General features: G+C 41.1%; 3 protein-coding genes and 1 pseudogene across 11 annotated transcripts; 2 read left to right on the top strand and 2 right to left on the bottom strand.

Moving 5' to 3' along the window:
• The first annotated feature begins 72,064 nt into the window (after positions 1-72,064).
• On the top strand, positions 72,065-98,762 carry BNIP2 (BCL2 interacting protein 2). Of its 3 annotated transcripts, XM_019010902.4 has the most exons (11): positions 72,065-72,425; positions 79,037-79,143; positions 81,247-81,314; positions 81,785-81,961; positions 83,474-83,650; positions 88,820-88,922; positions 90,245-90,376; positions 92,224-92,310; positions 92,596-92,694; positions 93,476-93,511; positions 97,494-98,762. In XM_019010902.4, exons 1-11 carry the CDS (start codon positions 72,213-72,215, stop codon positions 97,543-97,545), a joined length of 1,251 nt encoding a protein of 416 aa, XP_018866447.2. In that variant the 5' UTR covers positions 72,065-72,212; the 3' UTR covers positions 97,546-98,762. The 3 variants fall into 3 exon arrangements, with proteins under 3 accessions (XP_018866447.2, XP_030858018.1, XP_030858019.2); XM_031002158.3 differs by lacking the exon at positions 93,476-93,511; XM_031002159.3 differs by lacking the exons at positions 72,065-72,425; positions 93,476-93,511 and adding an exon at positions 72,810-72,828.
• LOC101153095 (phosphatidylinositol N-acetylglucosaminyltransferase subunit H-like) lies at positions 83,795-84,803 on the bottom strand (annotated as a pseudogene).
• A 5,241-nt stretch (positions 98,763-104,003) lies between the features above and the next one.
• GTF2A2 (general transcription factor IIA subunit 2) lies at positions 104,004-122,909 on the top strand. 5 transcript variants are annotated; one of them, XM_055363156.2, is made up of 6 exons: positions 104,068-104,214; positions 107,204-107,356; positions 109,292-109,412; positions 110,846-110,950; positions 119,459-119,585; positions 122,611-122,909. In XM_055363156.2, the coding sequence occupies exons 3-6, from the start codon at positions 109,341-109,343 to the stop codon at positions 122,634-122,636; spliced, it is 330 nt and encodes a 109-aa protein (XP_055219131.1). In that variant the 5' UTR covers positions 104,068-104,214; positions 107,204-107,356; positions 109,292-109,340; the 3' UTR covers positions 122,637-122,909. The 5 variants fall into 5 exon arrangements, with proteins under 5 accessions (XP_004056327.1, XP_055219131.1, XP_004056328.1 ...); XM_004056280.5 differs by lacking the exon at positions 107,204-107,356 and adding an exon at positions 104,587-104,809; XM_004056279.5 differs by lacking the exon at positions 107,204-107,356 and having other exon boundaries at positions 104,004-104,214.
• A 10,124-nt stretch (positions 122,910-133,033) lies between these two features.
• Positions 133,034-141,953, bottom strand: GCNT3 (glucosaminyl (N-acetyl) transferase 3, mucin type). Of its 3 annotated transcripts, none has more exons than XM_055363154.2 (3): positions 141,324-141,953; positions 136,450-136,639; positions 133,034-135,127 (listed from the first exon to the last, which is right to left on the bottom strand). In XM_055363154.2, the coding sequence occupies exon 3, from the start codon at positions 135,065-135,067 to the stop codon at positions 133,751-133,753; it is 1,317 nt and encodes a 438-aa protein (XP_055219129.2). In that variant the 5' UTR covers positions 135,068-135,127; positions 136,450-136,639; positions 141,324-141,953; the 3' UTR covers positions 133,034-133,750. The 3 variants fall into 3 exon arrangements, with proteins under 3 accessions (XP_055219129.2, XP_030858017.3, XP_055219130.2); XM_031002157.3 differs by having other exon boundaries at positions 141,344-141,778; XM_055363155.2 differs by lacking the exon at positions 141,324-141,953 and adding an exon at positions 137,664-138,135.
• Positions 141,954-144,179: the final 2,226 nt, after the last annotated feature.

Genomic DNA, 144,179 nt, shown 5'->3' with positions numbered 1-144,179 from the left:
AACAAATTGGTTTAGAAAATAATTCACCAGTGCACTGTTGAATTCTGCCAAAATGGTAAATTCTTTGAAAACATTTAGCTACTAACAATAGCTTGAATAAATTAAATGGCAGTGTGAATAAATATACCCATAAGGTACCTTTGGAGAAAAACACAATGTATAAGTTTGTCATAAAAATTACAGTCCACTGAAATGTCACCTTTTCTTAAGTACAAATTTATTTTCAGAGGAACCATGTCATTTTTTAAGTGCGAGTATTGGATTTAGCAATCATCAGACTTAACATGAAGAATACACTTACCAATTTTAGCTTCTTTCACTTTGAAATCTTTTTATTGGATTGGCCCTAAGGACAATCCATGGGATGTTTTATATTTGTATAATATTTTCATATCATTATAATATTTTTATTTTGATCATCATGGTAATTCTCTGTGGTAGATGAGTCATATACATTTAGCCCCATCTAACTTGGCTATTTTCATACTTCTACACAGTTTCCTTCTTCTCAATCCACTTTCCAGTAGTGACATTTTAACAGGCAGATTTTCATGAATACTCTCTCAGCAACACAGAGTCAACTCTGCTCTGATTAAAATTTGGGCAAGAAAATTCGTCTTTTCCATCAAGGGCTTCTAACTGTGGAATTTCCTCCTCTTCCCGATGACAAAACCCCAACTCGGTATCTTATGGAATATATCTGGATGCCTTCTTAAGAGAGATATGAGCTCCAATAAACAGATGTTGGTTTTTAGGGTTATCTCACCTTGTTTTTACATTTAAAAACATCTACGAGATTTGTTTAATGCCATTAAAGTGTAACCAAACTAGAATTTATTCCTTAAAACCCCTGAAGTATGACATATCATACTCTCCCTGCAAAACTATAGCACGGTTTGAACTAGGTAAAATAGTAATACATGAAGTTGCTCTTGCTATTCCTTTTTCACCATTCAGTCTCTCAACAAATATTTTTTGAGCGCTTGTTATATGCCAGGCCTTATGTAGTTAGTATTAAAATGTCGAGCAAAAGCCAAGCTTAGAATGTAAGGGGGAAGATAGACATTAATCAAATAATCATGTCAAGGAATGTGTAGTGAGCACTCTGAAGCATAGGGCTATGGTTTCAATATGGTTTGCTTGTCCCCACCAAAACTCATGTTGAAATTTGATTCTCAATGTGGTGGTGTTGAAAAGTAGGGCCCCCGGCCGGGCGCGGTGGCTCACACCTGTAATCCCAACACTTTGGGAGGCCGAGGCGGGTGGATCACGAGGTCAGGAGTTCAAGACCAGCCTGGCCAAGATGGTGAAATCCCGTCCCTACTAAAAACACAAAAATTAGCCAGGTGTAGTGGCGGGTGCCTGTAATCCCAGCTACTCGGAAGGCTGAGGCAGGAGAATTGCTTGAACCCGGGAGGCAGAGGTTGCAGTGAGCTGAGATCACACCATTGCACTCCAGCCTGGGCGATAAGAGTGAGACTCTGTCTCAAAAAAAAAAAAGAAAAAGAGAGAAGAAGGAAAAGAAAAAGAAAAGAAAAGTAGGGCCCAGGAGGAGGTGTTTGGATCATGGAGGTGGATCCCTCAAATGGCTTGGTGCTGTTCTCCCAGTAGAAAGTGAGTTTTCGCTTTAGACACACCGGGTTAGTTCTTGTGGGCATGGATTCTCTCCCATGAGACTGGGTTGTTATAAAGTCAGGACACCCTTCAGGTTTTGCCTCTTCGAAACACGTCCACTTCTTTGACCTTTGCTGTGTTGTCACAAAGCACGAAAGCTTTTACCAGAAGCTGAGCAGAGGCCAGCGTCATGCTTCTTGTACTTCCTAGCCTGCAGCACCGTGCGCTAAATAAACTTTTCTTACAAATTATCCAGCCTCAGGTATTCTGTTATAGTAACACAAAATGAACTAGGACAAGTGATAACCATTATTTCAAAGTGGATAATACGAAAGGAACTTTACTTAGGAGAGAAGAGGAGGTCAGGGAAGCCTTGCCTGAGAAGATGACCCCTAATCTCAGATCTGACAGACAAAAAGTTAAGGATTGGGGCTTGGGAATAAGATAGAATAAATAGAGAGTTGAAATACATACCAAAGGGCTGGGCGTGGTGGCTCACGCCTGTAATCCCAGCACTTTGGGAGGCTGAGGCGGGCAGATCACCTGAGGCCAGTTCAAGACCAGCCTGGGCAACATGGAGAAACCCCGTCTCTACTAAAAATACAAAAAAAAAAAAAAAAAAAAAAAAAAGCTGGGCATAGTGGCATGTGCCTGTAATCCCAGCTATTTGGGAGGCTGAGGCAGAAGAATGGCTTGAACCCGGGAGGCAGAGGTTGCAGTGAGCCGAGATGACGCCACTCCAGAGGGACTCTGTCTCAAAAAAGAAAGAAAGAGAGAGACAGAGAAGGAAGGAAAGAAGGAAGGAAGGAAAGAAGGAAGGAAGGAAGGAAGGAAGGAAGGAAGGAAGGAAGGAAGGAAGGAAGGAAAAGTTGGTGTCGGGAAGAGGGGCTAAACTAGTATGAGGCTGGAAAGGCTGTCGTGGCCCAAAATTGTGTTGCTGTCGTTTCAATGTTTGTTCCCTCCAAAACTCATGTTGAAACTTAATCCCAATGTAGCAATATTAACAGATGGAGCATTTATTTATTTATTTATTTATTTATTTTTGAGACAATGTCATGCTGTGTCGCCCAGACTGGAGTGCAATGGCATGATCGCAGCTCACTGCAGCCTCAACATCCTGGGCTCAAGTGATCCTCTCACCTCAGCCTCCCAAGTAGCTGGCACTTCAGTCATGTGCCACCATACATGGCTAATTTTTTTTTTTTTTTTGAGACAGGGTCTCACTGTTGTCACCCAAGCTGGAGTGCAGTGGCACGAACATGGCTTACTGCAGCCTTGACCTCCTGGGCTCAAGTGATCCTCCCACCTAAGCCTCTTGAGTAGCTGGGACCACAGATGTGTACCACCATGCCTAGCTAAGTTTTTAAAATTTTTTCTAGAGACAGAACCTCACTATGTTGCCCAGGCTGGTCTCAAACTCCTGGGCTTAAGCAACCCACCTGCCTCAGCCTCCCAGAGTGCTAGGATTGCAGACATGAGCCACCACACCTGGCCTAAGGGATGAAGCTTTTAAGAGGTGATTGGGTCATGAGGGTTCTGTCCTCATGAATGAATTAATCCATTTAAGGATTAATGGATTAAGGGTTTGATGGGTTATGACGAAAGTGGGTGTCTTATAAAAGCCAGTTTAGCTGTCTCTCATGCACCCTCTCACCCTGGAATGCCTTCCACCATGTTATGATGCAACACAAGGCCCTCACCAGAAGCCAGCCAGACATGGTCACCTGATCCTGGACTTCCCAGCCTCCAGAAACATGAGAAATAAATTTCTGTTCTTTATAAATTACTCAGTCTCAGGTATTCTGTTATAGCACAGAAAAGTGACATGCAAGATTTTATCCTTATCACAAGGGCAACAGAGAGACACTGACACAGTTTAAACAAGGGATGAACATAAGCAGACCTACGTTCTGGAAAAAAATACTTCTAACTTTATTGTGGAAAATGGGTTAAAAAGAACTCAAAGTGGATACACAGACTGTAATGGGAAGTCTGGATGAGATGGTGGTGACTTAGATTCAGTGAAGCAGCAGTGATGAGGGTGAAAGGTGACAAATCTGAGAGATATTTAGATAAAATGGAGAGGACTTGGTAATAAGTTGGCTGCAGAAGGCGAGGAAGGAAAACGGATTGAGTACAAATCTGAGGTCTCTGGCTTAAACAGTGTTTAATTATTTAGCTAGTTAGAAAACATGAGAGGACCAGGTTTGATTCTGGGTCTTGGACATGCTGAATTTGAGGTATCTGTGAAATAGTCAAGCTCAGAGGAGGGTCTGAGCTGGAGATTTAAATTTGGAAGTCACTAGTAATTCAAACACTGGGGATATATGGAGTGATATAAGGGGAAACAAGAACCAGGAGGGAACCAGAAGGAACTTCCCTATGTGATGACTGAACAGAGGCAAGTAAGCCTCCATAGGAGACTAGAAATGATTAACTAGGAGGAAAAGCAGGTAAGTCTAGTATCTCAGAATCAAGAGGGAAGTGTTCTAAGAAGGAGGGAATGATCAATAGTCTCAATTTCTGAGAAGCGATCAAGAGAATTGAGACTGAAACGTGTACATTTGACTTAACAACATGGCAAGTGATGGCAGAATTTCAACATGTTTAAATAGCAGTGGGTAGCTTCTGCTTGGCAGGAGAGAAGAGAGGACTTCCATTGGGATTCTGTCCAACATCATCCCAGTGGCTTAATCACTTTGTGCTATTCTGCACAATATTAGACAATTCAGAGCATCTCCCTAAACTGCATCTTATATAAAATGGGAAGTGCAACATCACACAGGATTGTTGGGAAGATTAAAATAAAACAACAGGTGAACAGAACTCTAAACTATAAAAATGAATTTAAAAGGTGCAGCAATTATTATTTCTCCTCAACCTGGGGTTCAGCCAAAGCTTATCTTTCCTATGTCGTCTTCCTCCAGGTTCTGGCTAGATAGCTAATGCACGCAGTTATCTGTGGCTGATCATGGCTTGTCATACTGCTACTCCTAGATGTCTGTGAGGGGGTCTCCTATAGCTTCAACGGTAATACACAGAGTCTCAAAATCCATTGCAGGCCACGTGGCTGAGCAGCAGGCAGAGATTATCCTGAGCAAAGACCTTTCTCTGCAGCATACCTAAAATCACAGCCAGTAGGCAACTGCCTCCTCCAGTCCTCAGAAAGCACTGATTATTAGATAATATAAAGAATGCCACTTCCTCCCTCTCCCCTCAAATCAAATTACCCAACCTTATGAGAATTTCAGAAGGTTTTGTTTTGGTTTTGAACCAAAGGGAATGTTTAGAAAAGTAAGGCAAGAATGCCATCTTGGGGTTTCAGCTAACAACACAGTCCACCTTAGCAGCAGATAGGAAAAGGAATGTGTTCCTAGAGGTTGTTCAATGTCACTACAGCAATGGACTTCGATCCTTAAGGGCTGTTGCTAGTTGGCTACATTTAACTGTTGGAATCCCCCAATTAAACAATTAAAAATTCAGCTTAATTCACCACATTGGGGTTTGGCCTTTCAGTATGTCGAGCTTCTAGTTAAATCACTCTCAGCTTTTGCCTCCTCCTCAATGATCTTGTCTTTTCATGATCTGCTTAGTAAGATGACTCAGTGTTTGGGGACATCATTTGATGACCTCCTTTTTTACCCATCCTCTCTGTTTATTTCAATATAGGTTAAAGGAAAGCAATAACAGAATTTCTCAGGTTTTTGTTTATTTTATTTTGAGAGGTATGGGGATTATGGCTTATAGAACTAGCTCCCCAGGTTCAACAAGTATGAATACAAGGTAACAGGATTCCTTGGTGGAGTTGAGTTTTATCCCTTGATAGGACACTTTTATACTTTTTTGACTTACATAATCCTTCCCTCACAATTTTATTTTTTAAAAGATAGTGATGAACGCAGTTATTATGGTTGGCATCTTTCATTTATCTTTCCGCATTTCACCTGTATTTACTAAAGAGAAATAAATTCAAAGGTGCAAATAATCCAGTAGCAAATAATCTGGGGCCTCAGTTTTGGATGTTTCCTTTCTTCCTGTTTGATGGGAAACCTTTCTTTGGATAGGTTCCCTATGTAGTTCTATGCAGGAGAGATGCAATGTGGGATGATGAAGAGAGAAGATTTGCAAGATGTAAACATTTGTTTACATTGTGCCTTTAGTCATAGTCGCTTATATGACTGTCTTCACCCAAACCCAGGAAGGTTTTTGTTTTGTTTTGTTTTTTTGAGATGGAGTTTCACTCTTGTTGCCCAGGCTGGAGTGCAATGGCGCGATCTCAGCTGACTGCAACCTCCACCTCCCAGATTCAAGCGATTCTCCTGTCTCAGCCTCTCAAGTAGCTCAGGTTACAGGCATGCACCACCACGCCCAGCTAATTTTGTGTTTTTAGTAGAGACGGAGTTTCTTCCTCTTGGTCAGGCTGGTCTCAAACTCCCGACCTCAGGTGATGCTCCCACCTCGGCTTCCCAAAGTGCTGGGATTACAGGCATGAGCCACCATGCCCGGCTGGAAGTTTTCTTAAAATGCCTTAGAATAAGGACTCACTGTCTCCTATCTGGCATTGAGTTAGAGATCAGTAAACATTTGTTGAATCCAGCAACGTGTGTCTGAAAGGTAAGATTTGTGCTTTGTCCTTCTTTTCCTTAGAAGTTTCAGAACACACTCTTATTCTCTTGCCTTGAATTTGGAAAGTTTTTGTGGCTGCATCTGTGAGACGTGAAAGTCAGAGTGAGGTGAAATGAGAGAGCTGAGCACCAATCAAGGCAAGTACTAGCTGCTTGTTCCTTTGTCTTACTACAGAGAACGGTATGATCATTCTTTAGAAGAAAAAGAATTAGCCATGAGTGGTGGTGAACACCATTGGTCCCACGTCCTCAGGATGCTGAGGTGGGAGGATCGCTTGAGCCCAGGTGATCAAGGCTGCAGTGAGCTGTGATCACACCACTGCACTTCAGCCTGGGCAATGAAGTGAGACCCTGTCTCAAAAATAAATAAATAAATAAAAGCAAAACAAGGAGAGAAATTACGATTTTTTTTATTTGGCCAAATGTGGAAGAGAGATAGCATGTCAGGGGTAAGGGGATGGGAAACTTCAAATATGACTCTCTTAATGCGTGTTCAGTTTACCTTTAAACTCTCTGAGGCAGGTGGGGACTCGGTTTGAGTTTAGGCTCTGTGGGAGCTGTGTGACCTTAGGTAAGTAACTTAACCTCTCTATGCCCCAGATTCCTCATCTGTAAAACAGGATTAATAACAGTACTTCCTTCATGAGTTTATTGTCTGGGTTAAATGAGCCAATGAGTGTGAAGTGTCTGGCAAACGGCCACTTCTCTATAAAAGCGTAAGCCCCAAAGGCCCAAAAGCCAACTATCCCAGGTACCCACAAGCCCATACTGCCATGGAGTATGAGCCCCCTTCTCAACATGTATGTGTGTTGCTCCTGGTTGAGGGAAGAGTGGTCACACATAAATATGGTTTGTTGAGATACACTTAAATGCCTATGAAATATGAATTGCTAGGTCAACTTATAATCATTAACATCACATAAGTAAACTAAACAGGAGTTAGCCATAAAAGCTAAAAACAGAACTCTTTGGAGAAACGGGGAATGTAGATTAAAACAACTTCAAGAGTTTACTAACTATGAGAGGAAAATCACTGAGAAAGAACTGAAAAAAGTAGTTACTGATAGGAATGTGTCCAGGCAGAGACAAAGTCCTAGGAGAAATGCATTAGTTCAGGGAGAGTTCAGGGTTTCATTACATGTGATATCTGGGGAGCTATTTGAACTGCAGCCCATCCTGACATGCAACAGAGAGACCCTCCTTTCCTAGCAATCAGGGGAGCTGAGAAACTCATTTAACGGATCCACAAAAGAGGAAAAAAGATCAGAAGCCTAAGAGTTCAGTCTTTGGAGGAGAAACTTCTAAATCCACGGGTGATGGGAATAGAAATCTAACCTTAGGGCTCAAATCAGAAAATGTTCTCTGCAGACTTTGGTTTTAGAGTAATATTGATTTCAATTTTTTTCTTGAAAACGTAAGCTTCACAGTAGGTAAAGGTGGTTTCATTCACTTTCTTGACTTCTATTAAAAACTTTTAAGTCATATATTAATTTTTTTCAGTTCTGTGGTACAGGTGCAGGATGTGCAGATTTGTTACATAGGTAAACGTGTGCCGTGGTGGTTTGCTGCACAGATCAACCCATCACCTACGGTATTCAGTCCAGCATGCATTAGCTCTTTTCCCTAATGCTCTCCCCACCCCCGCCCTCCCCTGACAGGTCCCACCGTGTGTTGTTCCCCTCTTTGTGTCTGTGTGTTCTCATTGTTCAGCTCCCACTTATAAGTGAAAACATGTGATGTTTGATTTTCTGTTCCTGTGTTAGTTTGCTGAGGATAATGGCTTCCAGCTTCATCCATGTCCCTGTGAAGGACATGATCTCATTCCTTTTTTGGCTTCATAGTATTCCGTGGTGTATGTGTACCAGATTTTCTTTGTCCAGTCTATCATTGATGGGCATTTGGGCTGATTTCATGTCTTTGCTATTGTGACTAGTGCTGCAGTGAACATACGTGTGCATGTATTTTTATAATAGAATGTAAATCATTTGTTAATTTTTAAAAGTAAACATTTTATGCCTAAATAGGCATTTTCATATACTGTCAGTGGGCATGCAAACTGCTACGATGACACCAAAGAGCAATATGTCAATGGCTATCAAAATGACAAGCGCGTATGTCTTTAATGCAGCATTTTCCCTTTTAAAACATTTACCCCACAGATATACTTACACATGTAAATATGACATTTGTACAGGATAGCTCATTGCAACATATATAACAATTAAATACTCTATAGCTATAAAATGAATGAATTTATTTATATAATAGAATGGAAAGATCTCAAAGATATATTAAGAGAAAATAGCAAGATCCATGACAAACATAGTGTACTACCATTAAAAAAATAAACAAAATTAAAAAGCAAAAAATATGTATGTGTGTTGATTCTAATATGCATACAAATTCTCTGGAAGAATAAATAAGAAACTAAAAACTAGTTACCTCTTGGACAGAATATGAACTGGAGGACATGGAGGGCAGGAGGGGGAATTTTAACCATATGAATACATTATGTATTCAAAAAAATTAAACTACAAAAAAGTCATACTTTATAAGAAACTTAAGAACATCCCACTTTATTTTATTTTTATTTTTTCAGACAGGGTCTCACTCTGTCGCCCAGGCTGGAGTGTAGTGGCACAGTCTTGGCTCACTGCAACCTCCACCTCCTGGGCTCAAGCAAACCTCCTACCTCAGCCTCCCAATTAGCTAGGACCACAGGCTCGCACCACCATGCCTGGCTAATTTTTGTATTTTTTGTACAGACAGGATCTCACAGGCTGGTCTGGAACTCCTGAGCTCAAGTGATACACTTGCCTCAGCCTCCCAAAGTGGTAGGATTACAGGTGTGAGCCACCACACCCAGCCAGAACATTCTATTTTATGCCAAAGATAAACTTCCAAACCAGCAACTTAGTATCAAATAATAGCATTTAGGAAGGTATCCCCAAAATAAATTACAAAGAAGGAATTTAAAAACCCAAAGGCTCATATCATATGTTGATCTGAAAAGGACTCTAGTAAACCTATTTTCCAATTTCTTAAATCGTATTACATATCTAATGAATGTAGGCTTCAACAGCTGATTCACACCTCTGTTACTCAGGTTCTATGATGATAAACTGTGAATAACAGTGCTAGTAAAATTTCAGCCAAGATTATATGATAAAGGTGTCTCTGAAAGATTTTATAACTATGAAACCCCCCATGAATATGCAGTGACGAAGCACCTGTATTTCTCTTTCTCCCTGTGGATGAAATAGAAATATAGACCTTCATGGTAGCGTATATTGTAAGACTATAATCCCCATGCCAACTGAAGTCACGTTTATTTTGATCAATACTATATTCCTATCACCTATTACAATTATCTTAGCCTAGATTTCCCCAAAAGTGGAGTGGAAGACAAAGCCTGTATTTGAATAGTTATTTGAGACTGTGACACCAGTGGGCAAGAGCGAAGGAGGGAGAAGCAGTACAAGGTCACATTATCAAGTCAACTGCCGCAGCAGTAACAGGTGGATCCCACAGGACCTTCTGGGGAGACTTCTGAAATGCCTCTCAGGCCCTCTTCTCAGAAGAAGAAAGTGGGAGGAACCCCATGCCCCACTGGTCCAGGTATCTTATGGAGCTCTAACTCCTCCACCCTTCCGGGTTGCACAGGCCTGAGTGCCAAGTGGACTCCCCTGGGAATCCAATGGATGACACAGCTGTAGAGAAGCCAGGGCAGGAAGCAAAGAGGCTCACGCTGCAGGCCAGAGGCGAAGCCCCATCAGGCTGCATCTGTGGAGACTTTGTTGAAGTCTGCAGGGAACTGGGCACCGCAGCTGCGGCTGGCACAAGAGGCAAGTCTGAGAAGACCTGAAGTGGCGCTCAAGAGGTGTTCAATACACATTGCATGTCACACGGTAAGGGCTCAATAAATATTTGTTCAATGAAAAGACCCCAGGTGACCGGATCACAGAATCAGAGAACTGGAGGAGTCCTTGCAAGTCCACTCCTCCAACCTCCCACCTGGTGTAGGTTTTCCTTCTGAAGGAGCCTAGAGATGCATCAACACTTCTCCAAAAGCGGGGCTCATCCACTACCTGTGAGGGAGCCCCTTTTGTGTTTAAGTAGCTCTACATACGAGAATGCTTTCCTCACACAGAGAAAAATCTATCCTGCTGTAGCTTCTACCATCACTTCTAATTTGATCCCCAACAGCATGCTGGGGCTCAACCAGCTGTGGGCACAGTGCAGCTCTAATTCACCCCTACATTGCTCATGTTAAGCGAACAGGGAGGAGAAATCCTGCATGCAGTTAATTTGGGAAAACATGACAGAGTAATATGAATTGGAAAGAGATATGAAGCACTGTTCTTATGTTGATACAAGCAAATATGTTCTTTAAAAATAAAAAGGAGGCCAGGCATGGTGGCTCACTCCTATAATCACAGCACTTTGGTAGGCCATGAGTTCAAGACCAGCCTGGGCAACATAGTGAAACCCTGTCTCTACTAAAAATACAAAATTTAGCAGGGCATGGTGGTGCATGCCTGTAGTACTAGCTACTCAGGAGGCTCAGGTGGAAGGATCACCTGAGCCCGGGAAGTTGAGGCTGCAGTGAGCCATGATCGTGCCACTGCACTCCAGCCTGGGCAACATAGTGAGACTCCATCTCAAACAATAAAAAATAAAAATAAAAAGGAAATAAGTCTGTGAATACTTAAATAAAAAGATAAAAATCTGGTCTTCTTGGAGGTGAGGGTATTTTTTCTTTTTTCTTTGTGTGTGTGTGTGTGTGTGTGTGTGTGTGTGTGTGTGTGTGTTTCTGGCTTTGGTGTTATGTTTAAATAGGCATTCCTCACACTAAAATTATATAGTCACTGTTGTTTTCTTTTTCTTTTCTTTTTTTTTTTTTTTTTTTTGAGATGGAGTCTTGCTCTGTCGCCCAGGCTGGAGTGCAGTGGTGGGATCTCGGCTCACTGCAAGCTCTGCCTCTCAGGTTCACACCATTCTCCTGCCTCAGCCTCCCAAGTAGCTAGGACTACAGGCGCCCGCCACCACGCCCAGCTAATTTTTTGTATTTTTAGTAGAATTGGGGTTTCACTGTGTTAGCCAGGATTGTCTCGACCTCCTGACCTCGTGATCTGCACACCTCAGCCTCCCAAAGTGCTGGGATTACAGGTGTGAGCCACCGCGCCTGGCCAGGGTATTTTTTCTCACACTCTGTGCTCTTAGCTGAGCCCACTTGGAGGAAAACATCTACACCGTTGATTGTTTTTGCTTAAGTTCATGACCACTCACCTTGAGGGAGCCCGTAGTTGACCTGAAAGTCCTACCAGTTCATTCACTCTCCCATTCCAACCCCTTCTCCCCATGGCCACTCTCAGCTGATGGCCTTGCTTCCTGTTTTATTGAAGACATAGAAGCACTCAGAAAAGTCTACCAGTTGCCATCACTATATCCACCAGCATCTGTGGATGTGATACTGGCATCTGTGGCCACAATCCCTGGCTTTCTTCCTGTTACTACAATGTGGTGGTTTAAGAATATGTGCACAAAATCTTTGACATTGCTCCCTTCAAAAAGTGGAGCCTAAAATCCCTTCCCTAGACTGAGGACTTAATGACTTGGTCCTAAAAAATAGAATGCGAAGGCACTGAAGGTGTGTGACTTCCCAGGCTAGGTTGTAAAAGCATTGAGGCTTCTACCTTGTTCTTTCTTAGATCATTTGCTCTGGGGAAAGATGCTATGTTGTGAATACATTCAAGTAGCCCTGTGAAGGAGTCCATCAATGAGGAACTCAGGCTTCCCACCAGCAGCCAATATGAGCTTGCCAGTCATGTGAGTGCACCATCTTGGAAGCAAATCATTAGCTCCCAGACAAGCTTTCCAATGGTTCCAGCCTTGGCCAACATCTTCACTGCAACCTCATAGGAGATCTTGGGCCAGAACTACCCAACTTAGATGCTGCTAAATTCCTGATCAACATATATTGTGTGAAATAATAAATGTGGGTTTTTCAAGCCACTAAATTTGGGGGTCATTTGTTATATGGCAATAGATTACTAACACAATAACACAATATAAAAGAATTATCTGTGATTCCACCATAGGCAAACACTTCCCTTGTACCGGAGGTCCAGTCCCCTCTCACCAACTCAAAAACATTGTTCAAGCAATTGTCCCCTTTCACTCCTGCATCACCAATATTTTCCTCTTTCGTGGATCAGTACCATCAGCATGCCAACATGCTATAATATCTCCTATCAAAAAAGCAAGCAACACATACCTCTTGGCCTCACAACTGCCTTCTAGCTACAGCAGTATTTCTCTATTCCCCTTCACAGCAAAATCCCTCAAATGAAAGTCTGTATTTTCTGTCTCTGCTTTCTCTTCTTTGATTCTCTACTGGACTCTCAAAAGATCTCAACACTAAAATCCAGTGTTCTCATTTTGTTTAACCTCTCAGCCGCATTTGACAAAATTGATCACTCCCTCCTCCATGAAATACTTGCTTCACTTTCTTTCTGGGACATTCCTCTTTTTTGCTCTCCTTCTAGTTTTCTGAGCATTCCTTTCCAGGTTTTCTGCTGGTTTCCTCCTATCTTCCTGACCCTAATTGTCAGAGTGTTCCCGGGCTCAGTCCTTGAGTCAATTTTCTTTCTCAAGATACCTGCCATTATTATGACCACCTTCTGTGATGACTGCTTGAATCCATATTGGTCATCACCCCTGCTCAGGCTCAGGATTCTGAGCACTCAATGCCTGCATTAATCAACTGGCAGCACTCTGTGCCTTCACCAATCCACATCAAAGTAATTCACTACTTAAAAAAATCAATGGAACCAATTATTTTGATACATTAAGACCAAAGTCACAACAGATGTGTGATTGCTTTTATTATTTTTCAACTGGTTGAGTTGATGTTAGGTAGACTACTGTCTTAATTCTGGCAACTATAACAGAAATACCATAGATTGGGTGGTTTAAGCAACAGAAATCTATTCCTCACAGTTCCGAAGACTGGAAAGTCCAAGATCAAGGGACCAGCGGTGTCTTGTGAGGGTTCACTTCCTGGTTTGCAGATGGTTTGCAGATGGTCATCTTCTCATTGTATTCTCAATGAGCTTGCCAGTGGTGTGAGTGTGCCATCTTGGAGGCAGATCCTTAGCTCTCAGACAAGCCTTCTGATGGTTGCAGAGAGAGACAAAGCAAGCTCTCTTGTGTCTTTTTACAAGGGTATTAATCCCATTCATGAGAGCTCCACCCTCATGTCCTAATTACCTCCCAAAGGCCCCTCCTCCTAATACCATCACATTGAGAATTGGAATTTCAACATATGAATTTTAGAGGGCCAGAAACATTCAGTCCATAGCAACTGCCTTCAGCCAGAATTTCTGTGGCTATCCTGTGAATCGTGGGATGTTCAGCAGCATCCCTGGCTTCTCCCCGTGAGATGCCAGCAGTTACCAACACCCCAGTTGTGACCATCAAAATGTCTCTAGACATTGCCAAAAATCACTCCCAGTTGAGTCCCACTGCCTTAGACGTGTGTGTGTGTGTGTGTGTGTGTGTGTGTAGGCAAGTAGATAGGTTGAGAGATTTATTCAATATTGATATAGAGAGGAAAAGGCTAACATTAAACAAACCCTTCTTAGGCTAGTGAATTACAGCTTTTAGTTTCTGTGCTTATGTTAAGGGTGGATGTCCCTGCTACAAAAACCAATCCACTGGCAGGGATTCAAGAAGGCATCTGGAAATAAGGGGCTAATAAAAGGCAAAGCTAACAAGGCTCCACCCAGATCAGCAAGTACCATATACATACACACCTGTATTATCATACCACGACACTGTTGTGAAATGATTTCTTCCCATTTCGCTAAAATGCTATGAGCAAATCAAGGGCAAGGATCACCCTCTGGCACAGTTCCTAGAGCCTCATTGGTGTTCAGCAGTTTTTAATTGACACCAAATGTGGGCACTGCCCTACCCCATGTCCAAGGCATGGGGATAGGGTCACCCACTCTTTCTTCACACACAGCTCCCTGACTGCATGTGGTTCCACTCTTTAAACCTGCCTCTGGCTTTTGTTTTAGCCAGATTCTTTATGAAGGCCTTTTATGTTCTGTGCTCTTCTATTTGAGAATTAACTCTTCACTTGGTGAGGATCTAAATGTGCCCCAAGTACACCCTGAGGTTAGCCGGACAAGGGAGTGTTAATAGTCCCCTGAGGAACCTAGCTAGTAAGACGATGGTATTCTACAGGAGGAGATACTAGCAAACCCCATGCATCCACCACCGTCATCCATAACTCCTGAGTAGCTGACAGAAAAATTGTGTACCACACAGTTTCCAAAAGATAGCTGGGGCTGGGAGCTGTTTCTGGGAGGGAAAGAGGCACATTGTTCTCATAAAGCTTGACCAAAAATAAAAAATATGTATATCATGGGACATTAGGGCTAGAAAGAACTCTGGAGGCTATGTTCTCTAGCCCTTCTTTCTACAGATGAGAACAGCCTCCAATGCCCAGGGAGGTGTGTCTCCTCTGAGGTCAAACAGAATTTTAGTAGCACAGCTCTGACAAGAACATTAGCCTCTTGGCTCTGGATTCAGCTCCATTTCTACCTCACTGTGCCGTCCCAGTTGGCAGATAAAGCAACTTTAAGAGACATCCCTCTGAAAGAAGGACAAGCTCAACCCTGTGGCAGAGCTCTGTCCCACCTCAGCCTCCCCAGCCCACCCCCCAACCTCGACTCAGAGCGCAATGGCTCTTTGCATCCTTGGACAGTTTCTACTTGCATCTGCATCGATTAAACCTTGATCTCATTTATTATCTCAGGAAATGGTCTCAAGGTCACAGGGCTGGAAATTTAATTATGGTAGCAGTATATTAAGTGGCACATTTAAAGATGCTGAATTGTGGTAATTAATTTTTTGGATGGTGGTGTCGGAGGAACGGGTTTTCTCTACACTGGGTATTTGGCATCCATCATGGCCATTGAACTTGGCAGCTGTCCTTTAGCTTTAAACTGCCTCGTTATTCATCTTTTATGACTAGCCTTTAAAAACACTAGGCGCCGATACCCCCTTTTATTGTAATATATGTGTGCAACGGGAACGGAGCCATACTTCACCTTTGCTATAAAACATGAACCAAGGGTGCCAGCAGCTACCTAAGCTGGCCTCTAAATTGAGACAACAATTACCCTTCGCTGACATCTAGTGTCAAGGCATGAGATATAGCCGAAGCACTGAATCCATTGGCCTGGAAAACGTATGCTTCCCCAGTGATAAAGCCTGTCTCACCCACAAGGCTCCAGGCCCAGCGGGGAGGAAGGGAGCAGAGGGATTAACTTGGCCCTGACTATTGACTTTGCTGGGGCTCTAGGTTATCCAAGGGGGCACCCGTCTGCCAAGGCCTTAAAGAGCTTGTAATGTTTAACGAAGGGACAGTCATTAAATATGTTTGGTTCAAATATTAGGTTCAATGAGCCTGGGTGGCACTTAATAGAGAGGTGGGAAAATATGGATTAAATTAGAGAGATTCATTAAAGAAATTGGCCTGGAGCCCAAGAATGACTGGTTGTCAGACAGAGCTGCCAGGAGTTAGGAGTTCATCCAGTGAGGGAAATTCAAACCAGGTTTAGGTTTTAAATTCCAGAATGCCACTATAAAATAGGTTTAAATATTGATCAGCCTTTGTGAAGAAAGGGATAGCCATAAAAACTGGCTTGTGGGTAGAAATTCTTTTTCTCAGAAAATCCATGTCCTGGCCGGGCATGGTGGCTCACACCTGTAATCCCAGCACTTTGGGAGACCAAGGCAGGTGAATCACTTCAGGTCAGGAGTTTGAGACCAGCCATGGCCAACATGGCGAAACTCCGTCTCTATTAAAAATACAAAAATTAGCTGGGCATGGTGGTGCATGCCTGTAATACCAGCTACTAGGGAGGCTGAGGCAGGAGAATCACTTGAACCCAGAAGGTGGAGGTTGCAGTGAGCTGAGATAGCACCACTGCACTCCAACCTGGGCAACAGAGTGAGACTTGGCCAAGAATGAAAGAAAGAAAGAGAGAGGAAGGAAGGAAGGAGAGAGAGAGAAGAAAGACAGAAAAAGAAAAAGAGAAAGAAAGAAAGAAAGAAAGGAAGGAAGGAAGAAAGAAAGAAAGAAAGAAAGAAAGAAAGAAAGAAAGAGAAAAAATTGTGTCCTTTGCCTCCAAAAGCGTAAGAGCACAGTGTTTATACACTTTGAAAGCACAGATCCCGATTTCTCCCTTCTTCAAGTGGGGTCTGCCCTACCCTCGAGTCCAAGGTTTCTTACCCTGGGCACTACTGATATTTTGGCCTGGATGATTCTTGTCTATGGAGGGTTGGGGACTGTACAGTGCATTGTAGGATGTCTAGCAGCATCCCTGGCCTCTCATCAGTAAATGCTATTAGCCTCCTCCCCCAGTTGTGATAACTAAAAATGTCTTCAGATATTGTCAGCTATCCTCTGGAAAGTAAAATTGCTCCTCGTTGAGAACCATTGGTCTGTTCTTACCTCAGGAGGCAGGCTCAGACCTCTAAGCTGACTTGCCAGCAGGGCCGTGCCTTGGCTGGAGAGGGCAGCATTGGGCTGGCAGGTCTGAGCTGCCCTCACAGCTGGCCTGGTGACCACTCGTGCCTGACTGTGACCTCCACTTGGTTTGCTGGCCAGTATGTTGGACTTTGGCCTTCTTCACTCTCACTCTTGTCTTTGACCACAGTCCTAAGTCCTGACCATGAGCGTCCTATGATCTCATGATCTCATTTTGGTAACACTAGTCCCATAACTGAGTCCTCACACCAGCTCACGTGTCTCCACCACAGTCAGTCAGACAATCAGCACGTGTCTCCTGCTGGGGATCCCACAGGAAATAAGGCCATCAGAAACTCTGCCGTCACAGAATCTACATGCTAGTGGTGAGAGATAGCCAATAAATACGTCAGTAAATACGCCATTTTCAGATGATGATAAGTGCGATGAAGAAAACAACTCAGATAATTGGATAGAGTGCAGAGGGGAGGGTGGGCTACTCTAGCCATGGTCAGTAAAGGCCTCACTGAAGAAGTGACGAGAACTAAAATGTGAACAATAAGAAGGTGGCCCTGAACATGGTGTTCCTGCCATTACAACAGGCTGTATTTTAAGAAGAAGAAACTTCATAAGATCATAATATACGCGGAGTAAAGTGTCTAAATCTTAACCTTACATCTATATAAATATGCACATACAGAGATAACTACCACCCAGCTCATGATATGCAATGTTTCCATCACGGAAGGCCCATTTCTATGCCTTCTTCCCTGTCAGTACCCACCACCAGAGATAAACTTATCTGACTTTGGTTGCCATTGATTCATTTTGTCAACAGGCTGCATTATATTTTATTGTGTTTTGTTTTTTCTAGGAAACCCAGGTAGGTCTTCTATACCCACAACTTTTCATAAATTCTTTTAAGCCTCTAGTTCCTTATAAAGCTAAAAGGGGACAGGACAGCTCCCCTGGGACACTAAAGGAACCGGTCGTGATGGAACCCACATCACCAAACCTCATTAGGTTAATCCAACCCTGGCTGATTCAGTGATGCCCGGAGGGGAAGAGATACAAGGGAAGACAGTCTCTGTACTTTCATCCCTACCTGCTTCCTTCTTGTTTGCTGAACAAACACTCCTGCCAGAGAAAGCAGCAGAAAAACACTGGGCTCTGCCAAACCCCCGTTAATCAATGAGGCTGTAACAAATCACAGGATGAAGCCTATGACACATCAATTACACTAAAAACCAAGGGCATCTACGGGAATTGGCAATCAGGCGCAAGACCTGTGGGGTCACCCACACCTAGCTGGGTGAGGCCTGAGGCCTGGACGCTCTGCTGTTTATTGGCCCAGCTGTGAGGTGATGGCTCAGAGGTAAGCGGCTGGCTGTAGAGTGAGAAATGTTTCATGCCCGCAGTGGTCTGAGTGAAGATGCTAACTAAGGTCTGTGTGGGCCACGCCTGGTGTATTCTTCTTTAAGCCAATGCTGGTTTTTCGCAGAACTTAGTTAAAATGAAGAGAAATGATCCAGAAATTGGAAAATTGCTTCTACCTCTGCCATTGATTAACTAGAAACTTGGCCGACCGAGTTGACCACTTGGTGTCACAGTTTCTTTATCTGCTACACAGAGATTATAATACATGCGTTACTACTTCATTGAAGCATCATCATACATAGATATGTACACATATACATATACACACACATATAGGTCAAGAGAGATATTAATTTAAGGGTAATTATATTTATATATGAGTTGGTATTTATTTGTCATCCATTTGACAGCCATTAAATGTTTCCACTATGTGGAAGGGCTTCATTTCCCTAAAGGAGCTCACAATGCAGAAAAGAAGACAGGCTGGAATTGGAAATGAGAAATCCACATGCAAGCATCCAACAAAACCTGCATACATTATACTCCACCAAGCCACGAGTTCCCCAAAGAATAGGCTCCCGTTGCATTAGTCTCTGAATTCCATGAAGGAGTCGGCACCTGAGAACTGAAATGATTGGATTTCTTAGACTGATCTGGGGCAACGTTGTGTGAAGTGTAATAGAACTCTTCAGCCCTTTGCCCATCTTGTTCCTTTTCCCCTTTACCCGTTGTCCTACTATTCCATGGACAAAAGAATGGAGCAGAGAAAAAAAAGAGGCAAGGAACAAAGTGAGCAGAAGTGAAAAGTTTACTAAATCCAGGAAAGTGTATTGTGACTGGTTCTGCCAGCAGCACACTGAGGGTCAAGCACCTGCTCAGGGTCTCACAGCCAGTTAATGAACCCAAACTAGCGCTCAGGTCTTCTAGTTGCAGGCTGTTTCTTATTCCCAGGAGACAGCTCACTAAATCAGAGTTCTTAGCTGCAAGCAACAGGTACTAATTTGGGCTGATATAGGAGGAAAAGAGTTTGTTAAAAAGATATTGCCAGGCAAAAATCACCAGTAGACACAAAAATTATATGCTGAAAAGTATTAATTAATTTATTTAATTTTTATTTATTTATTTTTTTGAGATGGAGTTTCAACCTTGTTGCCCAGGCTGGAGTGCAATGGCACGATCTTGGCTCACTGCAACCTCTGCCTCTCAGATTCAAGCGATTCTCCAGCCTCAGCCTCCCAAGTAGCTGGGATTATAGGCATGCGCCATCACGCCCGGCTAATTTTGTATTTTTAGTAGAGATGAGGTTTCTCCACGTTGGTCAGGATGGTTTCGAACTCCCGACCTCAGGTGATCCCCCCGACCTCAGCCTCCCGAAGTGTTAGGATTACAGGCGTGAGCCACTGCGCCTGGCCGAAAAGTATTTAAAGAAAAAGATATTCACAGATAGCAAAGCACAGATTACGTACTACAAGGTTACCTGTAATGAAAAATATACATTTACAGTGGAGAAATCTGGCAGCGATCATCCTAACCAAGTGGCCAAACATAATACCACCAACAGTGAAACCCCTGTCAGTAATGTGATGTGTATTCATACAAGCCCACTTATGAAATATGCTTTCCAAAAAAATGTTAACTTGAATTTAATCAGGCGTCTAGCCCTCATTTAAGATTTACAGGAAATACAAGGAGAGTGATGAATAAATTAAACAACATCACAAGGAAACTATTAGGCTAATCAGGAATGTAGTACAGCCTATGAGACAACTGTTTTATCCTTCAAAAAGTCAAAGTCATGAATGAATTGTTAAAAGAAAGACTGCAGACTAAAAGAAAATAAACTGCAATAGTGAACCTGGATCAGATCCTGCTTTGAAAAGAATAGTTATAAGAGTTATTCTCCAATTGGAGGAAGTTATATATGGGTTGTACTCCAGAGAGTATTATGATATTGATAATTTTCTTAGGTTTGATAACAGTATTGTGATTTTGTGAGAGATTACACTTACTTTTAGGAGATGTATTCTGAAGTATTTAGGAGCTAGCTAAGTGTCAGGAGGTCAACAACTTTCAAGTGCTATAGCAAAAATAAGAATAAAATTAGAAATACACACAAGCAGCCAGGGATAAAGTAAATTTAGTAAAAGGTTCCAATTGTTGAAGCTAGGTGGAGATAATACACGTGTTCGACAGAGGTATGGGGAAAAATACTGAGTAACTTAGATAGCTGGGCAAAGGATTGCAGGACCAGTTCTGAGGCTCAGCCTTCAGGAGCAAGGCCCAAATCACATTGCACAAATGGCCAGGTGAAAGCGCGGCATTGCTACCCTGACCACCAGAGGGTGCTGCCTCTCCTCTGTCCCCAGTGCCACTTCTGCCATGAAACCACTGGGGTAAATACCTCTGTCGCCTCTGCTGCACCAAACGCTAGACAGCTGTATCATCCCTTCCACCAGGAATTATGGAAACCCTGCACAAAGCCTTTTTCTCCAGCGGCTAAGATGAATGAAATCCTCCTACTGGTACATCTGATTAGTGGAGCCTAGTTCTCAGGCCGGCATCTTTGCTGCACGGTAGGTTGGAAATTGGCGTATTGATGCTTCTCTTGGTGAGGCTAGCAAAAGATGATCAGTAGCCTTCAACATGATAGGTGTCAGCTGTGGAGGAAAATAATGTATGTGAAATAGTCCAGGGTCCAGACTCTATTCAAGCACCTATCTCATATGACTGCAGCATACTTTAATACAAGAAATTTTACTTTCCGCTGGGCGCAGTGGTTCACACCTGTAATCCCAGCACTTTGGGAGGCTGAGGCAGGCGGATCGCCTGAGGTCGGGAGCTCGAAACCAGCCTGACCAACATGGAGAAACCCCCGTCTCTACTAAAAAATACAAAATTAGCCAGGCATGGTGGCGCATGCCTGTAATCCCAGCTACTCAGGAGACTGAGGCAGGAGAATTGCTTGAACCCAGAAGGCGGAGATTGCAGTGAGCCAAGATAGCGCCATTGCACTCCAGCCTGGGCAACAAGGTTGAAACTCCATCTCAAAAAAAGAAGAAAAAGGAAAAGGAAAAAAAGAAAAAGAAAAGGAAAATTAAAAAAAAGAATTTTTACTTTCATGCCTGTAATCCCAGCACTTTGGGAGGCCAAGACAGGCAGATCGCTTGAGCCCAGGAGTTGGAGACCAGCCTGGCAACGTGGCCAAACCCCATCTCTACAGAAGATACAAAAAAAATTAGCCGGGCATGGTGATGCGTGCCTGTAGTCCCAGCTACTCAGGAGGCTGAGATAGGAGGATGGCTTGAACCCACGAGGCAGAGGTTGTAGTGGGCTGAGATCATGCCACTGCACTCCAGCCTGGGCAACAGAGCCAGACCCTGTCTCAAAAAAAAAAAAAAAAATATATATATATATATATATATATATTTTCAGTTTCATATGTTGCGTATCTTTAATGTTGAGTTCCAGGTATGGAAGTTTATTTATGAGCCAACTATGGGATTTATTTATTTGGGCATATTGCCTTGTTTGATTATGTTACTCTCTTGGTTGTTTTCTTTTAAAATGCTGGGAGGCCTTCAGGCAGAGATGTCCATAAATTGAAATACATTATAAGGTCGGGCATGGTAGCTCATACCTGTAATCCCAGCACTTTGGGAGGCCAAAGCTGGAGGATCACTTGAGGTCAGGAGTTCAAGACCACCCTGGCCAACACGGTGAAACCTTGTCTCTACTAAAAATACAAAAATTAGCCAGGCATGGCGGTGCACGCCTATAGTCCCAGCTACTAGGGAAGCTGAGGCAGGAGAATCGCTTGAACCTGGGAGGTGGAGTTTGCAGCGAGCTGAGATCGTGCCACTGTGCTCCAGCCCGGGCAACAGAGTGAGACTCCATCTCAAAAAAAAAAAGACAGAAAGAAAAACAAACACATCATGATTATTATTGTTCACAATGTTTCAAAAATAAACTCTTTCATCAGAATGCATAATCAAGACATCGCATAGAGGCAATTTTAAGAAACTCTTTATGTTTTATCCATTGAAAGTCTGAGGTTGATAGTGAAGCTCTCCTGGCAGCTGGAGAGAGATTCAAACACAACTGAATTCATATTTGCCATGACTGAATATTAATATCCATTAGCACATTTTCTATTGATAAATTCAGAAAGGGAATTCATGGTGCTATCTCAGAGAGTGTTGGAGGTAGCTTTGACCCCTTTATTTGTCATCATTATAGGGAAGAGCTACAGCCCACAACTTATCATTTGTTTATGGCAGTAAATACAGCAAAGAAAACATGTGGGGTGACACAGTGAGGCTGCTGGCCCTCCTTCATGTTTCCCGTCTTAGCAGTTTGCAACTCCATAGATCCAGATATTCAAGCCACAAGCCCAGAAGGCATCTTTGATATTTTTCTCTCCCTCACTACCACCCCCAACACCAAATCCATCTCTAGTTCTTAACTCTTAAACATCTCTTAAATCCACTCACTTCTCTTGATTTCCTTCATTGCCAATCCTCACGCAAGCTACCATCATATTTCCCCTGCACTGCAGCAGCCTTCAACTGGCCTCCTTATGACAATGGTGCCCCAATTCCATCTGTTCTTCATCTGCAGCTTGAGGGATCTCTTTAAAGTGCAAATCAGACTAGGTATTTCGTTGCTCTAATCTCCCTACCACTAGCCCCCAACCTAAAAATTATACTTACAATACAATCCAAAATCTTTAGCATGGCCTATATGGCTTTGTAGACTATAACTCCCCCACCTCATCTGCTTTCCAGCCTTGTCCAGTGCCTCTTGTTCAGGGATCCAGCCATATCAACTTTGTCTAAGCATTTGCTATGCTCCAAGCTTCTTCTCCCCTCTAAGTCTTTATACCTTTACTTGGTATTTGTCCCTTTCCCACCCATATTCACTCTTGAGTAATGCTCCCCACAAACTAGATAACTTAACTTATTTTATGCAGCCATAACAAAATACCTGAGACTGGGTAATTAATGAAGAACCGATATTTATTTCTTACAGTTCTAGGGGCTGGGAAGTCCAAGGTTGAGGGGCTTTCATTTGGTGAGGGCCTTCCTGCTGCATCATTCCATGGTGGAAGGCAGAAAGGCAAGCGAGTGCAAGCGAGCAAGACAGGGTCAAACTCATTTTTATAACAAACCCACTCTCACAATAACAAGCCCTAACCCTCTTAAAAGTCATGAGACCTAAGCAGTTCTTAAAGTTCTCACCTCTCAACACTGATGCATTAGGGATTAAGTTGCCAACACGTAAACTGTGGGAGACACATTTAAATCGTAGCACCAGATGTGTTCTTTGCTCTCATAGCACCCTCTGTCTTTCTTTTTTGCGTCTATCACAGTTTAGAATTGCATATAAAATGGTGCAATTGTTCTTCTATTATCCCCACTAGACTGGCAACACCTTGAAGGCAGAAACTGTGTTTTGGCTCCCTTTGTGTCATCAGTTCATAGCACAAAGCCTAGACATATAAGGTGCTAAGTAAATACTTGCTGAATTTAAAAAATGTGAACAAATGAATGAACGTAAGTGACTATGTTCTAGTCAGAAAGGGGTGAGAAAGCCCAGAAAACATTCAGATGGCACCATGTGTTGGACATTGTTTTTGAACCAGGGCCATGAATGCTGGCTGATCTCATCTCCTCTCCCCAGATGAGAGGCTGGGCTGATCAGTTCACATACAGATAAGTTCAAAGATTTGAAAGGCATGTCTGAGGAGCAATGAAAACTGACTTGCAGACCTTGCTGAGATCTCAATCCAAACTTAGATTTCCATGATTGAAATTCTCATAGCCACCTCCCCTGAATTGCACTCAACTTTTCCAAATGAGATTTTATGGGAACTGATTGTGATTAGATAAATGGATGACTTCACTAATGTATAATACAATTTTCAATTACAGCGTGTGTATAATAGTTTACATTTCTTGCTTGATGGTGTGATATTTATGTGACATATTCTGAATGAGACCCGGCTGCTGTTTACATAATGATCTTGCTTTTCTCTTAGAGAAGATCTCGTTTTCAATTTTCTTTTTGTGCAGCAAGGTATTGTCATTCCAAGATAAACATTGTATATTATAGAATGTGCAGGTGAGAAATATCAATAAAGTAATAATCTAGATGGGTTTTAATAATTTTTATATATGCCACTGAATTAGGTAATAGAGTGGTTCACCTTTCATAAAATATTGGAATAAAAATGTCCCTAAAATTATAGTAAATTTTTTGTGATCTACTGGCTCTATGATCACCCTTGTGGCAAAGTGCCATTGAATAGCAAAAATCAATGTTTTATTGAATATATTTTACCATTAACATAATATTCATTGCCAGAATGCTGCTCTGAAGCTGGAACAATATCACTGGAATATGTCTTTTTTCTGACCTTTAAGACTAGGTCTACCTGAAACAAAGGCTTTTATGCATTTAACCCCAAATGTCGTTCTTCAATTTCTGGCTAGAGATGGTTGATGGATAAGAGATAAAATAACTCCCAATCAAGAGCTTTCCAGGCTGGGCACAGTGGCTCATGCTTGTAATCCCAACACTTTGGGAGGCTGAGACAGGCAGATCTCTTGGGGTCAGCAGTTCAAGACCAGCCTGGCCAACATGGCAAAACCCTGTCTCTACAAAAAATACAAAAATTAGCCAGGTGTGGTAGTGGGCACCTGTAATCCCAGCTACTCAGGGGGCTGAGACAGGAGAATCGCTGGAACCCAGGAGGCGGAGGTTGCAATGAGCCGAGATTGTGCCACTGCACTCCAGCCTGTGTAACAGAGCGAGACTCTGTCTCCAAAAAAAAAAAAAAAAAAAGAGCTTTCCAGATAGAAAACTCTTCTTAATAGCAAGCTGGGGGATAGGGAAGAAGAGCACAAAGGAGCCAGGTAGTAGGATATAGTACCCATGGTTTTGAACCTAAGAAACCACATTTGCACTGAGATACCTGGCTGAAGCAGGTACCTGCAGCCCTTCACCCTGCTTCAACCAGAGCAGCTCTCCTCTTAGCCATTTTTATATTGTTGATCCCAGTAAGAATTCATTTAAAAAGGAGAAAAGGCTATTTTTAAAACTTTGCAAAACCACTTAATGGTGAAAAGAGCACTGTTCTAGAACTCAGCCCTCTGAGCTCCATTTCCCCATTTGTAAAATGAAGAGTTTGTATCTGACAGTCTCTAGCATTCACCTCTTCCACAATTCATACTGCCTTATTCCAGGCCAAATGCTAGAGTAGATATGGCTGTTATTTGGCATAACAACCTAATTATGCCATGTTATCAAACTGCATGCTTGCCTCCCTTTTAATGTAACAAAAGATGTAAAATATCCATGCATGGAACCAGCAATATATCAATGGCACTGGCTTCAGATATAAAATGCTCACTTTAACATGGATCGCTGGAAAATATTCAAATAGTCCTCATAATTTCTAGAGTACAGGGTGAAATACCATTCATTTCTCAAGATACATCTGCATTCAAATTAGCCCAACACTATATTAAGTTACAAATAAACCTACGATTTTACCATAATTAAGAAGCATTTCAGAATAATTTCAGATTGTGTTCTACTTATAACTTATTCTAGCAGTAAGCAATTTGTCGAGTTTCTCCTTTATGCAAATAAATAAAAACTCACCAGCTAAATAAATTATGGGAAAATTTAAAAATCAAATAAACAGTCGTTAAAATGATATAAATATATAGTTGTTCGCATGGGAAAATGTACAAAATATACTAAGTGAAAAATCCATTAACAAAGCAGCATATACAATATTATTTCATTTTGGGCAAAAAAATTATATGTACATATAAGCACATAGAAAAAAGCTTTGGGCCAGACAGGGTGGCTTACACCTATAATCCCAGCACTTGGAGAGGCTGAGGCAGGAAGATCACTTGAGGCCAGGAGTTTGAAACCAGCCTGGGCAACATAGCAAGACCCCATCTCTACAAAAAATAAAACAATAAAAAATTAGCTAGGCATGGTGGTACAAGCCCACAGTCCTAGCTACTTGCAAGGCCAACGTGGGAGGATCTTCTGAACCCAAAAGTTTGAGGCTGAAGTGAGCCCATGATCATGCCACTGCATTCCAGCCTGGGCAACAGAGCCAGAGCAAGACCCAGTCTCAAAATAAAAGAAAAAGAGAAAAGAAAACAATTCGAAAGAAAGCCATGGCTATCTCTGGATAGCAGGATACTCAGTGATTAAGATTTCCTTCTTTGTTACCTTCTAGTGTTCTGAAATTTTTAGCCAGAGTTTATTGAAATTGGGATGGGAAAGGCAATTTTGGAAAGAGAAAACCTCACTAGTTTCTTGTTCTCATATATTGTTTTTAAAATATGCAAATGACGGCTTCTTAGAAATGGTGTTCTGTCAAGAATCAGCCAGCTTTCCCTGTAAAGGGCTAGAAGGTAAATATTTTAGACTTCTGGGCTTTACATCCTTCTGCAAATGATATGGTTAGGCTTTATGCCCCCACCCAAATCTCATCTTGAATTATAACCCTTATAATCTCCACCTGTCAAGGGAGAGACCAGGTGGAGGTAATTGAATCATGGTGGCAGATTCCCCCAATCTGTTCTCGTGATAGTGAGTGAGCTTTCATGAGGTCTGATGATTTTATAAGTGTTTGGTAGTTCCTCCGTGTTCATTCTCCCTCCAGCCACCTTGTGAAGAAGGCACCTTGCTTCCCCTTCACATTACACCGTAACTGTTTCCTGAAGCCTCCACAGCCATGCATAAATGTGAGTCAATGAAACCTCTTTTCTTTATAAATTGCCCAGTCTCAGGTAGTTCTTTATAGCAGTGTGAAAACAGACTAATAAAGTAACCATTCAGTTTTGCCGTTATAGCATAAAGGCAGCTATAGACAATAGGTAAATGAATGTGCATGACTGTGTCCTGGTAAAACTCTACAAAAACAGGAGGCAGTCCACGAATCATAGTTTTCCAGCCCCTAGAATAGTAGAAGGAGACTTGGCCACAGACAGACAAGGGTCTTAATCTTTGCTCCACAGCATGTAGCTGCACAATGACCGGGAAACATGGTTTCCTTGTATGTGTGATGGGAAGAACACCTCCCACCTTGAAGGCTTGTGTGAGACAGTCCATCTCACAAAACAGTGCATAGAAGTATTGTGTCCTGCCTTGTTTTTATAGCACAACTCGGGAAAAAAGTTAGGTGTGTTAAGTAAAATAAGATTTAAACGCAGACTAAATTCTAATGCCAAAATTTGTCTTCAACAAAACCATTTTATAGCTAAAAGTAGAGTTGGTAGGGCAGGATATGAAGTAGGGTGAAGACAGGCACAGAAACCTTCCGGGAGGCCATTTGTTTCCATTTCACTGCTCCAGGGAGGACAACGGCTAGAGAATGCTTTGAATACCCACACTCTCCCTTTACCTTAAAACACTGTATGTGTTTCATAAAGGTCATGTCAGATGTACCCAATGACAAAAAGTCATTTAGAACTAAAGTCTTAAACACTGGCTTCCAGCACTTTTGCATAGGATAGCACATTGGCCCATTTGCTGGAAATGGGCATGAGGGTCAATTCACACATCCTCCCTCCTAAAATTATGTAAGAGGCACCATTGTGTTTTCTTGCTATCACTTACACACCTTAGATGGCTCTTTTCTGTCCTTCTGTCCATAATAATGTCCCACACCCTATTCCTAACAGTAGGGAGTAGGAGAGGCATTTTACAAATAACTGAGATATATCAGCCCCTCATTTTTTCACCCTCCAAAGTAGTTCTTACTTAAGAGTTCAGAACACATTGACCGCCCAGGGTACTTCATTAGTTTCCATATTCATGACTAACAAACACATCTTCTAATAATTTTTTTTTTATTTTGCTACTCAGGGTCTCTGCTGATTGGAAATGTTGAAGTATTATAGATTCAAAATGTTACAGAGATTCAAAAGAAAAAAACAAAACTACCCATCCTGAGTGACACTTTACATTCTCATGATGCCATCTATGCCAGAAGCATGTTTATTGAAAGCCACAGTAGTAAAAATACAGAATTTAAAAATTTCCCTTAAAAACCTGTGTTCTAGTCGTAGTGAGGTCATCATGACTGGCAATTTCCCTTTAGAAAAACCTTTAAAGCATGAAAAAATGTTGATGGTGATACCCAAACACATAATCACCATACAGTGTAACAACTGGCTGCAGTTCCAGTGCTTGCTTCATCATCAGCCTCAACAGAGAGCTGCAGTGAAGAAAGACCTTCTACAGCACTTGCCCAAGATCTTTCCCCTGCCCTAAGACAAAGAGAAGGAATTATAAGTGGTGATAATAGAGATGGCAGGCACAGGTCTCATGTTATGTATTTAAACATTTCTTTTTCATTTTTTCTTTTTTGTATTTTTTCTTTTTTTTTCAGAGATGTAGTTTTGCTCTTACTGCCCAGGCTGGAGTGCAATGGCATGATATTGGCTTATCACAACCTCCACCTCCCAGGTTCAAGCGATTCTCCTGCCTCAGCCTCCCAAGTAGCTGGGATTACAGGCATGAGCCACCAGGCCTGGCTAATTTTTGTATTTTTAGCAGAGACGGGGTTTCTCCATGTTGGTCAGGCTGCTCTCGAACTCCCGACCTCAGGTGATCCACCCGCCTTGGCCTCCCAAAGTGCTGGGATTACAGGCATGAGCCACTATGCCCGGCCTTAAATACATTTCTTAAATATAATATTCAAATCCAAAATACAGTGATTTGTGCTCACTCCTTTTTGTTTCCAGGGAAATAAAGTCTGTAATAGGCAGATAGCCCTCTTCAAATAAAAAAAGTCCAGTGGGTCCAGGAGGGTTGAAGCTGGAATCCAGTCTCAGCTCCAGTACCACCCGCTCCTAATTATCAGGAAGGAGTGGCTTGGGCTGCTCTGGCCATGATGTCTGGGCAAATTAATGTGATCCCAGATAAAGACTTAATTAGAAAACCTAGGTCTCTTCAGGAGATCAGAACCTGGGGTGGGAATAGTTAAAGGCAGAAGATGAGGCTGCACTGAAAGTGATCCTGTGTACTAAAACATTATAAACAACTTGCATGCCACAAATAGTTATTTACCAGATGTTTGGGGAAACAGATGACCTCTAGACGTTTGTAATCTAGAGCTATATGTAGTATAATGACATTTAAGTTTCTATGAGAGTACAGACGTGACAATGATTTATTCATCATTATGGGGTGATGCTAGGGGAGGAGGGACAGGCAGACAGAGGAGTGCTTCAGGAGGCCTTTTAGAGGATGCAGCATTTGAACTAGGACTAGATGGGTTTCACTAGCTAGACAAGGAGGAAAGGATATTTCAGGAAGAAGGACCGGCATAAGCAAAGTTTGGAGGCATGGAACCTGCCGGATTTGGGGAAGAGTAAATCGTTTTGTGTGTCTGGAATGTGGGGACTGTGGAGTTAGGGTTCAAGAACTGGGAAGGCAGAAGGAAGAAGTTGTAAAAGTTCTCTGTACTTGGCCAAAGAGTTTCAACATGATCCTGCATGCAGGAGGTTGACAAGCACTCACTTGCAGTTTTAAAAGGTAATTTTACACATGTAGAGTCAGGAGGTAGACTTCACTGTAGCCATTAAGGGAACTGAAGAACACTATGGTAAAACCTATTTTTTTTTTCAGTGAGTGAATTGTGCCAAATACTGTTCTAAGTGCTTTCCACACACTGATGCATTGAATCCTCACGACAGCCCTCTGAGGTAGATTCTCCCCATTTTACAGGCAAGGGAACTGAGACACAGAGAGGTTAAGTAATGTTCTGAGATCATACAGTGGTGGGGGCAGGATAGAACCCCAAGCAGTTTGGCTTCAGTGTTTGTGTTCAGAATCATTCTGCTAAGTTTCTTCTCCTGGGCACTGGTCCCCACATGTGCTCACGGTAATTCCTCTATAAATGCTGCTGCTCTCTCATCTCTCAATAATGGGGCTGCCTTTTTAGCACCATCCCATCATCTGTCTTCCTTGACCTGCTGGAGGTCAAATAAGAGAACAAGGAGCACTCACTTTTCCTTTATTCTCCTTAATGGGCATTCACCTTCCATTTACAGTGCATGAAATGGTGCCAACAAGACAGAGCCTAGGGCTTTAGGGAAGACATTTTAATACACATGCTTTGATATTTATAGATAGTTTTTGGTCAGTGAATGTTACTTTATTCTGTGAGCTACCCTTTCAAAGAAGCACAAGTAGCTGGGATTACAGGAATGCGCCGCCACGCCTGGCTAATTTTTGTATTTTTAGTAGAGACAGGGTTTCTCCATGTTGGCCAGGCTGCTCTTGAACTCCCGACCTCAGGTGATCCACCCTCCTCAGCCTCCCAAAGTGCTGGGATTACAGGCATGAGCCACCGTGCCCGGCCTTAAATACATTTTTAAAATATAATATTCAAATCCAAAATACAGTGATTTGTGCATATTCCTTTTTGTTTCCAGGGAAATAAAGTCTGGAATAGGCAGATAGCCCTATTCAAATAAAAAAAGTTCAGCGGGTCCAGGAGGGATGAAGCTGGAATCCAGCCTCAGCTCCAACTATTAGAGAACACTTTTGATATGAGTCTGTAAAATTAATTCAGATGGTTTGCCAAAGCCACCAGTCTTAATTAATGACTTACTGTAACCTCCAGTTTTATTAGGTGTATATTTCTAGTATATTGGCATGCATATTAACACTGGCCTGTGAATAAACTGACAGTTCTTAAATGATATGAGATAAACTTATTTTCTTATGAGGAATTCACTTTTGCCTTGAACTTATAGTAAAATGATTATTAGTTCAGTAAATTATGACTTCAATATTTTTTGATCCCTTTGCAATAGAAAGACTGTCCAGATTTCGTTTCTTGAAGAAACTATGCTTTGGGTAAGTCTTTTTAGTTATTCTCATGCTCTAGCAAGTAGGACTCTTAGCTTTATAGCCATAAATTTTCCAAGTGGAAAAACATTCACTAAGGGTCTGCTAGTTTTATTTTTTTCGTAATATCCCACCCTGGTTTAATAACATTCCACAATATTCCTAATATTTTAAAGGATGTATTAAACATATGTATACACACACATCACATGAAAATTGATTACAATCTTCTTTAACTGGTAATAAAATGCATATAGTACATTTACATTGAGATAAGATATTAATAAAATCAACAATATGGGTCTTACAGCAACAAAAAGTAGCTGGAGAGTCCACTGTCCAATTTGAAACAATTTGCATCATTCCCCAAAAAGGGGGCACCAGGTGTGGTACGATTTTTATCTGTGTATTTCACAGGCAAGGTCTGGTTGAGATGTGGTGGTAGAAGCAAAAAGTATTCAGTTACTGCTCAATTACCAAATGTCCTAGCCATTTTTTCTCCCAAATCCTTGCCTTTTTGAAAGGTAAACTTTGAAATTAATATGTCACTCAAAGTCACCGTGAGGATAACATAAGAAGCTAAAATTTTTCATCTGAAGTGAACCCAGACAGTCTGATCCAGGCTACAGTAAGTAAGAAGCCAACTTCTTAGGGCTTACATTGTATTTAAAGGTTATTCTCAAGCGTAGTTAAAGACTATGGTTTTCCCATAGAGCTGGTAAAGGTTAGTTGGTATTTATTTCCTCGTTGAAGTGGCGCCACCATGTGGCAATAGCGTCACACAGTTTACAATTCACTCAACCAGGTGGCTTCAAAATTAGGAGATTTTTTACTTTTTTTCATTTGGGAACATTTGTATCATTTTAAATTTTGTGCATAAAGAGTGATTCAAGGCTGGGCATGGTGGCTCATGCCTGTAATCCCAGCACTTTGGGAAGCCGAAGCAAGTAGATCACCTGAGGTCAGGAGTTTGAGACCAGCCCGGCCAACATGGTGAAACCCCATGTCTACTAAAAATACAATATTTAGCTGGGCATGGTGCCACGTGCCTGTAATCCCAGCTACGTGGGAGGCTGAAACAGGAGAATTGCTTGAACCCGGGAGTCAGACGTCGCAGTGAGCCAAGATTGCGCCACTGCACTCCAGCCTGGGTGACAGAGCTAGACTCTGTCTCAAAAAAAAGAGTGATTCAATTTATACATGTTTATTATGTGATTTCAAATTACCATATTCAAGTTCACATAAAATATGAATGGGTTGTGTTTTTGTATAGCAGTATACATAGTGCTTAAGAGAATGCACTTTGGAGCCAGTTAGCATAAATTCAAATTCCAGCTCTGCTACTTACTCTGTGTATAATATTGAGCAAATACTCTGTGTATAATATTGAGCAAAGTACCCAACCCTTCCAAGTCTCAGTTTTCTTATCTGCAAATGGAGGCAGCAGTAATGTACTTATCCTAATGGCTTCTAATGAGATTAAGCAAATTAACCCTATAAAACACTTAGAACAGTGTTCTAAACATTTACTCTAAAACACAGAGTAAGCCATCTACAAGTTTTGTTATTACTTTTTTATTATTAGCTTGAAGAGACTGATCACTCATCTGATCCGCCTTTCTAAATCCATTCCAGGTGCAGTCTAAGCCAATTCATGAGAGATAAACATCAGCAACCAAGCTACAGGCATAGACAGCAGCTACATTTACAGTTTAAAAACTAGTACTATATATGGAGAAAATTATTTTAAAACAAATCAAAATAACTTCAATGCCTTTGTGTCAGATTACATCACGTTAATGCTCAGTTATAAATGACTGACCAACATTTTGACAATACCAATGAAATTTATTCTTCTAGACATGTGATATGTCTTGGGTGTGTTCCTACCCAAATCTCATCTTGAATTGTAACTCCCACAATTCTCACTTGTCGTGGAAGCTACCCAGTGGGAGGTGATTGAATTATGGGGGTGCATCTTTCCTGCACTGTTCTCATGATAGTGAATGAGTCTCACAAGATCTGGTGGTTTTAAAAAGGGGAATTTCCCTGCACAAGCTCTCTTCCCTTGTCTGCTGCCATGTGAGACATAGCTTTCACCTTCCGCCGTGATTGTGAGGCCTCCCCAGCCATGTGGAACTGTAAGCCCAATAGACCTCTTTCTTCTATAAATTGCCCAGTCTTAGGTATGTCTTTATCAGCAGCATGAAAATGAGCTAATAAAGTAAATTGGTACCAGTAGAGTGGGGCACTGCTGAAAAGATACCAAAGAATGTGGAAGCAACTTTGGAACTGGGTAACAGGCAGAGGCTGGAACAGTTTGGAGGGCTCAGAAGAAGACAGGAAAATGTGGGAAAGTTTGGAACTTCCTGGAGACTTGTTGAATGGCTTTGACAAAAATGCTGACAGTGATATGAACAATATGGTCCAAGCTGAGGTGGTCTCAGATGGAGATGAGGAACTTGTTGGGAACTGAAGCAAAGGAGACTCTTGCTATGTTTTAGCAAAGAGACTGGCAGCATTTTGCTCCTGCTCTAGAGATTTGTGGAATTTTGAACTTGAGAGAGATGATTTAGGGTATCTGGCAGAAGAAATTTCTAAGCAGCAAAGCATTCAGAATGTGACTTGGATGCGGTTAAGGGCATTCAGTTTTAAAAGGGAAACAAAGCATAAAAGTCTGGAAAATGTACAGCCTAGCTGCGATAGAAATGAAAATTCCATTTTCTGAGGTGAAATTCAAGCCAGCTGCAGAAATTTGCATATGTAATGAGGAGCCAAATGTTAATCCTCAGGACAATGGGGAAAGTGTCTCCAGGGCATGTCAGAGGCCTTCATGGCAGCCCCTCCCATCACAGGCCCAGAAGCCTGGGAGGAAAAAGTGGTTTCATGGGTTGGGGCCCAGGGTCCCCATGCTGTGTGCAGCCTAGGGACTGGTGCTCTGTGTCACAGATGCTCCAACCCGTGGCTGAAAGGGGCCAACATAGAGCTTGGGCTGTGGCTTCAGAGGGTGCAAGCCCCAAGTCTTGGCAGCTTCCACATGGTGTGGAGCCTGTGAGTGCACAGAAGTCAAGAATTGGGGTTTGGGAACCTCCACCTAGATTTCAGAAGATGTATGGAAATGCCTGGATGCCCAGGCAGAAGTTTGCTGCAGGGGTGGGGCTCTCATGGAGAACCTCTACTAGGGCAGTGCAGAAGGGAAATGTGGGGTCGGAGCCCCCACACAGAGATACTACTGGGGTACTGCCTAGTGGAGCTGTGAGAAGAGGGTCACCATCCTCCAGGCCCCAGAATGGTAGATCCACCGACAGCTTGCACTGTGTGCCCAGAAAAGCCACAGACACTCAACACCAGCCTGTGAAAGCAGCCAGGAGGGAGTCTGTACCCTGCTGAGCCACAGGGGCAGAGCTGCCTAAGACCATGGGAACCCACCTCTTTCATTGGTGTGACCTGGATGTGAGACATGGAGTCAAACGAGATCATTTTGGAGCCTTAAGATCTGACTGCCCTACTGGATTTCAGACTTGCATGGGCCTGTAGTCCCTTTGTTTTGGCCAGTTTCTCCCATTTGAAATGCTATATTTACCCAGTGCCTGTATCCCCACTGTATCTAGGAAGTAACTAACTTACCTTTGATTTTACAGGCTCATAGGTGGAAGGGACTTGCCTTGTCTCAGATAGACGTTGAACTGTGGGCTTTCAAGTTAATGCTGAAATAACTTAAGACTTTGGCGGACTGTTGGGAAGGCATGATTGGTTTTGAAATGTGATGACATGAAATTTGGGAGGGGCCGGGGTGGAATGATATGGTTTGGCTGTGTCCCCACCCAAATCTCATCTTGAATTGTAACTCCCATAATTACCACGTATCGTGGTAGGAACCCAGTGGGAGGTGATTGAATTATGGGGGCCAGTCTTTCCTGCGTTGTTCTTGTGATAGTGAATAAGTCTCACAAGATCTAATGGTTTTAAAGAGGGGAATTTCCCCACACAAGCTCTCTTCTCTTGTTTGCCGCCATGTGAGACATGCCTTTCACCTTCTGCCATGATTTTGAGGCCTCCCCAGCCACATGGAACTGTAAGCCCAATAAACCTCTCTCTTTTCTAAATTGCCCAGTCTTGGGTATGTCTTTATCAGCAGCATGAAAATAGACTAATACAACAGGTGCATCTCAAACATTAATGTGCATGCAAATAACCAAAGGCTCTTGTTAAAATGCAAATCCCAATTCAGTAGGTGTGGGTGGCTCCTGAGATTTCTGTATTATCTTGCAAGCTCCCAAATAATACCAAATGCTGTTGGCCTACAGAACACACTTTGAGTAGCAATGCTGTGAATTACTGAAATCCGTTTCCACTTTATTATTATCTTTCCCTGTCACTCAACAGAACATGGTAAGTTAATTGTAAGTCAGAGAAAAGCCATTGGAACCAAGAAAATACTTTGCATAGTCTTCACATTTTCTTTTGTCTTTTTATTTTTTTTAGATAGAGTCTCATTCTCTGGCCCAGGCTGGAGTGCAATGACACGGTCTCTGCTCACTGCAACCTCTGCCTCCTGGGTTCAAGCGATTCTCCTGCCTCAGCCTCCTGAGTAGCTGGGATTACAGGCATCTATTACCACACCTGGCTAATTTCTTGTATTTTTAGTAGAGATGGGTCTTTTCCATGTTGGCCAGGTTGGTCTTGAACTCCTGACCTCAGGTGATCTGCCCGCCTCTACCTTCCAAAGTGCTGGGATTACAAGTGTGAGTCACCGCACCCAGCCAGTCTTCACATTTTCTAGACAATTTAACCATCATCTTTAATGAAGGCAATGGCTGCAAATATAAGGGAATAATAAATGTCTATACAGAATGGGAAAGCATATAAGGACCAAGTTTTATCACAGTTGTTACATTATACCATGCCAGAATGTCCAGAGAATTGGAAAGAGTGTAGCTCACATTTGCGTAGAAATGCTTCATGTGTGAAAGGCAGAAGGGACAGTGCACAGGCCACTTAACATAAAACAGGGATCCCATCAGCCTTGGAGACCAACAAGGGTGTGACATCACATGAGACATATAAAAGAGCTTTTCAAATGACTCAAAAGTAAGTGAAAGGGTTTATTATTTGTGAGGCAATGTCGAAAGGATCATAACTTTAAAAACTCTTTGGGAATCTTGGTAAGCTTGTCTAAAATCAACCATAATAGCTATGACCCAGGCAATAAAGATACGTTTCTATTGTCAGAGATTATAAGATTCTAAAACAGGAACGTAGTATCATGGAAATAAAAGCCAGAAGTTTCATGGGTAACCATTGTAAGATGCTGACAGCATCAATTTACACCATAAACAGTTTAAACAACTTCCCGAAGTTGGAAATATATTCTTAACAGCATTTATGTGCTTTTTTAAAAAACTGTGTCTTAGAGCATTTTGTGCTGCTATAATAGAATAATGGAGACTGGGAAATTTATAAGGAAAAGACATTTATTTCCTCACAGTTCTGAAGGCTGGGAAGTTCCAGATCAAGTCTCCAGTAGGTTCAGTTGTCTGGTGAGAGCTGTTGTCTGTTTCCAAGATGGCACCTTGAAAATGGCATTTTCTAGAGAGGAGGAATACTGTTTCCTCATATGGCAGAAGGTGGAAAGGCAAAAAAGACAAAGTCTCTCCATCAAGTCCTTTCATAACTGTATTAATCCATTCATGAGGGCTGATATAGTTTAGATATTTGTTTCCTGTAAATCTCATGTTGAATTGTAATCCTCAATTTTGGAGATGGCACCTGGTGGGAGGTGTTTGGATCAGAGACACAGATCCCTCATGGCTTGGTGCTGTCCTCATGATAATGAGTGAGTTTTCACGAGATTTGGTTGTTTAAAACTGTCTGGCAGCTGGGCATGGTGGCTCACACCTGTAATTCCAGCACTTTGGCAGGCCGAGGCGGGGGGATCACCTGAGGTCAGGAGTCTGAGACCAGCATGGCCAACATGGCAAAGCCCTGTCTCTACTAAAAATACAAAAATTAGCTGGGTGTGGTGACGGATACCTGTAATTCCAGCTACTTCGGAGGCTGAGGCAGGAGAATCACTTGAACGCGGGAGGTGGAGGTTGCAGTGAGCAGAGATGGCACCACTGCACTCCAGCCTGGGTGACAAGAGTGAAACTCCGTCTCAAAATATAAATAAAGAGAGAGAGAGAGAGAAGTATCTGGCACCTCCCCTCTCCCTTGCTTCTGCTCTGGCCATGTGAAGTGCCTTCTCCCGCTTTGCCTTCTGCCATGAGTTAAATCTCCCTGAGGCCTCCCCAGAAGCTAAGCAGACGCTGGTGCCATGCCTTCTGTACAGCCTGCAGAACTTTGAGTCAATTAAACCTCTTCTCTTTATAAATTAGCTAGGCTCAGACATTTAGCAATGCAAGAACAGCCTGACACAAAGGCAGAAACCTCACGACCTCAGCACCTCCCAGAAGGCACCTCCCAACACTGTTGCATCAGGGATTAAGTTTCCAGCACATGAATTTGAGGGGACACATTCAGACTATGGCACTGTGTATATGAAACCACAACATTTTGTATTAACTAAAATCACATCTTAGAGAAAAAAATTATAAGTACATTTGCATAGAAGAAAATAGGAAGGTGTACTATAACACATTGGGAACAGTTAACTCTCATGGATGACTTTTATTTCCTTTTTGCTTAACTGTATTTTCTCCAAATTCCATAACCAATATATATTACTTTTGGAATGGGGGGAGAAAAACCAAAGAGAAATTTTATTCCAAAAAAGAGAATTATCTCCTGAATGTGAATAAAGTACTTAAAAGCTCACTATTTAGCAACTGAAAACTATATTCGGTAAGACTGCATTTCATGACAGACCTTCCTACCCTTATTGCTATTGGCTGAAATTCCTGAAAATATAATTTTGCTCATTTTTAAAAAACAAATACCCCTGTAATCCCAGCACTTTGGGAGGCCGAAGCAGGTATATCACCTGAGGTCAGGAGTTTGAAAACTGCCTGACCAACATGGTGAAACCCTGTCTACTAAAAATACAAAAAATTAGCTGGGCATGGTGGCGCATGCCTGTAATCTCAGCTACTGTGGAGGCTGAGGTGGCAAGATAATTGCTTGAACCTGGGAGGAGAAGGTTGCAGTGAGCCGAGATCGCGCCAGTACACTCTAGCCTAGGCAACAAGAGTGAAACTCCGTCTCAAAAAAAGAAAAAAAAACAATATCCAAAATAGCACTTTAGTGTATTGAGAATTTCTCCTGCTAATAATTAATACTGTGGGCTTTTGGGGTTCTAAATTGCTCTGAGGAAAATCTGAAATACAGAAAAACCCATTTTTTGAAACGTCAAGGTTCTTACGATGTCTGACTTTATTTCCATTTCAAGTGCACTTGGGCCTCCAAAACTGAATTTCTTAACTTTTTTGACTCTGGAAATATTTCCAAGGAGTTCTTGCAAGAAACCCGCTTCAAATCGGAATCCCTCCGCTCGGGTACAATCATGCAAACAGCCGAGAGAATTTATTTAACCTTCAGCCAACTGCTCACCCAACTTGAAATTATTGATAGCCCATCAGCAATGATCAAGATGGAGAGGCTAAATGAAGAGGTGCTTTTTTTTTACAAGAGAACCATTGAGCTGGTAACAGGACTTGAAATGCCGTGTCAGCTCAGCTCGCATGGTCAGGGAGCTCAGCTGCTGGAAGGAAATAAAACTGTTCAGTTAAGGCCGCCCTCCAATCAGTCACAGGGGTAATGGTGTTTGGCTTCAGTCAGGTTGTATGTCAGCAAATATACATCTCTTAGACAGCCCCTAAGAGTGCCTTAAGATCATGCTTATTGTTTTATATAGATAGGGGTCGGGAGCTGATAAATGGTGGTCATAGGCCACCGAAATAAATTTTACCATGTTCAGCAGGTAAACTTAATCTCAATACTGGAGAATGAGAGAGCCATTTTGATAGAATATTCATTCCATTGACAGTGATGGGACATTTTTCCTCTGTTAATGTCCTGTGCAGATCATATGAAAGTAGATATCCTCTTCTCCCCGTGCCCCAGCACCCACTGTATGAGGCTCACGTGCAGGAAAGAGACACCAGATACAGTCTTAGCGATTCACTGGGATTGAACTTTAAAGACCAAGGGTGATTGACAGCGCTCTTCGGGGAAATGAACACACCACAGCACTACCCTGCTGCAGTCAGAGTGACACAGGAATCAGATACAGAAATGAAAAACTAGTGGCGGTTATGTGGAATAATTTCTGTGCTATCCTGAGTCCAAAAAAGGATTGGAAGCAGCATTAAGAGGTCAGTAAGTCATAGAAGGGAAATGTGTGGCACAGGGCTGCCACCCTCTCCCAAGCCACTGTCAAACACCAGCACTCAGCCACAGTTCCCTTTCCCAGGGAATTCAGGTGAAGCTCAGAATCTCAACCAGTGTTTCAGGCACTCAGATTAAAAAGAATTTGCCCCCATCTCACTAAGTCCTTAAAATCTAGAAATCTGCCTTCTAAGGAATTTATTGAGTCCTCTAAAAGTTTCTAGAAAGGCAATTAGAAGGCACCTTAAGTATTAGAGCCTGTGAAAAACAGAGAATATGATATGGTCCCTCAAAGACAATCTGTCTGGCTGCAAGAGATTTTTCTTAGGAATGATAAATGAGGCCCAGCAGAAACAGGTCACTGTGCTATTCATTGGAGAAATGAGAAGACTTTTTCAAAGGATTGGATCCTCTTATCCCCAGGCCAAGAGTCAGCACGGCTCATGAATCTGAATCAGGGTGCCTGCAAGAGCCCTTCAGAGCCAATCTTTATTAGAAAGCCTTAGAAAGGTTGAAGGGGAATAAGGAAAAAGAAGTTGTATTAGAAAAATGTGACTTCATGCCTACGTTATGGCAGATATACCCAAAGAAATCAACCCATTTGCCAATGACTATAGTCCTCTTAAGACCTGCTGTAGGGATAGGCGCAATGGCTCACGCCTGTAATCCTAGCACTTTGGGAGGTCAAGGCAGGAAGATTGCTTGAGTCTAGGAGTTTGAGACCAGCCTGGGCAACATAGCAAGACCCCGTCCCTACAAAAAACAATTTTTAAATAGCCAAGTGTGGTGGCTAGGACACTCTTGGTCCTAGCTACTTGGGAGGCTGAGATGGGAGGATCAGTTGAGCCCAAGAGGTCAAGGTTGCAGTGAGCTGTGTTTGCGCCACTGCACTGCAGCCTGAGTGACAGCAGAGTGAGACCCTGTCTCCAAAAAAAAAAAAAAAGACTTGCTGTAGCATATGGAACTTATGTCATCTCCCTGGCCTGTTGTTTCTTTTATCAGACTCGAGAGCACCGAAACACGGAACTAGATTTCTAAGGAGTTACGACTTAGAGCTTGCTTGAGGATGAAACAAATAAACTGAATTATCATTTTCTTAATTTAGCAAAAGGAGATCTTTGTTTTATTACCTTGTTCACCTTCCTGCTTTCCACTTCTTTGAAGGCAGAGCCACGCTCTCATATCTTGGTATCTTCATAGCCTGGCATGGTGTCTCAGGGGTAGTGGATACCCAGTGCAGTAAAATCAGTGAATACATCATTCAGCACCCCGCTTCACTAAGAAGCCCTAAAGCAGTCTGCTGTCTGCATTTTTAAGCATAATGTACCTTAAGGAGGCCAATTACTGCATCCAGGCCAAAGTACGTATTTATACTAAGCCTACGGTCTCTTAAAAATAAAAAGTTACTAGACTGTCCTAGAATTTGGAAAAATCAAATTATAATATCTTGATTTATAATTGTTTTATAAACACAAATCTTTTCTAATAATGAAAATGTACTATAAAGTGTTTTGACAAGAACAATGTACTACGGGATGTAATGGAGAGGATGTTCTGAATTAGTGAAAGTCTCAACTATAGACTTTTTAAAAATGCTTTTTAAATTTTTAAAGGATTGGGAGATTGGCTACATAGAAGCAGATTGAGCATTTGGGGATGGGACTTTGGATGATGTGGTTAGGTACTTTTTAGTACTAACAAAATTTCTGTAAATTTGAAATTATTGCAAAGTAAAACATCAGGATCTAAAACAATATTGTTTTATATAAACTATAATCCCACTTTGTAGAATTAGTGCATCACACTATACATAACATGTAGAGAAAAGTCAGAGAATATGCATCAAAATATGGTTAGCTCCAAGTGAGACTGAGTCTATGTTCATTTACATCTATGTTTTTATCCATATTTTTATTTATCTGTACTTCCTAGTTGTTAAAAATTGGGTGTGTATTCTCTTTGCAATGCCAAATTTTTTTCTTTCTTTTTTTTTTTTTTTCACTGCAACCTCCACCTCCCAGGTTCTAGGCAATTCTGCCTCAGCCTCCAGAGTAGTAGGGATTACAGGTGCACGCCATCACGCCCAACTAATTTTGTATTTTCAGTAGAGACGGGGTTTTACCATGTTGGCCAGGCTGGTCTTGAACTCCTGACCTCAGGTGATCCATCCACTTCGGTCCCCCAAAGTGCTGAGATTACAGGTGTAGGCCACTGTACCCAGCCAAATTTTTTGCTTTTTGATGTATGTTCATGCACTAATTTCCAGGCTCAAAATAAGATTATAAAACATAATTGTTTCATCTATAATTCAATTAACATCTACAATATATAATGTACTTCTAAGTCACTATAAGAATGCCTTCCATTTCTAAAATGTGGGAAATGATCATGTGTGGGAAATTCTATTTATCTTTTCTGCTTATTAGATTGCCTGCTGCTCATTGATCATATTCCTTTTTTTAAAAAATCTACTATAATTGAATCGCTTCCTTTCTAATTTTTTTTTTTTTTTTGAGACTGAGTCTCACTGTCTTGCCCAGGCTGGAGTGCAGTGGCACAGTCTCGGCTCACTGCAACCTCTGCCTCCCTGGTTCAAGTGATTCTCTTGCCTCAGCCTCCCGAGTAGCTGGGACTACAGGAATGTGCCACCACGCCTGGCTAATTTTTTGTATTTTTTTAGTAGAGACGGGATTTCACCGTGTTAGCCAGGATGGTCTCGATCTCCTGACCTCGTGATCTGCCCGCCTCGGCCTCCCAAAGTGCTGGGATTATAGGCGTGAGCCACCGCGCCTGGCTTTCCTTTCTAATTTTATAATAGAACCTTTAAAATAGTTTAGCTCTTCTAATTACTATTTATCTAAATATACAAATTATAAAATAATTGCCTTTTGCTACTGTGGGTTTCAGCATCTTTTTATTGCTTTTCTTAATTCATTTCGGATCATGTTATAATTATAAACTTCGTTTCAAAGAATAATTACAAGTACTAACAAGACTGAAATAGCAATGGTCTCAGTGTACACAATATCTCTTGTCTAGAAATCTCTTGCTAAAAGAATTTGAGATTCAAGTTAAATTATATTCTTGAAATGAAATGTTTTCAACATTCTTACCATCTGCAAAGACAAAGCATTTATGTATGGCTTGGGGTCTCCCAATAAGGACCATGAAAATGATGTTTGCAAGTTGTACCTAAAAAATGAGATTCTCCATCAGATTTGGACAAGTAAATTTGTAGTTATGGTCATTGTACACCTAATGTATAGAAAACAGTGTTGAAAATATACAGTAAGTGCAACTTTTTGCATGCAAACTTTAAAAAACATTTCCTGGGTCAGTTTAGCTAAAAAAAAAAAAAAAAAAGAAAAAAAATGAATAGTGGGCCTTTGCAATTATTCAAGCTTAGATACATACACATCTCCAATTAACTGAAACAGACATTCCCAGCATTATTTGAGTGAAGAGGATATTCTTTAATCATGTCACTGTATTTTGGTAGGTATTTTTGGGTTCTTTTAATATGTTTTTGTTTTGTTTTGTTTTGTTTTTTGAGACGGAGTCTCGCTCTATCACCCAGGCTGGAGTGCAGTGGCACGATCTCGGCTCACTGCAACCTCCGCCTCCCAAGTTCAAGCAATTCTGGTGCCTCAGCCTGCCAAGTAGCTGGGACTACAGGCACCCGCCACCATGCCTGGCTAATTTTTGTATTCTTAGTAGAGACGGGGTTTCATCATGTTGGCCAGGCTGGTCTCAAACTCCTGACCTCAAGTGATCCACCTACCTCAGCCCCACAAAGCGCTGGGATTACAGACATGAGCCACCTCACGGGTAGGCCGTGGTAGGGATTTTTGACTATATAAGTCAGAATGTTACATCATGGGATCAGAACTGAGTTAGAGATATAGAATTCTAATACTCACTTCCACAGCACACTCTCCCTTACTTATCAGATGTATAGAAGAGAATCAATATTCCACCTTGTATGGTATATTGATTGAGCTTGGCTTATAAAAATTAAGTTTCATGGCTGGGCGCAGGGGCTCACGCCTGAATCCCAGCACTTTGGAAGGATGAGGCAGGAGGATCACCTGAGGTTAAGAGTTCCAGACCATCCTGGCCAACATAGTGAAACTCTGTCTCCACTGAAAATATAAAAAATTAGCCAGGCATGGTGTCACCCACCTGTAATCCCAGCAACTCGGGAGGCTGAGGCAGAAGAATTGCTTGAAACCGGGAGATGGAGGTTGCAGTGAACCGAGTTCGCCCCACTGTACTCCAGCCTGGGCAACAGACTCTGTCTCAAAAAAAATAACAACAAGTTTTACAATATATATAGGTTCATAACTCAGTAACACCTCAGCGACAATATAGCTACTCCTCAAGCCAAAGTCTCAATCAGAAAAAAGATGCTAGGTGAATAACACTGGTCTTACAAATACCCAGGGCCATAACAAATCAAGACAGTTGAATTGCAAAATTGTTTAAACGTAGAGTTATTTTAGCTTCAAATATAGAAGCCTAACCGAAAATGACTTAAACAAAAGAATATTTACTATCTCACGTAAAAAGAGGTTTAGAGCTGGGCCGAGGGGGGTGGAGGGGTGGGCAGCTCACACCTGTAATCCTAGCACTTTGGGAGGCCGAGGCGGGCAGATCATGAGGTTAGGAGATCAAGACCATCCATCCTGGCTAACACGGTGAAAACCCATCTCTACTAAAAATACAAAAAATTAGCCGGGAATGGTGGTGCATGCCTGTAGTCCCAGCTACTTGAGAGGATGAGACAGGAGAATCGCTTGAATACAGAAGGTGGAGGTTGCAGTGAGCTGAGATCACATCACTGCACTCCAGCCTGGGTGACAGAGTGAAACTCCATCTGAAAAAAAAAAAAAAAGGTTTAGAGGTAGCAGCTACAGGGAGAGTACAGGGAAGGTTAATTCAGTAGCTCCACAATGACCTTAATTACCAAGACTCTTTCTGCCTTAGTGTTCAGTGATCTTCTGTGTGTTGCCTATCATCCTCAGGCATGTCCCCTCATTGTAGCAAGGTGGCTGCCACAGCTCCAGACATCAAGTTATCACACAATCATGCCCAAAGGCAGAAAGGACGATGTTTCCTTATATGTTTCTCTTTTCACTAAGGAGGAAAACTTTTCAGAGTACCTCAGCAGCAGACTTACCCCTAAGGTCCATTGGCAAAGACTTACTGGGTCACAGGCCAATGCCTTAGCTGCCAGGACAAGTGCTGGCAGGTGTCTTTCTGACATTTCAGCCTCTCACATGAAAATCAGCTCTTCCAGCAAGAAAGAAATAGGAGACAATAGATTGGCTGTGGGGTAGGCAGCCAATAGTGTCTACTCTAGTTTGTGCTTTCTAATCAGAGTCTTGCTTTTTCTTTGTTTTGTTTTGTTTTTTTCTTTCTTTCTTTTTCTGAGAAAGAGTCTTGCTCTGTAGCCCAGGCTGGAGTGCAGTGGCACTATCTTGGTTCACTGTAGCGTCTGCCTCCTGGGTCCCGGTTCAAGCAATTCTCCTGCCTCAGCCTCCCAGGTAGCTGGTATTACAGACATGGACCACCAAAAAAAAAAAATGCCCAGCTAATTTTTGTATTTTCAGTAGATACTGGGTTTCACCATGTTGGCCAGGATGGTCTTGAACTCCTGAACTCATGATCCGCCCACCTTGGCCTCCCAAAGTGCTGGCATTACAGGCGTGAGCCACTGAGCCCAGCCTTAGTTTTCCTTTTATACAGAGAGTTAGAGGGAGTGAGAAATAGGCTTTTTGCATAGCTTTAAGTGAACATTAAGTAGGGCTGTTTGTTGCAATTCATGTGCTTCTGAATATGGTGCATTTATGAGGCCTTGTTTCCATTTAACTTTGAAACTATAAGGAGGATGTTAGTGGTCTCCCATGTTTTCAATGCGCTGAACACACAGCTGGATCCCAGCACCTCTGGGCTGATATCCCACATTTATGCCTGGGACCCTATCGTTTCATGATGGTAATTAGCATTTGTATAACCCTTTATAATTGGAAAAGCTACCTATTCATATATTTTATCTTTTGAACCTTACTAGCCATATAAAAGTTGTATCCATTTACTTAAAATGAGCCAGGACAGGTGGGCAGGCATGAGACCTGGCATTCAGTGGGCCAGGTGAAAGCCAGAAGCCAGAGGGGTAAGCATTCAGCCTCTGGGAGCATCGTCCACAAACAGCTAGGCTGCAGAAGCTAGCCTAAAGCTCAGAAAAGAGCTCTGGTCTCTGCAGAGAGGAAGAGCAAGAGTAAAATGAGACTTTAATCTAAAAGAAAACTTCCCTAATAAGAAGATTGGCAGATGAGGATTTGAGAATCAGGACCAAGGTAGAAATCTACAAATAAAACCCAGGACTAAAGGGTATGCCAAAAAAAAAAAAAAATTCCAGCAAATTCTCCATTAATTTTGATGAATGAATGAATGAATGATACCAGAATTATTGTGCCAGTGATTTGATACTAAGCCACTGCATGTTGGTCTAAAAGAACTCAGTATTATTTCTAGGAACTGGGAGCTGGCTGGGTCTATAATTAGAGATCAAATATGCCATCTTGGAGTTGAAAGGAGGACTACAGCTGACTGGGGCTTTATTTATTTTTTATACTTATTTTTATTTTTATTTTGAGATGGAGTCTTGCTCTCTTGCCCAGGCTGGAGTGCAGTGGTGCAGTTGTGGCTCACTGCAACCTCCACCTCCTGAGTTCAAGTGATTCTCCTGCCTCAGCCTCCTGAATAGCTGGAATTGCAGGCGTGCACCACCACACCCGGTTAATTTTTGTATTTTTAGTAGAGACAGGGTTTCACCATGTTGGCCAGGCTGGTCTCAAACTCCTGACCTCAAGTGATCCACCCACCTCAGCCCCACAAAGTGCTGGGATTACAGGCATGAGCCACCACACCCGGCCGGGGCTATCTTTAATTGAAAGTTTACTAAGAATAAGTTATTTGGGGAGATTCCTAATTATGCAAATTCTCAGCATTCTTCCCTAGAAACTCTGATTCAGGAGGTCTTGGGTAGAGTACAGAAATTTTTGACAAGCACCCAGGTGGTCCTGATGCTGTGGTAACCAGAATCATCTTACATTCCTAATTAAACAGTAAGCCACTTAAGGACCAACAGCATACCCTATATGTGTCCCCCATAGAGTCTAACTGTGACGTGAATGCTCAGTGTGCATGTTGATTGAAAAAGCCCCTATTTTAAATCAGTGAGGTTACTGGAATTGACCATTTAGGATGATCATAGTCACCTGCTGAAGAATGAAGACTATTCGCAACCTTGATGCTAATTGACTATTAAGGTGTTATACATTGTAGTGGAAACAGGTGGGCAGAACAGAGCCTGCATGTGAGGTAATTACAATCTAGTGGGGTAATAAATTTGTAGGGAAATAATTTAATACAAAGCAGAATTTGATGAGTGCTATGAGATGAATAAAAATGCTCAGAGAGCCGGGCGTGGTGGCTCACGCCTGTAATCCTAACACTTTGGGAGGCCAAGGCAGGCAAATCACCTGAAGTCAGGAGTTCAAGACCAGCCTGACCAACATGGAGAAACCCTGTCTCTATTAAAAATACAAAATTAGCCAGGTGTGGTGGTGTGTGCCTGTATCCCAGCTACTTGGGAGGCTGAGGCGCAAGAATCGCTTGAACCCGGGAGGCGGGAGGTTGCAGTGAGCGGAGATCGCGCCATTGTACTTCAGCCTGGGTAACAAGAGCGAAACTCTGTCTCAAAAGAAAAAAACTCATAGAGTGAAATGACTAAGGGAGGTTTAGCTGTGACTTGAAAAACAAGTAAGATTTCGATCAATGATGGAAAGGGAGCAGTCACTCCACACAAAGGTATCCATTCATTACTGAGCACCTACTATGTGCCAAGCACTCTTCTAGGCATTAGGGATACAGCAGGGCACAAAACTAAGTCCCTTCTTATATTGTAAGGCAAGGGGAGATCGTCAGTAAACAAATATTTTGCTGTACTTGAAAAATACTGACATTCTATTCCTTATCTATGGCAGCCATGGAAGCTGAATTGGAAGGGAGAAGAGATGGAACAGGAAAGGCAGTTAGGAGACTAGGCTTGGGACACAGGAAGACATGACAAGAATCCAACCTATGGCACAGACAGTAAGAATGGAAGGAAATCGATTCAAGAGCTATTTTACAGAGAAACTGTATGTTGAAGGGTTAACCCTTTAACAAAGCAAACACCCTATAGTTAAAATATGAAAGATTTAGGTGAGCCAGGTGCGGTGACTCATGCCTGTAATCCCAACACTTTGGGAGGCTGAGGCGGGCAGATCGCCTGAGGCTGGGAGTTCGAGACCAGCCTGACCAACATGGAGAAACCCCATCTCTACTAAAAATACAAAAAATTAACTGGGCATAGTGACGTATGCCCGTAATCCCAGCTACTCAGGAGGCTGAGGCAGGAGAATCACTTGAACCCGGGAGGCGGAGGTTGTGGTAAGCCAAGATTGCGCCATTGCACTCCAGCCTGAACAACAAGAGCCAAACTCCATCAAAAAAGGAAAAAGAAAAAGGAAGGAGGGAAGGGAGGAAAGAAGGAAGGAAGGAAGGGGAAGGGAAGGGAGGAAGGAAGGAAGGGAAGGAAGGAAAGAAAGAAGGAAGGAAGGAAAAGAAGGAAAGAAAGAAAAGGAGGAAAGAAAGGGAAAGGAAGGGGAAGAAAGAAAGATCTAGGTGAAATATAAAGGCAGATTTCCTGGCCCAGGCTGGAATTGTTTATGTGTTGTAATGTGTTTGCTTTAAGTAAAAACAAAAGCAAACACAAGGCAGGAGGATAGCTTGAGCTCAGGAGTTTGAGAACACCCTGGGCAACATAGCAAGACCCCATCTCTGCAAAAAAATAAAAAAATTATCCTGGTATGGCAGTGCCTATAGTCCCAGCTACTCAGGGGGCTGAGACAGGAGGATGGCTTAAGCCCAGGTGATCCAGGCTGCAGAGAGCCCTGATCACACCACTGTCCAGCCTTGGCAACTCTGTCTCAAATATGTGTGTGTGTGTGTGTGTGTGTGTATAGAAAGCAAGATTTAACTGATATTTTTATTTAAAAATCAATAAAGAACTGACCAGGTTCAGTGGTTCACGCCTGTAATCCCAGCACTTTGGGAGGCCAAGGCAGGCGGATCACTTAAGGTCAGGCATTTGAGACCAGCCTGACCAACATGGTGAAACCCTGTCTGTACTGAAAATACAATAATCAGCCAGGCGTGGTGGTGTGTGCCGGTAGTCCCAGCTACTTGGGAGGCTGAGGCAGGAGAATCACTTGAACTCAGAAGGTGGAGGCTGCCGTAAGCTGAGATCACACGACTGCACTCCAGCCTGGGTGACAAAGTGAGATTCTGCCTCAAAAAAAAAAAAAGAAAAGAAAAGAAGTAATGTTGTAAAATACCTAGCATATGGAAGTCACTATTTATCAGCCTCTGATAAATAATCTGCCACTACTGTGAGTAGTGATATAAGTCTACTTGTTGCTTTTTCTCCAAACACTATCATGTCTGTCTTTGGTAGAGATGTTTAGGTGTTACACCAAGTGGAGAAATAAAAATTAAAACACTGAACTTGTGAGTAAATGAGAAGTGGATTCCACACCTATCTTTATCTTCTATAACCACTCCAGGCTGTGCCTTTTCAAGGTAACCTTCACCTTCAGGAGCCTGAACCTGAGTGCCTTCCCCAAGGCACATAGAGTTAAGAATATATATCATCACAGTAGCCAGGGGATGTAACTCTGTTTAGAGAGACCTGTGAATGCATCTGATAAAACTTCAGAACAGTATGTTTTGAAATAGGTAGTACAGACATAAATGCCCACGTATTGTCCAATGATCAGACAACTCAACAGCTGCTATTCACAGACAGCATGATTTTTTAATGAAGATGAATAATTCTAGTTGCTTCCACAGTTCAAGATGTCCAAGGCAGCTGAACTATTCAGTATTAGTTGATATTTGTATTGCTGAAGGAGTGACATTCCATCTACGTCAGAATTTTTTTCTACTGTGGGCTCCCATGAAACCTCACAAACACTTAAATCCCATTAGCACTACTCCCACTGGAGAGGGTACTGATTTAATTGGGAGTCAACACACATTTACACCTCTTTGGGAAAGAAAAAAATCTCAGGACCTGGGTATGATTAACAGAAAAGGCTCCGTCTGGCCTATGAGGAATAATTAAGCTATAAATTTCGTCTTTGTTTGCCAAAAGAGAAATGCCTTTCTTAAAAAAGTACAATCCACTCTTTCCCCCCCAACTTTATCTGTCTAGATAAATATAATTAGGTAATAGATGATGATTTGTTAGCATTTTATTTCCTGTGTTTGCAAGGGCATTAAGAGTGATCAAACAGCTGACAACAAATATGGTCAGTTTCTGATTCTCAGAGGAAAGAACGTGACTTTTGAGAATCAGATGGGCTGGGAGCAGGCATTTTTGCAAATTAACTCTTCCTGTATTCTGAACAGGATCAGAGAGGCTTTTGTCTTAGCTGATTTGCATGCACTAATTGCTAGTTCTGAGTAAATTTGGGTTGATCACCTACACAATTACATTCATAAATTAATATTTTTACTTCACAATTATTTACACACAGGAAGAAACTGTATAAATAATTTTAAAGCTGTGTCTACACTTTCATAATGAAGTGGTTAGTTAAAGTAATGAGCTAGTTAATGACAGGCCCAAAAATTTGTCATGAAACATCCATATAAGGGAGAAAGAAATGTCTTTGCCTGAATAATTTTCATAATTGCCTCAACATTTGATTTCACTTTCTATGAAGAGAGATGTCCTAAATGACACTTTGGTTGTGAATCTGAATTATCCTTTGATTTCTCATAGACAGTATGGATGCCAAGGCTAACTGCCAAGGTAACAGAGGTATCACACAGTAGGGAGATAGCCCCATCTCAGAAGGACTGGACACAGGCTGACTCAGGCAAGTAGATGACAATGAATATACAGAAACAGAGGCTTAAGCTGGGTCTAAGTAAGTCATGGACTGTCAATACCAAAGGGCTTCCTTATCAAACCCCCAGCCCAGGAAGACCCATTCCAATTTTATTTATTTATTTTTTTAATTTAGGATTTTATTATTTTGTTTTGGTTTGTTCACTTGTTTTTTGGAGGAAAGGGTTGGGTAGTGTTGTTTGGTTGGTTGGTTTTGAGATAGGGGTGTCGCTATGTTGCCCAGGCTGGTCTTAGACTCCTGGGCTCAAACAATCCTCCTGCCTCAGCCTCCTGAGTAGCTAGGACTACAAGTGCCACCACTGCACTGGCCTCCATTCCAGTTTTAGAGGAACCTATCCTTTTAGGGAGCTCTGATCCTTTGGTCCAACTGACCTCTAACCTTAACGTTAGAGACCAGATTCAGGGTGCCTGCAGTAACCCATAATCACCTGGGTTTGGGCAACCACTTCACTCATTTGGGAAAATATTCAGCTTATTTTCCTATTTCAGTGAATGGCACTATCATCCACCCAGCTGCTCACAGTGGGACTCTAGAAAGCATCCTTAGTTCTTTGTTTTCCCTCGTGTTGGTCTGGGCCACCATCGTCTCTGAGTGGGATCATTACAACAGCCTCCTCACTAGTCTCTTCTTTGCCTCCACCCTTGCCTGTATCCCACCCAACTCCACTGCTGATCTCCCAAAGATTATTTCCAGTGCAGTAACCAGAATAATTATTTTTAAATGTGCATCATATCATGCCAATCTTCTGCTCAGAACCTTGCAATGGATGGGGCTGCAGCTGTGGAATACACCCCAGATCTGGAAGCATATAGAGAAGGTCAGGAGTTCAGCTTCTCTGAGATACCAGGGACTAAAGTGGCCAAGAAGAGGCAGGGGACTAGAGTCCTTCTAGCTGTTTGAAACCATGACTAGGGATGGAACTCCTCTGTTCAAGCTCAAGGATGCTTTGGTCCAGGGGTATGATTTACAAGTAAATGAATATCAAGGGAGATAAGAGGATGTGTATATCTCCTCTTGACCTGGACTTGATCCAATATCACCTTGAATATCATGAATATCCTCTAAGACTGGATCTAGGAACAACTGACACCAGACTGGGTTCTAGCCTGAGGCCTCTGGAGGAGATCATGTACAGGCAATTTTAAAATCACTAGACAGTAAGAGGAAAGTGCAAAGGAAAATAAAAACCTCCCACTCTAAATGAGTCTGAAAACCTAAATTCTAAACTCCAAGAAGAAAATGAATTCTGGTGGGGCATAGTGGCTCATGCCTGTAATCCCAGTACTTTGGGAGGCCAAGGCGGGCAGATCACTTGAGGTCAGAAGTTGGAGACCAGCCTGGCCAACATAGTGAGACACTGTTGCTAAAAATACAAAAATTAGCTGGGCGTGGTGGCATGTGCCTGTAGTCCCAGCTACTCGGGAGGCTGAGGCATGAGAATCGCTTGAATCTGAGAGATGGATAGGGTAGTGAGCTAAGATTGTGCCACTGCACTCCAGCCTGGGTAACAGAGTGAGACTCTGTCTCAAAAAAAAAAAAAAAAGAAAAGAAAACAAATTCTAAGAAAGAGAGCCAAACAAAACTATGATGGAAAGAGAAATTTGGCTGGACACAGTGGCTCTTTCCTGTAATCCCAGCACTTTGGGAGGCTAAGGCAGGAGGATTACTTGAGGTCAGGAGTTCAAGATCAGCCTGACCAACATGGTGAAACCCCGTCTCTACTAAATACAAAAAAATCAGCCAGGTGTGGTGGCACACACCTGTAATCCCAGCTACTTGGGAGGCTGAGGCGGGAGAATCGCTTGAACCGGAGAGGCGGAGATTGCAGTGAGCAGAGATTGCACAATTGCACTCCAGCCTGGGCAACAAGAGCAAAACTCCATCTCAAAAAAAGAAAGAAAAAAACTTATTTGGTTCAGGTGAGGGCAACTAAGAGGGGTGGGGCAGATAAGCAGGTATTGGCTATCCAAGCAGGGGCCTAGAATATCCTTTTTCTTCTGTAGTTTGCTGACCTAAGCCAATCTAAGGCACTTTGTCTTGGAAATGGACTACTGTATACATTATTTCCTTCATCCTTGAGTGTGGATGAAATCTGTGAATATGATGGTATATCACAACCATGATTAGGTTATGGTTTATGGAATAGTTGACTCTAAGAAAGAGAGATTATCCTGGGTGGACATGACCTAGTCCAGTGAGCCCTTAAATGGGATTTGGCTCTCCTCAATGGATTAAGAGAGAGATTTGAAGCATTAGAAAAATTTTATGTGAGAGATTTCCCATTGCTGCCTTTGAAGATGAAAGAGACCATGTGTCAAGGAATGAAGGTGACCTCAAGAAACTAAGAGCGTGTCTTTGTTGATGGCCAGTAAGAAACAGGAACCTTGGACCTATAACCCCGATGAATTAAATTCTGCCACAACCACATAAACTTGGAAAAGAGTCCCAAGCCCCAGATGGGACCCCAGCCCAGTGAACATCTTGATTTTAGCTTTGTGAGACCCTTAGCCGAGAATGCAGCCACACTATGCCCAGACTTCTGACCTATAGAACTGGGAACAAATAAATGAGTGTTGTTTTAGGCCACTAAGCTTGTGCTAATTTGTTATGTGGCAACAGAAAACTGTTTTAAGTAGATTTGTTTAACAGCTATAATTAGGACTACTTGCAGTAGAAAGAATTTAAAAGACAAAAAATCAGTTAAAAATTGCTATAGTAATTTAGGATGAGAAGAAAAAGTCCTGAACTGAGGTACTGACAGCAGAATATAAGAAGAAAAAACTAGTAACAAATTATAAAGAAAGAGTCCATTAGACATGATGTTCACAAAAAAAAATGCAGGGACAATGATTAACTATGACTAGTTGAATCATTGCCATAACAATGATTAACATAATTCCGTGAAAATCAATGTACTTTCTTCTGCTATCTTTCTTGCTACCATCTTGGACTACTATCGAAATATTCCATTTGACTTTTGTGTGTATTTGTATTCGCTTCTCAACTAGAAAACAAGTTCCTAGTGGACAGAATTACTTACATTTCACTAAATTCCCCATGGAATCAAGTGTCATAGATGTGAAATAATTAAAATACAACCTACTTTATTGCATATCTGTTAGACTGCTTCAAGTAAAACAAGCTGACAATATTAAGTGCTGACAAGGATACAGAGCAACTGGAAATGTCGCTCGTTCCAGAGGGAATAAAAAATGGGATAGCCACTTTGGAAAAGACTTTGACAGTCTCTTATGGAGTTAAATATACATCTACCATACAATCCAGAAATTTCACTCCTAGGTATTTACCCAAGAAAAACAAAGACATAGATACACACAAAACCTTGTACTTAAATGTTTATAGCAGCTTTATTCATAATCATCAAAAACTTAACCCAAATATACCTCAATTAATGGATAAATTATGATACATCCATACAATGGAATACTAGCAATAAAACAGAATCAACTACTGATACATGCAACAACATGGATAAATCTCAAAAAGCATTATGCTAAGTGAAAAAGGCCAAACTAAAAAGACTACATGCTGTGTGGTTCCATTTATATGATATTGTCAAAATGGCAAAACTGTAAGAACAAAGAGTAGATCAATGGTTGCCAGGGGCTGAGGGTAGGTGGCGGGTAAATGGATTCTCAGGATAATGGAAATAGTCTCTGTCTTCATTGTAATGGTGATTACAAGACTGTACACATTTGTCAATCATGGAACTGTATATCCAAACAGGGTGAATTTAATAGATAGAAATTGTACCTGACTTAAGACAAAAAAAAAAAAGAGAGAGAACTGGCTTGGCACGGTGGCTCACACCTGTAATCCCAGCACTTTGGGAGGCTGAGGCAGGTGGATCACCTGAGGTCAGGAGTTTAAGACTAGCCTGGCCAACAAGGTGAAACACCGTCTCTACTAAAAAAACAAATATTAGCCAGGTGTGGTGGCGGGTGCTGTAATCCCAGCTACTCGGGAGGTTGAGGCAGGAGAGAATCCCTTGAACCTGGGAGGCGGAGGTTGTAGTGAGCCGAGGTCGTGCCATTGCACTCCAGCCTGGGCAACAAAAGCAAAACTCCGTCTCAAAAAAAAAAGATAAAAAAAATTAAGCGCTGTATAGTAGTTTTAGTATCTGTCTAGTGAAACAGGCCTCTGTCTAGATCTTTAGGGCTTTTCAAGGCCGGAGTCACAACACACTATGTAATATCCTCCCTTCTTCTACCTCCCAACCCCCAACCTCTGCAAGAAATATATATGTATTGAATTAAGTAAAATAATTTATTTTTACACAGAGAAATCTAACAAAACAACAACAATTGTTGTTTTAAACAGGAAAAGAAGAGGAGGAAATATTTCTTTTTTTCTTTTTTTTTTTTTTTTTTTGAGCCAGAGTCTCACTCTGTTACCCAGGTTGGAGTGCAGTGGCATGATCTCGGCTCACTGCAACCTCCACCTCCCAGGTTCAAGTAATTCTCCTGCCTCAGCCTCCAGGGTAGCTGGGACCATAGGCGCCCGCCACCATACCTGGCTAATTTTTGTATTTTTTGTAGAGACAGGGTTTCACCAGGTTGGCCAGGTTGGTCTCAAACTCCTGACCTCAGGTGATCCACCTGCCTCAGCCTCCCAAAGTGCTGGGATTACTAGTGTGAGCCACAGCACCTGGCCAGAAATATTTCAAAAGGCGATGTTCAGGGTGGTGAAGAGGTCTGCGGTAAGAAGGGCTTCCAAGCCCAGACAGCATATTTATGCAAATATGCACCAGGACTTCCAGTTTGGTTTTGGCACCAACTGACAGCATCCTTTCCTCCTCCACTCTCTTTGATGCCATGTAGCAACCGCTGCTTAAATCCTGAAAAGTTTAGAACTCTAAGCACAGAACTCTGGGCAATTTTATCCCTATTTTTCACATCCTAGAGAGGTTCTTGCCTACAGGTTAACATGGGTATCTGTGACAGGTCAAGCCTTCAGAAGGTCTGTGGCAGCATTCCCACGGTCATCCTTCTTCTGATACAAAATGCAGATACAACTGGTGATTTCCTATTTATGTTTGACCTGACTTGAATGTTATCTCTGCATAAACAGAGGGTGTAAACTATTCTAAGACCTATCACTCACCTTAAGGGAAACGGGAGGATTTACCCCCATTGTTTTCTTGCAATTTCATACGAAGCACACAAACTTCCCCAGACACCCAAATGGCACAGTTTAGGAAAGAATGTCAAATGAGAAGTAGGTGACATGGGGGAACAGAAAGGAACAGTAAGAATAGTAGAAGTGTTTGTGAAAGCATTCATACTGAGAGCACATTAGAAATTAAAGGCAAAAGAGCTCTATTTTAGAATGATGGCAACTTGTACGCTCTGATTTACTATATTGCTTGCCTTTCTTGAGTTTTACTTTTAAATTCAAGGTAGGGGTACACATTTTTTTAATGGTTAAGCACTGCTCCTCTGAGAATAAAGAAATTTGAGTTTTAAATTAACAATATTTTCAATATGTTGAAAGTTAACTACCTCCCATATTCAATATTTTCTTTAAAAATGATTGTATATAACAGGCCATTCTGAAGTATAATAAATGATGTCTTCTAAATTCTAATAATGGTTGGAATTACTTATGACCCTTTCTGTAGCAATAGCCAATAAAAAGGATCATATTTTTAGTATATACATATCATTTTGAAGACCCTAACGTTCAGAAGTGAGTCAATTTATTTAATTTATAGGTATATGAAAACCATTCTAGGAATAACATTTTATGATTCTACTCTCGTCAATATCTGATACCCTAAATTTTCTTTTTAAGCATCTCCATTTTCCATTGTCATGTCTGAATTACCTTCATTATTGTATTTTACCTATTTCAATGTCTACTTTTTTCTTCTGTAAATGAATTCACTAGTTGAAGTCAAAATGAGCCAAAAAACCCTTAAGATTTAAGACACACTTTAGTTACCATATATCATGCTATTAAGAAAAATCAGATATAGCTCCCTCTCTGATACGAAGTATGTTTACATTTATTTTATCATTAAATTGGACTTCTTAAAAATTATCTTTTAATAGCAATAAAATGGAAGTACATACTAAAATTGACTTTATTCTTATCTTATTATTTTTAAATTTTTAAACAATGTGAATGTTATTGTAACTGTATTTCCGTCATTCTCACTGCTTGTTTTACTTAAGAAAAAGTTACCCACTGAAAGATATACAAGTAGCCAGGGGCAGTGGCTCATGCCTGTAAAAGAAAAAATTATCCATTGAAAGATATACAAGTAGCCAGGGGCAGTGGCTCATGCCTGTAATCCCAGCACTTTGGGAAGCCAAGGCGGGTGAGGTCAGGAGTTCAAGAACAGCCTGGCCAACATGGTGAAACCCCATGTCTACTAAAAATACAAATAAACTAGCCGGGCGTGGTGGCATGCACCTCTAATCCCAGCTACCCGGGAGGTTGAGGCAAGAGAATTGCTTGAACTTGGGAGGTGGAGATTGCAGTGAGCTGAGATCACACCACTGCACTCCAGCCTGGGCAACAGAATGAGACTCTGTCTCAAAAAAAAAAAAAGATGCAAGTAACAGAACCTATACATAAATAAACACATAAAATGAATACAGACTATACTATAAAATGACTCTGTAAAACCGATACTATAAAAGATGCTTCAAATACCAGAGGTAAGAAAATTATCAAAGTTTTTTTAGTTTAGAGAACAACATAATTAATTTCAGATGAGCCCTTGTCTGGTCAATTAAGTCCATGAAAACTTTCTTCTGGGTTTTCATTCATCATTTATGTTTCCCCACTGGGCATTTTATGACAAATCAGAAAAATAAATCCAATTTGTTATGTTCCAGGCATTGTGAGTGTTTACAACGTCTTATTTAACCTTCACACTGTAAAAGATCCAGACATTTGCCTTCACTTTGAATAGACATTGAGAAGAAAGAAATATGGCTTTATTTCATAAAAACTAAAAATCATCTAAAAAGTTAGTTTATTGTCCGTGGTTAAATATTTGACATATAAAGAAATTGCATATATTTTTAATCACTTCATATTATTAATTGTGTTAAACCTTTTTTCACTCCTATGATTATTTTCAATTCTCACCCATCCCTTCAATTAATTTTTCCTTTGACTAGTTTATTTTCATTATCATGTTCATTTTTCTCAAACTAAATTTTATATTTTCCATTATAGAATGAATGAAATTATCCTTGCTCTAATAACCTAAATATGTTACTAGTATACATATTTTTCAGCGTGTTACGGCATTTTTAGGATAATTAAATAACAAAGACAGAAACTGATTCCAGGTTTTAAACATTTTACTGGAAGATTTGTGACACTGTGCTCTGGTCTCAACCTATAATTTTAAAACTTGGAGCAAAATAACCCAATATACAGATCAACAAATAAACAGCCACACCTGATATAAATGCCTTATTTCTTACGAACATATCTCATCTCCTGTTAGATAATCAGCCTCTTCAGGACAGAGCCTGAGTAACACCCACAGCACCTAGCATATGCCTCATAAATATTAGGAAATAAATGTTACTTGGCTTTGTAAAACCATTGAATCTTTGCAGTATATATTTATTTATCCCAAAATGAAATGTTCTATCATTTCAGATGTACAGCTGTAAAGTTATTTGCACATGTTATGGGCTCTGCAGAAGTCTAACAAACCAATTAACTTCACTGTCTATTGTGAGCTCCTGAGTTTACATTTCTTCGACACACCCGTCATGGGGGACTGGGGGTTGCTGCTCTTTTCTTAGATTGCATGTCAGACTTCACAACATTGCACAAAGCAGAACATGTTTTTAGAAAGTAATTTGTGTTCCTGACTTACTCTTTTTGCTTTTGACATTGTTTAGACATTTCATGCTGGTAGAAAAAAAGAAAATTATCTTAAATGTGTAAATGAAATAAAGGCCAACAAAAAAAACTGTTCCCTACATTGGATAATAGGGTTTTAATGTATTTCTGCTGTCGGATTGGTGTATTTGTGTGATAATTTTATGTGACAGTATAATTAAATTGTAAAACAATTCCCATTTCCTATGTATTTTATCTATTTATCATCATTTATTTCTTTACCTTCTTTTTCTGCAATAAATATTATTGTAAGGAGAGTTAAATAAGTTAAACCAATGCAATTACTTTTACAGATTGAAATTAACTTCATGTATCAATTTGTACACATTTATACAAAGTACCTACAACTTGCCTGGTATAAATAAATGTGTTTATTGCAGTATATTTATGATGTCACTGTGGTTTCCATGTTTGCCTTCCTTTTGAGTAATGATCTATATGTTTAAACTTGACATTTTAACAGTATTTTCAAACAATTTCATTCATTATCAAATAACCATTTACAACACTATGGCAATTTCATACCATTTACTGTACCCTTTAGACACTCCTAAACAATGATTTATCAACCAATATATAGATTTTAATGCTTATCACAGCAAATGTAGAAAGTAACATTAAATAGTGACTTGACAAGAGATAACTAAATCATCTTTTAAAAAAACTTGATGAGTCATGTTAGTAATAGCCAGTATGCCTTTATAGCTGCACTGAAATTAAAAGAAGTATATTAGATTGTTATATTCCTTATGTATTAAGGTGGTTCATTTTAAAATCTATATGAACACCAGCTATATAACCTCAAGTGTTGATTTTAATGGAAAAAAAGCAGAAAGGGTATTTTAAATGTTTTAGATGTTAACCTGCCTGATAGATTTTTGTATCTTGGCTTCTCCATAGGAGGGAAAATATTCTGGCTCAGAGAAGTCATCTCTGGGTTGATCAAATCTGGGATGATTCAGATGGATCGTGTTGGACGAGACAAAAGGCTACTTACAATAATCCTATCTGCTTGCTGCACACGAGACATACCCAGATCCTTTTAATCCTCATGAGGTCTGATCATATCCTTGCTGGAGCAACCCACAGAAGTTACATGGTTGTGAACTTTTATGAGAGGGGAAAAACTGAAGAATTTCTCTGTGCAAAGGAGTCAAATCAGCGGCAGAATGTGTTACCTTTGTAGGATCAACACAGTTGATCCAGTGAATGGTACTATAGTCCTGAGAAAATGCTGAGAGAAAGTTTAGGTTTAAAAACAATTAACAAGGACAGAAAGGGAGGAGGGAGAAACAAGACAACTTCCTTTCAAGTAGAATCATTTACATAAAACATTAAACCTGATAAAGGTGTCTGTCAGTGTGTGGGAGGGTCTGTATTTCTTCAGTTATTCACATCCAGAATGAATTAACTTGACACTAATTGCAGAAGGATTAAATTTATTCAATCTTTATAGACTACTCCTCGACTATTAAAATTAAATGAAGATAAAAATGAATTATTCTTTCCTAGATCAAAAATGAAATACCAAACGATTTTATAAGGGTGTAGGAGAAGATGGGCAGTGAAGACCACAACCTGTGACTTAAAAAATAAATAAATAAACAGAAATAAGAAGCTTAATTTTGAATAGATTTGTTAATTTAACAAAAAGATTCCTTATTTAAGAGGTCGCTAGGACACCTTCGGAAATATATTGTACCCTAGCTAGAAGAACCTAAAAATACACACATTTTTATTAATACTTTACAAATATATATAGCTGAGCCAAGAAATTCATTTGCTAGGGAGTGGTTTTTTTAATAGTCAAAACACAAAAAAGAATTATTAAAATGAAAAAAAGAGCAAGTTTCAAGTGATTACATTTCAGCATGTGTTCTCTATACCACCAGGTTGGATAAGGAACTGAAGCAAAAACTATTACAAGAAGAGGCAGTCTTGGCCAGGCTTGGTGGCTCACATCTGTAATTCCAGGACTTTGGGAGGCCGAGGCGGGCAGATCGCTTGAGGCCAGGAGTCCAAGACCATCCTGGCCAACATGGTGAAACTCTGTCTCTACTAAAAATACAAAAATTAACCGGGCATGGTGGCACAGGCCTGTAATCCCAGCTACTCGGGAGGCTGGGGTAGGAGAATTGCTTGAACCCGGGAGGCAGAGGTTGCAGTGAGCAGAGACCACGCCATTGCACTCCAGCTGGGGCAACAGAGCAAGACTCCGTCTCAAAAAAAAAAAAAAAAAAAGAACAAAAAAGAAGAGGCAGTCTTATAGACAAAACTTTGAAGGAATTCTGCATTTTCAGAATGGGCCTTAAACAAAAAACAATCAGTTCAAGGGAATGCCTGAAACTGTCATCTGTTTCTTCATATGCTGTTGCCTGGTTTCTAGTCTTAGGTAACGCAGATAGGAATGAAGTGGGAGGGAGTAGGGGGAGGAGGATCTACAAATTCAATGGTGGGATTGAAATTTTAAAGAAACTGCTGATTCTGAGTTCAGGGCTCTATCACCTATACTGTGCAAACCTGAAAACTGTAAATACCAACATACTTTGTAAATATTCAGATTTTTAAAATCTTTCCTATTACCTGGTGTGGAATTATGTACATATTTGGATGGTCTTCTTGTGTTATGCCATTTTTTGAAAAGACAGAATATAGACATGTAAAATATAATTTTCAGATGCTTGTACTTAAACATCCCATAACATTTTAGTGAATTTCTAAAAATCAAGGAAATAATCATCTCAGCTTCAGGCAAAATGCTAACTTAGATGAGTCATAGGTACGTCAGAAATTAATGATAAGGAAACAATGTCAGGGGAAGTTAGGTAACTTGCCTAAGGTCACAGAGACTGTAGAAAAATAATAATTAAAATGCTTCTCCTAACTCCAACCAAGTTCGCACGCCTTCCATTTTAGCATAAGGTTTATGTGTTGAGCCCTTCTATGAAAAAGAATTGCATTTTAACATGGATCAGTGTCATAAGCTAATTAAGGAAAGATGAATAATGTAATTTCAGGCATCAGTCATCTTACTGATTCAAATCCTGCCCCCATACCTCAAACTACACACAAGGCATATAGATGGAATGGCATCTCATTCATGTATGTGTGTGTGTATGTCTTACATTAAAATCATTCATATTAAATGAGTAATCTGCTAAGGCATTAGTATTCCACTAAATAAAAAGAATCTAGATGTTAGATATTAAGGATCTTTTAAAGATGATAATTCATACTAAACTTCTCATTTCATTTCTCCCTATTATGTATGTACCTGAAATTGGAAAGCTTTCTTCTTTTTCCTAGTAAGTACAATTTGGTGTTTTAGCAATTGTATTAGGAGAAGATGTTTCTCCTTCTTTATCATAAAGGAACCACATAAATGAGAAATAATGTTACAATTTTAATATTTTCTTCTCAGTTATACTGAAATTCATTTTTAAAACTCAGTACATTTTTATCAATTTACAGAGTTCCCATGTTTTAAAATACAAACAATAACCTAGATTCTCTCAGCTGAGTAAGTTACTTTTAGGATGTAAACTATTTTTGGAAATACACTTGTAGAACATTTACCCATTGCAACAGTGAATTAGATGCCACCTTTTAATTTTTATATTTGTATTAAATAAAAATGCATGTGCCTTACATAGAGCTATATCAGTGCTTTGTTTTGTTAAATGTAATAAAATTTCCAATTGACCCAACAATTACTTGCGTATTTTGAACTGCATTTGTTTTCTCTAAACAAATAAGATTGCACTTTGACTCTAAAGATGCAGAATGAATGATTAATGCTTTGATGAAGGACAGTGTTATATCTAATTTTGTGTTAATCTGGATAAGGAGACTGAAACTGACCGCAAAACAGTTAGCTTTAGTTGATCAATTCTTACTTCCACTTACCCACCCCAAAAATAATTTAAAAAACATTATCACTACTAAAATTATCAATCAATCAAACAAACTGCTTTTTTCTAATTGGACGCTGTTGCTTATTCATGTTTTTCTAAATATAGTTGATCACAGTGTTACTAACATTTCATATCCTGAAGAACAGAAGAAAGAGCGAAATCTACTTCCCTCATCAAGATTAATCTTTACTTTAATTATAAACCAAGCATGCAGATACTATGTATTAATACTTTTGCAAGAGCATTAATTATTTCAGTGAAGAATCATTTTTGTAATGACCCCTGTTGAGTGTAGAAGATCTTGTATACTATTCAGTGTAGAGGATTCAGTGTACATGCATCGCTGTCCATCAGCTACTTTCCAAATGGCGACCATGATAGTAACCAAGTGGTTGCTATGATTTTGCCAAAGTTTATGATTTTATAATATAAAATTTGTATCCTCAGATAATTTTAAACTCATATTTGTAAGTTTTTATGACTGCAGAAATATCGTCACAAAGGACTTGAATATGAACTCTTAAGATTTCTTCACACTGGCCAGGTGCGGTGGCTCACACCTGTAATCCCAGCACTTTGGGAGGCCGAGGTGGGCTGATTACCTGAGATCAGGAGTTCCAGGCCAGCCTGGCCAACTTGGTGAAACCCCATCTCTACTAAAAATACAAAAATTAGCCTGACGCAGTGGCGTGCCTATAGTCCCAGCTACTCGGGAGGCTGATGCAGGAGAATTGCTTGAACCTGGGAGGTGGAGGTTGCAGTGAGCTGAGATTGTGCCATTGCACTCCAGCCTGGGTGACAGAGCGAGACCCTGTCTCAAAAAAAAAAAAAAAAAACGATTTCTTCACACTATTGGTTTTGATGAGTCATTTAAGCTAGTGTCAGCCTTTCTCAACTTCTGTTGGATGAAATGCACACCCCCTCCTCCTCAGCAAACATGACTATGTCCATATCTGAACGCTCAGTCTCACTTCACTGCAAATTATAACCTAGCTATTTCTTTGAATGAGTTGAATCTCTAAAGTTCTGTGCAATAAAATCCTCTGACAACTAAGCCTAGTTTTTCCCTTGAATGGCTATAATCTAATTGTATATGGAAGTATTTCTTTTTTTTTTTTTTGAAATGGAGTTCCACTCTTGTTGCCCAGGCTGAAGTGCAATGGCACAATCTTAGCTCACCGCAACCTCTGTCTCCCAGGTTCAAGCGATTCTCCTGCCTCAGCATCCCGAGTAGCTGGGAATGCAGGCATGCACCAGCATGCCCGGCTAATTTTTTTGTATTTTTAGTAGAGACAGGGTTTTTCCATGTTGGTCAGGCTGGTCTCAAACTCTCAACCTCAGGTGATCCACCCGCCTCGGCCTCCCAAAGTGCCGGGATTACAAGCGTGAGCCACTGCGCCCAGCCGGATATGGAAGTATTTCCTAGAAATGTATGTTGCTACTTCTCTCTTGCACACTCTGGGATGTGGAAGCATCACACAACGGTGATGTGTAATTGTGTACAGTCCAATTTGATTTTCTGAAATTGGGAAGCACAAATTCTCTCTGGAACAATTTCTTTGACTGGTTCACTGTAGAAAGGAAACTTGTCACCATGCCAAAGACAAAACTGCTGCTGGGTTTAGTTTTGAATTTTATAAAGTGAACAAGTGAAAAATATGTACACATTCGTTTCAACTCAAGTTATGAATTATTAAATGAATATATAATTGTATCCAGTTTTACCCTCAAGCTTAAACAGCAAAGACATCTTCAGCCCATGTAAAAAGGTTACTTCAAGTTTTTTTTGAAAATTATGAGCAAGCTGCCAAACATCACTGAATTTATATGCTTGTGAGAATAACAATCTGTCTATAAAATCCTACAGTGAAAAGTAAAGCAGCATGCGAGTTTTGTGCAATGTATCTTTTATCTTCTAAAATTTGAACTTACACAAGCATTTCCTAAGCATCGTCTCAAATATCTTCTTCATCCTCTCTCATCTTCTAGTCCAAGGTTGGCTTGGGTGCTGGGAAGCAGTTCTAGTGAACATCATTAAGTAGCATATGTAAATGTATCTAGAAACAGAATCTTCATGTAGAGATCCAATCCTCCAAAGATGCTTTATCGACAGAACAATAAAGGAGTCTTTTTTTTTTTTTTTTTTTTTTTTTTTTTGATACAGGGTCTCGGTCTGACGTCCAGGCTGGAGTGCATTGAGCGATCTTGGTTCACTGCAACCTCCGTCTCCTGGATTCAAGCGATTCTCCTGCCTCAGCCTCACCAGTAGCTGGGATTACAGGCGTGAGCCACCACACAGGGCTAATTTTGTGTGTGCGTTTTTAGTGGAGATGGGGTTTCGCCATCTGGAACAGGTTCGACTCCTAATCTCAAGTGATCCACCGGCCTCGGCCTCCCAAAGTGCTGGGATTACAAACGTAAACCCCGGCCCAAGGAAGTCTTGTTATAGGGAAAATAATTACATGCGATTCCAAGACCTTGGTGGGGAACCAGGGCCAGTCTGTCCAGCTGAGCAGGTTGTGGCCTACACACAGGACTCAGCTGAGGAAACATTCTATTTATCAAGCCACATGCTCTGGAGCAAGGCTCTACCTGCCCAGGCGGGAGGCCTAGCTTTTGAAAATTTGAACAAAGACGTCTATTGAGCTTTATCAGCTCAAGACACCAAGGAGCTTTATCAGCTCCTTGGGGCAAGGTTGTTGAGCTGAACCGGAAGGGCTCAGCCCATTCTAAAGGCTTCTCCATTAGCCAAAAGAGATTCCTTGGCTAATCTACAGAAAAGTGTCACATGGAATAGCAACAGCTGTGTGAGGAACTTTCCCATTCTAATAGATACCTTCATTGTGCCATCTGTAAGGTAGGAATTATGAGAAACATTCAGAGGAAGACTGTGTGAGGAGATGCTTTTAATTATTTACAAAAATTATTTGAAGGAATACAACATGCCCTGTTAGTACAGGGTAATAGCATACCCCAAATTCTCCATCTGTTGGGAGATGCTATGAGGCTGGTTTGATGAAAGGAGGAAGGATGAGCAGTGGGAATAGCAAAGCACAAAGAAGCAGAAAAAAAGCTACCCAAGAATCTGTGTGCTGAACAGAACTTAGCACAAGACTCTCACACTTCATGGCAGAGTGGGCCAGATGGAGTAGGGAAACAGGATACAAAATGTATCCCAGTACATAATAATTACAAACAAAAAAAGGAAATCTGGGGAGTGGGGGACTGGAGGAGTAATTACTAATTCCCAGGCTACACATGATCCTTCTCTGTGGAAACCATGTGCCTAATAATAGAGAGAGCTTCCCAGAGAAAAGCCGCTCCACCACTCACCCTGAACACTGTTATCATTCTTTTTTTTTTTTTTTTTCATTTTCTTTTTCTTTTTTGACACAGAGTCTCACTCTGTCGCCCAGGCTGGAGTACAGTGGCATGATCTCAGCTCACTGCAACCTCCGCCTCCCAGGTTCAAGCAATTCTCCTGCCTCAGCCTCCCAAGTAGTTGGGATTACAAGCACGCACGACCACGCCCAGCTAATTTTTGTATTTTTAGAGACAGGGTCTCACCATTTTGGCCAGGATGATCTCAATTTCTTGACCTCATGATCCGCCCGCCTCGGCCTCCCAAAGTGCTGGGATTACAGGTGTGAGCCACCACACCTGGCCTATTATCATTCTTTCAAGAAGTTGTCAGAGGGCCTGTTCTCATCAGAGTCTGATACATCACTCCCTGTTAGCATAGGTCAGATAGTGTCTTCTGCCTCCCCGTCTAGCCATCATGTCCACGCCTTCGGCCTTTCATCACTACCCACCACTCTTGGCACAGGCTCAACACCTCTTCCAAGTCTATGTTGGCAGAGCACTTTTATTTTAATGTACAAAGTGTGACAAAGTATCGCAAATGCTTTTAACACATACCGAAGCACATATTCAAATGAGTGCTGCCTTTCTCAAAGTTCGTTGTCTTAGGAGGACTCATCCTAACGCTGCTGCCACTGTGCAGGATACTTTTCAATCTCTTCTTTTGGAATTCGATTATAAATTAATAGGTGATTGCTTTTCCACATTGCTCATTATATTGGCTACAAATAAATCCTTACCATTAAAAAATCCCTTTTTAATCTGGCCTTTGACTACTTCCTTTTTGTTAAGGGCTGTTCACAGCCACCCCTTCTCCCATTGCTTGTGCTCTGGTCATGCTGAACATTGCAGTTCCTAGAAGCCTCTGTGAATCTGCATATGCCAATTCCCTCTGCCAGAAAGATCATCCTCTTGTTACTAAGCTCAAGATCTCCTCATTCAGAAAACCTCTACTGCCTTTATCTCCCACTCTCTAATCTGTTTAGCTCCCTTCAATTTAGCTGCACCTTAAAAGTACCAAGGTCACCTCAATCCACCAAATTGTTTATTGTCTTCATTGCTCCTCTCCCTAACCAGTTGATAAGCTCTTTGAATGCAGATACTATGTCTTTTTTTTCCCTGCATCCTCGGGGCCCAACAGCATTGATTTATGATATTGTTCAATAAAGATTTACTGGCCAGGTGTGGTGGCTCCCACCTGTAATCCCAGCACTTTGAGAGGCTGAAGCAGGCAGATCACTTAAGGTCAGGAGTTGGAGACCAGCCTGGTCAACATGGCAAAACCCTGTCTCTACTAAAAAATAAAAATAAAAAGATGAGCAGGGTGTGGTGGCACATGCCTATAGTCCTGCTACTCTGACGGCTGAGGCACAAACCCGGAAGGCGAAGGTTGCAGTGAGCCAAGATCGTGCCACTGCACTCCAGCCTAGACGGCAGAGTGAAACCCTGTCTCAAAACATATATATATATCAAGCGGGCATGGCAGAGCATTTCGAGAGGCTGAGGCAGGAGGATTGCTTGAGGCCAGGAGTTCGAGACCAGCCTAGGTAAAATAGCAAGACCCCATTTCTAAATAAATATTTAAATAAGTAAATAAAGATGTATCAAATGAATGGATACTTGAAAGAAGTGGGTAATCTAAAATGACAACTTCGAAAGTAAACATTCATTTGACTGAGTCCTAGGTGAGTTCAAGAATTACTGGATTATTCAATAAATGCTTTTACACAAACTCTTTAGTCAGTGTAGTAAAGTCAGACTCCCTATTCATATCATAAGCACATACACAAAATGCCAATTGGATTTAATATTCATATGTAAAAAAAAAAAAAAAGAAAAAAGAAAAAGAAACTATAAGACCACCAGAAGAAAACAACAGTGATGGGCCGGGCGCTGTGGCTCACTGTAATCCCAGCACTTTGGGAGGCTGAGGCGGGCGGATCACGAGGTCAGGAGTTCAAGATCAGCCTCGCCAAAATGATGAAACCCTGTCTCTACTAAAAATATAAAAATTAGCTGGGCGTGGTGGCGGGCACCTATAGTCCCAGCTACTTGGGAGGCTGAGGCAGATAATTGCTTGAACCCAGGAGATGGAGGTTGCAGTGAGCCGAGATCACGCCACTGCACTCCAGCCTGGGCGACAGAGCGAGACTCCGTCTCGAAAAAAAAAGAAAAAGAAAACAACAGTGACTATATAATTTTAGTGTGAGGAATGCCTATTTAAACATAACACCAAAAACTACACAAGAAAAGGTTGACCATGGCTCTGAGCTAATGTATCACTCTCCAAGTGTTACCTGCTACGTAGGGCATAAGGGCTGGAAGCCATGCTTTTTTTTCCATGGAATTTTTCCCCAATTTTTAAGAGCTTAAATATCTGCCTATTCAAGGAAACAATAAGTAATTGTAAAAATATCCTAAATCTTGTCCAAAAAGTCTGGAAACACAGGGAATACAGTGGGTTTTTTTGTTTGTTTTTTGAGACAGAGTCTCGCTCTGTCATCTAGGCTGGAGTTCAGTTGTGCAACCTTGGCTCACTGAAACGTCCGCCTCCCAGGTTCAACCGATTTTCCTGCTTCAGCCTCCCAAGTAGCTGGGATTACAGATGTGTGCCACCACACCCAGCTGAATTTTGTATTTTTAGTAGAGGTGGGGTTTCACCATGTTGGCCAGCCTGGTCTCCAACTCCAGTCCTCAGGTGATCCGCCCACCTCAGCCTCCCAAAGTGCTGGGATTACAGGCGTGAGCACCACGCCTGGCCTACAGTGTATTTTTAACATCGTATTTGAGATTAACAATTCCTTTTATTTCTTTAGAGACACTTACCTAAGACAGTATGTGGAAGTCAAAGGAAAATATATTGAGCAATCTTATTTCGAAATGTTACTAATACATTGTTTGAAAATAAATTAGTCCTATGTTTCTGACTTTTTGAACACCTATGAAGTGTTGTCCAGCGCTTTGGGAGGCCAAGGCGGGAGGATTGCCTGAGGTCAGGAGTTCAAGACTAGCTTGACCAACATGGTGAAACCCTGTCGCTACTACACAAAAATTAGCCAGGCGTGGTGGTGCATGCCTGTAATCCCAGCTACTTGAGAGGCTGAGGCAGGAGAATCACTTCAACCCGGAGGCAGAGATTGCAGTGAGCCGAGATTGCACCACTGCACTCCAGCCAGGGCGACAGAATGAGACTCCATCTCAAAAAAAAAAAAAAAAAAAAATCGAACAAGGCCAGGCGTGGTGGCTCACACCTGCATTCCCAGCATTTTGGGAGGCCAAGGTGGGTAGGAGTTCACTTGAGGCCAGGAGTTCAGGACAACCCCGGGCAACATGGCAAAAACCTGTCTCTCCAAAAGTACACAACTTAGACATGGTGGCACATGCCTATAATCCCAGCTACTCCGGAGGCTGAGGCACAAGAATCACTTAAATCAAAAAGTGGAGGCTGCAGTGAGCTGAGACCATGCCACTGCACTCCAGCCTGGCAACAAAGTGAGACCCTGTCTCAAAAGAAAAAAAAAAAGGAACAATCTAAAAGGTCAATAAAGGATTGTTGAATATATACATTATCCATAATGAAAATAATAGCATCGGAATGTATTTATTGACTTGAAAAAGAGTTCATAATATATTTTATTTATTTATTTTTATAATATAGATTCCCATATCTTTCCATAGACTGTAGAGGGTGAAGCCTCAGAATCTGTATTTTTATTTATTTATTTATTTATTTTTGAGACACAGTCTCACTCTGTTGCCCAGGCTAGAGTGCATGGCGTGATTTTGGCTCACTGCAACCTCCACCTCCTGAGTTCACGTGATTCTCCTGCCTCAGCACCCCCAAGCAGCTGGGATTACAGGTGCCCACCACCATACCCAGCTGATATTTGTAATTTTAGTAGAGACGTGGTTTCTCCATGTTGGCCAGGCTGGTCTCGAACTCCTGACCTCGGGTGATCCACCCACCTCAGCCTCCCAAAGTGCTGGGATTACAAGTGTGAGCCACTGCACCCAGCTCATATTTTAAATGAAAAGAAGAAAATGGAGATTATAAACCACTAAGTACATTATCTGATTTTTATAAAGACTTATATGTGCAATTTATACATAAAATATATATGTGTGTGAATATATATATATAATCTGAAAGGCTATACATAAATATGTTAATAATAATTATCTTTTTGGCTTACTTATAGTTTGTAATGTTTCAACAATAAGTATGGATAATTAACAAGATAGGGATAAAAAGATAAGTAATAGGATGGCTTACTCGAAACCAAAGCAAACACTGATCAAGCTTATTAAATAATAAAGTTACTAAAATGAAGAAGGAACTGAAGATCTTAAAAAAAATCACATAACTATATATGATTTCCAATGATTTTCTGCCACCCTGTGGGGAATTCTGCACATTGCAAAACTGAAGAAGCAAAGTATGAAACTACAAAAACTTCTGCAAATCAAGATGAAATTTCTTGGCCCAAGTAGTTGTTTAGCTAAAGCTCTGTTGATCAGTTTTGTTTTCTCTACTAGCTATTTAGTGAAATTACTAGACTAGGATAAAAAGAATACCTAATACTTAAATGTGATTACAATATGACAACCAAGGTCCTAATACATATATATGAATTCATCTCACAAAAACCCTATAAGGTAGGTACTATTTTCTTCCCATTTTATCAAAGGGACGGACTTTAATCTACCAATGGTGGGTAAATGTTGCCAAAGCAATGTGAAATCCAGGCAGAATGCTGCATTTTTAGTCAATGATTTAAATTTTTGAGCTTTTCTGTTCCCCTCAGGCCTGATCGTACCCCAATGGAATCACCCAAATACTTGATGCTGAGCCTTTCTATGGATTTATCAGATGAAACTTTGGAAAGGGACTTTTTTTTTTTTTAAGACAGGGTTTCGCTGTCACCCAGGCTGGAGTGGAGTGGCGCGATCTTGGCTCACTACAACCGCCGCCTGCCAGGCTCCAGAGAGTCTCCCACCTCAGTCTCCCAAGTGGCTGGGACCACAGGTGCATGCCACCAAGCCCACCTAATTTTCTTCTTTTCTTTCTTTCTTCCTTTCTTTCTCTTTGTTTCTTTTTTTCTTTCTTTCTTTCTCTCTCTCTCTTTTTTTTTTTTTTTTTTTTTTAAGAGATGGGGTCTCGCCATGTTGCCCTGAGGTCTGGCGATCTACCAACTCGGCCTCTCAAAGTGCTGGGATTACAGTCATGAGCCAGCACGCCCAACTGAGAGAGACTATGATGTTCTCCAAACAAATCTCATTTGGTTGAAACTCTACAGCTGAGTATGGTCTAATTTGGGTAGTTTACCTTGAGTACTCTAACCATGGTCTATAGACCTGGGTTCTTCTGAGAACTGTGTGCAAATGGTCCACAGAGAGAGAGTAGAAAACTCTATGGCAATTTTGCAGGTAATTTTATGGCTGTTAACTCTAACGATAAAAAGTTTTGACTTGGACTCTGTATGTCTTTTCATTTTTCTGTTTTATCAACTTGTGGTCAAAAACTAATTGAAAATTGAAAAAAATAAACCGACCGTTCCCCCAGTGAAGAGAAGCACTGCTGTAAAGCTTTTCACACTCAAATATTACCAAACTCTAAGGTCGCTTCTGAGGCCTAACTCCCCAAAATGAGGCCTCGGATATTTTTCCTCGCCTTATTTCTTTTTTTTTTTTTTTCCTTTTTCCTTTTATTTGAGACGGAGTTTTTGCTCTGTTGCCCAAGCTTGAGTGCAATGGCACGATCTCGGCTCACTGCAAACTCCAACTCCAACTCCGCCTCCGCCTCCGCCTCCGCCTCCGCCGAGTAGTTGGGATTACAGACGCGCGCCACCACGCCCAGCTAATTTTTGTGTGTTTAGTAGAGACGAGATTTCACCACGTTGGCCAGGCTGGTCTCGAGCTCTTGACCTCCGGTAATCCACCCGCCTCGCCCTCCCAAAGTGCTGGGATTACAAGCGTAAGCCACCGCGCCCGACCTCCTCCCCTTATTTCATCCATTTTATAATTCACATTATTATTGATCGCTGATAATTGCACCTATTGTAATGATACTGATAATTGCACCTGTTGTAATAATATTGATATTGATAATTGCACCTATTGCAATACAATATTATTATTGATATCGATAATTTCACCTACTGTAATGATCAATAAAGACAGGCAGAAAGAAAACAAAAATAACTGAAACTACCAGGCAGCGTCCCTGCGGACAGCAAAGAGGGAAGAAACGCCTTGAGGCGTAGTAACGCCACCAATAAGGAGTCGACGCGACGGGTCCGCCCACAGGCAAGGAAGGCCGACCCCGCGAATGCAGGCGCGAGCGCTAGCCCGTGACGTCTGAGGGGGTTGGGGGGATGCTGTGTGAGTTTCAAGAAGACGGCACGCCTCCGCCGCCGCCACGCCTCCGCCGCCGCCACGCCTCCGCCGCCGCCACGCCTCCGCCGCCGCCACGCCTCCGCCGCCGCCACGCCTCCGCCGCCGCCACGCCTCCGCCGCCGCCACGCCTCCGCCGCCGCCACGCCTCCGCCGCCGCCACGCCTCCGCCGCCGCCACGCCTCCGCCGCCGCCACGCCTCCGCCGCCTCCACCGCCGGCTGCCGCGCCCGGAGGAGGTCGGGATGTTATCACTTCCGCCGGGGCCTATCACTGTGTCCGGGTCAGCTGCTGCCGCCGACGCCGTGCCGCTGCGGCCGGGGGATTGGGCCGTGGTCTCCACCGCCGACCGAGGGGAGCGGGCTCCGCTCGGCGCTGCTTTTTGCGACCTGGCCGTCAGCCCCACGTCGCCGGCCTGGAGGGGCGAAGAGGACGAGGGAGCCAAGGCTTCCTCCGGGGTGAGTGCGGCCTGGGAGAACTCGGCACGGTGGCTCCGGAGCTGGACTGGGAACCGGCCTAGGGGCGAAAGTCTGTCGGGCGCGTGCCCACGACGTCCGGGGAGAGGAAACCCAGAGAGTTACCCTTGGTAGGGGGAGCCATAGAACCTGCTCGGGAGGTGCTTCCTGGATCCCCGCCCAGCTTAGGTCCCCGCCCTTGGCTTGGGTCCTGTTTGTATTTGGCAGTTTGGCCCCCCACCCCGTCGCTTTTCCGTTTCTGGTAGTTGTGCTCGGGATGGAACCTTGCCCCTCCTCCGCTCCCCCACCCTTTTACCCTGGTGTGGGTGAAGTGGCTGGGCTACGATGGTTCAGTATTTATGACCAGCGTCCGTCCTGGTACAGAACAAAGAAACTTGGACTTCTGGTATGCCTCGTCACCTCGGGGAATAGACACGGAAGCAGCATAAGTAATCAGGGCTTTAATAGATCTTCCCTAGTACGCTAAACCAAATACAGAGTGTGTACGTCAAAAGCCGAGTCCCCGCGTGAATCTAGACACTACCCTTTCTGTTTAAATACCTAGCAAAATGGTTTGGATTTCTGGATGCATTTCATGCCGCTGGAGAGTTACTTGTCTGTGTGTCTTGTGAGCTCTTTGACGAAACAGCTTTTGCGATGTTCATCAAGATAGTTACAGTGCCTCCTATTTATTTAATTGAATAAACTATGTGATTGCATTTTAGTGTTGCTTTTTTCATTCTCACCTTCTCTTGATTAGGATCTCTATTTCACCTAATACCTGATTTCTTATTTTCAATTAAATGTAGTTTTTCTAACATTTTATAGGAATCTCTGCAATTGTAGAAACAAATTCTGTAATTTGTAAATGGATGTTTCCTCAAAGTTACAACTGACCTTACCCAATTAAGTTACCCCTGCAGGCTAGTTTCTTGATCATTTTGCACATATTCTTAGTTCTTGTTGGTTTACATTTTCTCTAAACTCTATTCCTAGTCTTCATAATCTCTAGTGCAGCCTAATACTGCTGGGCTTAGACCGGAAGTATGACAGATCCACTTCTGCAAACGGAACTTGAACTAGATTATCATAAGTCAGTGCTATTATGGTCTTCAGGCATTACAAGACCTTTGAAGCTAAGTGTAGCCAAATCAGGCATTACAGGCTTATTCTGTATAAAATTGTCAGTGCACTGGAGACGGTGTGCTATATTAGAAACAGTTCCGGACTAGATATGGGGACCAGGATGTAGTGTCATTGCCTCATATATAAGATAAAATGATGATAACACAAGTGTCATGCATCCCAAAGTTGCTGGTTGGAACATGAGATGATGGATGTAAAAGTGGTTAGTAAATGTGAAAAGCACTCTGGAAAAGTTCTGTTCATTCTATCTGGAGTAATGCTGGTAGAAGGAGCAATAGGGAGGAAGGTGTCAGAGAAAGTATATGTAACCAGATCTAGTAAGTTACCGGGCTGATAGATTGAAAGATGTCTTGTTACTTTGGGTGGCCAAGGTGGGCGGATCACCTGAGGTCAGGAGCAAAAAATGATAAAGCAATGAGATGAGACAAACCTGGCCAACGTGATGAAACCCCATCTCTACTAAAAATACAAAAATTAGCCAGGCATGGTTGCTCGTGCCTGCAATCCCAGCTACTCGGGAGACTGAGGCACAAGAATCACTTGAACCTGGGAGGTGGAGGTTGTAGCGAGCCGAGATTGCAGCACTGCACTCCAGCCTGGGCGACAGAGTGAGACTCCGTCTCAAAAAAAAAAAAGATGAAAAGATGTCGTGTTACATCCTATAAAGTAAGTTTACATCCTATTAAGCAGAGTACTAGTATAATGTGGTGATAGTAATATTCCACGATTATAGTTTTATATTGCAACTAATATTTCTAACTACAACAAGCTGAGACATCAGTTAGTAGATTATCTTTTTAAAGATCTCAGCATTTTCAGTGTGTTCCGCATAGTGACAATAAATGTAACTTTTGTAGGTGGCACAGTCATCTTTTGATTTATTTTCACAGTTTTGAGAGAACTCAGCACCATTCTAGTTTTTCCTCTAAATTTTGTGTTAACATTTATTTTATTTTATTTAGCTTTTTTGAGATGCAGTCTCGCTCTGTCACCGAGGCTGGAATGCAGTGGCGCAATCTCGGCTCACTGCAACCTCTGCCTCCCAGGTTCAAGCGATTCTCCTGCCTCAGCCTCCCTGATCGCTTGGATTACAGGCCAGTGCCACCACTCCCGGCTAATTTTTGTATTTTTGGTAGAGATGGAGTTTCACCATGTTGGCCAGGCTGGTCTTGAACTCCTGATCGGAGTCCTGGTCAGGTGATCGGTACGCCTCAGCCTCCCAAAGTGTTGGGATTACAGGTGTGAGCCACCACGCCCGGCTTGTGTTAACATTTCTGATAGAGCGTTTCATTTCATTGTTTAAAAACTACCCTCAAGGGAGCAATGACAAGCACATGTCTAGGATTTTTTCAAGGATGTTTGGTGATCTCCTAAACATACAGGCTGTTGGTTAAAAAGTGAACATAAATGTTTAGAATGAAACCTTTTTGTTTAAATGGGGAAGTGAAAGGCTTGCCTGGGCGTTTCCATCTGCCTAATGTAATTGATTTCCGCGTAAACGGTCATTACTGGCACCTATTGCAGCACCAGTATTAAACTGCATATAGTAAAATCACTGTGTAAAATTGTGTTATAATCTAAACAGTTCTAATGCGATCTTTAAAAAAAATTGTAGAGACAGATCTCACTGTGTTGCCCAAGCTAGGCTTGAACTTCTGGGCTTAAACCATCTTCCCACCTTGTACTCCCAAGGTGTTAGGATTACAGGACTGAGCCACTGAGCCTGGCCTAAATGTGATCTTAACATTTAATTTTTGCTTATGTTGCTAAACTGCCTGGGGAAAGCTGCTTCATCCTGGTTGGATTTACCAGTACTCCTCCCCCTTGAAGCTATGTCAGAAGGAATCAATTATCTCTTTGATTTTTAACCTAAGGTCAACAACTGTTTTGAATTTATCTTTATGACTGCAACAAGTAAGTGGCATAAGGATGTGCCACCACTACCAAGAGTCAATCTATTGAGAAATCAAGTTATTCCTGTGCCAACAGGTTATTTTAACAAATATCATCTTAAAGTGTTATTTCCCATTCTAATTTCCAAAAAAAAAATACATGAACAAGAAATGGGAAGCAACAACAGTTAACTTGTGAGTCCTCATTTTCTTCAAAGTGGTTGTGGTTATATTAACTCCTTGTTTCCTGTTCTTAACAGCTGTTTGATGATAAAGTGCTTCCAAGAAACAGTACTCCCTCAATTGTTTAAATTGTTTTGATCTACCTAGTGTACTTTTCCCCTAAAATTCATGATGAAATGGTAGACTAAATCTATCTATATCTCTCTCCCCAAGTTCTGTTTAACTAGATAATTGATTATCCTCAAACTAAATATCCATGTCTATATGCTGAGGTATTAACACATGATTCAATATGATATTAAGTTAAAAATGGAATAAATAGGCTGAGATAGCTGAAAGACTTGGGCTGCCTGTGTTTCGAGGAGCTATTTAGTTTTTGTTGTTTGTTTTGTTTTGTTTTGTTTTTTGAGACAGTCTCCCTTTGTCGCCCAGGCTGGAGTGCAGTGGTGCAATCTCAGCTCACTGCAACCTCCACCTCTGGGGTTCCAGCGATTCTCCTGCCTCAGCCTCCATAGTAGCTGGGATTACAGGCAGGCGCCACCACGCCTGGCTGATTTTTTGTATTTTTTGTGGAAACGGGGTATCACCGTCTTGGTCAGGCTGGTCTCAAACTCCTGACCTCAGGTGATCCACCCACCTCAGCCTCCCAAAGTGCTGGGATTACAGGTGTGAGCCACCACGTCTGGCCTCAAGGAGCTATTTTCACAGAGACAAACTTGTTCCAATGGTTAAGCAGCTGAAAGGAATGGATTGTCTTCTAGAATTTCCCAAGATAAACCTTTCCTCTTATCAGTGAGGAACAATTTTACAAACAGAAATTAATATTGCTGGTGTGTAGGTTCCCACAGAATATTTTTGTTACATTTTTATGGGCTAACACGTGACAAATCCTATTCATGTAGTTTAATAAGCAAAATAAGCCTAAGAGATTGAGCAAAGGTTTGCTGACCAGTGTCCATACCCTACAGGTAAGTATTATTTACTTAATTTTTATAGGCCTATTATGTGCTAGGCACCATGGTAGGTGTTGGGAATATATTGGGTACAACTTTCAGTTTCTGCTTTTATTTTTGAAATGCTAAATATTTTTCTGAGTATTTGAGATATTTGAAAAAGACACCCAGACAACATCCTGGTATTTTTTTCAACACACAATAAAAAGGTGCGACAAGATAATAGAAAGCTTTTCTGATTATTGAATTTAGGAAAATACATTGTTCACTTTAGAGTGAGTACCAAAGACTTAAGAAAACTTAAACATTGGGAAATACAGTAAATTAAACATCTACAAAAGACTGAAGAGTTTTCAGCCTTTAGTCATAGAATGCTTTGGTCTCACTTGAGCATTGTAATTCTAGAGTAGTAAGTATTTTCACCATTTGGGCTTGTTGATTGTAATTGTGGGCTCCTTTCTACTATTTCTGTTCTAAACAGAGGGGATTGTTTCGTAAGGTAGGTGTCCCTCTTTTTGTTTATTTTTCCCTCCCAACAGAGAAAGTGCTAAATAAGTAAAGATTATTTTAAATGTTTTTCATTAACTTATCAAAACTGCCTAGATCATTGTTTTCCCAGAGAATTAAAAACCTTACTCCTATATGTAAATGACTTTTTCAAGCAAATAAGTTGGTGTGGAAAAGTCAGCATCTACCATTTTTTTTCTGTGCTAACAAGTGTATCATCAAACATTGAAACCTTTTGGGAATGTTTAAAACGTTCTCTTGAGTATAAGTAAAAATTCAAACTGGGAAGAGAGCCTTCCAGCCTTGGCAGAGATAAAAATTTAGCTTACCTTGTGAAATCTAACACTTCAGGATATTTCCATTGTAATTTTGTCATTACGGAACATAAGGCTTTTTTCTATATAACTTTGTGCATTTTTTGAATGTTGACATAGCAGATAAGATAGCTATAGGACATGACCACATTTTTCTTTTAGAAGACTGGTTGATGTGAATGGCTGACATAATTGATTTTATTTAATAAATATCTTTTAAAATCACAGATAGTATCGTTTTAAAAATCAAATGGTATAGAAGGACTTACTATGAAAAAGCATTAGTCATTTTCTGCATTTCACCGTCTTTCCTCTTCTACTGGTTTTGCTCTGTCACCCAGGCTGGAGTGCAATGGGGTGACCTCGGCTCGCTGCAACCTCCACCTCCCAGGTTCAAGCGATTCTCCTGCCTCAGCCTCCCAAGTAGCTGGGATTACAGGCGCCTGCCACCACATCCGGCTAATGTTTTTGTATTTTTAGTAGAGACTGGGTTTCACCGTGTTGGCCAGGCTGGTTTTGAACTCCTGACCTCAAGTGATCCGCCCACCTCGGCCTCCCAAAGTGCTGGGATTACAGGCGTGAGCCACCGCGCCCGCCCTAGTGTCAACGACTTTTAACTTTATTTTTAGTACTGCTAGTGATGCTCCATATCTCTTAAATATGTTACTGCAAAAAGAAAAGAGAAGAACAGAAATATGTTACTGCTGTTTGTTGAATAACTTTAGACATCTGTTGACTTGAATGTAAATGAACTAAATACTCGTGTATACCTCTTTCCTTCTATAGTTTTCACTGTTTTGTTGCATTGTTAACCAGTTGATCTTTACCTTATCTAAACTTCTATTTCTTACTCCATCACCAGAGGGAGTATCTCTAGATTTCTTACTTTTAAAATGAGGATATTGGCACTCACGTGATTCCTTGGAAAAACTAAAACTAAAGTTCATGGCATATGTTATAATATGTAGTTGCATAAAAGGGCATTCACCAAGTTCAGTGTTTGAAAACATGCCGAGCTATATGAGAAGGGCATAGTATAGATATGAAACAAATGAAAAGATTGCATAATTCATTTACGGGACAAGTTATTGAATACACTTCTTTAAGTGGCTCAGGAATTGTGGCATCAAACTATTGAGAAGGAAATATGAAAGACAGCACACCACCTGACTCTGCTGAATCATGAGTTTAAATATTATTGATTTACTATTATTTACTGTCTAGAATCAACCTCTATCCAAGGGATAGAAAATTTAATTATGAATCTGTAATAAAGAACATTTTTATTTCTTACCCCACTTCAAATTTTTTAATATAATCCATAGTATGAAATATATTTTCAATCATAACCTGAGATACTATACATGCAACTGAAAACAAGTATTTTCACTGAACAGTATCCTTACTATAAACAGTGTTTAACTTTCCGAGAATATATGTAGTCTGAGTATTCTCTTTTCTTTAAAAAAAAAAAAAAAAATTGCAACCCTGTAAATGAATTTCATGACCAGACCACTGTACTAAACATCAAGTATAAACTAATATATAAGATTATCACACCTTTTCAGTGGATAAAAAGTAAAGTGGAAATTAAGTTATACATTTTTCTCTCTTCATAGGACATTGGCTCCCTGGATTATCAAGAGTTTGTAGTTGACATTGAATCCAGGCTGAGGATGGAAGGTGTGGAACTTAAAGAAGAATGGCAAGATGAAGATTTTCCAATGTGAGCAATGCTTTTAAATGAAAACAATTTTAGAATAAAACTTCAAAATTTCTTTATCGAGATGTTACTTTTTTTTTTTTTTTTGAGACGGAGTCTTGCTCTGTTGCCCAGGCTGGAGTGCTGGAGTGCAGTGGCGCGATCTCAGCTCACTGCAACCTCCGCTTCCTGGATTCAAGCGATTCTTCTGCCTCCACCTCCCAAGTAGCTGGGACTATAGGTGTGCGCCACCACGCCTGGCTAATTTTTGTATTTTTAGTAGAGACGGTGTTTCACCATATTGGCCAGGCTGGTCTCAAACTCCTGACCTCGTGATCTGCCTGCCTCGGCCTCCCAAAGTGCTGGGATTACAGGTGTGAGCCACTGCACAGCTGAGATGTCACTGAGAAACTCAGTAATACAAGGCGATCATTTGATACTAGGAAGTAAAAGTTTCTTCGGAAGAGTTAGATTGATTCTCTTGTATCTTACTTTCCAACCAAGTATATATATAATCTTCTATAATCTTTCATTTTTGTTTTGGTCACTTAAGTTTGCAAATTTTTGCTTTTATAATAAAGTGTTTTAGTGTGGTTTGTTTGTTTTGTTTTGTTTTTGTTTTCCTTTAAATAAGGTCTGAGGGATTCCTCAGAGAATGAGGTCTTTAGTTGTCTTTAAAATTTTGTGGCCAGGTGCGGTGGCTCATGCCTGTAACCCCAGCACTTTGGGAGGCCGAGATAGGCAGATCACTTGAGGCCAGGAGTTTGAGACCAACGTGGCCAACATGGTGAAACCCCGTCTCTACTAAAAATACAAAAAATTAGCCAGGCTTGGCGCGCGCCTGTAGTCAGCTACTTAGGAGGCAGAGGCACAAGAATCACCTGAAACCAGGAGGCAGGGGTTGCCGTGAGCTAAGGTCGCGCTGCTGCACTCCAGCTTGGGCGACCGAGCAAGGCTCTGTCTCAAAAAAAAAAAAAAAAACTTTGTGGGTTCCCCCCCACCAAAAAAAAAAAAACCTTAGTAAGTAAATTAATAAGGATTTTCTAGCTTATCTGGCCAGCCACCTTGACATGTTTGCATTTGTATTTACAATTATATTGGCACCAGGTAGGCTAATGAAAAAGAGAGCAAAGGCAGACCTTATATTTAAATAGTGCTTCCGTGCCATACTGGTCAGAAGACATCCTAGTGCGTAATCAGGTGCCTTAGCAGTTGGATAGCTTAGCAGTTGGACAGCTGATAGGAGACCTGAGTCACTGTTGCATATGGTGGTGATAGTAAATATAGGAATGCTGATCTCAGAAGAATTGAACCATTGTTACTGTAGTCTCGTGAGTAAAAATTGAGCTTCTTACATTGCATCATACATCACATTATATTTGTGCATTTCAGTCATATTTGTTTAAAATTGTTATGTGTTTTATAATTGTATAAGAGCTGTTGCATAAGGAATTTATATCTACTTTTATGTGTTACTTATATATAATAAGTGTATAAGTCAGCTCTGACAGTCAGAATTTTTACTTTGAAAGTGTAGCCAGGCATTGCAGCTCACACCTATAATCCTAGTGCTTTGGGAGGCCAAGGCAGAAGGATTGCTTTAGACCAGCCTGGGCAACATAGCAATACCCGGTCTCTACAAAAAAAACTTTTAAAATTAGCTGGGCATGTTGGTGTGCCACTGTAGTCCTAGCTACTCAGAAGGCTGAGGCTTTATCTTAAACACTGCTAGGCTGGGCACAGTGGCTCATGCCTGTAATCCCAACACTTAGGGAGGTCAAGGCAGGAAAATCGTTTGAGCCCAAAAGTTCGAGGCCAGCCTGGGTAACATAGCAAGACCCTGTCTCTACTAAAAATTAGCCAAGCGTCGTGGCACGCACCTGTAGTCTTAGATACTCGGGAGGATCTCTTAAGCCCAGGAGTTAAGGCTGCAGTGAGCCATGATTGTGCCATTGTATTCCAGCCTAGGTGACAGACAGCAAGACCCTGTCTCAAAAACAACAACAACACTGCTTTATTCCATTTTCCAAATAATTATTTCTATAAGCTGTTATGTTTAATAGATTGAACTTCAAAAAAAAATTCTTTCCTAATTTCTGGATTAAAAAGTATGCCTGTGTCTTCTAGACCTTTACCAGAAGATGATAGTATTGAAGCAGATATACTAGCTATAAGTGGACCAGAGGACCAGCCTGGTAAGAGCTTGACACTTACTTTCAATGAAATTATGGACTTTGTGTTATTTTTTAAAACACATTTCTTTGTCCAAAAAAAAAAAAACTTGAGTTTTTATTCCATCATAGAAGTCAAAGTATAAGTTGAACATTGAGGAAAGCATTTTTAGAATGCTTTAAAAAAATTCCAAAAACATACGCTTGGTTTTTGGAAAGTTTTACAGTAAAGGGGTGGAGGAGATCATTTTTAGTGGTAAGAGGTATCTATAAGGTCTGCCTCTATTTAAAAGACATTGATACTTTATTGATCTCTTGCCAACGATGTAGAAGCAATAATGAGGAGAATAAAAATTTTGTGAATAGGTGCTTTGAAATTATGTTTAATTAATATTATTTTTTCCCAAGAATGGGGTAGTTAAAATTTTTCTTATTCAACTTTAGCATCTAAGCATTCCTTGTTACGTATCTTTTTCTTTATTTTCCAATTCCAGGCTCACTAGAAGTTAATGGAAATAAAGTGAGAAAGAAACTAATGGCTCCAGACATTAGCCTGACACTGGATCCTAGTGATGGCTCTGTATTGTCAGATGATTTGGATGAAAGTGGGGAGATTGACTTAGATGGCTTAGACACACCGTCAGAGAATAGTAATGAGTTTGAGTGGGAAGGTAAATGTTTCACTGTTTTTAATCTGATCTTTATTAATGTACTAAGGGATTTTGTTTGAAATACATCATTCTTTCTAAAGTTCATATATTTGTTACTAAGATAGGAAATTCTGCTAACCCTTGAATATTCTCAAGGACTTAAAAAGTGTGTATATAGTAGAGTACACCAGTGGCTTTTTTCCCCTCTTATTTGCCCACTGCTGTCATGTTTTTTTCATAGTTGTTTCAAAAATATTTCTTGATAATTATGGCATGCTCTTTTTCAGTCAATCAAGTAAGAAACTTTTGAAGAGACATATAGTTAACAGTTTGTGGGAAGGGAGTTCTGAAAGGAGGCTTTTGGGGTGACTTTTTAAGTAGGTTTGCCTGACATTGCTCTACTTTGTGAAATGACCAACTTAAATTAATGTATACTTTTAGCCCCCGAACCTAGTATTCCTTATTACTTGTAATTCAAAGGAATTGTGCTGTGTTTTACTTTGCATGCTTCCTTTAATTACAAAATTATCTACGGTATCTTATATATAGTTGTTATAATTTTTACATATGTTTTTTCCATCTTGAAAATGATTTTGTTTTCACAGTAGTGTTTAGCATTCAGTATTTTACTGTAATAAAGTGTGATATGCTATATTTTTGGTTTCTTTTTTCTTCCCTGTTTTACTGGTTCAATAAACAGTCCAGTAGTAAGCAATACTTTGTAAAGATACTGAAATAGTTTTGTGCCTATGTGTTTTGTCTCTTCTTTCTTTAATGCTGCTGTAGTCATTTCCTGGAAGGATATTTTCCGTTAACAGCTTTGTCTTGGAAACAACTAACATGCAGTAGGTTTCCCCCTCCCCCCATCTTTTGGTAAGGACTATAATACTGAAATTTTGAAAATCATTACTACATTGAAAATCAGCTAAACTGCAATCTCAAAACATAAATTACACTTAATCATTGGTGCTTATGCTTTGGCTAATGCTAATTTAAATAGACTTCTGCATGTATACTTCAAAGTATTATAAATACATTTCTGCTTTATAAAACTGATCAAATGAGAAGTGATCATTGAGTAGTTAACCACTTCCTATCTGGTATTACAGTTAATTTATGTGCTCAACAACAACAAAATTGGCTCCCAGATAGCTACTTGAAGTAACCTATAGTCATAACTGCCAGGGAGAATATTGTCACAAGTTGAATCTGGAAAGGCATTGTAAGGCCAGTGTACTAAGATTTTGATGACTCTACGAATTATATTTTCTGAACTTGTGGATATACGTTGCACTATGATTAGGTGGTTTTTGCTAAATTGGGCAATAAAAGTTAAAGAACCATGATTTCCAAAGACATAAAACAGCCTCATGTTAAGAATAAGCCTTTTCCTCCTTTATGGAAGAGAGATTTAAAATTGTGCAGATGGTATAATGAAAATTCTCTGTAAAATCTAGGTAGTAAAGTGGTTAACGTATAATTTGATTTTTGTTGTATAACAATTTGTGATTCAAAACCTTTTTATTTTGACAGATGATCTTCCAAAACCCAAGACTACTGAAGTAATTAGGAAAGGCTCAATTACTGAATACACAGCAGCAGAGGAAAAAGAAGATGGACGACGCTGGCGTATGTTCAGGATTGGAGAACAGGACCACAGGGTTGATATGAAGGCAATTGAACCCTATAAAAAAGTTATCAGCCATGGGGGTAAGAGTTACTGAGGATTTTTCAGATTGTTTAATGCAGTATCAGAATTCTTTTTTTTTGGAAGGATATCTGTTTATTAAGAGTAAATAAGCCCTGTACAGAACACAGGCGCTAGATTGACAGACTCGTCTTTTGTAGGACATTTCTTCCTGCTAACCAGTACCTGGAGGGCTTGTTTTTTTTGTAACTTTACACAACGGGCACTATTGGAAAATATAGCTTTCTTAAGACATCTGATGTCAGTTTCCCATTGTTTTGCTTCACAAACATCAACAAAGTAAACCTGAACATGCTTAGCAATTTCCCAGTGTTCTTTGCTGACATTACTTTTGACATACTGTGTCAAAATTCTTAAGGTCTCCCCTCCTTTGGTAAAGTAGGCAAAACCTTACAAGGAAAACACTATAATACATGGAAATATACTGAGTTAGATTTCCAGTCACCTGCTCTATGGCTCTGAGATGCACTATATCCATAATGGTTCCTAGGACTGTGTCCACCTGATGGTTTGGAGTACGGAAAACCAACCCCTATGGCTTAAGAGTCATCTCCCATGGAAGACAGTGCTGGCCTTCTGAACGCTGGGGCTCATGGGCTTGTTGATGTGGCTTTCTGGTGTGCCAGGATCCCCTGGCAACTCCTGTATACTTCAGTCAAGCAGTCCAGCCGGGGCTTGGCACTCTGGAAGACGGGTACTACTTGCGATATCCCATGTGGTTCCACTGGATCCTTCAATAAGATGCAGAGGTAGTAAATCACCTTCTGCATGTAAATAGCCTCATTGATGACAATATCCTTGACCTTGCCCATTTCTATGAAGGTAGTGCTTTCTTTGCCTGAAGCATAAGATGAAGTCATCTGAAAGCCAAGGGAATCAATGATTAACAGTCTCCTGATCAATCTTCACAAAATGGAGATAACCAAGCAGACCTAAGAGGGTGATGAAGATGGCAGCAGAGAGGATCATGCTGTTCTCGCAGAGGGTGAAGAGTCCGTAGGCCGCCAGCCGCACCGTGCAGGTGACAGCGGTGAGCGAACGCAGCGAGAGCCCAGGGCAGCTGAGGCAGAATTCCCGGCAGGAAGGGGAGTAGTAGCGGCGCTGCAGGGCCAGGCGGCCACCGCAGATATCCGAAAAGCTCCGCTCATTCTCCATGACACCCCAACTCTGCCGCCCACACCGCACTGCACGGCACTCCACTGCGATCGCCCGCCCTAACCGTCTCCTGCAATATCAGAATTCTAAATACTTTTAGAAACTCTGCCTAGAGATATTATGTAATTTTGAAAGAATAATAAGCATTTCTCATTCATTTTAGAAACATGACAGGTTTAAAGTAAAAGAATAAAAGTACCATTTAAAAATGATTATATGCATACAGTAAGTTGAAAAAGTACAAAAGAATTTGTAGTGAAAACTGTCAGGTTGGGCATGGTGGCTCAGGTTTGTAATCCCAGCAATTTGGGAGGCTCAGGCAGGAGGATTACTTGAGCCCAGGAGTTCAGGACCAGCTTGGGCAACATAGACCTCGTCTCCACAAAAAAAAAAAAAAATGAGCCAGGAGTGGTGGCATATGCCTGTAGTCCCAGCTACTTAGGAGGCTGGGGTGGGAGGAGAGAGAGCTTGAGCTTGGGAAGATGAGGCTTCAGTGGCCGTGATCATCCCACTGCACTCTAGTTTTTTGTTTTGTTTTGTTTTTTGACCCTGTCTCAAAATTAAAAAATTTTTTAAACTGTCTCTAGGCTACCCAAAACTGGGACTGAACATTCTCCCTAATTTATAAACAGTGAAATGCTCTGATCTTAAGTGTACAGTTCAATGAGTTTTGACAAATGCCCATGTAACCATATATACCCATATATATAAAACCCATACCCCTAAAAATATAGAACATTTTCATTGTCCCAGAAGAATTCTTTAATACCCCTGCTCAGTGAATACTCACCTTCAGTAGCCACTGTCATATCTACCCCCTGATTAGTTTTGCCTCTTCTAGAATTTCATATATAGTAACTAAAATCATCCTATGCACTCTTTTGTTTACTTTTCAGCATGAAGTTTTTGAGATTCATCCATGTTGTTGCACGTATCCACAGTACATTCCTTCTTATTGCTGAGTAGTTTTCCATTGCTTGGATAAACCACAATTTGCTTATCCATTTTTTTTTATGTGCACGTGAGTTGTTTCCAGCTTGGGCTGTTATAAACAAAACTGCTTTCAACATTCTTGTAGAAGTCATTTATGGATATAAGTAAAACTTGGACTCTTTTGTTTTGTTTTGAGACAGAGTCTTGCTCTGTCACCCAGGCTGGAGTGCAGTGGCGTGACAGCTCACTGCAACCTCTGCCTCCTCGGTTCAAGGGATTCTCCTGCCTCAGTCTCCCGAGTAGCTGGGATTACAGGTGCATGCCACCATGCCCAGCTAATTTTTTGTATTTTTAGTAGAGAAAGGGTTTCACCATGTTAGCCAGGATGGTCTCGATCACCTGACCTCGTGATTTGCTCACCTCAGCCTCCCGAAGTGCTGGGACTACAGGCATGAGCCACCGTGCCCGGCCCTAAAACTTGGACTTTTTAACCTTAACTCTTAATTTGCCTTAAAACCGTGAACAAATTTTTTTTCTTTTTTTTTTTTTTTTGAGATGGAGTCTCATTCTGTCACCCAGGCTGGAGTGCAGTGGCGCAATCTTGGCTCACTGCAACCTCTGCCTCCCAGGCTCAAGCGATACACCAGCCTCAGCCTCCCAAGTAGGTGGGACTACAGGTGCGTGCCACCACGCCCGGCTAATTTTTGTATTTTTAGTACAGACGGGGTTTCACCATATTGGCCAGGCTGGTCTCGAACTCCTGACCTTGTGATCTGCCCGCCTCAGACTCCCAAAGTGCTGGGATTACAGGCATGAGCCACAGTGCCCAGCCCAAATTATTTTTTAATAGAGAACTAGTTCACTGCACACTTCTATACAGCACCCACTTTCCATACTTATGGGATATACAAAAATACAAGGCTTAAGTCCCTGCCCTTAAGAAATAGGAAAAGCCATAAAAGTTTAAGTTATAAATCCTTTCAATCTAACAGTACCATATACAGAAGTTAACCTAGGCACATTGTAAATAGTGCTAGAATGTTAGTGGTAAGTCAGAACACAACTCACTGTAGAGCATGTCATACTACCTTAAATCCTCCTAACACAGGACAGAGGGGCATATGGGTCAAGCAGATTGATTTTTTTTCAGGGTCATTTCCACTTGATTTACTCTCTGCCAGATGCATTCCCCTGCTTATTTCTACAGTCTTCATTCATCTGAAAGCAAATCACATGAATATGTGTAGTTGCATTCTTCTGCCTAATTTAATCGTACTCAGATGAAGAAAATGGCATAGTCTGCATCAGGAAGTCCACAGACGTACGTTATTCAGCTAGTTCACAGGAATCAAATTGTAAGACCTGATTTATGGCTTAAATCTCTTATCTTTCAGAAATAGCACTTTTTTTATAGGGGAAAATAAGACCACCTTATTTTATTGCATTATCACACTTAATATATTTTGTGACTGAGTGATTAAGAAAGGTAGTGAAGATTCTGATGTTCTTGAAATGTTCAAATCTTTTCATGTGCAAATTTGTAAACAATAGAAATGAAGGTTAAAGCAGAAGTATTTACTACTAAATACTGGCTTAATATCTAAAGACTGCTGTTGAAACATACATGTTTTAGCGCTGTTTTCCATTACTGAAAATTATGTCAGAGATGTAATTTAGTTTTTTTTGTTGTTTTTTTTTTTTGTTTGTTTGTTTGTTTGTTTGTTTTTTTTTGAGACCCAAGTCTTGCTCTGTTGCCCAGGCTGGAGTGCAGTGGCGCAGTCTCGACTCACTGCAACCTCCGCCTCCCAGGTTTGAATGATTGTCCTGCCTCAGCCTCCTGAGTAGCTGGGACTACAGGTGCACACCACCACACCCAGCTAATTTTTTATATCTTTAGTAGAGATGGGGTTTCGCCATGTTGGCCAGGCTGGTCTCAAAATTCCTGGCCTCAAGTGATCTGCCCACCTCAGCCTCCCGAAGTGCTGGAATTACAAGCATGAGCCACCTCGCCCGGCCTAATTTAGTTTTAATGTCCTAATTTCTACAAAATGCTAGCATTTTTAAATATAAACTTACCTTTTAAAAATCACCCACTTATGGCTCTGGCGATGTGGCTCGTGCCCAGTGCTTTGGGAGGCCAAAGGAGGAGGATTGCTTAAGGCCAGGAGTTCACGACCAGTCTGAGCAACACAGTGAAACCCTACCTCTACAAAAAAAAATTTTTAAAGGTTAACCAGGCATGTTTGTGTGCGCTGTATCCCCAGCTCCTCTGGAGGCTATGAGGTGGGAAGATCCCTTGAGCCCAGAAGTTCAAGGCTGCATGAGCTGTGATTGTGCCACTGCACTCCATCCTGGACAATAGAGCAAGATGCTATCTCTAAAAAAAAATTAAAAATTAAAAAGCACCCACTTTGCCGGGCATGGTGGCTCACGCCTGTAATCCCAGCACTGTGGGAGGCTGTGGCAGGCAGATCACGAGGTCAGGAGTTCGAGACCAGTCTGGCCAACGTAGTGAAACCCCATCTCTACTAAAAATACACAAAAAATTAGCCGGGCACGGTGGTGTGCACCTATAATCCCAGCTACTCGGGAGGCAGGAGAATCGCGTGAAGCCAGGAGGCAGAGGTTGCAGTGAGCCTAGATTGTGCCACTGCCCTCCAGCCTGGACGACAGAACGAGACTCCATCTAAAAAAAAAAAAGCACCCACTTTAACCATAAGCATCATAGAAATAAATAAAAATACATTGCAGATATTGTATTGTGTCTGTATTGTATTGGGTTATATCACTATATTTGTCTACCTGCTAAAATAGGGCTGGCTTTTTAAATATGCGAATTTAAGTGGTCTTGGGTTTTTTTGTTTTTTCTGTCCACCGTCCTCTTTAAATTTTACTGTTCTCTTTTTGGGAAGAAGAAATTAAAATTCTATGTAAGACCATATAAGATTTACAAAACATACATTTAATACAGAAATCTGTGAAAAGTAAACTCTTATTTATAATTTATTAATCATACAGATGTCTTCTAAAAATGCCTAAGAGTAAAATCGTGCTGGTGATACTGTCTTTGATATCTTTTTTAGGATATTATGGGGATGGATTAAATGCCATTGTTGTGTTTGCTGTCTGTTTCATGCCTGAAAGTAGTCAGCCTAACTATAGATACCTGATGGACAATCTTTTTAAGTAAGTATATATTTAACAAAAACATTTGGACAGAATTCTGAGCTAATTAGATCTACACCTTAAGAAATTTAACCTTTTTCAAAATTATAAATATTCCAGTTCTTTCGGAGACTGAAGTGGGCAGATCACTTGAGTCCAGGAGTTGGAGACCAGCCTAGGCAATATGACAAAGCCCTTTCTCTACAATATCAAAAAATTAGCCAGGCGTGGTAGTATGGGCCTGTAGCCCCACCTACTCAGGAGGCTGAGGTGGAAGTATCACCTGAGCCCATGAGGTCAAAGCTGCAGTGAACTGTGATTTTGCCACTGCACTGTACCCTGGGTGACAGAGTAAGACCCTGTCTCAGAAAAGTAAATATCCCAGATCTTTTTACATGCAAGTTTGTGAACAACAGAATGAAGGTTAAAGTAAAAGTATTTGTTACTAGATACAGGACTAGATGAGTCCTTATTCTTTGATATTATGAAACAATAGTTTTCCAATTCAAGAGAAAAATTGTCATTTTAAAACTGGGAAATATATCTCAGATTATTTGTTCCAACTTTGTTTTGTTTTGTTTTGAGATGGAGTTTCACTCTGTCACCCAGGCTGGAGTGCAGTGGTACAACTACGGCTCCCTGCAGCCTTGACCTCACGGGCTCAAGCCATCCTCCTACCTCAGCCTCCCTAGTGGCTGGGACTGCAGGCACATGTCACCACATCCTGCTGACTTCTTAATTTTTGGTAGAGACAGAGTCTCACTATGTTGCCAGGGTTGGTCTCAAACTCCTGGGCTCAAGTAAGCCACCATGCCTTACCTGTCCCAACTGTTTTATGTTAACATTTGCAGGCACATTAAGTGTAAAGAAGTGATTTTTGTCTCAAAATCATGTGGCTAAATTACATTTACCCCTAGAAGGCCAATATAATTGAGCCAAATCAGTTCTGTTTCCACAAGGTCATTCTATTTCTCAGGTTAGTGCAGTTTTTAAAAACCGTATTGTGGAAAGTTTCAAACATACACAGGGGTAAAGAGAAGTATATCAAATCTTCATGTATCAGTCACTTCAACAATTATCAATTTATACTTTGTTCCCACTTCTAACCCCCAGTTTACAAGTTTGAAGCAAATCCCAGGAGCAAATCATTTCACCTAGAAACATTTCAAAATATATCTCTAAAAAATAAGATAATCGCAATACTAGCTAATGCGGTTTGAGCATTTTCATTGTTGCTCTCATTGTAGGAGAGAGGAAGGAATTGTATAATGGTACAATTTAGAGAACCTAGTTCAGTTATGCACAGTGATTTTTAAGGCTTAAACTTAATTTGTTTTTTACAGATATGTTATTGGCACTTTGGAGCTGTTAGTAGCAGAAAACTACATGATAGTTTATTTAAATGGTGCAACAACTCGAAGAAAAATGCCCAGTCTGGGATGGCTTAGGAAATGTTATCAGCAAATTGATAGAAGGTAATACAAATACAAGTTGAAAGCTAGTCTGAAAAAATTTTATAATGGCTTTAGGAAATCAAACTTTGTTTTTTGTTGCTTTTTTTTTTTTTTTTAACTTTTTTTTTTTTTTTGAGACAGAGTTTCACTCTTGTTGCCCAGGCTGGAGTGCAATGGCACAATCTCGGTTCACCACAACCTCCGCCTCCCAGGTTCAAGCGATTCTTCTGCCTCAGCCTCCCAAGTAGCTGGGATTACAGGCATGTGCCACCACGCCCAGCTAATGTTGTATTTTTTGTAGAGATGGGGTTTCTCCATGTTGGTCAGGCTGGTCTCAAACTCCTGACCTTAGGTGATCCGCCCACCTCGGCCTCCTGAAGTGCTGGGATTACAGGCGTGAGCCACCGCGCCCAGCCTTCTGTTGCTATTTTAAAACACCATTTATTTTTTAAATTTTATTTATTAATTTCATGGCAGGTTTCTATTTTCTAAAGATAGCATTTTAGAATATTGTGAGGGAAATCAATTTTGATTTTTCTATAAAGAATAACCTTAATTCTTCAAACTTATAAAGTAGCTTTATATTTCTCCTTATTTAATGGAAGACTTTCTCATTATTTATAAGATGCAATTTTCTCCACATTGAACAGTTTTTTTCCTACTATTTACATCTTGGCAAAGGATGGAGAATGTAGTATGTGTCCTATTTCATTACATTGAGTTTTGCCTAATTTATAGTGCTTAGCATGTTTTATGTTTTTGTTTTTGTTTTGTTTTGAGACAGGGTCTCACTCTGTCATCTAGGCTGGAGTGCAGTGGTGCACTCTCTGCTCACTGTAGTGGCAACCTCCCAAGCTCAGGTGATTCTCCCACCTCAGCCTCCCAGGTAGCTGGGTCTACAGGCATGTGCCACCACACCCAGCTAATTTTTGTATTTTTTGTAGAGACAGCGTTTCGACATGTTGCCCAGGCTGGTTCTTGAACTCCTGGACTAAAGCGATCCACCTGCCTCAGCCTCCCAAAGTGCTAGGATTACAGGCATGAGCCACAGCGCTCAGTATTTATGTTTCTTAATGGTGCTTATTTAGTTGTAATCTTTCTTTGGAACAAGCTTTAGAAGTGTTTTGTCTTGGGAGTTAGTCATCAGTACTTAATGGAAGGAACGTGATCTTCCAATTGGTTTGATCTTGCTGTGGCTAATTTAAATCAAGTCAGACCCATTAATAGGTTTCTCTTCACATCTAAATTTGACATTGGCTAGCTCTTATGATTATATATGTATCTCACTTTATGTGTGAAATATGCATAATACAAAAAGTATTTAGTCATTTAAAAAGAAGAGGTCTAGGATAATACCTTTAATTTTTAATCAAAACTTTAAATTCCTTAAGAATAGGAGTTAGATCTGATTTGTTTTTGTTCCTGTGGTCATCTTCTCCACTCACACTTCTCTGCCTGCACAGTGCTTTTCATGGTTTTGAAGAACTTAGCACCAATTTCTCCCTAGTCTTGGAAAATGAGAATAGTTTACTTTTACATTCAGTATTGGCCTCTTTCCCTGGTTAACAGAGTCCAGAAGACAAGTGATTGCGTATGCTAGGAGACATTTAGTAACAGGCTATACTGTGGACATAAATCTGGCCAAATGAAGTAAAGTTCATTTCATAGCAGTAGGAGGGACCATCAGAATTTAAGAGTGCATTTTCTTGTCTACAGGGGTATCACACCTAAATGAGAACTTTTGGGTGAGATTTTTCAACTATTATTTTGTATAAACTCGCACATATTTATTGATGTCTTGACTTTTAGCATTAGAATTTATAGAAATTTTTAATTTGTGTGTGTGTGTTTTTTTTTTTTAACTCCAGGTTACGGAAAAATCTAAAATCCCTAATCATTGTACATCCTTCTTGGTTTATCAGAACACTTCTGGCTGTTACAAGACCATTTATTAGGTAATTTTTGAGAGCCATTGACTTTATTTATATATTTTTTTTTTATTTATTTTTAGTTAACACATAATAACTATACATATTTATGGGATACAGAGCTATATTTTGATATGTGTATACATTGTATAATGATCAAACCTGGGTGATTAGTACATCCATCACCTCAGACATTTATCATCTTTTTGTGTTTTGAACATTCAAAATGACATGATTTTTGTATCTTGTAAACATTGTATCCATTGTATTTGTCAGAAATATGGAAGTAATTATTTTTATTTTCTTCCATAGCTCGAAATTCAGCCAAAAAATTAGATACGTGTTTAATTTGGCAGAACTAGCAGAACTTGTCCCCATGGAATACGTTGGCATACCAGAATGCATAAAACAGTATGTTTTGTTTTATTTCCTTAATTGTATTGGATCTTAACATTTTGATGTGCAATGGATAATACTTTTCAATACTCATTCTTTATGTATTATATTTTATAACTGTGCGCACGTGTGTGCGTGCGTGTGTGTGTGTGTGTGTGTGTGTGTGTGTGTGTGTGTAACAAAGAAAAAGAGGAAGAAGCCATTTTCCCACACCATCCCTATAAGTTAGCATTTTCTTCAGGCTGTCAGTTGAAGAACTAGGATAAATTATTTCCGGTTGTGATTCATGTTATACTTTTATAGACTAGTTATAATCTAAGAGATGATTTCTCTAATTGATCAGTACTAAAGAACATTCTCCAAACTTGAACATAGTGCTCAACAAATTTGAGTAAACTCATCATTATCATTATTATTGAATAATCATATTGCTAAATAAATAAAAATATTTAAATCATCATAACCTTAATGTTTTCCAGTGACTGAAATTCTGTTCTGATTATCAGATTCACATTCTTCCATGTAACTTCTTGGACTTGGTAGAAGGCTGTTAACATAAATAACTGAGTATTACAATGCATGTGGAAAAGTTTCTTTGTTCTGCTCACCTGAGGTTTTAGTCTATTTAATGTATGAAAGTCAGATTTACTAAGTAAATTTTTACTTTCTACATCATGTAGTAAATATTTTTGGTTTTGCTGGAAAATTTAAATGAGTTTATTTTTAGTAGCTTTTTTCAAGTTTTTATTCATTTTCATAACATGTATATTTACTGAAATAACTCTTCCCTACAAAGGTATGAAGAAGAAAAGTTTAAAAAGAAACAAAAAAGGTATATGCACACCTTGACTGGGTTGCATCTAGACTAGTCCATTTGCATTGCAGACTAACTCTTCCTTATTGGTTGGTTAGCTCGTAGACAAAGATAATAGCATTTGCAAATATAAATGTACCCCAACTTCCAAATATAGGGTGAACCCAGAGTTCCTAAGGCTGAATATGACTTGGATTCACCATGTTTTATTGCCATATATGATGCCAATTAGCAATTAAAGACCACAGACCCTTCTCTCTCCTTCTTAGTCTAAGTACTAATGGTGAAACCAGAGAAATTACTAAAAATGGTATTTGGAACACCAAATAATTTTAAGACTTTATCTGTTTCACCATTTTCTTTAAATCGCTAACTTGTGCTTTTGAAATATTTTTGCAGACTTTTTCAAAGTTCTCAATTTATTTCCCTGGGGTTGATTATTATATTTGCAATGCATATATACTTTGGCTAACCAACATTGATTTCTTTTATGCTTAAATTAAATGGCTTGCTAACCAGTCAAATTCTACATGTGATAAAATACCTAAAATCTCAGTGTCCCATTTAACAGTTAAACACTTCGCTTTCTATTTTAAATTTAATTTTGAACATTTCTGCTTTGAGCGTAACAAACTATTATCTATTGATACCTTGACATAGATGATGAAAGGCAAGGGTATAAAATACTTACAATTTTATATAATAATTTAGAAAAATGTAGAATTTAGATCTAGTTTGTTAGATCTTTAAAATATTGGCAATTAAATTAGCAAAACATACTTTAATACAATCTTAAGAGTTATGGTGAGAGATTTATATGTAATTATCTTGACCATTCTAAGGAGCCCACTGTAACTAACTGGAACATTCTTAACTTTGAACACATTTTGTTTCTGTTGATGAGTGAGAATTTAGTAGACTTTGTGATAGAATCAGTTTTACACTTCTATATGACACTTCACAGTTTAACCAACACTTTAACATAGAAATGTAGACAGTGATTTTAGATCATGCTGATTTCACATTCCTTTCTAGGCATTGCTGTGCATTCGACAGACAAGTGGCTGAAATTAAAAATATGATTTGTAATTGTAGAATATTTTGAAGCCAGCTGCTTCATAGATTTCACAGTGAATTGCCTTTGTTGACAAAATATGCTGTATTAAGCCTTTTTAAAAAAAGTTTTTAATACTGTTAAGTAATTTAGGCATCAGAAAAAATATGGAATTTGTACTTTTTATTTAAATGTATTGTTTGAAACCTGTCACTATTTTATCTTGATTTTTTTTTACTTGTGTTTAACCATAGAATGATTACATGTATCTTTCAAAAACGTTCTGTTTTTTGTAGTTTCTTTAGTCTTAAAAAATAATAAATTTTTGTCAACCTGAAAATGATAAAATTTAATTTTTAAATTAAATTTAGGTAGAGAGGCATGTTTTGTTTTGAGACAGAGTTTCACTCTTGTCACCCAGGCGGGAGTGCAATGGCCCAGTCTCAGCTAACTGCAGTCTCTGCCTCCCGGGTTCAAGCGATTCTGCTGCCTCAGCCTCCCAAGTAGCTGGGATTACAGGCACCCACCACCATGCCTGGCTAATTTTTGCATTTTTAGTAGAGACTGGGTTTCACCATGTTGGCCAGGATGGTCTCGAACTCCTGATCTCAGGTGATCCACCCACCTCGGCCTCCCAAAGTGCTGGGATTACAGGCGTCAGCCACCGTGCCCAGCCTAAACGAAACTTTACAGAAGCTAGGTGCAAGGGAGCTTATTTAAGGTGACAACTGCATGATATGATAAGTAGTGGTTGCTAAGAAGAGTATGAAGCTATGAGTCCCTATGGCAGGTTTTTGGGGAGCAGGGGAAGAAGGGGCAAAACCATTTTCTTGAGGGGCTTGTGGGGTAGAGGGTTGAAGAAATGTTGACAACAGTGAGATCCAGTGTCCCCAGTGACAGAAAAAGGATAGCAGTTTTAAATGTTTAAAATGTTTCTTTCAAACAACTGAATGCAAGTGTGGCCATGCAGATACAGATTGTTAAAATGTTTCAGGGGAGTTTACAAATAATTATGAAATTAGTTGGTAAGGATATTTCAGATGTTAAGAGGATTTGATATATTTTGCATGCCTTATCAGAAATACATTCCAAATTTTTTATAACAATATTTTAAATATTTTAAAATGTTACTTTGGCTTTACCACAGACCAGGGCTTTTAGGTCTGTTTCACTAATATTCAGGTGGGCATAGTAATGGGTGATGAGAATAAAAACATACGAAAAATGTTTTTCTTTATCTAATACCGGATTGTTTAAAGGTCCCTTCATCAGTTATTCAGACCACTACAAATGTAATAGTAATAGACTGTTAGCTTCGAAGGGTTGTCTGTAATTATTATGTGGTAATTATGTAATCCTTCTAATGCCCACATGCATAAATTTTGATATGACTGATGTCCAACCCACCACTAAATAAATAAGCTTTTTGATGGGTTTTTGTTTTGTTTTTTTGAGACAGGGTCTTCCTCTGTCACCCAGGCTGGAGTGCAGTGGTGCAGTCTCGGTTCACTGTCGCCTCCGTCTCCAGGGCTCAAGCAATCCTTCCACCTCAGCCTTCTGAGTAGCTGGGACTACAAGTGCACACTACCCTACCTGGCTAATTTTTGTATTTTTTGTAGAGACGGAGTTTTGCCATGTTGCCCAGGCTGGTCTCAAACTCCTGGTCAAGCAGTCCGCCCACCTCGGCCTTCCAAAGTGCTGGGATCATAGGTGTGAGCCACTGTGTCTAGCCAATAATTAATTTATATTAGATATTTTTGAATGTTAAATTCTTTTTTTTATTTTATTTATTTATTTTTTTAAGACATAGAGTCTCACTCTGTCACCCAGTCTGGAGTGCAATGGCATGGTCTCAGCTCACTGCAAGCTCTGCCTCCTGGGTTCAAGCGGTTCTCCTACCTCAGCCTCCCAAGTAGCTGGGACTACAGACGCGTACCACCACACCTGGCTAATTTTTGTATTTTTAGTAGAGATGGGGTTTCACTGTGTTGGCCAGGCTGGTCTCGAACTCCTGACCTCGTGATCCACCCGCCTAGGCCTCCCAAAGTGCTGGGATTACAGGCGTGAGCCATGGCATCCGGCCTTGAATGTTAAATTCTTAAGGCTTCTTACTGTCAAAACAAATTTAAGGCCTTCACAAACTGTGTACCAATAAGTTTTGGAGAATAATTATGGGTTCTATAAGGATGCATTTTTTATCACTGGATTTTAAAATATTGATTGATAATTGGTGGCCTTCATGGCATTTTCATATTTTAGTCAACAGAATCATTTTTGAGGGAGTTGTTTTTCCTGCCTTTTCTTACCACCTGGATCCCTACCACAGCCAAGTTACAGATCAAGATTTTAATATGCCATGTAATTTGAACTTTTAAGAAAGTTTATGGCCGGGCACGGTGGCTCACGCCTGTAATCCCAGCACTTTGGGAGGCTGAGGCAGGCGGATCACGAGGTCAGGAGATCGAGACCATCCTGGCTAACATGGTGAAACCCCACCTCTACTAAAAATACAAAAAATTAGCCGGGCATGGTGGCGGGTTCCTGTAGTCCCAGTAACTCGGGAGGCTGAGGCAGGAGAATGGTGTGAACCCAGGAGGCGGAGATTGCAGTGAGCTGACATTGTGCCACTGCACTCCAGCCTGGGTGACAGAGCAAGACTCCGTCTCAAAAAAAAGAAAAAAAAAAAAGTTTATATGCATTTGTATGTAAAGTATTTTATAATCTTTAAAGAAACAACAGTCACATTTCTTGCCAGTGTCCTCCTGCCTTTAAAAATTCTCTTTTCTGGTTGGGGAAATGATGTTTGGTAACTGTTTTTACTATGTCTGCTTCTTTGCAAAGCTTTGTCTTTAACAGAGTAATATTCTATGCTAAAATAGTCATTATTTTTAGAAAGAAAATTGTTCAGTTGCTGGTTTCTTATTATATATATTCTTCATTAAACAGAGTTGATCAAGAACTTAATGGAAAACAAGATGAACCGAAAAATGAACAGTAAGTTTGGCATCTAGTCCAAACAAGACTGAAGAATGTGCTGATGGAGCAGTGCTGTTTCTGCATTCATAATGCATTTATTGGCCCATATTTTTATGTAACCTGTTACAAAATCGACTTGACTTTTTCGTAATGGACTTTTGTATTTTACAAGGGACTGTTCACTGCTGTACTGGTTTGCAAATTTCTTGAATTTAGCTCTTTAATAGCTAACTGTATTATTATCGTTTTATATTTTATATTGCTAAATAGAGAACCACACTTTATATAAAGCAGTTTTTGCATTTGTTTATTGAATGATGCATCTTCTTTGGTGAAATATTTATATGCATAAATGGCAAAGGAAAGAAATAATATATATTTTTATGTCATTGAGCAATATTTTTTAATGTGTACCTGTCTTATGGAAGAAATATGCAGGTATATAAGACCACAATTTTCTAAAGTGCATATTAGAATTTTTGTTTTTGTAAATGGTTAAATACATTTCCTGGGTAACTTAGAAAATTAAGTTTTTCATAAGGCAACAGATGGTTAAACTGATTCTCACGAATACCCAAAGATCATGTATATAATCGAAGTGTATTAGTACCATCCCAAGGTTTTTTTCTCATTTAACATATTTGTTTCATAATTCAGCAAGTACAAATGCAAGCGCATTGCACACTTTTTCCTTTCTAAACTTAAAGACAAGTCAAAAAGCCATTCTTAGAACTAGAGGATTTAAGAGGGTAGGAATTAGGGTTTGTATATATGTATATATGGGACATTTTATCTTCTGGCCCAAAGTCAGAACTTTATAAAAATCTTGAGTTTGTTCACTAATGTGAAATAAGCTATGTGTCCAGGGTATTGCTCCCCTGAGTGTGTATGAGTGCTGAGTAGTATTGCAGAGAATGTGATGAGTTATTCACTGTCACAACTTTTTCTATAGAAAACAGGGGCTGCTCTTTAAACTGCTCTCACTATGGGCACTTTACCAAAATACTTCCATATCAATTATTTGAACTCAGTAGTTGTTTGACCTAGTTAGATGTGGTGTTTATTCAAGTTTGTATGAAATCATGTTTGACAATACTGTAAATTAGGTTAATTTTGTAAGTCTTAGCATCATCATATTGTGCTGTTTTGGATAACACGTTTGTTACAAGCATTTAAACTGTTTAATTTGGGTAGTACCTTTACATTGAAATAAATTGTGTTTGTGCCTCCAAACAAAAAGTTTAATTACCGACAAAATTATTTCTAAAACAACAGATTGATCTCATATTGTGTCATATACTTGAAAGGCTCATACACAGCTGGTAAGCATAATACCTTCCAAATTTGAAGGTCATGGCTACTCTTCAACCCTTCCTGTAAGGTATTTTACAAAACAGTGGCCTAGAGTAGCAAAGTTGAAGTGGGTGTGAGCTAACCTTCTAAGATTTAGTCTATCCTAGATTGAACACACATGTGGCTGTGACCATTCTCATGTACTTATAAGCCTTCTGTTACAAAAGGGAACTTTCCTATATTTTTTGTCCTCCTCAGTCCTAAACTTGGCATGCTAACTTAAAAGCAGTTATAGGAGAGAGATGATGGAGGATTCCCAGGATGAAACATTCCTTAGCAGCCTCCTGACTTAACTCAGATCCAGCAGCTCTTGGCAGATCCTGAACTAATGTCATTACAGTGAATTGAGCCAAAACGATTATTGCTTGCTCACATTTTAGGAACACTTTTTGTTGAAGAAGCAAACTAACAATAACAAGTTAGGCATTCCTTCTGAATTTACCATATAAGGATTATGTATAAACAATTATATTGAATTTGTCATTAGATTCTATATTTGTAGACGATTTAACGTAGTCTTTCATCTATACATCTTTATCTTGTTCAAAATGGGCTGAGGTTTTTAATAGGTGGTTTTCTACCACATTAAGTACTTGGTTCTTCAGTTTAAAAAATATGAAGAATAACTTCAACTCTTTTTTGCATTATTTTGATTTTTGATTTTACAGTCATTGCTCCTAACTGTAGATACGTGTTGCAAAAGTGATGTTTTTCTGAATTTTTTTTAAAAGTAGAAGACTATTCTGTTAAACATTAAAATTCAGAGACAACAGTGATAACACCTGGGATATAATGAAAATAAGGTGCTGTGAATCAGTAAACTAAAGGGATACCTGCTTTAACCTGCACCTTAATGGAATCTGGTATAGAGATGTACCCATAATAAATGTTTTATAAGATTTAAGATCATAATAGTAGGTTAGAGGAAGAGCATTTATTAAGTCTGTTGTTTCTAATCTATGGCTAAGTTAACATTTTCCCATATTATTCCATTTTAATTTCCCATTACTGACCAAGGTGAAAGTATATGTGATTGTACTTTTATCTTTCTGTTGGGATCATGAATCTAATTTAACTGGCTTAATTTGATGCTTCTGTCACTAGGCTCTAAGTGCCCCTTTTTTAGTCAGAAGTTTTTCATGTGAAATAATTTGATTCTGTGTTCTGCTTGATCATACTCCTAAGCAAGCACCAAGGGAAGACGTTCTATCCACCCCACAATTTAAGCTTAACAATCTTTAACTCAGAAGGAGATACGAAGAAATATGATTCTAAGTAGGGTCTAGCAGAGGCATTGGAAAGTGATAAAACTAGGAAGTAAGAGAAAGCAAACCTTTATAAAGGGATAAAGACATAGTTATTACCTAAGATGCCACTGTATGTGTGCCCTTTTTTTTTTTTTTTTTTTTTTTGGAGACAGAGACTCACTCTGTCACCCATTCTGGAGTGCAGTGGCGCAATCCTGGCTCACTGCAACCTCTGCCTCCCGGGTTCAAGCATTTCTCCTGCCTCAGCCTCCTGAGTAGCTGGGATTACAGGCACATGCCACAATGCCCGGCTCATTTTTGTATTTTTAGTAGAGACGGGGTTTCGCCATGCTAGGCTGGTCTCGAACTCCTGACCTCGTGATCTGCCTGCCTCAGCCTCCTAAATGCTTGGATTACAGGCTTGAGCCACCACGCCCGGCCATGTGTGTCCTTTTAAGGGAAGTACCATATATGACTGCTGATGGTACCATTTCTTGTATGCAGCAGGAAAACCTGCAGGCTACACGCAAGGTATGTGAATAAAGACTGTGGATTGAAGGGGGAAAGGTTGATAATACATACCCATGATGAGAATTCATATTTTCTCTTTCTTTGTCTCTTCATACAGAAGCAAGTTCGAGTAGAGAAGGTTAGCAGTTACAGCACTTAAAAGTTTAGGATTGAGGGTTTTTGGTTGTTGTTGTTGTTTTTTTTTTTCCTTCATATTTCACTGTTGCTGAACATTGATTTAGTCTTCCAAAATGGACATCACTAGTAAGTGCACTGAATACTGAAATATGCTAATTGGCAAGCATATATCTGTAGCTAGAATTTTTTTAACCGTAATTCCAGAATTTAAAAAGGTAAGAGATCTGCTTTTTGATAGAGGCCTTTTGAAAAGACTATATAACATTTCTATTTGGCTGTTTATGTGAATGCTCAGGGAATTTGGACATGTGTTTTATACAGAAGTGGCTTTTTATATTTCTTCAAGTGATAAATTAGCATTAGGACATATCAGATAGAACAGGCCAGTTTCCTGATGAGATTGGTAGAGATGTTACGGTAGGTTCATCCTTCCTTTTTCCATGTTATATGTGGAGAAGTGTTAAACTTGCTCAAGCAAATGGGAGTAGGAGATAGGCTGAAAATAGAGATTGCTACACCATTCTATTTTGTTCTCATGCCTGTTTTTTCTCCAATCCTATATGGACATTTGAGAAATGGACCACAAATCTGAGAGGGATAGAGTAAAGAGGCATTAATGTATGTACTCACAAGTTAGACCTATTTTGCTGTTAAAATAGGTCTGGTCTTGTCATAGGTCATAGGAATTGTGTAGTTTGAGTTGCTGGGAGAAAGAGTCAAGAACTTAGACTTGAATGGGAAGGCCAGCTGGTGAGGGAAGTGGGGTATTATCTACTCAAATGTTCTAAGCTAATACAAAAGAATTACCTGGCAAGCATCCCCCTCTGCCCTTCTTGAGATTCTGAATGAACTTAGAATCAGATCAATGGTGAGACCCAGTTATGTAACTTTCCTTTGAAGTTCTAAAGGATAATTGAAAATAAAGTAGTATGGCATGTTTAACAGTAAGGAGTGACACTAAAATTTGAATATAACAGTATGTTGCAACTATTTATAATAGACCTATTTATGTTTTGAGAACTAAGTAAAATGCTATGAAAAATTCACATGAAGCACTTAAGCACCAAATGAAAATCATTTCGTGCTTTCAAATTAGTGATACTAGGCTTGTAGGATGTCTTAGAATCATGTTTAACAAGAAGTTAAAACATTTGCATTGTGAAATTTTTATGCAGTTTGGCTAAGGAGGAACTTGGAAAATAACATTCATCAGCTTCTACACTGCACTTTTTGTATGTGGACTTTGTAAAGTTTAATGTCCGTTTAACAGTTGCTTGTTTATTTGTGTAAACCTAGCTAGTAAATATTGATGATGTTCAGGGCCACTGACTTGCACACCCCTTGGAGCACTATTCACATAGAACACAATTCAGAGTTTGTTAAGACATTAACACACTTTGATATCTATTCCAAAAATACTTTTGTTACCACAAGTTCATTGCTGTCATTTAGACAAAATTAATGTACTGTGATATTTTCCTACTCTTAGGATGATGTTGCCCAGCCTAGTACTGTCAGAAATTCAGTTCTGATGTCTGTGTGTGCAAGATATTAATGTGGTCCCTGTAAGAAATACCAGAGTTGGTCATGATTTACTAAGGAGATGTAATATTTTCTTTGACCTGTTAGGAATATAACTTGTGTCTTGATTTGTTGCACATCATATTTTTTGCAACATTAATGAATTTAAATAAATTAATTGGAACGTTCGTCTTTGTCTTTTTATCACATTTTTCTTTCATTATGCTACTAAATTTTTGCTTTGAATTATCCTATAAACCTCTTAAATAATTTCAGACCTTTACACTTGTTTCCCTTTCTATAGTCTAAGTGCTTCTATTCTTTGGGGATTAGAGAGTTCAGCCTGCTTTAACATCAAAACAATAATGAAACTTTGTGTTTCATAGTTGATAATTTTTTTTAATTAATGGGGAATCCAAGGATGAAACCATGAGTGGCTTAAAATGAAAACATGGCTTTTTTTTTTTTTTTGAGACAGTTTCGCTCTTGTTGCCCAGGCTGGAGTGCAATGGCGCCACCTTGGCTCACCGCAACCTCCGCCTCCCAGGTTCAAGCAATTCTCCTGCCTCCGCCTCCCGAGTAGCTGGGATTACAGGCATGCACCACCACGCCCGGCTAAATTTTTTTTGTATTTTAGTAGAGACGGGGTTTCTCCACGTTGAGGCTGGTCTCGAATTCCCGACCTCAGGTGATTCGCTCACCTCGGCCTCCCAAAGTGCTGGGATTACAGGCATGAGCCACCGCACCTGGCCGAAAACATGGCTTAAATAAGAAGAACTTGTTTAGTTCATAGACCTGCTCAGAGGTTCCAGCTGATACCACTTGGTAAGTGTTTTTTGTGGTTTTGTTGTTGTTGTTTTGCACGTACTCTTTAATCACTATTCAGCTATTCTGTAGGATAAACTGCTCTACACATGACTGTTGGGTTTAAGCCAGTTAGTGTATCATGCACCCTGACACCTAAAACAATTTGTGATTTTGCAAACTTGAAATTTATATTGAAGTATTTATCTTGCATATTAGATGCAAATTTTAAATATAACTTCTCCCAAATTAAAGTTCTTCATGAACTGGTCACAAACTACAAACTTTGCCTGCAGCCCTGTTTCGAGGGGTAAAGAAGATACCCTGCTTACCCTGCTATAATTTTTCTTGTTTGTTTTTGTTTTTTTGAGACGGAGTTTCGCTCTTGTTTCCCAGGCTGGAGTGCAATGGCGCGATCTCAGCTGACTGCAACCTCCGCCTCCCAGGTACAAGCCATTCTCCTGTCTCAGCCTCCCAAGTAGCTCGAATTACAGGCATGCACCACCACGCCCGGCTAATTTTTTGTATTTAGTAGAGACAGCATTTCACCATATTATGCTGGTCGCGAACTCCTGACCTCCGGTGATCGACCCGCTTCAGCCTCCCAAAGTGCTGGGATTAAGGCGTGCGCCACCGCGCCCAGCCCCTGCTATAATCTTTTCAGAATTCGTCTGCAAGGTCTTCAACAGTGTTACCCTGAACACACTTCCGGCATGAAATATGAATGCCCTACATTTCTTAAATTGTGCATCTAACAATGGAGAAGATTAGTCTCTAAAAATTATAATTCCCTTAGGAACGATTTACTAAACCTGGTGAATTACTCGAGCAGCGCGCCTGTCCACCACTTTAAGGCTTCAAGCTCTAGCCCGATGCCCCTCCTTCCCTCTCCACGCCCTTCCCTGACAAGGCTTGAGTGGCGGGCGAGAGCAGGGCTGGGCGGGGCCTCCCGGCCCTCGGGCGGGGTGTGACTTCCAGGTTCCGCGAGCACTTCCGGGTCGTCAGCCCAGTTTTGCGGTTTCTGCGGCGGCTGGAGAGGTGGTCGGAGAAGTAGGAACCTCCTGCCAGGCTCGTGGCGGCTTCTGTCCGCTCCGCGGCGGGAAGCGCCTTCCCCACAGGTAGTGGGTTAGGGAGGGCAGGGTTAGGGAGGGAAGCAGGGCCGCGCTCCCTGCCGCTCCCCCGGAGTCGGGGTGCGTTGGTCGGGTAGTCTCTGAGGGCCCTTCGCTCCTGGGATCTGCCCGTTACCGACCGTTGCCGGCAAGGCCCCGCGGCCGGCACCGGAGAAGGGCGGCGAGGCGGCGGGGACGGTCGCGTCCCGTGGCGGGAGGCTCGTCGTTCACGGGGCCCCCACAGAACCCACGTAGGGGAGGTCCTCAGCCCACCACCGTATTTTCAGCCAGGTGAATGTCTTAAAGCATCCACTAGCGCCCTGTGAGTTTTGCCGAATTTCGGAGAGCATTTTTTAAATGTCTCATTCCTGTGCTTTGTAGCTTGTTGTTTGAAGTCTGCCTTCCAACTTTCTTCGTGCGAACTCCGACAAAAGGAACGAATTTTAAACTTGGTGGTTTAATCAAAAAATGCTAGGACGAGTTACTTCCGAATTTGACTTCTAATTTTCTGAACTGCAAAACAAGAAGGGAACAATAAATTTCTGTGGCTGATACCACATCTAAAAGATTAGAACACTTAACAAGGAATTTTTAAAGAAAGAATGTAAGAACATTGAAATCAGCACTTTTAACAAACGTTTAACGCATGGCTATTTTCTAGATAAACTCATAAATTTGTCAAATGGGACACGATGCACGATTTTGTATTCCTACTCTGTGAAGTTTTTATCTACCTATTGGGACTTCTTGCCCTTTTTAACCCCCTCTCCCGTCCCACATTCATATTATACTTACTGATATTTGCCTTCGTTTACTGAACAGATTTTTTTTTTGGCTCCCATTGTGTGCCAGGTACTGTTCTAGACGCCTATTTTACTTAAGTGAACAAAATAAAAAGCTTTGCCCTCATGGAGCTTACATTCTATTAGAGGATGCAGAAAATAAAATATATAATGGTGTTAGTGATGGTGCCATCAAAAAAAAATGAGAAAGATAAAGGAGTACGGGAAAGTTACACAGTGGAGGTGGGAACTGGTATTTTAAAGATGACGGTGGTCAGTTTGAGCCTCATTTAGTACGTGTTATTTGAGCAAAGACTTGAAGGAATTAAGAAAATTTGCTAAGTAAGTATCAGGAAGAGCATTCAGGCAGATAGGAAAGCCAATACAAATGCTTTTAGGCCTGTCATGTTTGAGGAATAGCAAGGAAGCCAGTGTATCTGGAGAGGGATGAGCAAGAGTTTTGGGGGTGGAGGGACAAGAAGATAAAGAGATCATGGTAGCCGGATCATTGTAAAGGCTGATAGAAGCCATGGGAGATTTTGAATAGAGAAGAGGTATGTTGTAACTGAAGTTTTAGAAGATCACCCTGGCTGTGAGTTGTGATTAGAGTGTAGGGGTGAGTGTAGAAGCAGGGAAATCATTTAGGAGATTTTTGCAGTAATCCAGATGACAACGAGGGTGGCCCAGGTCAGGGTGATAACCGTAGGGATGGTGAGAAGTGGTTGGATTCTGAATGCATTTTGAAGGTAGGCCTTACAGTATTTGCTAGGAATTGGATATGGAGAGTGATAGAGGGAGTGGAGGATGAAATCAAAGGTTTTGCCCAAGCTCGTAGAAGTATGGAGTTATTTAAGCCACGATGCAAAAGATAACAAGTAGAGATGTTGAGTAGGCAGCTAGATTCAGGAGTGAGAAGTTCTATGCTATATGAATTTGGGGATCATCAGCAGTGGTACTTAAACCATGAGAATAAATGTTATCAGTAAGGAATGGGTGTAGACGGAAAGCAGCAGAGGACTAAGGACTGTGTCCTGTGATATTAAGAGTTTAGCGAAAACGGGATCAAACAGCAAACAGTATTAAGAAGGATGAACTTGTGAGTTAGGACAATCTGAAAAGGGCAGTGTCCCAGAAGCCAAGCTAAGATCCTGTAGGAAAGAGGAGGGAGTAATCAGCTGTGTCCAATATTCTGAGTGAGGCTAGAGAATTAGCTTTAGCATTGTCATTGATGACCTTCACCAACCTGTTTCCTTAGAGTGCTAGAGGCAAAAATTAGCTTAAGAGAAAATAGGAAAAAAGGAATTGGGAGACAGTGAATACAGACAAAACTAAGGGATTTTGCTGCAAAGGGGAACTGAGAAATAGGATGTAGCTGGCAGGGGATTTGGGTTGAGGGGTTTTTGTTTTGTTTTACTTTTTAAGGTGGGAGAAGTAGCCACCTATTTGTTTGCTAATGGAAATGATCCGCAGAGAGGGAAAATTTGATGGTGAGGGAGAGAAGTAACAACTGAATTGTCAGAACAATATCCTTGAGTGAACTGGAAGACAATGCCTGATACAAAGTTAGAAGGATTGGATTTAGATAAAAATAGGTATAGAGTTCAACTACAGTGACAGGGAGGCAGAGTATATGGGTACAGGTTGGGCATCCCAAATTCAAAATGCTCCAAAATCCAAAACTTTGAGCACCAACATGACACTGAAAGGAAATGCTCTTTGGAGCATTTCAGAGCTTGAATTTGGGGTACTCAATCACTAAGTATATACGATGCAGATATTCTAAAATCCAAAAGACTTCAGGTCCCAAGCATTTCAGATAAGGAATGTTCAACCTGTATAGCTATTGGTAGGTAGCTGGATGTGGCTGTGAGTCTGAAAGTTATTGCTTCAGTTTCCCCAGTAAAGTGGAATACTTTGTGTCATACTCAGATACATTTCTAATATATTAGCACTTTAACATACTACCAAGTATTTCACTCAACAAATACTTAATAGATACTACATACGTTGTTCTAGTTGGTAAATATGTAAATGAACAGAAGTCCCTGTCTTCAGTGCGTCATCTATTTTAGTAGATGGAGACAGAATAAGCATATATATGTCAGCTTCGCTTATTGGTATGAATGAAAATAAAGCAGTGTGAGGAAGAAGGGAGGTAATTCTTTCTTATAGGTTGATTATAGAAGGCCTTTCTGATGCAGTAATGTTTGACCCAGAGATCTGAATCAAATGAGAGAGTGAACTATGCAGGTATCTGGAAAGAATACTGTCAGCAAAAAGAAGAGCCACCACAAAGGCCCTCAAGCAGGATCATGCTTCCCATGTCAAAGAACAGCAGGGGACCAGTATGACCAGAGCAGAGTGAGAGGGTGAGTGGGCGAAGATAGGGAAGTAGGCATTGGGGGGCCCAAATCACATAGGCCTTCCAAACCATGGACTCTCTGGTTTTCACTGAGATGGGATGCTGCCATCGGTGGTTTTGAATAGACCAGTGATGTGATTTGCCTTATGTTTTAAAGTCTTAGTGTGGCTACTATGAGGGTGGGGTTGGGGTAGGCCAAGACTGGAAATAAGGATACCATGAGTTATCACATTAACTTTAGTGACAGATGATGGTGACTTAGGGTAATAGCATTGAAGATGGTAGAAGCTGTCAGATTCTGGCTATAGTTAGAAGGAAGAGCTGAAAGGTTGGCTGATGGATTGGATGCCAGGTAAGAAAAAGAGAAGTTACTCTTGACTCAGGTTTTTGAGCTGTTACAGGAAGACTAGGTTTACTGTTTACCGAGGTGGGTAAGACTGAGGACAGAGCATATTTGCAAGAGTAGCATCAGAAACATGGTTTTTGACAAATTGAATTTGAGCTACCTACTTGATATTTTTATCCAGTGTCAAGCAGGCAGTTTTATATATGGGTACAAAGGGAGAATTGAGGGCTGGAGATACAAATTTGAGAGTCATCACCAGATAGTAGATGGTATTTAAAGCCGTAAGTCTGGATGAGGTAACTAAGAGAGTAAAGTATGTGGAAAATAGAGGACCCAAGAAAACTTAGGGCAGTTCAACAGTTAACAGGTCAGGGAGCTGAGGAGGAACCAGCAAAAGAAAATAAAAAATACAATGGTATCCAGTGACATGAGAACTGAGAGTGCTGTCTCTAAGCCAAAGAAATGTTTCAAGAAGGCAGAAATGATCTGTTGTATCCAGTGCTAGCAAGGTGTGAGATGTAAGGACTGATGGCTGGCCATTATTTTTGCTGAGTTTTATCTGATGATTGCTCCTCAAATGTATTTTCCCCCATCCATCTCCAGACTGAAAGGGCCATGAGGTCAAGATCTTACACCTGACGTGTAGTGGAAGCTCAGTAAATATTTATTGACTGTGTACTGCTGCCACCCTTTTCAAGCCCCCATCCCTCATCTGTTTCTAAATCACGCACTGAAGCCCAGCTGTCTGACCTTTCCTGCCTAAAATTCTTCAGTGACTCCCCACTGCTTGCACCTATCCTGCCAAACAACTCCATCTGTGCTGTCTCTTTCAGCTTCATCTCCTGCCACTCCCTGTTCGTACTTATGCCCTGATAATGTAGAACAGTTGATGTTTTTCCCCACAAACATGTCATCCTTCCATGGCTTCACTTACTCTATTCTGTCAGCCTCTGGAATGACTTCCCTCCTCTGCTTGGCTAAAGTCTAGCTTAAAGAACCTGGAAGCTTTTCTGAGCCAGCTCACTTCTACAGGCAGCCTCCATGGTATGCTTTGTATCTTTATCCCAGTTCTTATCTTGTTGTATGTTTGTTACATTCTCTAGAGTATAAATTTTTAGGATTGGGAGCATGCCTTTAATCATCATCTTCTCTCTGGAACCTGTCACAGTGCCATTCTCTTGGTAGGCACTCTGTAAATACTGAATTTAGAGAGAACAGGAAAATAAAGGGGCAGACATGCAAACATGAGCTGAAGATTTTACCAGTGACTTGACAGCAGGTAGAAAGGACAGTACATGGAAAATTCTAGACTAAGTCAGAAGGCAGACATTTGAAGGAAATGGTAAAGACATTTTAATAAATATAACATCTATACTGCATAAAGGAGTATAAATGCCCATGTCAAAATCATGGGGAAAAAAACTGGAAAATCATTTGTAGCAATTCCTTGTAATTCTAAAATGATTATCTAGTAATTTGCAACCACTAAGCATTCTCCTAGTTCTATATTAGAATATTTGAGGTAGATGATATTATATACATAATTTGTGATGTTACAGTATGATCTTTTTTAACAATTTTATATTAAATTTTTAGGACATCAATGCAAGCTTGAATAAGAAAAACAAATTCTTCCTCCTAAGCCATGGCATATCAGTTATACAGAAATACCACTTTGGGAAACAGTCTTCAGGAGAGCCTAGATGAGCTCATACAGGTGGGAGACTGAATTAAAAATCAAACATTTTTATCTTGATGGGTTTACAGTAATTCTTGTCATATCACTTAGGCATAGAGATATGAGGTAAAATATCTTGGACTATTTGACCCAGCAAGTCAGTAACACTGATTAAATTACCTCAAGTTCTTGTTTATTACACTGTCCTGACAACGGGACACAAAACATGATTGAATGATATCATTAAATATAGCTAAATCTGGGTATGTGCAGTGTTTCATGCCTCTAATCCCAGCACTTTAGGAGGACAAGGTGGAAGCATCGCTTGAGGCCAGAAGTTTGAGACCAGCTTAGGCAACATAGCACCACCCATCTCCACAAAAAATAAAAAAATTAGTTTGGTGTGGGCGCATGCCTGTAGTCCCAGTTACTCAGGAGGCTGAGGTGAGAGGATGGCTTGAACCCAGGAGTTTGAGGCTTAAGTGCACTATGATGGTACCACTGCACTCCAGCCTTGGTGACAGAGCAAGACCCTGCCTCTAAATAAATAAAGTTAAATCTTCAAAAATTTTTGTTCAACATAAAAATTGAGATTGTTGGTTTCCCCCTTCTCAAATTTAGGGAAGAAAGTCATATTCTTTTTAGCTTTAAGATAATTTTGTCCAATTTAAGTCTTCTGAGATTTACAAGTCTGAATTTATATTTCAATTTTGAGAGAATTAACCCTTCTGTATAATTCTCCCAAATAAAAACATATTAAGTATTTCCAGCTGGGCACCATGGCTTATGCCTGTAATCCCAGCACTTTGGGAGGCCGAGGCAGGCGGATCACCCAAGGTCAAGAGTTAGAGACCAGCCTGACCAACATGGGGAAACCCTGTCTCTACTAAAAATATAAAATTAGCTGGGTGTGGTGGCACACATCTGTAATCCCAGCTACTTGGGAGGCTGAGGCAGGAGAATCGCTTGAACGCGGGAGGCAGAGGTTGTGGTGAGCTAAGATTGGGCCATTGCACTCCAGCCTGGGGAACAAGAGCGAAACTCCGTCTCACAAAAAAGGAAAGAAAAAAAAAACATATTAAGTATTTCCATTTGTTGGTATATTTTATGAGATTCAATAAAATTTAATAGGTTTTTTGTTTGTTAATATAGGCCCTGTGTATTTAAAAGAAACACCTCTTTGTCTATCTTCTCTTTTCCAGCCACTGTAAGGGAAAATTGACAAAGTTTTGTTCTGGCTTTGTAACATCACTGCATGTTTTCTCTTCAAGATTGTTTGTGTCGAGATAGTACAAAAGATGTCTTCAAGCTTTGCTGCTTCATCATCAGTTATGGCAAAGGAGATAAAGGAATTCTAGTTTAGAGGCTTTGGTTAACCTCAGTTAAATTTTAGATGATAATTTGTATATTTTTATTTACTTTGTCTTTAATGTTCTTCCCTAAGGGGATTTATGACCTTTACCTTTTCTCAGTCTCAACAGATCACCCCCCAACTTGCCCTTCAAGTTCTACTTCAGTTTGATAAGGCTATAAATGCAGCATTGGCTCAGAGGGTCAGGAACAGAGTCAATTTCAGGGTAAGGATATTTTCCTGAATCTAGAAGCCTGTACCAATGGTTGTTAAAACACTGTTTTTTTTTTAGGACCCCTACATATTTATTAATCATAAGAGGAAGAGGTGGCTTAGTCAATTTTTGGAACTTGTTTTATAGTAACTAAATTATACTTTTCAATCAACTATAAACTAAGTTGATCCACTTAATGTGAGATACAGAGATGTTTTTAGATTTTTATTTCATTGTTTCACAAGTCAGCCTTTGTATGTTTGGCTACCTTCCCTGAAGAGTTACTGAGATTCCAAACACCTGAAATATTATCTGCAGGATTAAAGGTAAGTGGCGGAGTAATCCCCAAGGTTCTGTTATGGTTTTCAAAGTCTGGCCTTTCCCCGTTTCAGGAAAGTAGAGTTATTTCTAGAAACTTCATGGTGCCTCCCTCCGTCTCTTAGGTAACTTGGCTGATAAAAAACCTGATCTCTAATGGTAGATAACAGTCTATTCTGGTAGCTTGGTCTCACTTCAGTCACTTATACTTTGAACAGTAGTCATCCAAAGCTGAATAAAATTATCTCTCTCAATTTCCTGATAACTTCAGATTAAGTGCCCATTGAAAGAGTCATGGTGCAACAGAAATAATTTTACCACATTGTGGTATTGATGGAGTCATATAATATATGATGATGTTTGCTTATTATTTATCTAACTTTATGTTTATATTGTATTATAAGGCATAACCTGTAGAAATATGGTCAAAAGAAGGTTAAAATATGGTTACAACCAAAATTTGATCATTAGTTAACATCTGCCTACTTCATTTGGTACTTAAACATTCAATAAACAATTTGAGTGTCTGTTAACATACCAGGCATGCTCTGGATACACAGAGATGAAAAGATAACATACCAGGCATGTTCTAGATACTCAGAGATGAACAAGATAGACAAAGCCCCATTTTACTTAAATTTTAGTGAAGGATAAAATCTCCATGTATTTTATATTAATATAAATAAGTCTCATATATCAGTTTCATGTGCCAAAAAATTATCTGGAGTAAAATATGCTTTCAAGACTGTATAATTTCACCAGTGGATCTGTGAATTTTTAACAGTAATGATTCTGCCAAAATTAGTTTGTGTTTTTTTATATACCCATATGCAGAAGTCTGCCCAGATGATCCATGTTAATACATAAATTTTGCTCTAATAAGAAATTTGGTGGACTACTTATCAGAGGCAGTATAGTTCACAAGGCCTAAGTAGTCATCTTCTAGGTGCATTATTGTAGGTTTCTAGTTTGGATTTCTTTAGCTAGAGTTAAAGTAATTTGACATTTACATTTATCTTGCATAGTGTTTTGTAAGTTTGTCTATTTTCGAAAAGCTATAAATAATTGCTCTCAGCCTTGATCAGAACTTTTCCATTCTTGCTTTTTATTTTCCTGCTGCTACTATTCTAACTCACGCTTTTTATCACCCTACTCCAGGGTTACAGCCAACTTGATCAATTTTAAATCTGGAATGTTTGCAAATAACATTCTGTTTACCTTAGTGTAGCATATGGCCGAGACAAAAGATAATACGTTAGAAATACCTAATTTTCAGAGCCATTTTGCTAGATCAAATTTAGGTATATATTTTTTATGTATAATTTGCTGACCTAGCAACGAGTAAGCATCCTTTACAAGAATAGAATAATCCTATATAGCATGTTAAATTGTTTTTTAGGTTTTTTTGTTTGTTTTTGTTTTTGTTTTTTGAGACAGAGTCTTGCTCTGTCACCCAGGCTGGAGTGCAGTGGCGAGATCTCGGCTCACTGCAAGCTCCACCTCCCGGGTTCACGCCATTCTCCTGCCTCAGCCTCCCAAGTAGCTGGGACTACAGGTGCCCGCCACCACACCTGGCTAATTGTTGGTATTTTTAGTAGAGACGGGGTTTCACCGTATTTGCCAGGATGGTCTCTATCTCCTGACCTCGTGATCTGCCCACCTCGACCTCCCAAAGTGCTGGGATTACAGGCTTGAGCCACTGCGCCCGGCCTGTTTTTTGTTTTAAATCCTTTTATGGGTTCAATATAAGTGAAATTATTTAGTAGAGTGTTATAGGAGAAAATCCTCTTAAGTATGAGAGCTAAGGTTTTCATCATTTATATGTTTTAATTTATTAGTAAAAAACTCATATGTACCATGGAGCTTGAACTTAATTAATTTTTAGGGAGAAAATTCAGATTGAAGTAGTATGTATAACTAGGCTAGGCTTTTATTTATTTATTTATTCTTTTTTTTTTTTTTTTTTTTTATTTTGAGACGAAGTCTGTTACCCAGGCTGGAATGCAGTGGCGCAGTCTCGGCTCACTGCAACCTCTGCCTCCTGGGTTCAAGCGATTCTTCTGTCTCAGCCTCCTGAATAGCTGGGATTACAGGCACACGCCACAACGCCTGGCTAATTTTTGTATTTTTAGTAAGAGATGGGATTTTACTATGTTGGCCAGGCTGGTCTCGAACTCCTGACCTCATGATCCTCCCGCCTCGGCCTCCCAAAGTGCTGGAATTACAGGCGTGAGCTACCGCACCCGGCCATAACTAGGCTTTTAAAGAGCCATTGTATGTTTTTGGGAGAACATATGCCCATAGATAAAAGTAATGGTTACTTTATAGTGTTGAGCCTCAAACAGTAATTAAACAAGCGTTAAAAGATTTAATGCCACACCCCCAAAAAATAAGATTTAGTGATCAAGAAAAATAGCCCTTCTAACAAAACTGAAAGTTTCCTTTTCCCTGTTTTTTGATGTTTCTGTAACAAACATTTGTTATATAACTTTTAAGATGTTCTTTTAGGCTGGGCACGGTGGCTCATGCCTGTAACCCCAGCACTTTGGGAGGTCGAGGTGGGCAGATCACTTGAGGTCAGGAATTTGAGACCAGACTGGCCAACACAGTGAAACCTCATCTTTACTAAAATGAGCTGGGCATGGTGGTGCATGCCTGTAGTCCCAGCTACTTGGAAGGCTGAGGCGAGAGAATCGCTTGAATCCAGGAGGCGGAGGTTGCAGTGAGCCAAGATCGCGCCACTGCACTCTAGCCGGGGCGACAGAGTGAGACTGCATATTAAAAAAAATACAAAAACATGTTGCCCCGTTGTGGATACATGTAAAACCAAAAATGTATTTATTAAAAGTGCATTGAAGATACAATTTGGCCAAATGATTAAGTGTTAAAAGTAATATTTGACCAAAGCCGAATATCTTATAGAAGAAACTTTTTGAATTTAAAGAATAAATCTAAAATTACACTTTGAAAAGTATAATTATCTGGCACTGCAGCTCAAGCCTGTAATACCAGCACCTTGGGAGGCCAAGGTGGGAGGATCACTTGAGGGCAGGAGTTCAAGAGCAGTCTGCGAAATACAGTGAAACCCTGTCCCTACAAACAAACAAAACAAACAAAGTAGCTGGGTGTGATGGTGTGTGCCCATAGTCCCAGCTGCTGGGGAGGCTGAGGTGAGAGGGCAGCTTGAGCCCAGGAGGTTGTGGCTGCAGTGAGCCATGATCATGCCATTGCATTTCAGCCTGGGTGACACAGCTAGACCCTGCCTCAAAAAAACTATATGTAAATATGTATAAACGCATATAAATTATATAATATTTATAATTATATAATATATACACATATAAACTGAAAGACATGTATATATTATGTTTGTAATTATATAATTATAGAGTATATGTATATATAGTATATACATATATAAACGTAGTTTTTATACTATACTTGAGATACTAAATGGATTCTGACTTTCAAATGAGTGAAAAAGCAAGATATTTAAATAACTAAAAATTATATACAGAAAAGCTTATTTCATGTTAGAGATTCTAATTCAAATTATTCTAAAAAGATTATATTATTTCTTACGTTTAACTTTTTAAAAACATTTGTTGGCTCAGAAGTTACGTAGCTAATGTGCACTTTGATGATGTTAATTGTCAATTTTCATCTACAGTTGGAAGGCATTTAATATACTTTAATATCTTTCAGTCAAGTTTTGTAGCATTTTATTTTTGTGGTAAAATAAATGAAGCATATACATTTATACTGCAACTAATGGAATTTCAGCATATGATATGTAAGATTTTTCACTCCAATCTACATCTAAAATGCTTTATATTTGAAAGTGAATACTCACATACTGGCTCATAAATCCCAAGGACTTGCTTTGTTTAAATTATTTACTTAACATTATCCAATGAAAGTAATTTACTGCAAGCTAAGCTATGAGGACACAAAGGCATAAGAATGATATGACTTTGGGAACTTTGGGGAAAGGGTGGGAGGGTGGCAAGGGATAAAAGACTACACATTTTTTAAAAGAGAAAGTAAGGCAAGGCACAGTGGTTCATGCCTGTAATCCCAGCACTTTGGGAGGCCAAGGCAGGCAGACCACTTGAGGTCAGGAGTTCAAGACCAGCCTGACCAATATGGTAAAACCCCGTATCTACTAAAAATACAAAAATTAGCTGGGTGTGGTGGTGCATTCCTGTAGTCCCAGCTATTTGGGAAGCCAAGGCAGGAGAATCACTTGAACCCAGGCGGTGGAGGTTGCAGTGAGCCGAGATCACACCACTGCGCTCCAGCCTGGGCAACACAGCAAGACTCCGTCTCAAAACAAAAAAAGTAATATGCACACTTTTTTTTTTTTTTTTTAAGACGGAGCCTCACTCTGTCACTCAAGCTGGAGTGCAATGGTGTGCTCTCGCCTCACTGTGACCCCCGCCTCCCGGGTTCAAGCGATTCTCCAGCCTTAGCCTCCCGAGTAGCTGGGATTACAGGCACCCACCATCATGCCCGTCTAATTTTTATATTTACGTAGAGACAGGGTTTCACTATGTTGGCCAGGCTGGTCTTGAACTCCTCACCTCAGTGACCCACCTCATCATCCCGAAGTGCTGGGATTACAGGTGTGAGCCACCACACCCGGCCAGTAATATACACACTCTTAAGATCGTGGATTACACACAACTTCAGGATGCTGGAAATGAACGTTGAGTTTGGCATCTAGCTGTTTAGCTTTCCAGAGGTTCAGACTGTAGCAAACGAGGAGATGTAATTTTTAAATATATTTTATAGTTTTACAATTTTGTGTCTTTTTCCCTTAACGTCATGGGTGATTTTCAGTGTATTTATCACTCCACTGAAATTGCTATTGCCGAGTTATTTTTGCTAAATCTAATGCATCATTTGTAGTGCTATTGATGATTGTTTTTTTGAACCCCTATTTCCCTTGAAACCATACTGTGTGAGCTTTTCTCCTATTCCCTGGCCTGTTGCTCTCAGACTCCTCTGTAGTTCTGTCTCTGCTTATCATTTAATTGTTGGTATTTCTTAGGGTTATAGCGTGCGTCCGCTGTCCTTGGTCTCATCCAACCCTCTGGCTTTGGTTAAACTGAATATCATGATCACATGCTTTCTCCTATACTCCAATTACTTATTGGACATCATGACTTAGATATACCTGAAATTCAACAAGTTCCAAATTTAACTTTACTCCCAAACCAGCTTTTTCTGTGAATGCATTGACATTCAAGTCAGAAACTTGGGAGTTACCATGGATTTCTCTGTCCCCCAACCCCGCCATATTTATAGTTGTCCATTCCTGCCGGTCCTACTTTAAAAGTCTCTCCATTTCTATTGATCCCTTTACTATTACTGTAGTAAAGCCACTTTCACCTCTCTGATTCACCCAGCTAACAGACATCAGCTTCATAGGTGGTCTTACTTCCTTTAGTCTAACCCATTATGTCATCACCAAAAATGCAAATCTGATCAGACTCTTATGCTTAAAATCCTTCACTGACCTCCCAGTACCGTTAGGATGGGGCAAAGGTTTTCCAAGGTTCTCTTTTGTCTTAGGACCTCCTGACATGTTCTGTTTTCTGGAATTGACCACCCCATTCCAAGTGTTTGTCTTCCTTTCCATTATCCCTCCTCTCCATTGACTCTTACTTATTCTTTAGGACTCAACTTAAACTTCACTTTTTGAGAGAAGCTCTCTGCCTTGTGTCCTCCATACTCTTGAGTGCCTTTGCTGTACTCTCATTGTACCCAGTAACTTACTGTTTCATAGCACTGTTATACTACGTATTTACCTGTTTTAATGATCTCCCTGCTAAACTCAGCTCACCAGTGGCAGGGACCTGTGCTTACCATTGTATCCTCAGAGGCCAGCATAGTCTAGCACACAGTAATTACTCATTTATTATATTCATTCATTCATAGCCATCAGTTTCCTTAGTCATTCTCACTTGATAGACTATTTAGAATGAATCCCATTTTTGCTATTACAATAATATTGCAAGGAGCATTTTCATGCTTCGTGGTTTGTTTCTGAGTTGAAGATTTTAGGCATTTAAGTGTTGCCTGCTAAATTTGCTATGTGACTATATGTGTGTATGTGTATATCTCAGGTTTTAATTGTATTCTTTTGGTGTCTATGCACGACTTTCATCACATTCTTTTTAAAAATTTCCGGCCGGGCGCGGTGGCTCACACATGTAATCCCAGCACTTTGGGAGGCCGAGGTGGGCAGATCACCTGAGGTCAGAAGTTTAAGACGAGCCTGGCCAACATGGCAAAACCCCGCCTCTACTAAAAATACAAAAATAAGTCTGACGTGGTGGCAGACGCCTGTAATCCCAGCTACTTGGGAGGCTGAGGCAGGAGAATCACTTGAACCTGGGAGGCAGAGGTTGCAGTGAGTCAAGATCACAGCACTGCACTCCAGCCTGGGCAACAGAGTGAGACTCCATCTCAAAAAAATAAAAATAGGCTGGGTGCTATGGCTCACGCCTGTAATTCCAACACTTTGGGAGGCCAAGGTGGGCAGACCACCTGAGGTCAGGAGTTTGAGACCAGCCTGGACAACATGGTGAAACCCCATCTCTACTAAAAATACAAAAAGTAGACAGGCATGGTGGCCTATGCCCTGTAGTCCCAGCTACTCTGGAGGCTGAGACAGGAGAATAGCTGGAACCCAGGAAGTGGAGGTTGCAGTGAGCTGAGATTGCACCCCTGCCCTCCAGCCTGGGACACAGAGTGAGACTCCATCTCCAAAAAAAAAAAAAAAAACTAAAAATTTCCTTTTGATGCTCAAGTATATATATATTCCTACTTTAAACAATTTTTTTTTCTTAATTAGAAGAATGTGTCCTGGGCATGGTGGCTCACGCCTGTAATCTCAGCACTTTGGGAGGCTGAGGTGGGAGCATTGCTTGAGGCCAAAAATTTGACTAGCCCGGCCAACAAAGCAAGACCCTGTCTCTATTTCTTTTTAAATATTACAATAGGCTGGTGCAGTGACTCATGCCTGTAATCCCAGCACTTTGGGAGGCCAAGGTGGGCAGATCATCTGAGGTCAGGAGTTTGAGACCAGCCTGGCTAACGTGGTGAAACCCTGTCTCTACTAAAAATACAAAAGTTAGCTAGGCGTGGTGGCATACACCTGCAATCCCAGCTACTCAGGAGGCTGAGGCAGGAGAATAGCTTGAACTTGGGTGGCGGAGGTTGCAGTGATCCAAGATCTCACCACTGCACTGCAGCCTGGGCAACAGAGTGAGACTCTGTCTCAAAAAAAAAAAAAAAAAAAAATTATATAGGCCAGGCGTGGTGGCTCACGCTGGTAATCCCAGCACTTTGGGAGGCTGAGGTGGGTGGATCACCTGAGGTCAGAGTTCGAGACCATCCTGGCCAACATGGTGAAACACCATCTGTGCTAAAAATACAAAAACTAGCTGGGTGTGGTGGCAGGCGCCTGTAGTCCCAGCTACTCGGGAGGCTGGGGTGGGAGAATCTCTTGAACCTGGGAGGTGGAGGTTGCAGTGAGCCAAGATCGCACCACTGCACTCAAGCGTGGCAACAGAGCAAGACTCCATCTCAAAAAAATAAAATGAAAACATATAAAAAATTATAAGTTGCACAAGACAATGAATGTTGTAGTCTTAGTGACCAATGCAGTAATGCATCTGAGCCAAGTCACAGGATTAAAATTTAGTGTTTCTAAGAAATCCCTGCTTTTGTACATTTGGAGAATTAACATACACACTAAAATATGTAACTTTTAACAAATATTTCCATAATTTGAATGAACTTCCTTTTGTACATTTGGAGAATTAACATACCCACTAAAATATGTAACTTTTAACAAATATTTCCATAATTTGAATGAACTTTCATAACTTAGCCACATGAGGGCAATAGAAATACAAACGCAGGTTTTTATTTTTTCTTCATATTTCAGGTAAGTAATTTGCAATGCAGACTAAAAATACAGTCTGCCAACTAAAATATTTTTGAAATCTTCCCTTAGCAAATTTGTCTGGTTGTTGTTTTTTTAAGTAGCTAGGATTAAAGTTAAGGAAAATCTTAAGCTAAGCATTAAACTTATTATGTTCTTGGTAGCTAAGATCTCTTAAATTGCTTTGGAGAAAAATGTGAGGGGAAAAAACGTTTCACGGTATTTCTAAATGTTTTGTTTTAAAGGGCTCTCTAAATACGTACAGATTCTGCGATAATGTGTGGACTTTTGTATTGAATGATGTTGAATTCAGAGAGGTGACAGAACTTATTAAAGTGGATAAAGTGAAAATTGTAGCCTGTGATGGTAAAAGTAAGTGCTTGCCTTATTTCTGTGAAAGCTACTTGAAACCTTGTTTTTATGAGCCTTTAGAAGATCTGCATCCATATGAAAAGCCTAACGGGTAAAATGGCCCTGTTGATCAACTCCCGGATAAGCCCAGGCTTTTATCTCTGCTAAATTCTGATTACATATCTCAAACAGTGCTCTTACTGACTTTGTGACTTAATAACATATAGACTACTTACACAGGTTGGATTTGTGTGGGTAAAATAAGCAAATTAATAAGCATTTGTTCCCTATTTCCATTACAAATTTTAAGTGTTTATCAGGCTTTTCAGACACCTTTTACTTTAAGGAATAATTTTGACAATCCTATGGTTTCTATGTTGCTGGAGACCCATATATTTAAAGAGTTATTTTAAACAGGATTTTAATTAACCATAAGAACTTTGGAGTCATGATGGTAAATATTCATCTAATCTGTTAAATATGACATGTGCAAGTGAACTAATCTGTTAAATATGACATGTGCAAGTGAACTTTTCACATCAGACCTAGGAACTTCTTCAGATCCTTAAATGTTTCAAAAATTATACACCTAATTTCTGTTTCATGATTAGTTTATTTCCTTTTTGCTAATTATATTTTAAATATACTTCATAATCTAAACCATTTGTGTTAAGAGCAGCTATTCCAGAAAGTAAATAGAAAAGACTGCTGCTCTTTGACAGGGAGTTTTGGAAAGCAAGAGAAAGAAATGTAGAAAGTAACACCCTCCATTTCCCTATTTGAGTCGGATTTGTTTTATATATTTTGCATTTCCAAAGAAATAGCTAATCAATCACTGAAGAAATGTAGAGAATACAAAAAAGCACATGGAAGAAAAACGTTCTCTGTAACACTACCTGATGGTGTTATAACTGCCCTATTGAATATTATATAACGTATTATTTTTTTTTTGCAAAAATGTATGTATATGTGGACATTAGTAAATGGATTTTTGAGTTTACTACTCTTAAGCTTTAAAAAAAAAAAAGTCTTGCTGTATTGCCCAGGCTGGTCTCAAACTCCTGGGCTCAGGTGACCTTCCCACCTCCTTCTCCCAAAGTGCTGGGATTACAGGCGTGAGCCCCTGCACTTATAAGCCTGATTTTTAGTGGCTATATAAAATTATACCTTAAGCCCTTTTTAAAGAAATGGTCTCAGCCCTTTTTAAAGAAATAGTCTCTTCCAGATATCAGAAAGTCTCTGAACCTAGCAGCATTACTGTTGGTGACTTGTTATATAGTTCAGAAGGTTACCTAGGAATAATCATTCTAAGAACTTTGGGCATAGTTAACTTTTTATTATAGTCATCAGATACATCTTTGTCATTACAGCAAGGAACAATATCTGGGTCTTTTTTAAATTCCTGTGAAGGTGGTGCTGTTTCCTGAATCACAAGATAACATTTCTATATTTGAAATTGTGTACAATTTTTTTCATATTTAAGCTAACCGCATCCTCGTAACCCTTATATTTTTATTAGTGTGTAGAATTTAGGGATTAATTTATAATACCTAGATCTCTATCAAAATGAATTAATGACATACACCAGTACTGCTTAGAACTTTTTTTTAGCACGGACATGTTCTGTTGCATTTTCCAATAGCCACTCATGGCTGTTGTACTTGAAATGTGGGTATGGGCAGCTGAGGAACTTAATAAAATTAAAACATTAACTTGAATTTAGCCACATATGGCTAGCCAGTGGTTACCATATTGCACAGAACAGATGTAGATTAGTAGAGTGTCAGTTTCAGTCATTTGAACCATAGCTGAGAACCAAAAAATCAGTAAATAAAGCCTCTGAACAAAATAAATACTGGTGTATAATATCAAAGAATCCATGTAAAGATATGTATTTTACTGATAGGAGCTCCGGTCTGGTAGTCCTTAGAGTGTGTTGCTCTTTACTATACAAGATTGTTTTCCAAACTTCAGTGGATGAGAAGCAGCAGATCGGCCTTGTTTATTGCAGTAGTTTTTGAGGATTTTCCCCCACACTTCAGCACAGTGTAGTAATTGATCTTAATTGATCTTTAGTGAGAAGATTGTTGACTCAAGGAAAGCTTAAATTGTATTCCATTTACTTTATGTCTGCAGAAAAGAATGCAGTGTTAGAAGTTTGGGACAGTAGGCCAGGTGCAGTGGCTCACGCCTGTAATCCCAGCACTTTGGGAGGCCAAGTTGGGCAGATCACTTGAGGCCAGGAGTTCGAGACCAGCCTGGCCAACCTGGTGAAACTCCGTCTCTACTAAAAATACAAAAATTAGCCAGGCATGGTTAATCCCAGCTGCTCCGGAGGCTGAGGCAGGACAATTGCTTGAACCCGAGAGGTGGAGATTGCACTCCAGCCTGGGCAACGCAGTGAGACTCTGTCTTTAAAAAAAAAAATTGCCAGGCACAGTGGCTCACACCTGTAATGCCAGCACTTTGGGATGCCGAGGCGGGCAGATCAGGAGGTCAGGAGATCGAGACCATCCTGCCTAACATGGTGAAACCCCGTCTCTACTAAAAGTACAAAAAATTAGCTGGGCGAGGTGGCGGGCGCCTGTAGTCCCAGCTACTCGGGAGGCTGAGGCAGGAGAATGGCGTGAACCCCGGGGGGGCAGAGCCTGCAGTGAGCCGAGATCACGCCACTGCACTCCAGCCTGGGCAACAGCTAGACTCCATCTCAAAAAAAAAAAAAAAAAAAGTTTGGGACAGTAAAGGACCTGGGGAAAAAAAGCGTTATGTAACAATTATATGAACCAAATGTAGTTCAACTTGGTTTTACTCTAGTATGAATATGAGGAGCTAAGCATCTTTGTATCTCTGCTTAAAAGGAAACAACTTACTGAAGTTCAACATATTTACAGTGTCACCTTTCCTCTTTAACCTTGCCCTCTGTTCTTCCCCACCCCCCAAGCCACCACCATTAGTCCTGTGTTCTCATTTTTGATAGTCTTAAAATAGTTAATTGTAAAATTAAATTGCTCCTTGAATTTACTTTACTTTCTCTTTTGTTTCCTAGATACTGGCTCCAATACTACAGAATGAATAGAAAAAATATGACTTTTTTACGCCATCTTCTGTTATTCATTGCTTTTGAAGAGAAGCATAGAAGAGACTTTTTATTTATTCTAGAATTGCAGAAATGACTACACTGTGCTATACCAGAGAATTCCAGTAGAAAGAAACTTACAACTCTGTAGCCTCTTACATCACCTTTATTATACAGCATGAAAAACCATAACTTTTTTTTAAGGACAAAAGTTGTTGCCTTCCTAAGAACCTTCTTTAATAAACTCATTTTAAAACTCTGAGTAATAACTGGTGAAGCTATTAAGGTAGCAATATGAAGATATTAGATAATGCATTTTCCCATTTCCTTTGCAAGGAACATGATGCTCTTTCAGAATGCTTATTTCAATAAAGTCATGTTAGTTTTGTCAGTTGTAACTTTACCTGATGAAAGCATCAGCAGGGGCAAAACCAAACTCTGGATGGAATTTTTTAAGAAAAATCCCTTGCTTTTTAAAATACAAAACCAAAGTTAATCATTGGTATAAAAAAACCCAAGTACAACTTGATTAGGAAAAGTTTGGTGCAAACAAAGTTTGGTGAAAACTTTGTTTTCATAGCAAAAACAAAACCAAAAAACTTTCCTTCTTAGACCAGGTAACATGAGGAAGGGGGAAAAAAACCTAAACAAAATAGTCCCCCCACATGACAGGTGTCTTCAGCTTGCCATATTGATCCAAATTTCATACATTTTATCATGTACATGATACATTAGACTTACAATAAAGTCTAATTATTAGACTTTATGTCAGTGGATTGTGCTTGCATAAATACAGAAGTAACATACTGACCCTAGGTGAGGAGTTTCTTACATGGTTAACTGGATTGACCCAATTGGAGTCAAAGATTTTTGTTGTTACCTGGATGCTCCTGCAATTGTTAGCTCAGCATGCCACTGTAGTCCTTGACTCTCACATTAAAACTAACTTTGGCTAGGTACTGGTGGCTCACACCTCTAAGTAATCCCAGTACTTTAGGAGGCGGAGGCTGGAGGATTACTTGAGTCCAGGAGTTGGAGACCAGCCTGGCCAATATAGACTCTCTACAAAGAAAATTGTTTCATCCTCCAATTCATTCTATGCATGTATTTCCATGTTCCCTTCCTAACCTCCACTACTACCTATTACATAGTCTGCTCCAGTTAAGCTTGAGAAAGAAACAAAAAAGACATGATTTTTTAATGTTTGGTTCTGCTATTTCCTCCAGTTTTCGTGCCTTTCCTGTCAGCATCAAAATCCTACCCATCCTCCAAAACTTAAACCCAGTTGTATCTGAGTGTAATCCATATTTCTTGCTTTCTGACCTTTTACAAATGAGTGGTTTAAATACATGAAAAGGCTGGGCATGGTAGCTCACGCCTGTAATCCCAGCGCATTGGGGGGCCGAGGCAGGTGGATTGCTTGAGCTCAGGAGTTCAAGACCAGTCTGGTCAGTATGATGAGATCCCTCTCTACTAAAAACTACAAAAAAAAAAAAAAAAAAAAAAATTCCAGGTGTGGTGGTGCCTGCCTGTGATCCCCCAGCTACTTGGGAGGCTGAGGTGGGAACATCAGCACTTGAGCCAGGGAGACAAAGGTTGCAGTGAGCCAAGATCACACCACTGCCCTCCAGCCTGGGTAAAAGAGTGAGACCCTGTCTCAAAAAAATAAATACATGAAAAAACAATAAAGGACAGAAAATAAACCTTTTTGAGAACAGAGGCAGTAATACATGTTTCCTCCCAGAAGAGGGCAGGATAATCATTCAGGTATGTTTATTTTGTATTACAGCTAACATTTGAATAGTATTTTCACAAATGCTTACTAAACTCAAGTATGCCAGGCACACAGACTAGAAAACTGCTATTGGAGTAGAATATGCACTTCAACCCGGACTTTTCCCTTTTTGAGATGGAGTCTTGTTCTGTCACCCAGGCTAGAGTGCAGTGGCACGATCTTGGCTCACTGCAACCTCCGCCTCCCGGGTTCAAGAGATTCTCCTGTCTCAGCCTCCCGAGTAGCTGGGATTACAGGCACATGCCACCATGACTGACTGATTTATTGTATTTTAGTAGAGACGGGTTTTCACCGTGTTGCCCAGGCTGGTCTAGAACTCCTGAGCTCAGGTAATTCACCCGCCTCGGCCTCCCAAAGTGCTGGGATTACAGGCATGAGCCACCGCGCCCAGGCCAAACTTCAAACATTGCTCTGTACTGTGAAGTGCTCTGTACCTAGAGCTTTGCTCAGCATTATTTAGTGGGAGACCATTTCTGTCATGGGACAGGTATTTCAGGCTGACTGAAGTTGAGTCAGTTATAATAGATGCTAGAGTACTCACTTAGGTAACCGGTATGGAATACACCTAGAGTTTTTACATTTCATCCATTAAAACCAGTTTTCATATTTAGCTTAGCCACCATACATACACCATACATACCTCTGCTTTTGCCTGGACGGAGGTGCAGAAGTCAAAGCCTGGCATTTCCTCCTGTCACTTCTAATTATCGCATACACATCACATGACTGACACTTGCACTGTGGCGTGTCTTCCAATATTACCATAGTGTTACTCAAACCACTGGAATTAAAAGGGTCACAGCAAGTGCATGTATCACTTTGTGCCCTCCCAGCTGGCCACAGGTTTCAGTGATAGAGTCTTAGTTCCCTGCTGATTCCTCAAAGATCTAGAACCAGAAATACCATTTGACCCAGCAATCCCATTACTGCGTATATACCCAAAGGAATATAAATCATTTTATTACACAGACACATGCACGTATGTTCACTGCAGCATAATTCACAATAGCAAAGACATGGAATCAACCCCAATGCCCATCAATGATAGACTGGATAGAGAAAATGTGGCACATAACCACCATGGAATATCATGCAACCATAAAAAGGAACGAGATTATATCCTTTGAAGGGACATGGATGGACCTGGAAGCCATTATCCTCAGCAAACAGGTACAGAAAACCAAACATCACATGTTCTCGTAAGTGGGAACTTAACAATGAACACATGGACAAAGAAAGGGGAACAACACACTGGGGCATGTCACGGGGTGGGGTAGCAGGAGGGAGCACATTAGGAAAAATAGCTAATGCATGCTGGGTTGAATTCCTAGGTGATAGGTTGATAGGTGCAGCAAACCACCATGACTTATGTTTACCTGTGTAACAAATCTGTACATCCTGCACATGTACCCTGGAACTTAAAGAATCTTAGTTGCCTATTAACGTGGAAGAAGAAGAAACCCATTAATTCACCTACTGTCAAGATTGAGTGAAAAGAAAGCTGGGCTTTTTGTGATAGTGTAGAGTCAGTTCTCTAGATTCACAGCTATTTGCTATTTTAACACCCAAAGAGTGGACAAAGAATAGCCTCTTCCTTGGGCTTAATGCCAGACTGGTGACTGATTGGCTTATTATGATTTACATTCAGCCAACTGTGGAGAAAAAAAGTGTTTCCTCTCAGTAGGTTATCAGTCACTCACAACACACTGATTTGTTGCCTTCAGTTTTGAATGGGTCACAAATTTACACTAATTGTAAAATTCTGAAAATTTTTAAGTTACATATATTTAAAATGATATATATGGATCAACTGGGGAAGCAATTTGTAGCATTAGTTATGAAATTTGGATTCAAGTGGAAAATACAGTTGATTCTGTAGCATGAGAGCAGATTACAGGAGGCCTTGAAAGCTGGGCAGGGAAATTCTCAAAAGGCCTTTAGTGGTCTTTGAGGATGGGAGATACATGAAACAAAGCTGCAATATGCAGGAAAATAAAGAGTATCCAGGCAGAAGTTAAGATCAGACTGGTTTAGGGATGTAATTATGGGAATGAGAAATCCCAGATCAGGGAAATTCAAATTCCAATGAAAACTCAGAGCGTGGAGTTCAGGTTAACATACATATGAACATTTGTCAGAACTTACTGGCCAAGATGCCAACCCATGGTCACATGATGAGGTTCACAGATCAGAACCTTTCAAAGCTGAATGGAACCTCAACGATGATCTAATGACTTCAACCTCCTCTTTCAGTGCACAGGATAATTAAGACCCAGACACGGATTCACCTTTCCAGGACCAAAAATCCAATCGGGAGGAAAGCTGAGTGTAAAACCCCCCAAATTATAAAACTAGACTACATGAAAATAAAAGCTGTCATTTATAGCATTGTTAGTTATTTAAGCACCTTTAAATAAGTCCCTGCTAGCCCAGCACAGTGGCTCACTCCTGTAATACCAGCACTTTGGGAGGCTGAGGTGGGTGGATCACGAGGTCAGGAGATCGAGACCAGCCTGACCAACATGGTGAAACTCCGTCTCTACTAAAAATACAAAAATTAACTAGGCGTGGTGGCATGCATCTGTAATCCCAGCTACTCAGGAGGCTGAGGCAAGCGAATCGCTTGAACCCAAGAGGTGGAGTTTGCAGTGAGCTGAGATCGCGCCACTGTACTCCAGTCTGGGTGACAGAGCAAGACTCCGTCTCAAAAAATAATAAAATAAATAAGTCCCTACTACTACTCACCTACATGCACACTATATGCAGTTAAATGAGAACTCAATGGATTAAAAATCAATGCTTACTACTAAAATTTTTAATGAAATGGCATTTAGCACTTCAAAAATAGTTGGGCAGGGCGATGGATTTCAGTAACACAGAATAGACCATGCATTGATAGTTGTTGAAGCTCAGTTAATAGGTAAATGAAATTCATTATACCCATCTTGTTATTTGAATATATGTTTAAAATTTTCAGCTGGGCACGGTGGCTCATGTCTGTAATCTCAGCACTTTGGGAGGCCAATGCGGGTGGATCACTTGAGGTCAGGAGTTCAAGACCAGCCTGGCCAACATGGTGAAACCCTGTCTCTACTAAAAATACAAAAAATTAGCTGGGTGGGCACCTGTAATCCCAGCTACTTGGGAGGCTGAGGCACAAAAATCGCTTGAACCCAAGAGGTTCCAGTGAGCCAAGATGGCACCACTGCACCTCAGCCTGGGTGACAGAGCGAGAATCCCATCTCAAAAAAATAAAATTATAAGATGTTAATTTTTTTTTTCCAGACAGGGGTTTCGCTCTGTCGCCCAGGCTGGAGTGCAATGGTGTGATCTCAACTCACTGCAACCTCTGCCTCCTGACTTCAAGCAATTCTCCTACCTCAGCCTCCCAAGTAGCTGGGATTACAGGCATGTGCCACCACGCCTGGCTAATTTTGTTGTTTTTAGTAGAGACAAGGTTTCACCATGTTGGTCAGGCTGGTCTTAAACTCCTGACCTTAGATGATCCGCCCACCTCGGCCTCCCAAAGTGCTGGGATTACAGGCATGAGCCACCATCCCCGGCCAATTCTAAGATTTTTTTAAATCAATGCCTGCAATGTGCAGCACTTAGCCTAAAATATTATATTTGAGGCTTGTTTTCTTTGTCCATGTTGCCTTACTATCATGGCATGTTGGTCCTGTACAAGCCATGATAGTAACACAACATGGATAGTAAGGTCTCGTAACAGTTTCAGCTGCTCTGGATGATTATTTACCATCTCCTTAGGGAGCCTCCAGAATTAATTTGTAGCTTTTGTCAGTCCATCCTAAAATCTTCTCTAATTTGATGAATATTCATCTATTTTTTGCATGCTGTAGGTAAGAATGGAATCTTATTTTTCTAGTACATAGGGAGGCACAATCTGCAAGGGGTTTAGGGCAAAGCATTTTACCTAATAAGAGGTACAGGAACTTGGCAACACACAGCAAAGTATTTAGTGGGAATTAGCTCAAAAGAGCATTGTGTAGAAATATGCTCAACGGAACTTTCTCTTGAATATCCCAACTCTTATTATCTGATTCTGTGAACTTCCTGAAATTCTATTCAAGAGAAATAGGCTTCAAAACTGGTTCTTTTGCCTGTAGGCAGAGATGTGAAGGTATTCTTTCCACTTCTGGAGACACATGGGCAGCACTGATTCTTTGGCCAAGTTAAGGGATGGACACAGAGGCTTTGTGCATTTCTCTTTCCTGCTTCTACTCCCTCTATTCCCTGATATGAATACTCTGTCTGCAGACTTCCACATTTAGTCATGCCAGAGTAAGAAGGATGGGACTTAACTTCCTTCTATAAACAACTAGAAAAGTAAATTAAGTATATGAAACAAATGTTTTCCACATATTGGACCACGGGCAGCTGTGACAGGACTGTAATCCCTAAAAAAGGAAAAAAATAGGATGAACCCTGTAATCATCCCAGCTCTCTTCATGGAGGCAATATCCAAGCTGCAGGCACAGGGAAAGGAAATACAAACAGAACCTGGCAGTCTTGCGGAGTTGAGGAAAGGTGAGACTGTTGAAGCTGCAAGCAGATTTCCAGAAAGGAGAACACTATGGAGGAAAAAAAAACCTCCAGGAATCTATATCGCGGTCCCCTCGAGTCCTTACTGAGTGCCTGGCTGCACAGAAGCAGTGACACTCCGCTAGGCCAAGCTAAGAGTGGGAAGTTGGAAACAGCAATTCCCAAAGCTCACGCTGGGGGATGCCAGAGGGAAGAGTCCTCTGTAATCACCCAAGACATCAGAAACCCCAGGGTCATGCCTTGGTAGCAAGCATCAAATATCCCTTGAATGAAGGCTGCTTGACTTAAACTCACCCTAGCAAAGCGGAAAAGCAGACTCAAGGGGGGTCACACTGTTCCACAAATATTGCCAAAATGAAGCCCAACACAAGTAAACAAAGTCCAGATCCTCAATAACTTAAGAGTTACAATGTACTCCATCTAACAGAAAAATTACTAGACATGCTAAGCAGCAGGAAAATGTGACCATAATGAGGACAAAACATAATGAACAGGAACAGACACAGAAATGACAGGGGTGATACAGCTAGCAGACAAGGATGTTAAAACGGCCATTTTTGTATTAATACAAGTACTTAATGAGAAAAATGAAAGATTTTTTTAAAAAGCAGAACTTCTAGAGATGAAAGATACAATATATGAAAAGAATTAACTGAATAGCAGACTAGATACTAAAGAAGATCAGTGAAATTGAAAAACAAATTTTATCTAAAATACAGCACAAAGAGAATATAACTAGGGAAAAAAGGAATCAAACCTCAGAGATTTTTGGAATAATATTGAGTGGCTATATATGGAAGGGAGAACAGAAAAATGAAATTAAGGAGACAGTGGCCAAATTTTTCCAAATTTGACGAAAACTATAAACCAACAATGAAGAAGCTTAACTCCAAGCAGGATAACCACAGTACATCAAAATCTAATTGCTGAAAAACAGTGATAAAGAGAAAATTTAAAAGCAGTCAGAGGTAAGAGACACTTTATACCCACAAAAACAAAGATAATGATTTCCAAAGACTACTTGTTAACAGCTATGCAGCTAGAAGACAATGAAATAAAATCTTGAAAATACCGAAGACAACCTCACACCCATAAGGATGGCTACTAGCAGGGAAAAAAAAAATAACAAGTGTTGGTGAGAATATAGACATATCGGAATTCTTGTACAGTATTGGTGAGAATATAAAACTGGCACAACTAAGGAAAACAGTATGATGGTTCCTCAAATAATTAAAAATAGAATTACCAACCAGGCATGTCGGGTCACACTTGTAATCCCAGCACTTTGGGAGGCTGAGGCGGGAGGGATTGCTTGAGGCCACTAGTTAGAGACCAGCCTGGGCAAGACAGAGACTCCCATCTCCACCCAAAAAAAAAAAAAAAAAAATTAGCCAGGTGTGGTGGCATGCACCTGTAGTCCTATCTACTTGGGTGGCCAAGGCAGGAGAATTGCTTGAGCTCAGGAGTTCGAGGCTATAGTGAGCTATACCTGCGCCACTGCACTCTAGCCTGGGCAATGGAGCAAGACTCCATCTCAAAAAATATATATATATATGTATATATATGTGTATATATATGTATATATATGTGTGTGTGTGTATATATATATATATAGATTTACCAAATAATCCAGCAATTCCAGTTCTGGGTATATACCCAAAAGAATTGAAAGCATTGGCCAGGTGCAATGGCTCATACCTGTAATTCCAACACTTTGGAAGGCCGAGGCAGGAGGATCCCTTGAGCCCAAGAGTTCAAGACCAGCCTGGGCAACATGGCAAAACCCTATCTCTATTAAAAAATAATAATACAAAAAATTAGGTGGGCATGGGCATGGTGGCAGGCACCTGTAGTCCTAGCTACTCGGGAAGCTAAGGTGGGAAGATAATCCGAGCTCTGGAGGTCAAGGCTGCAGTAAGCCGTGATGGCGCCAGTGCACTCCAGCCTGGGTGACAGATTAAAACTACTGTCTTAAAAAAAAAAGCTAGAAATGATCAAGCTTAGAAAGGAAGACGTGTCAAAAGCTGGGCCTCTTGTGTCAAAGTCAGCCAAGTCATAAACACAATGGAAAAATTCCTGAAGAAAAGTAAAAGTGCTAGTTCTTACTCCATTTGCAGAACCCCTAAAAAAAAATTTAAAAAGTGCTACTTCAGTGAATGCATGAATAAGAAAGTGAAACAGCCTTTTTGCCGATATGGAGAAAGTCTGAATGCTCTAGACAGAAGAGCAAACCAGCCACAACATTCCCTTAAATCAAAGCCTAATCCAGGCGAGGTCCTCATATTCTTCAATTCTGTGAAGGCTGAGAGAGGTGAGGAAGCTGCAGAAGAAAAGTTTGGAGTTAGGAGAGGTTTATTTGTGAGGTTTAAGGAAAGATGCCATCTTCAGAACATAAAAATGCAAGATGGAGCAGTAAGTGCTAATGTAGAAGCTCCAGCAAGTTATCCAGAAGATCTAGCTAAGATCATTGGTGGAGAAGGCTACACTTGTAGCCAAACATTTGGCTACATTTGGTCCTTGTAGACCAAACATTCTTCCATTGGAAGATGCCTTCTAGGACTTTTGTAACTACAGAGGACAAGTCAATGCCTGGCTTCAAAGACATTACAGGCTGCCTCAGGAGGCTGAGGCAGGAGAATCGCTTGGACCCAGGAGGCAGAGGTTGTAATGAGCCAAGATCGCGCCATTCATTGCACTCCAACCTGGGTGACAGAGTGAGACTCTGTCTCAAAAAAAAAAATCAGAAAGGAAGAAACATATTAATGACATCTTGACGTATTAATGGGAACATCCTTCAGATTACACCAATTAACTTGCATATAAATCACCTTTCCGGGGCATATCGTATGCAGAAGATGAGCTGTACTATATTCAAAGGGCACTGCCTATGTTTTTATAGTATCCCTTGCCCATCACAGAAGAGTATAACTTAGCCAACAACCATCTCTGGAGCTTCGGAAAGGAAACTGTTTCACTAGATAACACTTGGGAGGTAGCGTGCTGTATGTGTGTATACATACACACACATATATGTATTTACACATACCTTATTGTCTCCGCGCAAGGGAATGTGTAATCTGCAGAATCACAAATAGCGATCCTTCCATTCGCATTCTGAAATAAGAGTTTTGACTCAAGAGGGGACCAGGCATGGTGGCTCACACCTGTAATCCCAGCACTTTGGGAGGCTGGGGCAGGTGGATCACTTGAGGCCAGGAGTTTGAGACCAACCTGGCCAACATGGTGAAACCCCATCTTTACTAAAAATACACAAAAATCAACTGGGCATGGTGGCTCACATCTGTAATCCCAGCTACTTGCAAGGTTTGCAGGGGAGAATCACTTGAACCTGGGAGGCAGAGGCTTCAGTGAGCCAAGATCATGCCACTGCACTCCAGCCTGGGCAACAGAGTGAGAACCTGTCTCAAAAAAAAAAGAGTTTTGACTCAAGAGGCCTAAACATGGAATAATAAGACATCCTGGTTTAATTGAATAGTCCTAGTTTATTTTTATTTCTCAACACAATTATTAATAGTGCAGAGTCTCCCCCTACAAAAACATGTTCCACTTTGAATAATAAATTACACATTACCTTACCTGATTGGCTATTATCTCCTTTATGGAACATTAGCTAAGCTTTGGCTGTGAAGTGGACAAAATTAGAATTAGTGCTGCGATTTTCCTGTAAGAATACAGGAAAGGTGGTCAAACTGGTTAAATCACCCTGCCTTTTCCTTTACAGAAAAGTCACTAACCTGGCAACATAAATAAAATGAGGATGGCTTTTAACAATGGAAGAACCAGCCCTGTTCCCCTGTCTTCATTAGAATTTGCTATTTGTAGGCCAGGCGCAGTAGTTCCCACCTGTAATCCCAGCATTTTGGAAGGCCGAGGCGGGCAGATCACAAGGTCAGGAGTTCAAGACCAGCCTGGCCAATATGGTGAAACCCGGTCTGTACTAAAAATACAAAAATTAGCCAGACATGGTGCTGCATGCCTGTAGTCCCAGCTACTCAGGAGGCTGAGGTGGGAGTATCACTTGAACCCGGGAGGCGGAGGTTGCAGTGAACTGAGATTGCACTAATGCAGTCCAGCCTGGGTGACAGAGCAAGACTCTGTCTCAAAAACAAATTGCTATTCATGCAGCTTGTCAGGACCATTTCAGAATAATGAGAACTCTCTTGCCAGCCCCTAGGGATTTTAAATGTCATGAATAGTTATGAGAAAAAGTCTCACACACTTTATCTGTTTATATTTATATTATTTCTGGCATACTAGGCAAAAAGTAGAGGTAATACTTTGAATCAGGAGCTATTTATTTTTAAGTCAACAGTACAGAAGGGAAGGTTCTCTTTCCATCAAAGTTCTCCTCCACGCTACCAAACCTAGAATTATCAGGAACAGCAGCTCCACAGAATGGAAAAGCTACCAGCAGGCATTCAACTGAAATCAAGTGCCCTACCACATATCCCTCCCTTCACTCTCCCTATCACAGCAGTTCTCATTCTCACTTGGCGAGAAAGTTAGTGGAGGAACTACTAGGGTTAGGGGTGAGAGAACAAGCAGCATTCACCCAGGCAGCAATTTGCAAGGCAAAAGATCTACTTACCCACACTCTAATAGCAGCCCTCTTATCCTAAAGGATGCCACGAATTGCAAAGCCCTAGTCTCCCACCCACACTGTCCCAGCAAGTTCTGAGCATGTTTGTACATGCTCTTGCCCCACAGGTAGCAATGCTCTCATAGTGTGTCTCAAAGTTCAGTCCCATAGATGGCCTTATAACGTAGGTACTCTTCTAAGCACTGAAGAGCATTATCATCTACCTTTGGGTCAAACTTGTTGGCCAACAGGTGATGGTTTTGAAGCATCCAATTCAAGTCCCCAGCCCCATAAACGCAGATAGCCCGCTGGTGGATTCCAGAGCAGGGAGCATAAGGAGCACCCTTATCGATGTCTCCCTCATGACCCTGCCACTTGACCAGCCTGGCAATAGAAGTCATGTCTGAGATGTCGTACTTGGGGTGGTTGGGAACAGAGCCAGGCATCCACCGTGCACGCTGAAGGGTGGCCCAGAGGTGTTCATCAGGGCTATAGGTGTCTTTTACCCATTCAATCAGTTGTTGGGATTTAGGGTTCTTCAAAACATGTTGGACAAAATCTCGGGAAGCCACAATGTACGCATTCCCTGTAAACATAGTTAAATTATAAGGGGGAGGATCCTTCTTCTTGTTGGTTAGGTGTAATGTGTCTCTCACTACCTCAAAGTGATATTTCCAGCGGGTTTCTTTGTGCTTAGGAGGTACCTCTGACTCCATGCTATTCCTCCCATTCAACATCTTGAGAGCCTGGACCATCTCCGCATTGCTCTTTATAGGAAAGTCCGTCCCACATGTATTCAGCAAGTATTTCCACGGCACTGAGCTCTGGAGCAAGTCTTCCATGCAGTTGAGGTCAGCTTGCACCCTGGACCAGGAGGCATAAACCACCCGAACCAGCTTACTGGCTATGAAGACATTTGGGAAGCAAGAAATAATTGCTTTGACTGCCTCTTTGAAAGTTTCTGGGGACTTCTCATCCACATGGACGCAGTATATGTTCTGAGGGGCATACACAGCTCGCAGTAGCCTTTCAAAATTTTCAATCTTCTCATGAATCACCATAGAGTATGCAATAGGGAACTCCACCTCTTCTTTGCTCAGTGGGAACTGTATGAACTTCCTTTCGGCCTTGAAGTGCTCACAGTCTCTGGTGAGGGAGAGGTAGTGGGTGTCTGTGAAAGGCTCTCGCTTCTTCTTGACCTCCAGGTTATTCAGAATAGCCTGAAGCACTGCCTCTTGGTCCCCTCGGGTGACCCCTGAACAGTTGATAGACCTCTTTGCTGGCAGTTTCAGGAAATTATACAAGATATTCCTACAGTACTGGCTTTGAGATTCCCTGGACTCCAGACCCAACTGGTCAGAGTCACACTTCAACCTGAAAGAAAGTTTCAGAGCCACAGTGGCCAGCAGCATATAGCAGCCCAGGGCCCACAAGTAATACGGCTGGCAGAGTCTCTTCCACTGAACCATCGTCACAGAATGGGAGACAGGTGGAGACCGAGCACAGGGAAGGAGGAGGAGGACACAATCCTTGGACAGAACAAAATGCCTCCGGTTACAAACTAATCATTCCCAGAAACATCAAGTTCAATTCCAAACTGATGGCAAAACATATTTCTTACCTGGACAAAAATCCTTAGTAAAGACCTGCCTAGAAGCCCCTTACATCTGGTTTGTTGATGGAGATCTGTAATCTGACCCTACAAACTAGCCGACCACACTCAAGTCTGGATCTGGCTACACCTCCACCCCAGGAGAAAAGGAAGAACTGAGTACCTGCTGCCATGGAGTGTCATTAGTAAGAGAAAGTCCCCACCCACCCTTCATTCCTCATTCTTCTTCTCATGCCTTACCACCCTAGAATATAACTCTTATCTGGGGTCTGGAATTTCTGATAGATCTGGAGAGAAAAATCCATAAAATTCAGACTCTTGGCATCAGTTCTAGAAACCTAAAGGTCCTTTTAAAACATTTCTTGGTTCTATTTTGGCAATTTGTATAGCATTAGAATGCTTTTCACCATATATAATTCATTGGTCAGATGTGACATCTAGCCATACTTTTTAAAAAATGTTCTTAAAGAAGTAAAAATAACTGGGTATTATCCAAAAAATGCATTGAAATCATTCAGAGTATCCATCCAAATTTAAAATATACTTGCACACAAGCTGTGTATATACAATATTTAATGAGTACCTTTTGTGGGTGAGAAACATTTCTTCAAGAAATATTTATTTACACTGTCCCATTTAATAACCTTCACAACCAATCTGAAATGTATTATTAAGCCTCTTTTATAGATAGGAAAACAGAAGCTAAATAACTTGCCAAATACACATGTTTTAAGAAGCAAATCCGGGACTCCTCTCCACTCTCTCTTCTCCCTCAGTGTTTTTGTCTACAAGCCTAATGCTTGTTCCAACAAACCACAGCTACCTTTGAAATACAATACAGGAAGTATTATAGCTCTTTTATATTTTGTTTGGACTCCCCAACAAATTTCACTGTCCGATGAAGACCAGGAAGCCCCTTTATAAAAAAAAAAAGAAAACAAAAGAAAAATAAAGAGAAGAAAAAACACTGTACATTGAAATCCTAAGATGAATATGGAAAAAAAAAGAAAAAAGAAACAAAAAATAAATACAATAAAGGGTACTGAATATCAGTAAAGAAAACCAGATATTATAGAAAATAATCCCTAAAAGGAGAGGGACAAAATGTGCCACATCCTTCAAGCGATGATTATTTTCCCTTGTTGTAGCTCTTCCTAAACACAAGAATGTATTCTCTTTCGTAATAGCTTTTATGGGAATCTAAGAGGAAGGAAAAGGAAAAATGAAGAAAATTCTCACCTTTAGTAGCTTCTCTCCTGCTTAGGGATGATCTCTTCACAAGGCGTGATTCTGTTTCCAAGTGAAGACTGGCGGAGTTCCGTGGCAGCAAATGTGAACAACCATGTCCCCTGATCTTCTAACCCTCCAAAAGGTATTTTCTGACACTCATAAGATGTCCAAGGAACAGTTTCAGGCTCCTCTTTAATATCTGCAAAGTAGAGGGCAGCAGGTGGCTCCATCACTCTCCTTTTGACTTCCTGCTCTCAGGTAAGACAGCAAGCTCAGAGAAATCATGCAGAAACATTCTCAAGCCCGAGTCATTCAGGGAGGTCAGTGAGGCAGGAAAGAATGCTGGCAATATCTGAGAAGGCAAGCAGATATTTCAGCCAGAACAGCCCAGTTTGTACCTGTGTGACGAACTATTCATAAAAGCCTGTCAGTGCTCACGCAAGAACCTGAAAGCCTTTTTCCCTCAACGAGGAACCATAGAAACAGAGAGATATGCCCCTCCCTTCTTTTGTTTGGGAGTCCAAATGTCACTCATGTTCCCTGAACATTACAAGAGGTGGGAATAAAAATACTCTTCAAGGATTTTTCGTTATTTTACTTTTCTTTTGTTATTTTACTTTTCTTTAAAAAAAGCAAATCAATGAAATCCATAGTTCATTCTTCAAATGCAACTGCTCCCTCCCGGCATCCCACCAGAAAACATCTATTTGCCTGTCTTTGCACGACTATTAATCATCGGTAAGTTGTAGAAATACCCACAGGGTTCCAGTTTGTAGAGCTCCCTCACTAATGTCTATGAGTCTAGAGCTGTTGGCAGTCTAAGGAATGGATTACACTATGGGCTGTTGGACTTCAGTGAGAGCCCCATGGGGTGGTTTTGGCCATGGTATAGATTACAAAATGCCTTCTTCAAAGCTGCTGACATTGTTAGCCTCTCCCCAACCAGGCCCCCAGCTGCTCCTCCTAAAAAGCAACACTCCTAACCAAATATCTGAACAGAGCAAGTTTTTTGTTGTTTTTACAAAGTGTCTGGCTCTGTCGCCCAGGCTGGAGTGCAGTGGTGTGATTACGGCTCAATGCAGCCTTGACCTCCTGGGCTCAAGCCACCCTCCTGCCCCAGCATCCTGAATAGCTGAGACCACAGGCACACACCACCATGCGGAGATAATTTTTTTTTTTTTTTTTTAGTAGAGATGAGGTCTTGCTATGTTGCCCATGCTCACCTCAAATTCCTGGGCTCAAGTGATCCTCCCACCTCGGCCTCCCAAAGTGCTGGGATTACAGGAGTGAGCCACCACGCCCAGCCTGAACAGGGCAAATTTAATATAAAGAACTCAACTAGGTATAAAGTTAAGATATAAAGTGTTGGGGAAGGAGGCACTTTTAAGTCACTAGCAATTGTTGGACGTAGCTACCACTCCTAGATTGAGGGAATTAAGGGAGGAACTGAAAATTATTAAATGGAAATTTTGGGTGGAGAGACACCGAAGAAGCTGAAACTCATGGCTCTGAAGAGTGGGGACCACTCAACAAATGCTGAGGTCTCTGAGCTCACAGGAGGGCCCTCTAGGCTGAGGTCCAGACCTCTCAGGAGGCAAATGAAATCTCTGCTGATAGCTACTGTAAACTGAATTTAGTGCAGCTACACAAAGGAACAGCCACTGAGACATAAATATGCGTTGACATGGTGACGCTCACAGAAGCAGGAAGCAGATAGGAAGCAAACAGGAAGTCCCTCCTCCAGCCGGCTGTCTCCCTCCAGTGCCCTTTATTGGCAGAGTTTAAGCAGAAACGTGGTTTGCAAGAGGCATGAATAACCTCCAGCATTACAAAGTAGAGTTGAGAAGGGTGGATTTCTCCTGAAGATAATTAGGCAATAATGGAGATGAGTCAGAGTTGCCTTCTTGGTGCACGAACTGTTTACATGCACACACCTCCAAGATTTTCAGCACAGAGAATTTAGGTATTTTATTTTTTGGTCCTCTGCCCACCGGCCTCTGACTTAGATGAAGCCACAGCAAAGACAAGAAAGTCATGTAGGGTTGTCAGAGGTGCTTGAACCAGAGCGACTCCATCTTGAATAAGGGCTGGGTAAAATGAGGCTGAGACCTACTGGGCTGCATTCCCAGATGGTTAAGGCATTCTAAATCACAGGATGAGATAGAGGAGACAGGCCCAAGATACAGGTCATAACAATCTTGCTGATAAAACAGATTGTAGTAAAGAAGCCAGCTAAAACCCACCAAAACCAAGATGGTGACGAGAGTGACCTTCTGTCCTCCTCACTGCTACACTCCCACCAGTGCCATGACAATTTACAAATACCATGGCAACAACAGGAAGTTACCCTATTTGATCTAAAAGGGGGAGGCATGAATAACCCACCCCTTGTTTAGCGTATCATCAAGAAATAACCATTAAAATGGGCAACCAGTAGTCCCCTCAGGGCTGCTATGTCTATGGAGTAGCTATTCTCTTATTCCTTTACTTTCTTAATGAACTTGCTTTCACTTTACGGACTCGCCCTGAATTCTTTCTTGCGCAAGATCCAAGAACCCTCTGTTGGGGTCTGGATCGGGACCCCTTTCTGGTAACAGGGTCATCTGCACGCTTACGTGGGCCCTGCTCCACAGGCTGTTTTCTGCAGTACTGGGATTCTCAGTGACTTTCCATTGTTGAGTATAAAATCTCTGGGACAAGAATGATTATGGGATAAGCACTTGCTTCAGTATTCTCATCTAGAAAAACTCCTCCTCTTTATTCGTATCTTACTTTTCTTTGGTGCCCCCCTCAAGTCTCACCTTCATTCCCATAAAAACTGCATTATAGAGTCCCTCAGTAAGAGACAACACTTTGAATACTCGAGGGCTTTTGTTTGTGTATGTGTTTTTCAGAGACAGGGTCTCGCTGTCACCCAGGCTGGAGTGCAGTGGCAGATCATAGCTCACTGCAGCCTCCAACTCCTGGGTTCAAGCCATCCTTCCACCTTAGCCTCCCAAGTAGCTGGGACTACAGGCACAGGCCACCATGCCCAGCTAATTTTTATTTTTATTTTTATTTTTTTTGTAGAGATGGGGTTTCACTGTGTTGCCCAGGCTGGTCTCAAGCTCCTGGGCTTCCAAAGTGCTGGGATTAAAAGTGTGAGCCACTGTGCTGGGCCTAAATATTTTTGTTGTTGTCATTTGAGACAAGGTCTGGCTGTACAGCCCAGACCGGAGTGCAGTGGCGCCATCTCAGCTCACTGCAACCTCTGCCTCCTGGGCTCAAGCGATCCTCCTACCTCAGCCTCCTAAGTAGCTGAGATTACACTCAGCTAATTTATTTTTATTTTTATTATTTATTTATTTATTGTAGAGATGGAGTTTGCTGTTCCCCTGGCTGGTCTTGAACTCAGGAGCTCAAGCAATCTCCCCGCCTCAGCCTCCCAAAATGCTAGGATTACAGGCATGAGCCACCATGCCCAGCCAAATATTTTATTTTTAAGGTAACCAAAGTAAGTTTGTTATGTGTTAAGTATTTGTTATTAACACATTAAGAAATCATGGCTCTATTTTGTTGAGATGGTCTACATTATACTAACCTCAAGTACCTAGTAATAAAGTCCAGCGTGGGACTCAGCCCAAAAAAGCTAGGTCTGAATCCTGGCTCTGCCGCATTCAAGCTGAATAATCTGCAGCAAATTCATTCATCAGTCTGTATTTTAGTGAATTCTTTTGCATAATAGAAGCTAATGCTAATATTTGTTTTATACTACTATTGAGAGGATTAAACAAGATACATATGAAGGACCAGGCAAATATAGCCTGATACTTACAGCCCCTCAGTGAAGGTTATCATGAAATAGATCCAGTGCTACCCCACAAAGACCTATTTTACTGACAAAATAACTCAAGGTGGTTACAAGTAGCATTCCTGAGCTCTGGACCAAGCAGAAGTGTTAATGTTTATGATGTAGTGAGGGAAAGGACTAAGAATTGCCCTCCATCTCTGTGTTCTATGGAGAGACTCTATTTTAAGTTGTCACCCTCAGCACGTCAGGGAGAACAAGACCAGGGATGAGCTGCAACTGACCCCAGGGAGGTACAGGAGAGGGGACAGAATGGCTGCGGAAGTGCACAGGAAGATCGGGGTTGAGGCAACCTGCAGAGATCAGGCAAGCATTCAGAAAGATGGCCAGCAGCTTCCTCAACTTAATTCCACGCTAGCCCTGAAGAACATACAGGACACTTGGCAAGAGGGAGAAAGGGTGCAGTCCCAGACTGCCTGGGATCCCAGGCACATTTCAAGGCAAAAACTTAAACCTGGGGTATGATGCTTTTCATAGGGTTCCTTTTACCCCTGCTAAGGACAAAAGGTACAGCCAGATGATGCTGAAAGCAAATTTATCCAACAGCCCAGGAGTCATGAACCTATTTAGACATCCCAAGAACTGAAAGGATGACCTTCACCTCCCTCAGTAACCAAAATATAAAGCAACATAATATAAGTAAGTCCAACCCAGTCCTGAGTTTTCCCACAATGACTACTACCATAATGCTGTCTTTGAAATAGCTAACTCTTCCCACTCAGACTCCTAAATCTTTTTCTCCTAATCACTAGTTCAGGCTTCCTATGGGCCAATAGCTTCAACTCCATCCCTTGAGCTTTGAATTATAAATCCTTGTATGTTTATGGAAAGGTCTAAGAGTTCCAGTCATGGGAAACAGAGAAACTAAGCTAGGGTCATCAAGGTGGTGCTGAGAGAAGCCAGTGGGATTTGATGTTAACCTTGATGGAGGCTCAAGGAACCCTACAGTCCCAACACCAGCGTCAGAGAAGGGCCCAAGAAGCAGGATTCATCTTAAGCTGAATTTACAAATTAGCTAATGCACACTTTTACTTACTTTGTTATGGCGGCATTTACCTTTGCCAGGTGTCAGCTTGGTCTTCTCATTGACAGGAAGCTCCTTGAGGTCATGTTCTTCATCTGTTTCCCTTCAGCACCTACAGTGATAGGTATTAGCAGAATCCCAGGGCTTCGCAGAACAAAAACTGCTGAGTAAAGGGCAGGTCACAAGTAGCAAGGGCAGGTCACAAGTAGCAAGGGCAGTTCCAGTGACTTAGAGAGAAGAGGCTCTGACTCAGAGAAGTAATGCGAGAGGATAGATAAATAGGAAAACCCAGTTAATGTGTTACTTATTAGGCTGGAGCTAGGGTTTGAAAAAGACTGAAGGCACTAAAGAAGATGGGGAGAGGGAAGGTAGGGTGTTTTGAGCTCTAACATTAAATAAATGTTCTAGATAGTGGGCTCTTAACAAAGATGAAGTTGTGACCTCTAGCCACAGACAAACGGTTTAAAGACCCAGTGTGATCAAACTGGTTTCTAATCAGGGTTGCAAAGTGAAGCTCAGACTGGATGCAATTTGCTGAAAGACAGGGACAGCCTGTAGGTTCCTCCTTAGAGCTCCACATCCTCTCTGCACTCAAAGTTCACCCTTGCTCTAGACAGCCCTCCTGGATGCACTTCACATGGCCTGGAGTGGAAGAGAAAAGAGATTAAAGAAGAAAAGAGAAAAGAGATTAAAGAGGAAAAGAAAGAGGAGGAGAGAAAAGAAAGGAAGGAAAGAGGAAAGGGGAAGGGGAGGGAAAGAGGAAAGGGGAAGGGGAGGGAAAGAGGAAAGGGGAAGGGGAGGGAAAGAGGAAAGGGGGAGGGGGAGGGGAAGGGGAGGGGGAGGGGGAGGGGAAGGGGAGGAGGAGGGGGAGGGGAAGGGGAGGAGGAGGGGAGGGGAAGGGGAGGAGGAGGGGAGGGGAAGGGGAGGGGAGGGGGAGGGGAGGGGAGGGGGAGGGGAGGGGAGGGGGAGGGGGAGGGGAGGGGGAGGGGAGGGGGAGGGGAGGGGAGGGGAGGGGAGGGGGAGGGGAGGGGAGGGGGAGGGGAGGGGGAGGGGGAGGGGAGGGGGAGGGGAGGGGGAGGGGAGGGGAGGGGAGGGGGAGGGGAGGGGAGGGGGAGGGGAGGGGAGGGGAGGGGGAGGGGAGGGGAGGGGAAGGGGAGGGGGAGGGGGGGGGAGGGGAGGGGGAGGGGAGGGGGAGGGGAAGGGGAGGTGGAGGGGAGGGGAGGGGGAGGGGAGGGGGAGGGGAGAGGAAGGGGAAGGGGAAGGGGAGGGGAGGGGGGAGGGGGGAGGGGAGAGGAGGGGGAGGGGAAGGGGAGGGGGGAGGGGGAGGCGGAGGGGAGGGGGAAGCGGAGGGGAGGGGAGGGGGAGGGAAGGGAGAGGGAAGGGAGGGGGAGGGAAGGGAGAGGGAAGGGAGAGGGAGAGAGGGAGAGGGAAGGGAGAGGGAGAGAGGGAGAGGGAAGGGAGAGGGAGAGAGGGAGAGGGAAGGGAGAGGGAGAGAGGGAGAGGGAAGGGAGAGGGAGAGAGGGGGAGGGGAGGGAAGGAGGGAGGGGGAGGGGAGGGGGAGGGGAGGGGGAGGGGAGGGAAGGAGGGAGGAGGAGGGGAGGGGGAGGGGAGGGAATGAGGGAGGGGGAGGGGAGGGAAGGAGGGAGGGGGAGGGGAGGGGGAGAGGAGGGAAGGAGGGAGGGGGGAGGGGAGGGGGAGAGGAGGGAAGGAGGGAGGGGGAGAGGAGGGAGGGGGAGAGGGGGAGGGAAGGGAGAGGGAGAGAGGGGGAGGGAAGGAGGGAGGGGGAGGGAAGGAGGGAGAAAGCGACAGAAGGAGAGAAAAGGAAGAAAAGAAAGGAGGAAAGGAGGGAAGGAAGGAGGAAGGTAAGGAGGGAAGGAGGGAGAGAGGGAAGGAAGGAGGGAGAGAGGGAAGGAAGGAAGGAGGGAAAGAGGGAAGGAAGGAAGGAGGGAAAGAGGGAAGGAGGGAAGGAAGGAGGGAGGGAAGGAGGGAAGGAGGGAGGGAGGGAGGGATGGAGAGAGGGAGGGATGGAGAGAGGGAAGGAGGGAGGGATGGATGGAGAGAGGGAAGGAGGGAGGGATGGAAGGAGGGACGGAAGGAGGGAGGGAGGGAAGGAGGGAGGGAGGGAAGGAGGGAGGGAGGGAAGGAAGGAGGGAGGGAAGGGAGGGAGGGATGGATGGAGGGAGGGATGGATGGAGGGAATGAAGGAGGGAGGGAGGAGGGAGAGAGAAAGAGAGAAAGAAGAGAAAGAAGGAAAGAAAGAAAGCCCACACTACTTACTCAAAGAAAGCAAGCAAGCAAGCCCCACACTACTTATTCACAGGAGGGAAGGAAGGAAGGAAGGAGGGAAGGAAGGAGGGAGGGAGGGAGGGAGGGAATAAAGGAAGGAAGGAAGGAAGGAAGGCCCACACTGCTTATTCACAAAATGCAGAGGAAACTTCTGAATCTTCTCAGGTGAGATAATCTTAATTTGCTACTCTCTCTCTACTCACATTCCCAAGGCCAGTCATTTGCCAAATTGTAAAGGCGGCCTTATTTCCTCACTCCAGTCTTTGGGTGGTGCTCTGCTTCCTACCAAGACCGGCTGCCTGCTCACAGCTGCCCCTGCTGCTGCTCAGCACCACGGAAGCAAAGGGCAGCCACCGCCATGCTTGTTCTGTCTCCTGTCTCCACGAACTCACCAAAATAGACTTGTCCTCACTGTGGTGTCACAAGCTCCTTGAGGGCAGGGATCATGTCTGACTCAGCTGTGTCTTTCCCACAGCAGCTAGCACAAGAACTTGCAGATGGTAGTGTCAAAGTAAAGAGTCAAACTCTGTAAAATATTTGAAGAGATTTATTCTGAGCCAAATATGAGTGACCATGGCCCGT

Source organism: Gorilla gorilla, chromosome 16 (genome assembly GCF_029281585.2).
Source record: "Gorilla gorilla gorilla isolate KB3781 chromosome 16, NHGRI_mGorGor1-v2.1_pri, whole genome shotgun sequence".
NCBI classification, from domain to species: Eukaryota; Metazoa; Chordata; class Mammalia; order Primates; family Hominidae; genus Gorilla; species Gorilla gorilla.
Note: the sequence above shows the minus strand (reverse complement) of the source record. Positions and strands in the feature narration are given on the sequence as shown.

Bases quoted from the DNA above. Each gene is read 5' to 3' on its own strand.
- BNIP2 (XM_019010902.4), top strand. From the start codon at position 72,213: ATGTTATCACTTCCGCCGGGGCCTATCACTGTGTCCGGGTCAGCTGCT. The intron at 81,315-81,784 runs GTAAGAGCTTGA...TTCCAATTCCAG, and splicing joins TGGACCAGAGGACCAGCCTG to GCTCACTAGAAGTTAATGGA. The intron at 93,512-97,493 runs GTATATGCACAC...TTCATTAAACAG, and splicing joins TTTAAAAAGAAACAAAAAAG to AGTTGATCAAGAACTTAATG.
- GTF2A2 (XM_004056279.5), top strand. From the start codon at position 109,341: ATGGCATATCAGTTATACAGAAATACCACTTTGGGAAACAGTCTTCAG. The intron at 110,951-119,458 runs GTAAGGATATTT...TTTGTTTTAAAG, and splicing joins GGAACAGAGTCAATTTCAGG to GGCTCTCTAAATACGTACAG. The intron at 119,586-122,610 runs GTAAGTGCTTGC...TTTGTTTCCTAG, and splicing joins TGTAGCCTGTGATGGTAAAA to ATACTGGCTCCAATACTACA.
- GCNT3 (XM_055363154.2), bottom strand. From the start codon at position 135,067: ATGGTTCAGTGGAAGAGACTCTGCCAGCCGTATTACTTGTGGGCCCTG.